We start from the raw sequence: 144,179 nt of genomic DNA on the forward strand, positions 1-144,179 counted from the left end.
GAGGGCCTTCGAACAGCACATGTCCATCACAGACCATCACAGTCCATCAAGAAAGAATATTCCTGTTTTTTAGAATATGAATGTGAATTTTAAGGATTAAGCCAGCACACTGTTCCATTTTTTAATATTGTGATCCAACTTATTTTGATTATTATACCATAATAATAAAATGATTGAGAGGGAATTGCGTTAAATTGGAGGTTGTGTAATGGATCCATTACTTTGATTAACTGGATTAACATAACATACTGTAAATTGCACTGTTCAGAAATTATATCTTAAAACTGTGTCAGATCAAAAGTTGTAAGAAGACCTGATCATTAAATGGCAACTAGAAGTATAACTGCTGTCAACATTTACTGGTTCTTTTAAGCCTAACACTACACTGGCCTAAGATGGATCCTCCTTTAAATACCATTTCAAACAGCGTTTTTTGGCTTATTGAAAATTGAAAACAGAGATTATTGAAGAACATAAAATTCCAAGAGCTTTTATCAAGAGTTGGATTGTTTTCGACTCATATTGTTTGGTTTTCTGACCATTTTTCAACTCTGATTACTTGAGGGTATTAGAGGCAGATTGCAGAACTGATCTGTTAAAACCCCAGCTAGGGTTAAGTCAAGTCAGCTTTAGGATGAACGAATTTACTCCTACCTATACTTTTTTCTGAGACTTTTGGTTGTTTGTGTTGCATATTGCACTGTTCAGTAATTGTGTCCCAAAACTGAGTCCAATAAACAAAACAAGAAAACCTGTTGTAATGGGTGAACTCTCTTAGTTTTGCCATTTAAAGTGCAACTAGAAGTATAACTGCAGTCAACATTTAATGGTCCTTTTAACCCTAACTCTACACAGGCCCAAAATGCATGCCCATTTCAATACTATTTTAACAGCATTCTTCACCTTATTAAAATTTTTCATAAAGAAAGTAGATTATTGAAGGAGATAAATTTTCATGAATGTTTACTAACGGTTTTGCGTAAGTTAGACTCTTATATTTTAGTTTGGAAAACATTTCCAAAGCTGACAACTGTAGAGCTTCAGATATTGATTGCAGACCTGCTCATTTGAAGCCTCAACTAGGGTTAGGGTTAGCATTCCCAAACTACTTACAATTTTTTAAGCTCAGTGCTGGATTTTGGGGCCCAAGTCAGCTTTAAGGGACTTTAAGGCAATGTTGTATATTGCACCATTTAGTAATTGTATTCCGAAACGTGAGTTGTAAAAAAAACCTGCTGTGCTGGGTAAACTCTCTGAAATTTGTCATTTAAGGTGCAACCAGATGTACAGTATTACTGGAGTCAACGTTGAATGGTTCTGGTAATGCAAACCCCACACTGGCTCGAAATACCTGCACATTTCAATACCATTTTTAGAGCATTTTTCAGATGATTGAAAATTTGCCTAAGGAAGTCGTATTATTGAAGATGATAGTTTCCAAAACCTTTTTTCAATGGTTTTGATTGTTTTAGACTCCTACTTCTTGCTATGAGGAACCTTTTCAATTCAGATGACAGGAGGGCTTCAGAGACAGAATGCAGTATTGCCCTGTTGAAACCCCAGCCATGGTTAGGGTTAAAATTTCCAAACTGCTTAGACACTTTTTCCGCTCACTGTTGGATTTTGGGTCCCAAGGGAACTTTAGGACAAGTGATATTTTGATCCTACCTCCATTTTGTTTTCAGAGACTTTTGGCTGGCTGAGTTGTATATTGCAGCATTCAGTAATTGTATTCAAAAATTGCTGGATTTTGGGGCCCATATCAGCTTCAGGACGAGTGAATTTTTGCTCCTATCTGATATGTTTAATGTCAGAAATGTTCCGGTGCCTAGATGGCTTGTTGCAGCGCTCGGTAAGTATCTCAAAACTGAGTCGTTCGGATCAAATGTTCCAAGCAATCATTATAGAATCTAATCTATTTGCAATAGCATTTATCAATGCCTTTGATTTTTTCACACTCATACTTTTTGGATGGGGGAACATGTCAAAATCCGATAGTCTGAGGCCTTCAGATATTGATTGCGGAACAGGTCAGTTGACACCCCAGGTAGGGTTAGGGTAAACATGATCACGCTACGTAGACAATTTTTAAGCTCAGTGTGGAATTTTGGAGCCCAAGTCAGCTTTAGGACGAGTGATTTTGGGCTCCGATCTGAAACTTTTTTTGTCGGAAACGCCTGGAATGCGTGTTGCACCTGTCAGTAATTGCATCCCAAAACTCGGTCGGATCAAAATTTGTAACAAAGCATTATTGAATCATATTCAGTTGCAAGAGCTTTTGTCAATGGTCTCGATTATTTCCCACTCATGCCTTTTGATTTGAGGAACATGTCAAAATCCGATGTACAGAGAGGCTCATATATAGATCGCGGAAATGCTCAATTGACACCCCAGGTGGGGTTAGGGTTAGCATTCACACACTACTTAGACAATTATTAAGCTCGGTGCTGGATGTTGGGGCCCAAGTCAGGTTTAGGACGGGTGGTTTTGTAATCCTATCTGAAAATTCTTTTTTCAGAAGCTCTCTGGGGCCTGGGTGGTGTGGAGAAGTGCGCGGTAATTGTATTACCACTAGCACTATTGACTCTCATTTAATTGCAAGAGCTTTGATCAATGGTCTTGATTGTTTTCCATTCACACCTTTTGGTTTGCGGAACATGTCAAAATCTGATTCCTGGAGGGCTTCAAAAATTATCCAAAATTGAGTCAGATCAAAAGTTGTAAGAAAAAATCTTTTGCTGGGTAAATTCTTTTAAATTTGTCATTTAACGTGCAGCCAGATGAGTAACTGGAGTCAACTTTGAATGTTTCTTGTAACGCAAACCCAATACTGGCCTAAAATACCCACTCATTTCAATATGATTTTTGCAGCATTTTCCATGGAATGTTTTTCCTAGGGAAGACTTATTCTTGAAGACGATCCATTTCCAAGAGCTGTTCTCCTTGATTTTGATGGTTTAGACTCATACTTCTTGGTGTGAGGAACCTTTTGAAATCTGATGACTGGAGTGGCTTCAGAGACAGAATGCAGGATTGTCCTGTTGAAACCCCAGCTAGGGTTAGGGTTAGCATTCCCACAGCACGTTTTTTACGCTCAGTGATGTTTTTTGGGGTCCCGAGGGAACTTCAGGATGAGTGATATTTTGCTCCTTTCTGCAAACTTTTTTTTTAGAGACTTTTGGCTACCTGCTGTAGGTTGTACTGTATATTGCCATCTTCACTAGTTTTGCTCAAAAACTCAGTCAGTTCAAAAGTTGTAAGAAAAACTGTTTGGTAAACTCTCTTAATTTTTTCACTTAACGTGCAAGCAGATGTATGTCACGATTATAGTCCCCCCTCCTTAAGGGTGCTCCAGCCCTTTCACTAAGACTTTATTCTCTGCACCTGTTTCCCATTCCCAGCCCACCTTAAAAGCCAGGCGCTGACGCTCATCCGGGCTCTGCATCTGATTTCCATATCGTGCGAGTCCGGGACCAGGAGGCGCCTGGTCCCGTTAAGGTTTTAACCTCTGTTCCCGTTCCCCGTCCGCCGGTTCCGACCCGGTCTTCGTGGTTTTTAACTTGTTCTGATGGATCTCCTGGTTTTGGACTTACCCTTGCGTTTTGGATTATCCCTAAGGACTACTCTCTCGGATTGTTCGCCTCGGCCACACCTCCCCCGTGCACCAGCGCACCTTGGACACGCCCCCCTGTCTTCAGCCCCGTATTCCTGCATGACGTTTCCCTAGTGTTCCCCCCACTCCGTCGGACTGTGTCGTCCGCATAGGGTCCGGAAAGAACTGGTCGTTACATGTATAACTGAAGTCAACACTGGCCTGACATACCCACTCATTTCAATACCATTTTTCTGTTGAATGAAAAATCGCATAAAGAAGACACATTATTGAAGGCCATTTCCAAGAGTTTTTTTTTTCAATTTTGATTATTTAGATTCATACTTTTTGGTATGAGGACCATTTTCTAATTTGAAGACGACGGGGCTTCAGAGACAGATTGCAGAAGTGCTCTGTTGAAACCTCAGCTAGCACGGACATTTTTTTGCGCTCGGTGCTGCATTTTGGGTCTCAAGTTATTTGTGATAATTTGCTCCTACCTGCAATTTTTTTTCAGAGACTTTTGGCAGTTTGTGTTGTATATTGCACCTTTCAGTAATTGTATCCAAAACTGAGTCAGGTGAAAAGTTGTAAGCAAACCTGTTCTACTGGGTAAACACTCTTGGTTTTGTCATTTAAAGTGCAAACAGAAGTATAACTGCAGTCAACACATAATGGTTCTTGTAACCTTAGACTTACAATGGCCCAAAATGCATGCTCTTTTAAATACCATTTTTAGGAGATTTTTCACTCTATTGAAAATTGCCTAAAGAAGATACAGTGCTTTATTTGTGATTAGTAAAGATATAGTCTACATAATATAGATAATCTATAACTATATAATATTGTAAAACATATTATAAATATATATGCCAGCTTCCATATCACCCTGCAACTCACAACTGGCAACCCACTGAAGCTATGCGAACCTGGTAAGTAACTAGATGGGTGATCTCCTGGAAGAAATATTCGTGGAACCACTAGGGGGTGCTCACCATGCGGTCTGTGTGGTTCTTAATGCCCCATTATAGTGACGAAGACAGTATAATGCAAAAGGCGACATCCTTTGGATGAGACGTAAAATGAAGGTACAGTATTGATTCTCTGTGGTCATTAAAAATCCCAGCATGTTTCTTTAAAGGAGAGGGTTATAACCCCATCATCCTGGTCAAGATTTCCCATTGGCCTTTACTAATATACCAATTCATGGCCACCTAATAATCCCCATCTATGAACTGGCTTCATCACTCTGTTCTCCTCCCCACTGAGAGCTGGTGTGTGGTGAGCGCTCTGGTGCACTATGGCTGCTGTTCCATCATCCAGGTGAGGCTGCACATTGGTGGTGGTGGAGGGGAGTCCAGAAAAGGAGTGTCCAGAGGAGGGTGATGTCTTTTCTGCAATTTACTCAGCACACAGAACCACCATACACAAGCAACATAGCTAAAGTTAATGAAGAAAAAAACACAAACTCAAAGTGGAAAAAAAAACAATCACTGTGGTGCAGGAGCAATTCATCAGGTGCTACTTTTCATTAATGATTTATTGCTAAGTCATTCCACAATGGCAAAAACAGATTGTTGCCATTTGATTACATAATTCTGAAAGCGATTAAAACTCAAAACTTTAGTCTAGTTTTTTTGTTGTTGTAAATATATTATAAAGCATTTTGAGTGGAGTGTCCAGAAAAGTGCTATATAAGTGTGAAGAATTATTATTATCATTTAATCAAATAAAAAACAGTTTACAGTATGATATTGTTTTTAGTTTTGGGAAATTTTCTCTATCCATCCATCCATTTTCTAACTGCATAATCCAATTCAGAGCCACAGAGGAACCAGACCTTTACTTGGCAAGCCATGGGCACAAGGCAGGGTACACCCTGGATGGGATGCCGGTCCATTGCAGGGCAGACACACAAACACAGACGTGCACACACTCACACCAGGGTCAAGTTTCCAAGAAGCCAGATAACCTTCCACTATGTTTTTTTGCACAGTGGGAGGAAGCTGGAGCACCTGGAGGAAACCCTCACTATAAATTCCACACCGACAGCAGCCCATAACTTGAATCAAGTCCGAAGTCCCATTGCTGTGAGGCAGAAACGCTAACCCCTGCACCTCTATGCTCCCCCTTCTCAGTCTGCTCAGTTGAGTATTACAATCAGAACAAATCACTTCATCATTCTCTTATGCACCTTTTGTCGTTTTTGTTCATTTTATTTTTTCTTAGAAATGCTGTGATGCCATGTTATCAGTTGTATTTGGAGAATGCTGGATGTCATACTGCTTGCTACTTAAATTGCCCCCTTTGGGAAGAATAAATTATTTGGATTGGAATGCACTGAATTAGTACCAATCTGTAACATTGATCAGAATCTTCCAAAATGTGATCACACCAACAGAAAGTAAGCTTTACATGAGCAGCCAATATAACATGTTTTAGTAAATAATCCATGTCCTTCATCAACGAGATCTAATGACTTACAGTATTGTCAGGAGCTGCTCTTCATTAACATTCTTTGCTCCTCTGTGTGTGTGTAGCAAGGCTCAGTGAAACCTAGATAGTGTAGAGTTTTGGTGCAGTAGAATTTACTGCTGTCTGGAGAGTGGAACTGTGTGTCACTGGGTCTGCTGATAACCGCAGTTGAGTCCAGGCAGGGCAAGGCACAGAGACGCTTGTCAATGGTGTCCTGTAGAATTCTCCACCACGGGACCCGGTCTTCTGGCGTAGCGGAGTTCACCATGTCTAGGGAGTGCGCTGTGGCTGCTCAGAGCCCAGGAGCGACTGGGATCAGATCTTGGCAGAGGGCAGAGCTGCATGCATTTCACAACCAGAGGGCTAAAAGGACAATTTGTGTGTTACAAAATTCCGACCTGTAAGGTTGAACTCTCAGGTTCTGTGACAGGCGCAGCTCTGCCTCTGCTGGGATCCAATCACAGTGGCTCACTGTCCCATCATGACCCTCTGCAGCTCCTTAAACAGCAGGGTATGTCCACTGCATCATAAGACCTACTGAGGGCCTTCCTACTGCGCTCTGCACTGTCTAGGGCTTTGAAGACAATGCCTGCCTATTTCCGTAGTTGTGCACTGACATACAGTAATTGCAACACAAGACCAGGACAAAACTTTCAGTAAAACAGCATCACCAATTTGTTTTCCTTGAAGAAGGAAAAACATTCTGTTAAAAGCGGAATAACGCAAAATGTCTAAGACCTTTAGCACAGCAGTGTAATTATTAAGAATGTGCCACATAGATGAAGCTATGCTTTCCATTTTTCCTCAACATCTTCCAAAACAGGTGTGGATTGTCTTGTTTCCAATAAGGATAGCTAATGCTAATGTCAGGAATGTACTGTACTAACTACCGAAGTCAGCTGCAGTAGATGGGATGAATGGCCTCTTCTCGTTTGTGACATTTTTTGTGTTTAATGTTTCTTAGGTTCTCTGCTGTATGGTGGCACTGCAAAATATTCTATCTTGCTTCTCACCATTTCCACCTACCTACAGTAGCTTCATACACACTGTATCAGCCCCCTCACTCATCACTTCTGAATCACCCTGTGTTACTGATGCCCTCAAGACAGGAGGAATTAGTCATTGCCCTAGTTTATTTTTCTTCATTTCTTGGTTAGTTCCTTGAATGAGTCATCTTGGAAATGTATGAGCAATGAATAAACAAGAAGTCTTATCAGCCCCTTTTCAGGACATTAAAAAAGAAGCATAATTTCCCTATGAATATATTTAAAAAAACCTTTGCTAATAGAAATGTTCCTTTTCAATGGTCTGAAAAGAATTTTCTGATGTAATGTCACATTCTACTTCATGTTTTTATATAATTGTCCTTGAAGTCTGTAGAATGACCTAAAATTCTCATTTTGCTCAGTTCGGTATGCAAGATTTAATTTTAAGTAGTTTCTAATAACCAAGATGTAATAATAAAAAAATATAAACGTGGATGCGACTTATAATTTCAGTACACAGTAAGTCTAGTAAATAATAAAATTTAAATATATTTTTATCCTGAAGTTTTTTAACTCTATATCCCTGCTGCTATTAAATTAAATATACAGCCAGTTTTCCTGCAGCCGGCATTAAGTCCCTTGAATGAGTACAGTATGTAGAAATTAGCAGGTCCCAGCTGGATACATAAGGGAGTGATTTGTTTCACTGAATCAGTACTCTTTAATAGCCCTGATGTGTTTCTTTGCAATTGAAAAGGCCATATACTCTGTGCAGATACTGTATAGTGTGAGGGTCAAGTGGGCTGCAGCTAAGGAGTGCAGGCTTCAAAGGAACAAAGAGAGGTTAATTCCATTTTAAAAGGAAGAAAAAGTACAACAGTTTTCTGTGGAGTGGAATATGGCACATTTACTTTTTTATTTTTGCTTTTCAGGATGCATTTATATGCTGGAATTATGTCAGTGTGTAAAAATCTACCTTTTTTTTTCATAGATCCATCCATCTTGTCAGGAGAGATCATGTCTGTGGTAGGTCAGCTTCTGCCTTCTGAAGACAAGCAAGTTTTTGTGAAGTGTCTAAGAATTTCATAAAGTATCTACTTTGCTTTTTACTCATAGCATGGATACTTCAACCACAGAAAGCCTATTTCACAATAAATGAAAAAACACATAAAACATCCTTGCAGCAATTGCACTCACTTATTAGGTTATGAAGCCTCATTTAGAAGCCTGCAACATACTGCTGTATGTATGCTGTCATGCTGTAACTTTTCCAACCAATTAGCTATTAGGCAACAATATACTGTACAGTATATACACTCACACCATTTTTTTTACACACCAGTTGTTACTACAATGATGGAATCAAAGCTGGCTATTTAGCTGCTGATTAGGCCAGTAATGTATGTCATTTTCAAATGTGCATCTGTAAGTTTATGGCAAGAAAATACAGTATTTTCTATTTGAGTGACATTTATGGGATTAGTATAGGCCAAATGCTTTATTTGCTGCAACAGTGAATTCCTCATGGATAATCTGTTTCTCTGTAAAAACAAATCAGGCACTTTCTGAAAGCATAATGAATGAAAAAATATGTGGATATGGCCAGTTCATTTTATTATGTCTATAGTTAGATGTACTGTACATAAGTACACAAATTTGTAGTTTTGTGCAAAAAAACAAACTAGTAGAATCCTTGTCATCTGTCTGAGGTTTATGGTAACATGGTATCTAATTTAGAAGAGAAGGCTTTTGAAATCTGAATAATTTCTGTTTTGAAATTGAAATTATACTTCTGATTTTTAGGACACAAGTACACAGGACAAAGAGTCCAAAACATATTGTTGCATTATGATATACAACATCTTTGGAAACATCTTACATGCAACGGAGTATCTCATTACTTAACATGACTAACAGAGGTAATCAATATTTTTAGTTGTGAGAAATTTCAGTTTCATAAATGGATTCGTCCTTATATCATACTTTAAAAACTATATTCACAGTTCTAACCTCAATAGAATTGTATTACTTTTAGGGCCACAGTCTTCAATGATTCGACACATTCAAAAAAAACATTCCTGGAAGATTCTCTATAACCATTTCTGACACATTAAAAGAGTATCTGTTTCATAAATCCCCTGTTCACTGTATATCATTACTGGACTCTGAAAATGCCCAGATATGCTTGCGGGTACCCTTCAATTTGACAAAAGAACCATCATTGAAAAAGCTTAACATATAAACCTTTGCTTTTTGTGTATTTTTACATTATGTCCATACATTATGTCCCAAAGAGTTACTTTCTGTGTTATTGTTAACCTGAGGATGCTGTGTTTGGGTCTGATTTTTGGTCCAAATGTTTTATCTGAATGACTCATTAAAATGTATGAATGCCCACACTGTTTTTTGATTGGGATAGTACAGCCGTTTCAGAAACAGTACATTTTCATTTTACTCAAAGTATAAAAGCATTACTTTCATAGGCTTAAGATGTTAAATGGTTCAATAAAAAAAACGAGAGTATGTACATATTAATAGGTCTTTGCTAATTAAAAATAAGAGACAGGTAATTAAAAATCCAATTGTCATTAGCAGCATTCCTTTGTAATTATACTACCAATCAATTAGATGTTATCAGTTAACCATATTCCACTTTTATAGTATGTGTTAAAAAAGGGATGGGGACTTGTAATAGATGAAATCAGACCATTCTAATAATGCTCTAGTCATCCAAAGAGCTTGCCTTGTCTTCAGTATGAAGAGTAAAGACTTTTTCATAAAGCCAGTCCTAATTTACATTCTAATTAACGGCTACTGAAACCCTAGAACTCTTACCTTGAAGTACCATAAAGTATTCTTTAATTCACATTTCTAGCCTTCAAAGTGTTTGCAATTGTCTCTTTTATATAGGCTACTAGATTAAAACTATGTTTGATCTGTACCACCTCTATGAACTACTGTAATGTCCCATGTCAGCCTGAAGAAAACTGTGTGCCTTATTCAGTGCATGTCATTGCACTGGTCCAGAGCTGTAACTCGATCCATAGCCACTAGAGGGAGACAGTGCTTGTTCTTGGTGTCGGATCCGGGCAAGTTCTTCATCGGCACCTTGTTCCAGCAGATGGCTGGGAAAGGTCTGTGCTCGAGGAACTAGCGTCATACCCAAGCTTGCTCCTGCAAACATGGAAAAGACACACATTGTTACCTTTAGTAACAATTTACCTTCAGCCAGTAAACAATGGCTGATCTTAAAAATGTCAGGCCTGTCCGAATCATTTGGCTAAAGGCAAGGTTTCGGAGGGGTAAAACATGACGAAGAAATTTGTTTTTATTATTCAGGAGATGAATAATGAAAAGAAACGCAAAGAATTATGAGATGCAACACGTGTAAGGTGATGAACGCAGCACTGACAAATAAGCATCCCTTTCCCGGTCTCAGGTAAGACTGAAACAGATTCCTCACCTTCTCTTCTGTAATATTTTTTCCCCTGTGATGATGTTTATGTGAAGGCGGGTCCATCACGATTTTAAGCATGGTTCAAATAAAATGTAACCAAAGCCCAGGGCAGATGGAGAGTTCTGTGACTCTTGTAACTGACTAGTTTAATCTTAATCTTGACTGTTGGACTTCAGTCCAGGAGAACCTGATAATAGACCACTGAATTAATACAAAGGTTAATCACCTTGGGATCCTTTCTAATACCATGTACATGAGGACCTACTTATTTGTAACTCTAAACAAACTAGTTTGTGGCCTCCTCGTTTTGCTAACAGCGGACGCTTGATTGAAATTTCGTCTCGATCAGCGCATTTTGTGTACCGCAACACTGTGTTCTGTGCACACCCACACTGGAATGACTGCTCTTGACAACATCCATCCATCCAGTATATCTTTTTTCTATCACTTTCATACATCATCCTGATTAGGTGATTTACAGGATTATCTGATACTTTAACCTTATTATAGAATCCAAGTAGAATATGTAGATTCTTGTTCTATAATTTGCATGACTGTAACACACTGCAAACATATTAAGTTTATGCAAATGCCACCTTTCATGCTAACGCTTTTCAAAAATGTTATTCTTGTCGAACTCCATTCCTATTTTTATTTCAGTCTTCTGAAATAAGGATTTCACCTTTCCCTGATCTTTCCCCCTCAGCTACATCATTTTCCCATTTAAATCATTGAACCTGCACAGAAATGTAATCAGGTTGATCAACCGTTCATAAAATGCCACGCACAGCTGCCAAAAATGATGATCAGGTCAACGCTGCACTTCAATTAGGTCACATTCAAAGTCAATTCATTGCTTCAGGGTCTATTTTAGATGTAGTCATTGCATCAAAATTATATACTGTGCTCCTTGGCTGCATGTCTGTTAAACTGATTAGATGCTAAACATTATTTTGTTCTACATAAATATGGATTTTGTAGTTAAAGTTAATTGCCCAGGACAGCACAACGCTAACCTTCTTTGATTACAGGATTATGAGAAAGTGAGCAGTTGCACATGCCTGAGCATTTTGGATTTACAATAATGATGTGGTAACAACCCTATTTGACTGAAGATGCTCAAAGACATTTTTTATTATTTATTTATGCACAATTACAGTACATACCAAAAAGTGATATTTAAATACTGGAGTGAGCATAATGTTGCAGAGAAATGCACAAGGCAGGAAGAGGTTCCCAATCCTACTTCTGCAAGTCACACCTGATGGTTAATTATTTAACTGAAGCCATAGTTGAGCTAACAAGTTGCTTGATTGGAACATTTATTTGTTTTGTTTTTTTCTACTCCAAAGCTGATATTGCATGTTATGAAATGCAATAGCTCAAAGGCACCTTCGAACATGTTTACAAGCTGCAAATTAATCTTATTATTAAGTCAATCAAGGATTCAATTGTGTTAGTTAGAGCTCAGCAAGCTCGAAAACCAGCAGGTAAGTGGGATCAATTACAAACCAGGACTGGGAACTGCTGGCAGAAGGCATCCAATTGTTTGTGTTGTAAATAAATTACTGATTTTAAAACATTATACCTAAAACATCCTACAGTGTTGAAACCCATGCAAACACAGGGAGAACACACAAAATCCACACAAATAGCACCCCCAGAATTTGAACCCAGGAATCCAGCATTGCAAAACAGGAATCATTACATTTTTAAATACTATAAATAAAAAAATGTTTTAATAATACAAACTGTAATGTATCATATATTTTTACTGAGACACGCACTTATTATGCACTTCCAAGAAAACACCCTTCACTATTGAAATTCAAAAGGGAATTATTTACATATTGAATGTGGAGATTGTGGAATTCGAATTACTACACAAGCTACATCACACAGAATGTCAAGTTGTTGAAAAGCTAAAGTCCACAATAATGCATCTATTATGCTTTTTTACAATGTTGTGCTCTGACACATCGCTGAGTTTCAGTATAGCCAGTGTAAAACTTTTGAGCTTCCCTTGCTTAAAGTAGTTATTAGTTTGCTTATGTCAGTCCTTCTCTAGGTGCTCAGATGTACCCTCTTTATCATCAGCTATCATTGGAGCCCTCTGAATTTCCTTGTACTGTAGCTACCAGACAGTGTTGATCCCAGCTGAAGTGTAGAGACAGTTCACAACACTTTTCTATTGGTGGATGTGAGCCTACAAGAAGCCAGAAGTTAATGGGGAATTATTGAGTAGTTTCAGTCCCAAAAAGACCCCTCTTACTGACACATTTGTCCAAAATTCCACCTACTGTAAATAAAAAAATTCCAAACAGAATCTTCCAGCATCCATTCTTTTATTAAACATGTTTTTTCATGTTTCAATGTCATATGTGCAAAAACGTCTAATATACAAGTTGCCTTACTGTATCTTGTGAGATTAATGCACAGCCCAAACCTATTTTTTTTCTACTCTTTCTGTGATTAAGCTTCCTTTTCAAACCCTGGTATTAGCCACTTAGAAAAAGAAATGCTATGTTAATTATTTAAACTGTGCGTAGGAACTTTTATTTGATCAAAATTAGCTTCCAGTGTTTGTGAGTCATTCCTTGCTTCAAGACCCAAAACGAAAAAGAGTTTATCTCGTTGTTTTAGAGCAGCCTCCTTTGTATTCATAGCTTTCTCCATGAGATTACACAAAATATATTTGAACAATAATTTCTATATTTTCATAGCAGTATTTAGTCGAGGCGTCTTGCATTTCCTGTGGTAAATGGCCACATCCCCTCATGCTGTCCTTAGCCCTTTTCTCCTAAAAATCGCCAAAGACTCTGCTTATTTCTGCTCTATGCAAATAGAAAAAAGTTATTAATCTCATCGAGTTTACCACCTTTGGCTTTAATTATTGTAGTTATTTTTTAAATGGTAAGTAGCAAATTAAACAACTATATTTGTAAAGGTACAGTATTTAAAAAAATGTATCGGAATTCTCAAACTTCTTGTATACTTTTTTTTAAATTTTAGACATCAAAAGGGATACTGTATGTGTTTTTTTCATTTTCCTACAGTATATACAGTATAACTTCAAAAACATATATTTACTTTCTAATAAAGAGGGACATTAAAATTCAACCTAAGGATCTCATTAGTCAAAAATCGGAAATCTTCTATTAGAAAACCACTGCTTTTTAGACCTCCAACGGTTTTTGTGACAATGAGACTCCAGTGAATGGTATGATTACAAACAGTCAATGAATTATCACACACCACAGCCTCATTTACTTAGAAACATCTCTTTGTCCTGATTTGTTTTTGTAATGCCTGATTTGCCTGTAATGTATTCAATATTTGGACAGCCTGTTCTTACTGTGCGTATTAAGGTTACCGAACCAGGCTACCGCAGTGAATGTTAGGACAGATTCAATGAAAGTACAGCCCACCAACTCCACAACATAAAAAACTTGACTTCACACAGTGCAAGTTACAAACAATGGGAGATCACTGGGCTGATCTAGCTCTTTTGGTAGTTAGCTAAATAATCAAAGGATCTTGTTCTACTATGATCAAGTGTATACTATGCTTGGAAATACAGTATCTGAACCAAAATATGTATATTTCAAATTACACAATGTTCACAAAAAATCATGGCTTGACTGGAAGGATTGGCTGTCTCAATTCCTTTGGAGGACACTGGTTATTTATAGTATACTGTATCATAACAGTTTCAAACAGAAGCCTTTATTATGCTGCCTATCTGCAACCCTTACAAATGCTCACAGAGAATAGTTACAAATTAATGTCAGGACTCAAAAAAGGTTTCAAGCTGCTTGCTGGGTCAGCACTCCCAGTTAATGGGTAATAATACTGTGTGTTCACCACGCCAGATGCTTGTGTTTGAATATTTGTTTTTAATATTCCTTAATAAAGGAAAGTACTGGAGGTAGAGGGAGAGGAAGAAAGTACTGTAAGTGCAACTTCAGAAGCATGCGTTAATGAAAAGATAATAACAATGTCTTCATAGCTTCTGCTAATAACATGAAATTATATAAGAAACAAAGACAGGTACTGTAGCTGTTTGATTATAATAAGATACCAAAAACAAACCACTAAATCTTTCTGAAAAAAGAAACAATAGGAACATCCTGCAGAAACTAACTTCAAAATGTTAGCTATTTATAATATGGTGACACTAATACAATTACTGTACATGAATGGTAATTGTGCAGCTTATACAAATATAAAAACTTGTACAGAAGTGCAACACTGAACGTGTCAGGCATGAACTTTCCTTTGAAACAAACACAGATAAACAGAAATAACGGATGTGCATATTTTTTTCTAGTTTTAGTAAATGGAGGGTCTCCAAAACTGTCAAAACCCTGAAGAATAATGTATGCCAAAATGTATTCACAGAAATTGTACCCATTTCACAAGGACTAATACCACCCAAGAATTCCCTGTGTGTGAGAATGCTGTGGCTCTGTGGCTAAGAATCTGCGCTTGTGGCTGGAAGGTTGCCGGTTCGTATCCCGTGGCTGGCAGAGGAATCCTACTGTGTTGGGCCCCTGAGCAAGGCCCTTCAACCCAGCTGCTCCAGGGGTGCTGTATAAATGGCTGACCCTGCGCTCTGACCCCAAGCTTCTCTCCCTGTCTGTGAGTCTCATGGAGAGCAAGCTGGGGTATGTGAAAAGACAAATTCCTAATACAAGAAATTGCATATGGCCAATAAAGTGATCTGATCTTATCTTATAATAGAGAGCTGAGGTACAGTATGTGAGATTTGACTTCACCTGTGTGGCTGAGGTCCAGCTCTCCTCGCTGTAGGACGAGGAGGCTGGGATCACCATGCAGAGTGAGGAGTGGACCAGTGGGGTGACCCTGCTATACTGTATACTGACTTGTATTGTCCCAAATGGGAAATTTGTTCTCCAGCGAGGTAAAGGATGTAACACATTATACAGTACAATACATTGAACACCATACTAATAAGAGGCACTCACATATGATGAGCGAAATATATAAATAATGTAAAATATACAATGAATTGTCCAAATAAAGAAGATTCATACTGTAGCTGTGGGAACAACAGATTACCCAGATTCAAATGCAAAAGAATCAAGTTATTTAAACTGATGATGGAAGGGGCTCAAATTCACTGTGCAAGGGGTGGCCTATGATTATGTTGGCTTTCTAAACTATTTGTTTGGAATAGATGTCTGTAAGCTGTAGCTGATGTGCATCAATAAATTTGCTGGCTACTTTTACAATCCTGCTCAGTCTGTTCTTCTTGTGTGTGATGTATTAAGGTCACCGCAGTGAATGTTAGGACAGATTCAATGAAAGTAAAGCCCACCAAATTCACAACATAAAAAAGTTCCTGGAAGTACCAATCAAAAGAAAAGAGCCATCTGTTGTTTGGAAAACACATTTGTTCCTCATCGAAGCTCTTTAGCAAGAATTTTCTTTTACATTTAGTTTGAAGAAAAACATCAGTATTCAGTGCAGGCTTGTACTAATATACTGTATATAGAAGTATATACGGTATCCTGTTAATAATACTGTTAATGTATTCTAGGGTGTAGTTTTCAATATTTTTTTTCTGAAATGTCTTGCATTTCCACTGCAGTAGTACAATATAAGAGGAAATCAAGGGGTGTAGTTCTGATTCATGTTTCTGCTTGTTCACTTTTTAATGCTTTTTTTTTTCCAAAGTTTCCAGTGCTCAGTTAAGCTTATATCTCCTTGTTTATTTGTAACTGAATAAAAAGAACATGGTCATTTACAGTATACATTATATGTGTTATTGTTAGTAAATTGAAGAGAGATTTGCACCTATAGAATTTGAACATTGGTCAAATAAAAATGGAAGAAATCCTACAAATAAGAGGGAGACTGTTTAGGCCACTGGACTGCTACTGTACTGCAAGTAGCTACAGTAGCTGATTCAAGGATCTCGCTCAGAATTTGCTTGACAGTAGTGCTTCCTATTCTCAATTTTAAATGCACATCGATGTAATGTCCCCCAGTGTCCTTGTCTTTGCCTTTTTCTGTTGATTTTGAAGAAAAGAGAAAATAAGACAGAACGAAAGAGAAAAATATGCTACCTCTCTTACATTTTGCCTCACTATCATTTGTCTATACATGGACCATGTTTCGAAAACTGCAAAAACAGTAGGAAACAAATATCCAACTTGTGCATAATAAAGCAATTGGACTTGAATGAAAAAGACAAAAAAACAAAAATGAAACAACCATAAAGGCAGAAGTAAAAAAAAAAAACATCTTTGTGTGTCTTTGTATAACTTCTCAGACAAAACACACAAAACAAGAAAATAGAAAATCATCTTAGAATCTCCAGATCTGATGTTCCAATGAGTAACTTTCAGACTCGAGCAAGAATTTCCTGTTTTTCCTAATCCGCATGCTGTTTTGTTCCTCTTCTCCTACAGTGCATCATTCCAGTCTCCCATTACTGCAATCCACAACATCAAAATCTGGGCTCTCCACAATTTCTGCATTCTCTTCAAAAATGAATACACCTTTATTTCTTCTCACTCTACCCCTCTGGGTAGAGACGTACTCGTCTATACCCCATAACAAGCACATTTTCAGCTTCCACGATGACATCACCCAGTGTGCAGTGAGACTCCAGTCATCTAAGAACCCCGAAGTTGCCCCTGCTGCCACTCCTAGGATCTTCAGTTTCTCTTAACTTTCCCCCTTACATTCTGTCTCTGTTTTTTCTGCTTTTGGCAACTCTTCCTTCTCATTCTGCTTTCTGTTTTCCTCATCTTCCTGGTCATTAATTTCATCTCTGCTTTCTTCCGCCCACTCCTCTGCTTCTATCCCTGGCTTCCAATGCGGCCCAGTTGTCAAGTCTCTGATCTCCTCGGCCCCGTCTCTGTCCAGTGTCCGACCTCCAGTCCAGTCAGCTGCTTTCTTAGTTGCTCATTAAGGTATTTCTTAAAGTTTAATGAACAAATTATCACTGATTTTTAAAGTTTGAATTACTTAATAATAACAATTCACAAAGCATCCGATTCTTGCAGGTTGTTATCCCTAGGGAATGAATATTATTTCCTATTTATAGGAAATTTCTCATTCATTAAAAAAAATCTCTAGTTTTTCTGACATTATCTGATTATAATTTTGCCTACATATCCAGTACTTTTGAACTATATCTCTAGACTAAATGTTTTGGGTTTAGTGAGTACCAGAGCAAGTAGGAGGTCTTAATTATTGGTGTTACATTAATGTAAAACCAATATTAATGTTGGGCTACTGCAATTAATTAACTCGTCCATATTTGTTGAACTCTTTAGAAGTTTCCTCAAGTAACTAGCACTGTTGACATTTTAATTTAAATGTTTGTCAAAATGTGTAACGCTGGGTGAGAAAATATGACAGAAACAACCGTGCAATTTTAGTATTTCAGTAATGTGACTGAATAATTTAAATCCTACTAGGATAGTCATACTGTATCTTCAGTGCATTCATTCTGGATAAAGGTTTTTCTGCGTTGTTTAGCAGCACCATATACAACTTGGGCAATAAAGATCCTTTGGGATTTTCCAAAAGAGCAAGGGATATTTGCCCTAGTGTCCTGGCTAAATCGCCATGGGTTTGTACAATCTTGCCTTCCTACACTCCCCCCCCTTAGCTCAGTAGGTGCATGAATTTCTTACTCTATGCCTCATTCGCAGTGTAGTGGGGCTTCTGCTCCTCACCCAGGTGGGTGCTGCACTTCAGTGGTGGATGACGGGCTCCACTCCTTCACAATATATAAAGTGCTTTGAGAACCTATGTCATGAAAAATGCTATATAAATGCAAGAAATTATTAACAGTAGCTATTTAGTGAAGGTGCACTTCTTAATTGGCTTTAGTTTAAGGGTACTGTAGCTTCAAAACTGTGTTTGGCCTTAGAGTATAGTATTTTGGGGTCAGATATTGTAGATACCCTAAATAAGATTATTATTGGAAGTTGTTACACACCATTAACACACATTCTGCTTGTAGATGTTCCAAAGGTGTTTTTGATATACAGTAAAACCTCTTAAACATCTGACTTGAGAAGAGAATGTAAGCTGTTAAATATTCCAGATGTTGTGTATATACAGTGTATACATAATATTCTAAAACAATGTGTTATCTTCGCAGTAAATTGGCAACCCAAAACAATGCAGACAACCTCCTCTAGCTGGCAGACAGTGACTAAAACCCTGGTGATATGTCTGATTTATGTCACAGATAAAACATTCTGCAGCATTTGCATTTCTTGGGCAACTAGATTAGATGGACGAATGCTTCTACATTAGGTCCCAGCAACTGTGAAACCAACAATGGAAATGCCAAAATGATGAATGTGCTGCAATGCTTTTTTTACATACTTTAATTTGTACAGGGCTGTAGGGGTACAGTGCTAATGCCCAAAGGAATTTTCAAAGAAATAGATATAACCCAGCGCATTAAGAAGCATTTACATACAGCAACCTTGGTATTGCGTGTGTCCACATTTACAAAGTAATCTTATTTTATAGATTTTAAAACATAAATTGACTGTAGCTTTCTTCACAAAACAGTTTTCTTCACAACTCAATCATGCATTACACACAAAAATTATACATCTTAAAATTTATTAAAAAAAAATCATTTTACAGCATGGAGGTTCGAAAAGAAGGGGTACTGTAGCTCAGAAAGCCAAAATATAAAATTCTTGGGGACCTCACCTTATTTAGTGTTTTCATATATTTTATTATTCTGAAATAGGCCATTTGTGCTCTGATGATTTTCTTTGTAGTTCAGTACCTTCAACACATTTTATTTTCACGGTAACAACAACTCAGTGGCTGAAAGGTAATCAATTACGTTGTTTCAGACCTGGGCTTTAGTGTTGCACAGACACAGACATACTGTATATGTTGCTGGACGTACTGTATGAAGCCAATTTGCAATGACATATTGCATGTGGATTTGAAGAACTTACAGAGGACAACACCAAGTAATATATACAGTAGTTTTTCACTTCACTTGGTTTAGTGCAAAGGGATTTACTACAATGCAAATACTGAAACAGCAAACCAAGATGTTCGATCGGTATATGTTCTGAATGGAACATTCACCTTTGCTCAACATTTTAAATGTCTGTGAACATTTCAAAAGTCACTTTTAGAAATTGTACTCACTATTCAAGGCACAAAATCTATAGATTAGCAATTTTAAGTCAAGAATAGAAAAAAAATGCCGAATTAGTCAAACTGGTCTTTTTAAAAAAACAACAATATTTTTTACTTTCTTTCAATTAATGATTAATTTTCAAATTCTTTGTTTTTGTGGAAACTCATAATTATTGGCATTTGACTGCTTTTGACCATGCATGCGACTTCCTTATGGGTTCTCTTATTTGAAGAAAACAATGAAAATGCTTGCTCATTTAAATGCATTGTAACGCTCATGAAGCTTGCACTCATACTGAAGTAAAACATTGCTCAATGATGCAGACAGATTGGTGTCAGTGTTGTCATGATTTGCAGAAGTTTACTGAGAGCAACCGTGAGGGATAATAAGCTGATAGCGTGCCATAGCTGTATACAGTATCCAAGCAAATTAAATTGGAATTTACATTCAGAGTTTTGCTGCAGTGTATTATCATTTTAAAATTAACTTTATTGTCCATATACCTTATTAACTTTGTAATGGAAAATATGTACACTATCTAAATGAATTATTCAGCAGAGAAATTGCCAAGTGCACTACATCAAAAACAATTATATGTTTGTTTCTAGGGGCGTCTATTAAGATATTTCACAGATATTGAACTTTTTAAAACACATCTCAGCAATTTGGCTTAATTATTCAGAACAATGTTCATTAAACTATTTAATTGAAACAGTTTCCATATTCAGTATTTCTATAAATTACTGTTAAATGAAAAGTTTAGTTTTTTGAGGGGAGCACATTCTTAACTTTTCAGTCCATAGCTCAAAAAAGGCTGGAGTAGCATTTAGGGACTCCTGGTTGGAGGTTCAAGTCCTAGGTGGAATGTGGCTAATGTACTATACCCCTGAGCATGTTACTTTACTATAATACCTTTCTTCAAATACATATAAAATGGGTAGAAATGTGAAAGGCTTTGGATTAAATGGTCAAACAAATAAATGAATGAGCATTATCTGTAGAGTATTTCAATCCCATAGCAGCAAAGTCCCCGAATTTAAGATTTCTTCTGAACAATTACTGTAATTTAAAAATATTTTTGACAGAAGTAAAAGAATCACACTTTAGTTCTTAAAGCTGAAGGCATTTGAGCATTAAAAAAATGAGAGCGCTGTCTAGGTCTGTGCAACAGATTCCCCTTGATGGTAGCCGAGTGTGGGAGGAAATCTGACATACTGTAAACCCCCCATGTAACCCATTATAAGCAGCCTTGGGACCTATTTTCGTTGTATTATAACCATTTCAAGCTAACATGGTCCATTGACTGCTTTCCTGTGCTAATTCTGTTGTACCTCAAGGTTGAGGAGCAGTGGAAGTCACCTTCAGCTCAACCCAGTCGATTCTCTTCACGTCGTTCTGCTTTATAATCGCCTTCGTGTTGGTGGGCCAACATGAAAACAAGCAAGGCTCCCAGTCTGTGAGAGCCTCTCTGCTCTCTATAGCCGTATACGTTTAGGAGTCTTCCTACTTCTAGGCAACGCACTCCTAACCTTGTGAGCCTTCACTGCTGACCAGATGTCTCAGTTGTCTCCCTACGAGAGGGAGCTCCCCTCTCCTGTCTCGTTCACTGAGAGGACACGTTCAGCCACCTCACCGTAAGACTATCTTTCCCTATCGGCCCTGTCCTCTCCCAGAAAACAGGCTGGGGCCAGCATTGCACTCCTACTGACTCCTACGTGATGGATTTTAATTCCTAGATGCATTTTAATTTTAATTTCCATTACTCTTAGTGATCTACTCCCGATAACAGTGCTTCTTTATTGCGATGCTGCTACAGGCAGAATCTTTGTGGGAGGCAACAGCATTTTTAAGAAGCACATTTCATGAATAAGGTAACCCAGTCTTAAAACCATGCACTGATCTCATTCTAAAATCAATCTCGGCATGCGACCATGGTGAAAATGCTGAAAGGTAAACAACAAAGTCAAATGCACAGTGTTTCAGCTGTTAATCCTCTTACGTGTGAAGGACAAACATAATACCATAGGAACATAAGGACATTTCAAACAAGAGGATGCCTTTCAACCCATCCAGTTCACTTGGCAGTTAGAAGTTAATTGATCCAAGCACCTCATTTGGCCGTTTCTTAAAAGAAGCCAGGATATCTGCTTCAACAATATGGCTGCGTCACTTCTACAACCCTTTGGGTAAATATGTACGGTACCGTTAAAAAAGGTCACATCTTACTAATGGTATCCCTTTTTGTGAAGTTACAAAATGAATCATTTTTAAACTGAACATTTTATACAAAGCCTGAATGCTCAAACTGAAGACTTCTAAGGTTAAGATAAGTAACAGGAACCGTCAGCAAAAACTAAAGAGAAAATTTGTCCCATCTATGTTTCCATCAGTCTTGACAAGCTTCCCACTCCCTCCTGATATGAAACAGGACTGTAACATGATGGTGATATTATGGATGGTGTTAAGCGGCTGATGCTCTGTTTGGTTTGCATCAGATGTAATAATTTGCATGACCAAAAAGTTCCAATTCTGTCTTGCCTGGCTACAAAATATTTTGCTACACATTTAAAGTACTACTTAGATGTTTTGTTGTATGCGGGATTTAAATTTTTTTTTAGTCATTTTTGACACATGGACATTTTCTCCCATCCAAGCCAGTCAGCTTTGTAACTCTTTCACTATAACATCCCACCCAGTTTCCTCCTGGCTCGGCTGCTCAGTTTGGAAGGACAGACTGATCTAGGCCATGTCCCTGTGACTTTTAATTTTAATTATTGGCTTCACCTTGAAATGTTTTTATACACTACTTCCGAAGTGTGCCTTTCTACAACTTTATCCCTGAGTTTTTTTTTAAAAGCTCCTTGGTCTTCATTGATTTATTTATTCTGAAATTGTGTGAAACACTATTATTGCACTCAGACAAAGGCCATCTAACTAATTCTGTGGCTTCTTAAGGTAATGTTTTCTACACTGAAATTAATTTATGTTTGCCACGTCAAAGGATTTGAATAAATTTGCAATAATAACTTTTCTAATATTACGTTAATGATCAATTTACTTCTTTTTTGGGGGTTTTTACTTTGACTCTGCAGAGTTCTTTGTGTATGTAACAAATTATAATTGTTACCAGAAATTCACATGACTGCAAGCTTTAAAGCAACGAACATGTGAAAACAGTAAAGGTGTCTGAATAGTTTTGCAAGCCGCTGTGTAAGAGGAATAAGAGAGGGGGAGTAAGAAAAGATGTCAGAGGTGAAGACAAACCCTTTCAATTCACATTTGGCTGTCTTTCATACTTCCCCTTGGAGACTTTGAAATCCACTGGATTATTTTAGATCAATGTGAAAACAAAACACTGGATGTAATCTGAGTCCATTTCCACCTTCTGTTACTTTCCCCACCTCTTCTCTCTTCCTCTTGGTAAGGAACCGAAGGTACTGTGAGGAAGTAATAATGAAAGTATACAGAATATTATAATATATAGATAAGATAAGATCACTTTACTAGCCATTTACAATTTCTTGCATAAGGAATTTGTCTTTTCACATACCCCAGCTTGCTCTCCATGAGACACACAGACAGGGAGAGAAGCTTGGGGTCAGAGCACAGGGTCAGCCATTTATACAGTGCCCCTGGAGCAGTTGAGGTTAAGGGCCTTCCTCAGGGGCCCAACAGAGTAGGATTCCTCTGCCAGCTGCAGGACTTGAACCAGCAACCTTCCAGCCACAGCCGTAGATCCTTAGCCACAGTGCCACCACTCCGTCCAAAAATAGTTGTAGTTGAAAGTGTAAAATTTTAATTTATAGATGAACCTTTTAGTCTTGAACAGAGGTGTAGAGGGCACCTCATTAAATTATTTAAAATCCCCAAAGGAAAATTAGATTGCTGCTGTTAGTTGTTTCGTGGACCAGTAGGTGTTGATTTTCCATGTGGTCCAGATTTTGTAAATGAATGGCCTCGTATGGTGATCATGTACTGCTGTAGAACGGTCCGTCCCTGACATGTGACTTTAAAGTTAGAGTCTGACTTCTTTAATCACTAAAGATCCAGTGGTGAAGTTCTTGAGAGTAAGGATGTTAACTCTAGTCCCCTAGCTAAATTCCAATCCTGGAATGCACAGCATGACTTGTCTAAAGGTCCTCCTTAATTCAATTGGAAAAGCAATTTTTCATTTCTCCACCTGAACTGGTGTGCAGTGAGGCTGCTGGTGCAGTTTAGAACATTGCTATTGTTGCTTCTAATTGAAATGTTTTCCTTTTGTTTTCAGCCGGCCACATGTGTTGCATGTTTTTTTACCAGCAATGTTTGACTACTTTGTCATTAACAATGCCATGGTTGTAAGAGTAGGAGGTATTGACCCTGATGTCCTGGCCAAATTGTAGTCTTGGCTTGTAGTGTACAATCTGATTTCCCTCTTAATTCAATATATGGAACACTTTCTTACTTTTGCAGTTCGGCAGTGCTGCACTACTGTGGTGGGTGCAGTATTGCCCTTTACACATGAACATTCTTTGAAAAAGATTGTGATGAAAAGCTCTAAACAAGTGCAAGGAATTATTAGAATCCCCTTGTCTCAGAGGAAATGATCAAGAATGGTATTTTGCCACCATTTCTCAGTTCATTCATTTCCCATGATTCATAACCTAAAAACTCTGAGTGAATCGCCAGCATTAAAAGTAAAAGAAGAGAATATCTAACTTTCCAGAATATCAGTAGAGAAAGAGCAGCTCACTGGGAAAGAACAGAGTTAATCCCAAACTGTTTTATATTTTAAGGATGGTTTAGGTGATGCATTGCTGGTATTTGTTTCTTCGAAGTGCCATATGGAAATTAGCTTTTTATTAGATCTCAGAAGTAGCTCATATTTTATATGACCAAATTCACATTCAAACTGAATTAAACACAAGTAATTACATTGTTCTTTTGATTGTACATTAATTATTCCCCTGCTGTTAGACTTAAACTGTATATATAGTTTACATGATTAGTGATTGCAACAATTTCTCCCTTGACTATAAATATACAATACAGTATATTCACAAGTCATTCTACAGAGAAGTAAAATATAAATGTTTTAAAAAAGGAATGGGACTGACCTAATGATTTAAAACATTTTAGTTATATGAAGAAAGTGCAAGAAATACCTGTAAAGATATTTAGAAAAGTCTTTCAACAATTGTTAGGGCTTTTGCATGGGTTCAATTATTTGATATCAGTAGGTTTACACCACAGTAACAACACTTGAATAAACTACCTGTGACTGTCTAAAGACATGCTTTGCAGTGTCTAAAACTAACATCAAACACAAGTGGTAGTTTGTGAAAGCAGTTTAAGTCACCTTGCTATTTGTGGGTTTTTGCCTACATTGCATGTAGTGTGCATGTAACGACTCACCACACAAGCAGCTACTGCTACATCCTAAATCAATTTCTTAGAGACTGAAAACCTGTAATCTGGTGATCAGTTTAATTAAGGCACCCCTAATCTTTGAGGGCAGAGAGCAATGAGAGTTTTGTACCAAATGATCTCGAAGTGCTAAATTTAACCATCTTTGTATTATCACAAAGCCACCTATCCTTGGTACGGAATGTACTGTATGGATGTGGCTTAATTACAAAATAGAAGTATGTACATTTGTCTAGGAAATCCTACAGTACACATGTTTTCAGTAAAATAAATCTATTCGTTCTCTGCATGCGTATTAAATCTAGACAATTAACGTGTACATATGTACTCATATCTTTATAAGTTATACAGTATCTGTGCATATTCATTGTTAATCCAAGTATTCCAGTGTTAGAACGTATTCTATTATTTCCTTTACTCTTCTTACTGTTACACCCAGATTGGCAGCGGCTCACAACCCACAGCGGCCATGAGAGAATGCAGCATTTCTCCGAGCAAGTGCATTTCTCACAGGGCTAAAATTCCAACTCGCTTGGGTAGCCTGCAGATTCGCCCATCCTTTTTTCAAGCTGTTTCCTATCAGCTCATTAATCAGACCAGATTCCCTACATAATACCTGAACCAGCAGGGGGAAAGTGCTCTGTCATTTGAGCTACAGAGCTACCGCTATGCTTAGCCCTGACACACTTCTTGCGAACTAGATTCATTGGAAAACCTTGTCCCTGTGTCTTGAACCCGACTTCCAAATACCAGAACTTGCCAGAACCCTGTCCTGACGCCAAAGTCCCCATGGCGTCCTTACTGCCTGAATTCTAGCATTCTTCCCTGCCCGAATCCAGTCCTGGCTCCTGATTCCCAGAATTCTCCCTCTGCCATTTTTTTTTCTTTTTTCTCGACAAACTTCGCCAGCCTCCTGATATCACATAGCATCTTCAGGTGAATTGCGCGCCTGCCTTTAGACGTGGTTTTCAACTAAAATCTAACCACGTCATAACACTTTTACCTTGTAAACTGAAGATTTCTCCCACACTGTCTTGTCTTGTGATGTGGCGCCAGTAAGCGCTGCGAGGGAGAGAGACTGATTTCGACAACGTTCCTTCATTTGAACCGGACTGTATCTGAAACAGAGAAAGAAATTGCAAAGATCTTTCTCCAAATCAGTCTATGAAATACAGTTAGCTAGCTCTTAACTATTTTACATAAAACAGGAGCAAGCTTTTTGATTGACAGAAAATAGAACAATTGCAGAAAGAACAGATATTATGTACTGAACATTAAAGCTCACATGCTGTATATTGAGTATTAATGGCAATGCAGGTAAATGATGACCCACTTACAAAGCTGGGTTCCATGATTTTAATGTTGCCATTATTTGGAACCATGGAATTTTTATGTCTTTGATGTTTATATTGAGCATGCTACAGACAAGGAATGCCAACAAATGTGATCTCAACAGCGGAAAAAAAACAAACTTCCAGAAAATCTAAATATTAAAATCAAAACTGAATGTCTTGAAACTATGGTTCTCCTGTAATTTTCCCTTAGAACTTGTTGCTAAGGCTTGTTCTAATGTCTTTCTGTGGAAAGCCCACATACCCAAAAACTGAAACACATGAATATAGAAGTGGTGTGGAAGTGCATTTAAACCTAAGAAGTGTGTTATTCAAAACGAGGCAGAAGCAAGAAGCAAACTCCTACTATTTTGTTGAAGCTGATACCCTGATTCTTTCAAGAAATAGCTGGATAAGATCCTCAGATTTATTAGTTAACTACCAAACAGGCCAGATGTCCTGAAATGCCTCCTTTGGTTTGTAAACCATCTTATCTTTTTACCTGTGCATTTTTTTCCATTTCAATCATTAGCCTTTCATGCTGCTGAGCTATAGATAATGTGGCAGAGTGGACCCTCTGGTAGATCATCTCTCCTTCTCTCGTCTGGAATGTGAATAGACCCTCTCCTGTATCACACATTCTGTAGTGAGGGAAGAGTTATTCTGAGATTAGAGGAACAAACAAAAACATTCATAGAATATGAAAATCCATCCTTTAATACATTTTCTACCCACTTCTTCCAAAAGCAAATGAAACCCTGTTGATTTTGAAAGGTAACTTTCAAATGGTACCTGTGTTTTGATAATGTTTGCTTACTAATAAAGGGATGCCACTTAATTAACAGGGGGCAGACGATAATGTTTAATTAGAAAAGCAGTAGTTAAATCTCCTTATGGCTGAATAATCTATTTTACATTTTTTTCTACTACTGCATTTTCCTTGTCTTGCTTGTGATTTTAGGAAAGGGAGTATGCAGTTCCCCCCTTACTATTTTCTTAAAAAGTTACATACTGTGGCTCTCACAGACTGCACTGTACACTCACAATCTGTAGGAAGTTTTTTTTTTAAAAAGTAAGTCTTCAGCTAAAACATCAAACACTACTCCATCATTACCTCTATGGTGCTGGTTGTTACTGCCAATAGTTTGTAAGATGTACAATGTGAGCTCCCACACACAGCTGCTTTTCTCCAAAAATCATGCTCATTAAGCAACAAAAATAAGGTAAATATACAACTGGTCTGGATTTTAAGCACCAAGAAAATATCTTAAAATATCTTTTGGGAAGAAACAGCTGTGTGTAGGATTCTACTCTGAAAAAAACAACATTTAGATTACTGAGAACACAAATGTTATTTTCTACCAGATTCTTTGTTTATCTTGTGGAAAATATTGAGAATGCCCTTTAAAATACAAATTTCAATGCATTACACCAATACGACTCTGAATGCACAATATGACTAATAAGTTTTTGTTTGTTATTCAGTCCAAACTGTATCATTAAAAGTTGTAAACTGCAAGAAAGCATCTGAACTCTCAATTCAAAACACATTACCTTATATCGATAGCATACAAGAAAATCTGCCAAACAAATTAAGAAATGTAAATGTATACAAATGTATAATCTTCATTTTGAATGAAAATGCCTCTCAGAACAGTTATTTAAAGAAATGTATGTGTTCTCTTTTCTGCTAGTTCTCTATGTCGTATGAAAAAGAACCACACAGTATGTCTGGTTGTCATCTTATTTCATGTACACTCTAAATATTTTTTTTCCTCTTTGGACATGAAAACTTAATTCCATCCTATGGACACTGCTTGACAAATTAGTGGTGAAAAAAAGAAAAAAGCAAGTATTTGTTTGCTCCATATGATGAAAACATCTATAAGTTGTCATGATGTCATGTTTCTCAGCTCTAACCCTTATATGACACTGAATTTGACCATCTCTTGATAATCCAGCCCACTGAGGACAAGAGCCTAGTACGATAAGATAGATTTCATTTTACTTAAAACATTTTTGTGAACCTGCTTTGTCAGATTTATTTTAACATTTGAACAACTTCATCTTATTGTCCTACTAAATATGCAACCGGGATGCTATTTGTCTTCTCTGTGTCCTCTCATTAAGGCTATCTTATGTCATGGAGAAGAAAACAGAATATTCGAGAAAAGAAAATGAATAAGCAGAGGAAAATGAGAGAAGATAAAAAATGTTCAATTTCCTTGCAGGTCTGGATACATTGAAGAAGAAAAACATCTATTTTTGAAGCAGTAAATCAATGCCTGTACTGTGGCTCTGTGCCAGATTGTACTGTAGTTAGATAATATGCAGATTGACGAGCTGGCATGTCAGCATTAAAAAGAGATTTATGCTAGTGTCTTTTCAGCAATATAAAAATTATTCAGTATTGAGATTGCTTTCCACAAGTAATAGAATAAATTATATGATACTTACATTGTTTATTATTTCGCTCAAACTGAAACATTGATATTTTGATGTGTGTTGATTTGTTTTTATTTAAAGTACAACAGTGTACGGTGACATTTTTATAACTTTTTATAATATTATAAGAATAATTGAGAAATATATATTTTAATATGTTTTATTCCAAGATTACCTTTTGTACTGACAAGTAAAAAACTTGACACATAAAACAATGACCTCTATAGACCATACTGATCAATATGTTAGTCATCTTACCTACTATGCAAGTCAATGTACAGTATTTAAGAACAAAATTAATCTCTATTCATAAGACTGTATGAGGAATACTACTAAAACTAATAAGTTAATTAATAAGTACATATAATAGTTTTCAAGAGAATAATATACATATTTAAATATTCTTTTTAGAAGTGCACACAAACAGTAAAACTGTACACCACAACTTTTTCTGTGGCATTAGAAAACGTCCCACAGAAGACAACTGCATAATAGTTTGGACAGTCTGGTATAGTTCAGATGTAACCAAAGATCTTGGCGGGTCTGTGCCAGGTTTTCTCATGGTAATCGTACCGATGTTATTAATCAGAGACCGATTTAGTTATATACTAAGTCAGGGTTGGTCCGGCCTCAGCCCCAGTTCCATATTTATTTTTTGTGATTCCTCTAAACAGATGCTATAAGGTTCGAGGGATCTGCCACACCGACCAAACAAATAAGGGACTAGCAGCCAATCTTGCGACGTAGAGAGAAGCTGAGTGCTGGGTGAGAGGCAGCTGAGTCAGGGAAACCTGCAGTGGGAACTGGGAGCTGCATGGAGCTGTGTGCATGGGGAGGCAGGGCTGAGAGGGCAGCACACACAGAGGGGAAATGTGCACGGAGCTGTGCTAAGTGCAAGTGGCATGAAGTGCTGCTGTGTGACCAAGATCATGGTCAAGACAGTGGGGTTCAAAAGCAAGGAGTTGTGTAGAGTCCAAAGTACAAAGAGGAAGTCCGGAAGACAAGGTGGAGTAAGACAACACAGGGACGAAGACTTTAGGGGCTCAGGGAAGAAATTTAGGAACAATACACAAATGGTTCAGAGACGAAACTCATTAACAAGACTCAAGGGGCTCAGAGTCGAAACCAACTGACAGAGCCCCGAGCTCTCTGTCAGATCCAAGTATTTATCTTGAGAAACACATGAAACGGGCGGGGTCGTTAACTGTCTCCGGGTGATACAAGTGTCCAGTTAATTGAAGCGGCCCAGGGACACTAGTTGACACTGTTGAGCAGTAGGTGTGGACATAACAGTAAGAACATTAAAAGATTTCGAATCAGAGAAGATTATTAATCCTCTCTAGCTCGTTTGGCTGCTGAACTACATAACTTCAAAGCAAACAACAACAATTTAACTCCAAAAACTGTCCTTAGTTTTTCTGAAGCTTTTTTTTGTGGTTTTACTGTATTTGTTGTGTTTTCTTCTCTGCTGTTCTTTGATAAACAAGAGTGATATGAATTTATGCTGTCTTTGCATTTGTATATATGTGGTAAAACTCTATCCCTGTTTAAATTTTAAACGCTTTTTGGGTCAACACACAAGGTTTGTTTCATTATAATTGTTAATAATTGTAATTATGTTGTTTTTCAAAATGTGGAAAATGAGACTTTAAAGCAAGCTTCTGAAATGCATTCTGTATTCTTGTGAATCAAATTCAATTTCTTTTACAGTGAAATACGTAGAGATGAAAACAGGAATTCATATGAACTAGAGCTTAGCCTGACTTCACAAAAGCAAACAAAAGTAAAACGCAATGTTCAGGAGATCAGGACAGTCCTTCAAATCAAGGTCGTGGGTATGTTAGAATACTATGCGTTATTCATGTCCTTAGGTTCTTAGGTCTGAGGGTCTGAGTTCTAGGTGGATGGTTTAGAAGAAACTGTTTAATGTTGAGAGTATGATTTGTATGATAATGAAAACTAAAACTGGAGAGGGGGTTCAATAGTCCAATATTTTATTTGGAATTATCTAGGTTGATTTGATGTGGAGTTGAATAAATTGTACGGGAAAATCTCAAATAAAAAAAACAGTACAGAAATAAAAATAAGAGTCAGTACATACTGTACACCTTTTCAAATATTATTTTTAATTTTAATACGCTAGCGGCTATAAGTACAACCAATCTTTCAGCTCCATTTTCTTTACCAATTTGGCCCCAGAGAGAGCAGAATCCAGGCTTATGGATTATTTCTGTTCTGATGAGAAAGGAGCAGATTTACAAAGCTTTTTCTGAAAAGGATGTTTTTCTTAGCTTGCTTCCAAAAATGAACCAAAGTGGTAAATGCTTTGTAATAAAGAGCAATTCCAAATAAAAGCCTATTAGGGGTTCTTCATCATATACAGTACATACAGCATTTTAATGTGACATATTGTGCAACTGCATGTTTAACATTTCTCTTATGAGGTCACAAACACTTGTATTTGTGCAAATATTATTACATGTGTCTGCAAATTTCTAGTTAGCACCCCCAGGTTCCTTTATTTCACTAACATCTACGTGTTGTGCTAATGAATACAGAATCAATATGATTTTTTTTAAACAAAATAACACAAAATTGTACCTGCCAGACTCAAATGTAAACCACGTGGAGTCTCTTCCATATCTACGGAGGGAACTGAGGGGCCACATGACCAGCTTCACCCTGGCGTTGTGGATATCCCAGAGGTAGATATTCTCATGTGTGATCTGCATTGTGCATTCTCCATAGATGTCCAGGTTGGGAGTAGGCATCAGATACACGTTGAACCGTTCTGAAATCATACATAAGATTTTTTTCATTTGCCTTCAGCCTCGTATACAGTGTTTAATTAAAAGAAAAGGGTGAATTATTATCAATAACCATTTGCCATTCTGTACTTGGCTCAGTAAATTGATATGATATAGCACTGCTGTGTGCTCTGTTTTCATTCATGGGCCAATAATGGTTTTGATTCAATCCCCCCATTTTGTAGCCCATTACTGTTTGCATGCGAATGAATGAAATGGTTATTAGAAGAGATTAGCACCACTCAAGCTGAATTACTGTAACACAAATCCCTCTTTTCGTTTACCACAAGAAGAAAGGAGCAGAAATCATCTCAGGTCACCGCAGGTTAGAATATGTGTATACTTCAATGTTTATATCATATTACAGTATATTATCCATCCATTTTCTAACCAATTCATCCAATTTAGAGTCACGTGGGAGCTAGAGACTATCCCAGCAAGCAATAGGAGGAAAGCAGGGTACTCCCTGCACAGGATGCCAAGAAACCAACACAAACACAGGGAGAACATATGAACTCCATGCACATAGCACCCCAGGTCCAGAATTAAACCCAGGACCATAGCACTGCAAGGCAGCAATGATAACCACCAATTAAATTAATAGAGAGGAGTACTGACATTGTGAATGTTGTCCTATTTAGTGAAAACAAAAAGGGCTCTAATTGAAGTGTATACTGTACATATACTGTACAATTGTCAGAAATATGAAACAGAAAACAAAGATAATATAATTATGTAAGTTCAAAGAAAATAACATGTTTCAAACGCACAGGGTGTTATTTAGCTATTTATTTAGCTAACAGTCTGGTGTTATTAAAAGCTATCGTATTCTTTGTTCTCATGTGCGGAACCAAAGGTGAACAGAAAAAGAAACGTGAAGGTCAGTGGGCAGTTGCTATGGAGCTGAAGTGGATATCAAGCTGTCATTATATTGTCCTAGAACTGAATATAGAAAACGAAGACTGTGAATTATTTTAAAAGGCTGACTGCACTTTATAATTAAAATTAATAGCAACTAATTATACATAATATTTCAAAATAAGCTAGATGTCTTGAGAGAGAATGTTACTGTGCAAAATGGTACTATTTTAGGACTAAATGAACTTTGCTTTAATTATTGTGCCCTGCTGTCAGAGATTTACAATGGTTGCACAAAATAATTTGAATACAGACCTTACTTCATTAGGTCCTGGCTACAAAATGTAAGAAATAATACTATTAATAAGGCTCCAGCTGTTTCTCATGCACATATTTTCTACAGCTACAAATGAACATGTTCATATTATTCATAAATATTAAGCTATATTAACTGATTGAATTAAAATTACCTTAATTCCAAACATTATTGCTAAAGGACTGAAGAAAGCTGTGAATGAAGCATTAGAAGCAATATAACTTTCAGATATTTTTCTTACAGTCAGAGAAAAAGTCATAGATAGATTCATTTGTCTAGAATTGAAATCCAGTTCATACAGTATGTTCTGAATAGATATGGATACATATGCAGCAAGAGTCTACTGTATCTGATAATTTAATGCCACTATTTAAGGAGTTCTATGAATCCCCAATGACACATACTGTAGATCATTTATATATACTGTATATATTATGTACTGTAAATTTGGCATTCTCTTTAACAGATCTTGCCTTTGTTATAGTGCGCAGGCTTTCTGTAAAAACATTTTACAATGTCAACAAGGTTGATCGGAACATGATTTATCATACAAACCCTACCAAGTATGGGCTAAATTTTGTGGACACTGACCGTTCTGCTCTCTCTGCACACCGGCTGCTAACAGGTCTGGCTCACCCAGACTGATGTCATTAAGCCTGCTTCCCAGACACTCCACGCACAACAGTTTGCACCACTCCTCTGCCTCCAACTCTGCGGAGATAAAACATACAGTACAGTAGGATCAGGATCTCAACGACACATCATCCGAGGAACAAAAACAATGTCTTTTTTATCCTTGTTTTTTGTAATATCTCAAGCCTGCTCGAAATTGCATTTTTCAAAGTAATGTATAAACCAAAATAACAAATTATTGTATAACTGCAGAAGCCAGGCCATAGGTTGGCTTGTCTAGATGCTCTCTGTTTTTGTGAATTAATGTTTTATTTGATTTTCTTAAGGCCCCCACAATTGGTTTTAGTAGTTTAGAATAGCGTTTCTCAGGGAAACAAAAATATATAATAGGTGTGCAGCAAAAGTTTGGAAAATATGTACAGTACATATACTGTATGTATTAGTTTTGTAGAGTAAACAAAGCATTGTGTTCTGTGTATAGCATATTAATAAAAGAGGAGAAGAGCCAAGCTCTGACACTAGTTCAGGTGGGTAGCAACATGCGTAGTCATCAAAGGAACATGTAATAGGTTTATTCCATGCTGAAAAGAGAAGAGAGAAATGCAACGTTTTAGCTGTGAAGCCTTCTTCAGGTGTCAGAAAGATAGGGCAGACAGCAAAGATTAAATAGCACAGAAGAACAAAAGCTGGGAGAGGGGAGGAGGCAGGAGAGGCAGAGAGGCCACTCAGGAAGTGCAAAGTGGAGAGGGGTGAAGAAAGGTGTGAAGTCAAAACCTGCATGAGAATAGAGAAGATTACACGAAAATAAGTCTGTCATTGAAAGAAGGGGGAAGGTGTGAACCTAGTTTCAGGATGAGTTTCATTTCTGGTCTTTCTGCTATGGGAGTTGAGAAACCCTTCTTTGAGAACAGAGACAGAGAGATCAGTGTGATCATGGCCATCTGAGGTGAAATGAGAAACTATGGGTTTGGAGAAATCTTTCATCTTCACAGCCCTAACATGTTCTCTGAAGCGGTCTCCTAGTCTCCTTCCGGTTTCCCCAATGTAGGTAGCTGGGATTTTTTTGCAGGAGATACAGTAAATGAGGTTGCTGGAGGTACAGGGTGTTGTCTGGGAGATCTAGAATTGTCCTGAAGGGCCTTGAATGAGCGTGCTGATAGATATGTATTTGCAGGTGATGTAGCGAGTTCTGTTGCAGGAGAAGGTGCCTGGTGGGGATGATTGCTGAGTGCGGTCAAGGGAGCTGTGAACAAGAAGTTTACGTAGATTGGATGGTTGGCGTTATTAGATGGTTGGGCGGTTAGAAAAAAGGGTACCGATGGAGGGATCGCCCTGTAAAATGGAGTAGCTGTAAATAATGGTCCTGGAGATAGAAAGTGTGTTAGAGTGGAAGGGAAGCACCAAAGGAATGTGGTTGCGAGACTGGGAGTTCCTGGTCGAGTTGATGGTCCGGGGGCTGTTTTTGGCCCGGATGAGGGCCCTATCGATAACATGGGTGGGGTATCCTCTGTTGATGAAAAAAGAATACATTTTGAGTGCTTGGTTCTGGAAATTCATGTCATCACTGCAGAGTCGACGTAGCCTGAGGAACTGTGAAAAAGGGAGAGAGTTTTTGGTGTGAGTGGGGTGAAACACTGTTCACATAGAAATTGTGAGTGTGGTGGGAGTTCAGTTGTCCAGGTTGCAAACTGAGCCTGAGCTCCACTTTTCACTGTCATTAAATCCAGCTAGGATATAGTGACTATGTACTTTGATGCAAACATTAAGAAGTTTTGTTTAGGGCTGGTAACGTACTGTAAGTGTCCCAGGATGTGGGGCAGTGTGCTGCAACATTTTTATAGTTGCAGAAGTGTGTCGTGATATACTGTACTTTAGAAAACCTGACAAAACACTGATTTAAAACAATAGCAAATCCTTATTTTTACAACTAGCTTCTGGATATGAAGTTTTAAAAATGTGTCTTTTGTCCTGACTCAGCTTCGAAAGAGGCAGTAACATGGAAAAATGGACAGAGTGGATTTCACACCAGAGAGCAGCAAACTCAAAATCCTATGTGCTGTAAATTGTTGCTGCTGGATCTTTGAGGCACTTGAGTGAAATCGCTCTGGTAAGTGCTTAGCTATATAAATGCTCACTTCTCAGGTAATCAATGTGAGAATTTGTTACCAGTTGCCTTATCTTTTAAAATAAAGGACTAGATTCAAATGACGCAAATCTGTCCAAAAATAAAGATAAAAATTATAAACCAAACTGTTTAACTAGTGAGAAAATACTGTAGGAACTGTATGTAAATTCAAGGCTGGGAGATAATCTCAAATCTTTAGGCCTAATTTACTGGATTTCAGTAATATGGCAACAAATTTACTAATAATGTAAAAAAAATGTGTATAAAATTTAGAATTAGCATAGAAATACCACAAGGCAACTGGGCTGATGTCAGTTCACAACAGGTGGCTACAGGAACATATAAAGTATGTAAGGAAATTCTAGCTGGGAGCGACAGTGGTGTACATTGGCATGAGTTGGCTATAATGTTTATTTTCATGCTAATTCCAGCCTTTTATATGTTCATATACTGTATGTAAAGAAGGACAGAGAAAGAGGTCTCAAAAGAGATGTCAAATTTGGCCATCATATGTCACATTAACATTTTCTCAACTTAAACAGTTGGTCAAAATAAAAAGTTACCAGCTTTATATTAAAAAATGTTTTTTTTTTTTAATTTCTTCTTAAAAAATGAGCACAATTCTACACTTTAGATCCCATGCTTTGGCAACCCCTAGAATTATTTGAATTAAGCATGATTTCAGTTATTAATTAATATAACTCCCTTGGCTGAGGAAAATGACAAGCTGTATGGGTGAGGTTGTTAGGGCCCTGGAAATAAGCAAGAATGAAACCCCATAACTTACATAACTGTATGTAATTGGCTAATCCCCAGGACTGTTGTTGCACACTGAGAGAATAAGTACAAATAAGAACTCCAATGTATTGTTATAAATGGCAAATAAAATTTGAACAAAGACTACAAATGGCATAAGTAAAAAGGATATGGTTGGCCAATCTAAGAATAAAGGAAGATGAAAGGTCCATATGAAGCTTTAATAACATTTCCAAGCCAACGATTGAAAGAGCTCTGAATTTGGCTCCACTGAGCTGGTTGTTTTTAAGGAGTGTGGAGTATGGAGGTCAGGCTGGTGAGGCCTGCTTGGGAACAACAGGGGGAAGAGTCACTGGACTGAAGATGGACTCAGCTGCTGCAAGAGTTGCAGGTGAATAGGGAAAGAAAGAGCTCAGTGTGACGGTTTTCTAGAAGGCAGCGTTGGGGTTTGAGTTTCCCTCCCAGTTGGCTCAAGCTCAGTAGCTCACTGAGTTAGTGGGAGCACTAGAGTTTGGTTTCCTTCGAGCAGTTGGAAGGAAAAGAAGAGAGCCATAGGGAGTTTAACAGTAAGTTCTATTTCTGGTAAGAGACGATGCAGAATGGTATTTTTAAAATGAAACGTGCACCTGGGTAGACTAGAATCTTAGGCAGAAGCGAGCGAGATTAGTGTTTGACCTCCTCCGGGGCTTTCATTTGAAACATCACTTAAATGATATACAGTATAGTGGTAGGTAAAAATGCATAGATATTAACCAACAGAAAGTATGTACAGTAATGACAGATTTAAAAATACATAAATAAAAATATATATAGGGATTTGATCTAAAACATGGGAAAGGAGTGGCAATTCTAAAATAGATTTCCATACTTTTCAATGGTTTTTGTATGAAATGTAGCATGAAAATCAGTATTTTTAGGTTCCACATTAACTATTTTACTTACAACTTTGATATACTGTACATTTGCCAGGGAAATGTCAAAATAAATGCTGTGTTCTCTTCCAATATCAATACTAGACTTCTGAGACAACTGTATGACATTTGAAAAAGAAATATCTTTCAAGATGGTAATTGAGGAAAAGGATTGTGCTGGAATTTGAAGAAAGAAACAAAATGAAGATGGATACAGACTAATTACAGTTTATATTCACGACAATATAATTCCAGCATTTGGGTTTGGTTCAGAGTTGCTGAGTTGAAAAAACATTTTGAGCCTGGTTCAGTTCAATAGATACAGTACCTACTGTATTAACTTCTCCTCTGGTCCATCCTCAGCAGAGCGGTGAGATGTTTAAAGAGAATGGGATGACATTCATCTTTCCCAAGTGTCAAGTCTGTTAGTGCCATTTACTGTAGTAAATTGATCCCTGTGCTTTTCCTCATGGTGTTGTTAAAAAAATGATCTGTACAACAGTTTGCTGTTTTCAAGATGAGGAGCAAGATAACTGACAAAATCATGCAATCCCAATTTGTTCTGACGTTTCACTGTAGATTCATTTAGACATGTCCATTGGGAGAATTGTAGGCTGCCCGCACAACCAATCGATGTTGGATGAGCCAGCTAGAATTCTTAATGAAGGCAACCAGCTGGAAAGTCCAGGTACCTAAAACATTACATAAATAACTCTTTGGGCACATACTGTACATAATGCTATATTAATTTACATACAGTATAAAGAAAACAAATTTGTCAACTGGTTGAATAGTATTGTTCCTTAGTAAAACTCTAAAACAAAATACTGAGCGTAATTATGCATTTTTATAAACAGGAGCTCAGTGTCTGATATCTGAGCTGTCATTGAGCCAACAGTTGCTTTGTTACTGTGAGTCAATCTGTAATGATGTCAGTTCTTTAATGCTCAAAGATGTCATATTGGATACTTATTAGGTAATATTTAAATTTTAACAATGTGTCACCATTAATACTGAGAACCTATCATGATTCTTTGATCTATATTTTTATCTTGGGTTTTTTTTTTGTTTGTTTGATATCTACAGTATGTTTAAAATATTTCATTAAATCCAGTTGACCTGAATATTGTATTTCTTATGTGCATCTGCTTATTTTTTGCAGTGTCCTGAGATAGCTAAACATTCTTCATCAAGAAATGAAGGTCTCTACGGGGGAAGATGTTAACAGCAGTATATTAAAATTGAGAGATTTGGAAATGTGAAGAATTCACAAATAAGACAATGCTCATTATAATCAAGGGATATTTACAATTAACATTAAACAATTTTATATTTTTGCAGTTAATTTTCTTAATTATTGAAAAACAGTGGAAAAAGATAGATTGAGACAAGTCAGTTTGTGCAAAGTATCAGTAGATATCTCATTCATTGGCTGTTGCTTGACCACGATTGTCTTCCATGAACCCGAAGATAATTGATAAGAACATACTGTACCATCACAAGAGGATCTACACACTTTCTGCCAGGTTGAGCAGTTGATTTCTCTGGAGATATCTGGTGTGTACTGTGCAATCCAGACATTTTCAATGCTTTGTTTCCTTATTCTGATACTTTTTATAGTGCTGTGCTTATTACCAGATACAGTGTTCTGGATCTGTCTTGGCCAAGGGCCAATATTTTTTTGATGTTTGGATGTTTCGTGTCTCTGTGCCTGATTTTAGTATCTCTTTAAAACTCTTTTTTATTCTTTTCTGGTGTGATTGCCTTGGCCAAGCTGGGAGAAAACATTTTTCTTTGGGATGCTGGAGATTGAAGTCTGGACAATGTGACTAACTCAACAGAGATGAAGACGAATTATCCAATATTTGTTGTTCCTTCCTGATAAAGAACACTAATGTGTTCACACTTGATATGTGAAATCCTCCAGAGAAAGCAATGGTGGTGCAAATCCAGTCCTTTTAGACATCTCCTAGATATTGTGCATGTTTCAGAGCCATGTTTAACCGGTTTTGACCCTCAAATATCCACTTCCTCAAGCACCCAAAGGCTGCATTTGCAGATTTCAGGTGACACTGAATTTCTTTGTCTATATCAGCCATCTGTGAAAGAGGTACAGGAAGTGCTCTACATTCTCCAGACAGTTATCGGTAATCCGAATCAATGGTATTAGGGTGTCCATCTGCAGCTTGATGCAGGGCTTCAGTTCTCAAAGTAATATGAAAATCTTCAATTATTGGACCACAGTATCTTGAATTAATTACTGCTGATCACCTGAATATGTTAACTTCAGCTTACTAGACTTAACGGATTTTACAGTAAGTGTATTAGAGTTCAATTTACTAAATGTTTCAGATACAGTACACCATGTGAACACTTGCTGTAGGTTGACAACTGCATACCGCATATTTTCAATGAGGTACTATGAAGTAGTGGGAGGTGAAGAAAGACACCTGTAAGAGAAAAGCAGGCTAAAAGAACATAAATGTGGTCTGTTTGGATAATTGGCAACCAGAGGGAGTGAGATTTCACAAGAGCACATTCAGTACGAAAGGCTCTGTATGTAAATGCCTACTCCCCAAGATTGTTGTTGTCTTCACTTTTCTGTACACTGAGAGAACAAGTACGAATAAGACTCCCAATGTATTGTTATGAATGGCAAATAAACTTTGAACCTGAACTTGATGTATAAGAACAGCCAGGAGGAAAAAGGGTTCAGTGTGCATCTAGACGCCAACATAGAAGGAAGGGGAGTGAGGTCTCAGGAGCAAAAGTTTGAGCTGGTTTATACACTTGTGTAACACAGCAAGCAAAGGATGGTAGTAGAAAAAAATAGCTTTGGCTACACTGAGGGGCATCACAAATACTAGAGAGATTGGTTGTAGTAGTCCATTCACCAGTGTGAAAGGGACTGAAGTATGCTGCCAAGGGACAGGACTGGCCAACTGGACCAGGATTGAGGGTAGGTGTTAGCACCCGAAGGTGTAGTGCAGCACATTGCAAGATAGCAGAGTATCTTCTCCCCACAGCTGAGAATAAAAGGGATCTAGATAGCACAGCTGGAGTTCTGAGTACTCCTGACTATACCTTCAGCAGGTAGGTGTGTGGTCTCAGAGTGTGAGAGAACAAACTAGCTTCTATTGTGAAGAAAACAAGTGAATACTGGAAAGAACAAAGAATAAAATGAATAATCATGTAAGTAGTATATTTGCTCAATAAGGAGTGAATCAGGTTGAATACTCCACTGTCTAATTAGATGAGTGAAATATGATTAGTGAAGATACTGAGTGATTAGGTAATATAATGTGAGTCCTGTTGAATACTTCAGGACCTGGTTATGTGTAAGTAGTAAAAGGAAGGTAAGAAGTACAGTGCAATTGGACAAGTGACTCTTGTACTGTGGAATACTCCAGTGCTTGATTTCATCAGAGAGCAGTGGCTAATGAATAACACGAGTGAAGAAGATAACGAAAGATTGGAGGGAACAGAATCCGAAAGGAGAACGCCAAAAAGGAAAGACTGTGCAGACATTTCCAAGAGGGGACCGACGTAAGAGCTAGGAGCCAGTAGGTAGTCCATCCAGGAGCATAAACGACAGGTCACTTATAATGCAAAAAATTAATGTGACATCTTGGCATGGTTGGAATTAATCATGGTTAATGTGCCAATGATGCCACGGGGTGATTTTTATAATTTACCTGTTTATCCCTGGAAAAGCACTTTTGAATGGATAGCAATTTTCATTAAATCATAATGTTAATCTTTTTATCACTAATAAAACATTTTCATGACTGGAAGCTTTCATCTACCATTGTAACTACGGTTACAATAGTTGTAGTTCCACGGTTCCAAAGTTCCACAGTTTTTCCAGATGCTCTACTTAATAAAATATATAATTATTCTCTAATAAGAACCTGCAGTATTTTGCAGGTGAAAATAATACATGTTCTCATAATAACACTGACTTAATCAGGTGAATATGTGCTCTGTCATAATACAGTGGCACTTCCATAAATTATCTTTAACCTCCTGAGATCAAAAACTAATGCAGTAAGGCATTTTAGAGGATTAATTTTACATGAGTTCATGAATACTGAAGAGTGTGAAATCCAAACCTGGAGGTAACTTAATCTGTGGGTGAGTAGTGGCAAGAAGAAATAAATATGCTTCTCTGAGTATTCAAGGTAGTCAATTTTTTATTACTTCCATGCTGAACACATATGTTAGCACAAGTCGCCATGTATAGTCCAAGGTCATGGGGAATTCTCCATCATCTCTGACATTTTTCCTCTGCTTACAAGGTGGCAATGCTGTCCCTTGTGTCAATTTGCCTGCAGAGTTGTCTACATGCAAGATTTTTCTTTCAGGTCACATAGCAGTGGATGGGCTTTTGTACAGCAGTGAAAATTTTCAATGTCTTTTTAGCGGTGCTACAGGAAACTGTTCAGGACCTAGCTAGGACCATACTCGATCTCAAAAACACATCTGAGGAGATATGATAGAATGCTATTACCCTATAAACTTGCCCGCAGCCCCACCTCCCCCCGACACCTCTATATTTCACTAGAAATAATACAAGGCAATCCTCATAAGTATGCAGTAGCCATTACATTTCTAGGGATATGGGGAGTACCACAATTTATTGTGTGGAAAGTAGCAACATAGAACCTAGAATCATCATTCTGTTGGTATTTACAATATTAATGTATCACTTATGCCCTTTTACATTTAGTGGTTAAATATATGATCTACCCTTGGCTTGACTTTTATGGTAACACTTGGCCGGGGCTGTTTCCCCTCTTGAAAATGATTGTAGTTGAGAGCCAAGTAGCCTTAAATTTACTGTGCTGTCCAGATGGCTGTCTGAATCAAATTAGTTCAAAACTGCACTGAATTGCACTGTGGCTTCTTCCATCCCTATAATTTGGAGTAAAAATCAGGATACAGCCATTTGAACCTGATGTCATGCACCTTGATTCTGATCTCCAAAACAGGGTAAGATAACAATTTCTATGATGGATAAAATACTAATGTACCATAGACTTAGCAGAGGTTGGAATTAATACTGAGAATTGGTAAGTTGTATTTAAAAACTACACGAATTGCACCCCTTAGTATCTCAGTGAAGTAGAGGAAAGGGGTTGTAGATTAGTAAAATCCTTCTACATGAAGGTGGGAAAATGTGTAATGTAAGAATTCACCATTGAAGTGTTAAGTACTGTACATCTAAAGTAAGGGAAATGCAGGTTTGTATAAGACCTTATTAAAATAAAAAGCATCCATCACAGTGCAACAGATCATGTGAAATCCTCTCAGGGGGCAGTTTAAAGTACTGTAGATATTTTTGAAAGAAAAGAGGTAACAAAAAAGTATTAAAGAAATGATTTGAAAATACAGCCTTTTTGAAAAATGATAAGACAGGGCTAGAGAAATGATACTGTATTAAGCATGTAAAAGAGAAGCTTGTGCAATAAAAATGCCAATACATAGAAAAACTTGAGTGAAATACTATCAGAAATGTGGGTCAAGTTACAAAGTATTTGTTATTTAAATACAAACCTACCCAGTAGGAAGAAAGAGACAAAAGGAATCAGTTTCTCCTATACACCAGTGTGGACATGCTGTCCCTCAGTGATGGATAAGTGGGACAGTCTCACAGAAATAATGCCCTGGTGCTGATAGTGGAGTTAGAAAAAAATATTGGCTAATATTGGCCGAATATCCTCTAGAGAAAGCAAACTGTATGCTCATTGGCAAGGTCCTTATGAACATGTATAATGGGAAGGTTTGATACATTATAAATTACATCCTGACAATCAAAAGTAATACCAAATGTACTACATAAACCAGTTAAAGTTAGTGCTCTGTCTTCTTCTTGTGTGTGTGCTACAGTATATGGCATAACCCAGGGCAGCAGAAAAGCATACTCTTGTTGTTAAGGGAAAATGCAGACAAATTTAGTCTTTGACAAATTGCATTTAGCATGAAATAGTGACACCCCCTGGTGTCATAATTCATGAGACACCGTATCATACAGTATGTTCTGCAGGCTAAACGAAAAAAAAATTACACAGGTACTGTATAACAAATGAAAGAACTTATATTGACTGAAGAATGTTATTGTCACTGGGGCATGTCCCATCGCGATAATACTGTATGTAAGAACTTGGAGATTCTGTAATGTTTTTAAAAAATTAAACAAAGTCTCCAAAAATGGATGCTTACCCCATGTCTTCAATTGATAAACTCATTGATCTGTTGGGACATTCTAAACTTTTTTTGACACTTGATTTAACCAAAAGATATTGGCAAATACTATTTAACAAAATCAGGCAAAGAACAAAACATTTGTAATTCCTTAAGGACTATGTATGTATACAGTCCTTCTGCAAAGGAACAAGTAATAGGTTTATTCAATGCTGGAAAGAGAAGAGAGAAAACACAACGTTTCGGCTGTGAAGCCTTCTTCAGTCCTTCTGTTTGGATTGTGCAGAACTGTTCATGGATAAAATCCACAGAAAACATTACACTTACACCTTCAGTAGGTAACGTCATTATATTTAAAACACTGCTAGGAGGTCCCAGATAATACTGAAGAAGCTGTGTTGACGATCAAACCTAAGAAGTTAACTAATTTTTCAGCAAGTGAAGTATCCAGGTTATTTGGTAGGAGGAGGTCTTGTACGACCTCTGCTGAATAAGGTGGCTGCAGTAAATAACTGCACTCATCTAACCGCTAAATGACACATACTGTACCAACACTCTTATGTCTGGGAGAGTACTACTGACAACTCATTCCATGGTTTGCAGATAGAGCAACCCCACTCACACATTTGACAAAGAAATCTGCCCTGACTAAAGTGCAAGGGTCCCAGGAGGCAGAAGTAGCCCTTGCTGATCTTAAACAAGCACTGTGTCAAGATCCACAACATCAGATACCGGTTTGTAACAGAAACGTCCAACTGTACATACTGTGCATGCAGTAGATGCATCAAAGACTGAATTAGGAGCAGTTCTGTTTCAATTATGGGGAGAAGAGCATCTTGTGCTATATATAACCACAGAAATACTATCCAGAGACGTAGTGGAAGTACACAGTAGGAAGGAAGGAATGTCTTGTCGTTAAGTGGTTAAAGCCTTGAATTGTTATTAATTGGGCTGGTAGGTTGAATTCATTGCAGACCATGCCATGACCTGTCATGGTTGAAGGTAAATAAAGGAATGAATGCTTTGGTTATGTAATTATTTTTAGCATTACAGCTGTTTTCCTTTAAAATCCAACACTTTACAGAGCTGCAAGACGAGAGTGCCAATGCACGATCCCAGGAACATTGCTTTGGAAAACAGCCTGTCATCACTGCTGTAGTTTGCAGAGTTACCTTGTGCACTCCACATGGGGAAGACAGGGATATCAGCAGCACCTGCAGAATGCTGATTTCTCACTTTATATAAGGGAATAAAATGGGATGGAAATCATCATCAGCCAGTGTTGTTGACTTGTAAAATTGTAGGTGTGGATAAAGTCTTTAAGACTATTCAAGGCAAAATAGAAATCAAAGTCTTTAAGTTATGCTTACTAGGGATGATGGGTATTGTGTCAGTTTGTTGAGGATAATTGTTACAGGACTGTATATCACCAACCTCTGGCCAAAAGGTATTCACTGGGCTAAACTCCAGTTAAATTGTTAAAAAATCTACAAGTGAGTAAGGTAAGGTAAAGGACCAAGTTAAGTTTGGGAAATAACTCTTCCCTGTTTATTCCTGTTCATCCTGTCTGAGCTTGGGAGATCCTCACAGAAATAGAGGAAAGTAAGAGTACTGTATACAGTACTATATATACACGAATCCTTCTAGTCATGCTACCACAAGGATGGGTCTGTTACAGATGGCGCTGACAACAGTGGGTGTGGAGGTACCCCCCAGAGCAAGCACATGAGAACATAAGAAAGGTTAGAAATGAGAAGAGTCCGTGTGATCCTTTAAACTTCTTAACACTGCAGTTAAAAAGATAAGTATTATAATAATATAATAATAATATTATATTATTATGCAACATGGCGTATGCCTCCAGTACAGTCGTCATTGTAAGTATGAATCTCTTCTCAACTGATGTACTGGGTTAAATGGTTAAATAAAGGCTTATATTTGCAAATTCTATCTCAATACATGTTTCTCCTCTAGTTAAGTGCTCTGATAAACTGAGTATTCAGAGCCTGAAAGTTAAGAAGCAGTTGTAAACTTTTGTCAACAACTGCAACACAGAGAATAATCTTTAGTAAACTATTTAATTCTTTTCATACAACACAGACTAAAATCACTTGTTAAACTCTAAAAATAACAAAAATTTCTTAAAAACATCTTTCCTCAATTATCAAAATAAATAAATAGAGACATTTAATTAACTTTCTTAATAAGCACACAGTTTTGTTTGGAACTCATTGATGGCAAGCATCCTGACCATCAGAAATGAAAGAGAGTGATACTGGGTATACAGTACCCAGTATATCAAGTATTTCAACCTCACATGGCTTATCTGGTAAGCCTTATCTTACCATTTCTGAGACTTGACTGATCTAAGCATTGATAAATAGAGGATCAGTAAGTAATTTCTTACAAGAGATTCCAAATATATTGCCTTGCATATTACAAAAGAATACCTAAACAAAGACATTTCAGGAAGATTGTGAGCTTTTTGTTTGTTGGCCAAAAATTCCAAATGATGAATTGCATGTCTGTTTGTGTGCCTCAGTCCTTGGCAAACAAAGCAGCTTTAATACTGGAGGCTGTCTTTCATTTCTGATGTTCTCTTCTATTTACTGTATTGATTTATTGGCCTTTCTATATTCTCTTATGCCATGTCACTGCATTTTACAATGGACGACCAAAGACGACTGCTGTATGCTTTAAACCATTTATCTCGTTGTCTGCCATGTGACAGATTGTGCTATGGAATGTGGGCATTCTGATTCTGTGGATGTGCCTAAAACAATATAGGGAATTTCTATGACAGAAAGAAATTACATAGCCTCTAACCTTCTGAAGTTTTTTAAGGAGGGTTTAAACAAAAAACTTTCCAGAAGATATTTGGTATATAACTGTATCACCGGGTACAGATATGTGATAATATAATTATTACTGCATGATTCTTATTCTGATTCTGATTCTGGTTCTGAGACAGCTGCACCTGCATCTCTCTGATTCTAATTATGGTGTTACAGTAGTGCCTCTCTCTATTACTCTTGCCACGGTAGTGGGGTAGTGGGGTAGTGGGAACATCTCCTTCCTCTCTGGGGACTTGGGGGGACAGCAGCTCCACTTTCTCTGGAGACTTTGGGGCTTTCATGGCCTGTGTCTCTTTCATCGTTTTGCTGCTTTATGCACTGTAGTCTTGCACCCAGCAAAATCCCTTCTAGAGTTTAATTTTTCACCCTCTGTGAATATAGGTTGTATTTCCACCTTGGGGACGTCTGACACTTCAGGTGTCAACCTCTGCAGCCCCCCCATTTCCCACAGTCTGTGAAAGTTATCTGGTAATTTGGGGTGTCATGCTAAAATTTACATGCATTACCGAATTTAAAAAAATGAAAATCCTCACATATTTAACAGAATGTATATTTCACAGAATCTACAGTATATTCAGCCAGACCTGTGCATGCCACTTTTAATTTGAATGTCTCTTTTTACATTTTTCCAATTGAAAAAAATGAATTTGATATACAGTAGCTATAAATTGTGCGTACATAGTATAGTATCAGATGAAATTTTATTTCCAATCATGAGTGTAGAAAGCAATATATCAGCAAAAAAAATTCAAAATGTAATGAAGATGGTTAAGCAAAAAAGGAATGTAATTATAGTACCTGTATCATATTTGGTGAAATTAGGCATTGTTTTACAAATTTAGATTTACAACTTTAAATACTGTATTCATTAACAAATGCATGTTAATAAACAAGTTTAAAGTTTATTTGCCTGCATAAAGCATTAAAAACCTTTCTAAAACATTTACCTACTTTCATTATATGTATTGGAATAATGTTTCATTTTGTTTAATTACAAATGTATTTTTAAAGTGAATATTTTAATCAAACCTTTAAAAATTTAAACCTAACAATTTTATGGGTAAAAAATTCTACCCATCAGTAAAAGCTGCAAAGAACAATTAAAAATCGCAAAATGTACAGTAGATTGCTTCAGGAATTAAAACCTGTTACCCATACAGTATGTTAACTTCTTTTCTTCTTAAATTTCTTCTTAAAAACACCTCTAAATGGTTAATGCGAAGATTCAAAGAGGACAAGTTCAATCAAAGCGGAGGTAATGAGGAATAGTATTTCCTATGCGCTACAGTATGTAAGGAAGCTTTGTAAAGACTTATTAAAAACACAGGCCATGTGAATACATACCCATATGATTGCAAACAGTTAGCTTGTAATTGTACTTGTGTCAGATTGGAGTGTTCTTCTTGTAAAGGGCCAGCGTTTTTGTTTTTTGTCTCTGAAGATATGTCACTAGGAGACAATGTAATAAGTCAGGGAGCAGTCTCACAGCATCTGGCAGTAATTAAATTAGTGTGAAGTGTGAAGTAAAGGTTGTAATATTTCTAAATGAACAACTTTAAGATAATATTATGTACAGTATAAGAATCACTATTGAAATATTGTAGTGACATGCAGAATCTAAGGCTAGTTATAATCAGTTTCTTGAAATAATTGCAAAAGGTGCTCTGATCTTTTGAAAGAGCCTTCTCGAACTTAACAGACTAATATCTCTTAACTAAGCAACTTTTGATTTCAGCAAATATTTTTGCCTTATTTTCAAAGCAGTTATTTTTAAACAAGACTTTCTTTGTTAGGTGTTAAAAAACTCATTTTACATGAGGCCACAAAAAATATAATTCTGTGGAAAAATAAATTAGTCCTGTTTCATTCTGAATTCCCAAGCAGCATTTTGACACTCTTGCTACTTCTTTGTGTATCTTAACCTGACAGGTTTAAGTGCAGTAACTTGGTTAGGATATCCCTGATCATAGGGTTCAGTTAGTAGATAATTGAATCACTACGCAACTTTTTCTCCAGCTCAGCAGATCATCTGCAGTATGGATGAGCAGGTAGATTATGAGATTTCAAAAGGTTTATTGGGCTCAGCTGTACATCTCTATAAGTGGCTTGAGGACAGAGCACAGCAAATGACAAACTGCAAGGAACAATTTTAAATCACCAGGGCAGACAGGAATTATATGCAGCTGCAGGATCCAAAGCAGAAAAAATGTAAGCTGAGTTATTGTACTAAGGATAAACTTGCCAAAAACCATGAAGACAGAAACCTACCTTTCTCAGACACGTGCTATGGTCACTTATCTATCATTTAACCAGTTCCAAAAAACATTTCATAGAACTACAAAGTGAAGGAGCAGAGTGGTCTACAAGTATAATAGTATAACTATAACACTATAACTAGTGGTAGAAGCAGGCAGAAACGGAGGTTCTGTACAGTATGTGTGGAGCTGCTGGGACTGTAATGAGTCAGTGAGCGGCAGATGTAGACATGCACCTTAACTCAAAAGACAAGACATCTACAGCTCAGCGTGCCGCATGTAAAAGCTGAATTCAGCTAATAAAATAAACAAAAAACAGTGATATTTATTGCACAGACAGAATACAGTACTTGTGTTTGTTTCTCTTAAATTGCATTTATTTTTCACCGCTCACCACCTTACTGTTTTACTTGCGATACTATTTTATGTGACTAAAAAACACTGCAGTATATTCCTAAGGAGAAAAAAGACATGGATTTTATTGCACTCCTTAAGTCATCAAAATAAAAAGAAAGTTATTACTGAAATGGATCTTGTCATAGTCTGATATGAAACTGGAATCTGCTTGTGTTCCTTAATAAGAAAACTAGTGGGAAGTAAAGGTCTTATTTCCAGTCCTCCAAAGAAATCATTACATGTCCCTTACTTGATTACATTTTGCTGTGTGCTTTCCACATTCTGAAGTGAAATGATTTTCTAATATAAAAATAGTTTTCTCCTCCAAATGTTCCTTGAAATACAGATTCTTAACCTCCTGTGGATAGAGGAATCCCCTTTCAGGAACTCTCTTTAACACAACATCAATCTGAAAATATCTAGTTATTAAATAATACAATAATCAATGACAACATATTAAAAGCAGAAAGTCTTACCAACCGATTCACTTTAAATGACTTTTAGAGTAAATGATCTGAGAAACTGTGGCTTTTTCTCATGGCTTGGGTGAGCAAATGTTTGCAAACTGAAGTGCTGGGGAAGGGTTCTGAACTTGTACTGTAGCTGGAAAGCTGTCAGTTCAGATCTCATTGAAATGCTGCTGTTATGCTGTTACTCCCTTGAGTGAGGAACCTCACTCATTGCATCATTGATATGATCATTGATATTGATAGGATCATTGCATATGCATTGGAATTTACACATACAGTAACTAAAACACGCAGCTTTATACTGTAAATAACGTATAACTGTAACTTTAAGTTTTGTGGACAAATGCCACAGTGCAGTTCAGGAGAAGAGTTTTAATTTGTTACGAAAAAGGCAATTTTCCAGGGCACACCCAAGATGATGCACACAAAGTGTATTATTATAAGTTTTATTTTCTGGGCAAGAAAACCACATTTAGAAACTCCTCATGTTGTGTTGAAAAGAGAGCACAGGCTAATTCACTTACAGTACATTTTAAATATGATATGGCAAATCCTTCCATCAGTTCAGATGCAGAGTGAAGGTGGAAGTCATTTCCCATAACATGTTTGAAGAGGCTCATATGTAAAAAGATATTGGGTGTCTTTTTGAAAATGTATACGCTTCCCTTTCTACAGCTTGATCCCTGTTTTGTTTTGAAAGTTCCATGGTTTTCATAGTTGAATACTTGCTTGAAAGTCATTTTCAGACTGAAGTACCTTACAGATACAGGGGTATTTCACACATAAAAATGTACTGTATAAATAGCTTTTGATTAAGAAATCCTAGTCCTGAAGACTGAAAACAATGACTTACTGTAAACATTATGGACTGTTTCTATAAAACATAGCACTATTTGTCTCACTAGCATCAGATTCCCAGTTGCCTCAAAGACAGTATTTTATTTGCCATTAAAGACAGTCTCGCATGTGTGGAAAGGGAATATTTAAGCAACTAATAATTACTCTAGTTTATTAGAATTGAATTCGCTTGCCAATTATATAATACAGCCCTTGGACCTCATATCCAGTTATGTGGTCCTGACTTTCAAAGCTTGGTGAATGCACACTGCTGTGTACAATGCAAAACAATTAGTTAAAGCAAATCCCTACATGAAGTCAATAACCCATTTGAATCAATTTAACTTGCTTTTAACCTAATTTTATGGAAAACAAATAATCCATTATTATTGCTTATAGGCCAAGATCCATACTGAAAACCCGTATGCTTATTTTGCAAATCGTTTCTACTAATTTCACCATTGTGCCATAAATTATATGATCCTGGAACAAACTCATGTTTTTATTTTTTTTAATGTAATGTAATACAGTGTGATTTCAGCATACGTTGAGATCTTGAATGTAATTTTGAGAGTTGAGTGCTGATGCTATTGGAAACTGGTGCAGCCTTAGTGCAGCCTATTGATAGAAAACAGGATCTCTGTGGAAGAGGTGTCTGATTACAAAAGTGATTCCTCTGGATAATGATTAATTTTCATTTGTGGTTCATACAAGGATCACAGTTTCTACAAGGATCACAGAACAGCTTGTGAAGTAGAGAGAACCTGAGAGTTATATAATATGACTTTTTCTCAGATCTGAAAATGTCTGTTTAATTCTGTGTTTCTGAAATGTAGAGTAAAATAGCAGTGGGTAATATAGAAAAAAGTAGCACAAAACAGATTATGTGCATGTTTACAGTGATCAATTTGTGTTTGTGTAGGACAAAGCTTTTAGGTTTATTAATAAAAACCGGCTTGCACTAGGGTTTTAATCTTTTCAACCTATACATTCCAGGCCTTTTTAAAAACAGTAATCCAGCAATCATCTGGTTCCATCCAAAATTAATATCCCTTAAATAGGTCAGATTTTTTTGGCAGATGTTAGACGTCAAAGAAAATGCTGATTGGCTCAGCAGAGTATTCTCTACATGAAAAAAGAACAGAATGCAAACTGCAATAAACAATGACAGAAATGACAAATGACAGACATTGCAATAAACAGTGACAGAAATGACAAACATTCCAACTTGTGCTGTTCACAATGGCTCTTTTATAATCAGCAGGTCATATATCATTTGTCAGTCTCTTAGAGCCAGTTTCTGATCATCTACAGTACCAGTGGCTTTGTGTTCATCTTTGAAACCCCTTTGAGATCCAGAGTAAAGTCAATAATGCCTGCAGACCTGCGAGTGTGGTTGTGTTCACCACTTAGGTAAAAACAAATGAATAAAACAATTCAATTAAGTAACTGGGACTTTGGATGGAAAGGGAATTTGGTGACCCTGCAGCCCTAAGGACTGGAGTTGCCTTCTATCCTTTCTTCGGATCAATTTCATTAATATAAAAATTTCATTACAGCAAATTGTAAAGTATGGCCTTGTAAAACATTTAGGGCTTTTTGAAGAGCCCCATCAATCTTAGCCTGGATAAGAGCTTCAGTCTTAATACTGCAGTACAAAGCAAACAGCAAGCTTAAACTAACATTTTAAAGTCCAAAGTGTATTTGAAAATACCACTGTTTATTGGATCTATTATCTGCTTTTACAGGAATAAAGCCCTTGAATGCGTATTTTATTGTTCAATAAATGAGCAAATATGTTTTTTGCAAAACTTAATATGGAACAACTGTTTAATATGGTACAGTATCTACATCTCCCAATTTATTTAAATTAAATTTGAAATACCATAAACCTTACAATTAAGCACTTCCAAAGGTAAAAAAAACACATAACTGAATACAAAAGCTGTTGGCCTCATTACAATAATGCACTTCAGTGAGGTATACAGGATTTATAAATAACAAATAACAGGTGCTTACTTTTACCAACAATGGGTGTTTTGATTCATAATGGATTAATTGTTGTAATTAGTGTGAAACTATTAATCCCACAGAGATGATTGCAGTCTGCCAAAAATTGCATTAGAGTAACAATATGCTTTCCAGGAAACAATTGTAAACAATCTAAATTGCAGTTTAGCATTTCTCAGTTTTTCGCCATAATTCCTTTTAATCTGCTCTCAATAGAATGTTAATGGTTTTGATAATTAATCACAACAAACCACTCATTGATGCTCCTGTTTAACACAAGGACCAGAAGGTAAAGGTTCAACTGTATTACACCACAAAGGCACAAAAGGGAGAAATGTCCTTGACAGTTTGAACTAACACATGTCATTATTTAAGGATACACCTGTATTGTTGACAGGTACTGTAGAGGAGATCTATTTAACTTCACCATTGCCCAAATATTCTACTTTAAAAATACAGCTTCTAATCTCTACATCTTTGTGATGCTGAATAATGAGTGACTCACAGCTTGGATGTACTGTAATCATTTTCTACCTCCTTTCTAAAACGCCATCAGTTTTGCAGTCTATGGAAAATTATATCAGCAAAACATGCTTAGAAAGCAATTCATCTTAAAAACAATAACTGACAGCGACAGAAAAATGATTTTTTTTTAAGTGGTGGCTGAATGTGCCTCTCTTCTACATGAATTTCCCCTAGATGTGCAGTATTATGCCATGTTAAGGAGAGCTAATGATATCTCAGCAGGACCAGCATGCATTTTCCATGTCAATGACTGACGTGCCTGAGAATTTCTTAAAAAGGAAATTTGAGCTCTTCATGATATTTCTGGTGCGATGCTCCATTCAGCTAAATTTAATTTTCAGGTCATTCCCACTGGAAGAGGGGAAATCATTTCCTTACCTTTTTTTAAACGTTGACACGTATCATAGTTGCATGCCCAGTGAGTACGTTACCTTTCAGTCCACTAATGCACTGCTGTATAACTCAGTGCTTACCAAATATATTTATTTCACAATGCAACATGAAGTACACTTCCTTTTTATCATTTAAACTACTTGTTTTCTAAAGTTTTTTTTTTCTCTAGCAAGTGCCTTCAGCAATATTCATTTAAGGCAGTGGCAAACGTCAGAGCTCACCTCGGCACTGTCCCACAGGGCTAATTTAAAGAGTTTTTGGAAGCCTGCCTGGAATTCACAAGTAAGCTCAATTGATACAAGGTATAATTGGACAGGGCTGCATTATAAAACAGTATCCAGGCATCTATGAAAATCAATAGCCCTAACTCCTCTTTATTTAGACGTCTACAGCAAAATGTACTTTAAATAAAGGCCTGTCTGGCTTGGTTTCCAGCACACTTTCCTAATCTATTTAAGTCTGGAGTTTCAGGAGCCACATCAGTTTCTCAAGCTGGAGATGCACTATTAATTGCTTACCTGACTCACAGGCAAATGTCTTTGACGTCTCGTCATAGAAGATAATTGTCACCGCATGTTTCTTTGTCTCTCGGGGCAGCCTGGTTATGTTCTTGATGTTATCCAGCTCAGTTATCTAGAAATTGAAGGTAAAAATATTGCTGTTACCACACTGAATTACTGTAAGAAAAGAAAAATAAAGGCTCTGGATAGTGAATGCCATGTTTATTGCAAAGCTCACTGTTCTAATGTATTAAAAACAAACTGCTACATTCTTAGCAGACATAGCTTTTAGAGTCTGACTTAGCTGGCCTTTTAATGTATTGTGTTTTCCTACAGCATACTGTATGTAAATACAAGACAAGTTTTAGTTCTCATGCATAGCAAAGAGGACAGCACTGGAAGAAGTAGGGAAGAACGTTTTGGCAACATACTTTCACATACCTGTATATGCTCAATAGATTTTAAGAGAGTACAGTATATTCCACTTATTTACTGTACATAGAAATAATTTTAAAGTCTCAGTGGGAATCAGTAGGTGAATAACATGCTATGCAGTATTATATTGTATTGTAGGGTATTGTATACCTGTTAATTAGATCTTATTGTACACTAATATTCTGTATTACTGCTTTGGGGTAGCTTAACACTGGATCGGCTTATTATTGCAGTTATCTAACATGCTTTGAGCCTGACAATTCAGTCTTCACCAACCAATTGACTCCAAGTATAGTGTAGTGCTGGACTATGCCAGCCGTTCATTAAAACTGCTTGTTCCTTTTAATTTCTGTTTATTTTTCTTTCTTCAGTTACCTTTTACCTCAGCTGCATTAATCATGAAAATGCTAACCATCACAATTCCTGAACTGTGTTTTCAGAAGTCCTTGTGGGAATGCAGAGTGATTTCATTTGAAGTCATTGTTTTGACATTTCTGTATGTTTTGGGTCAGGGTAGTGAGCTCCATGATGTTGAGCTCCTTCATATGGAAACCACATTTGCTTATTATATTCCCCCTTGACAAGTTTTGCTCTAGTTCTTTGTAAAACTTTTTCATTTAATCTTTTGTCACTGTAGTGTTGCTGTGAGCTGGCATTTGCCATCTACAGTATATGCACATAATTGAACTCCAGTATAATTTTAATTTGTCACTCTTACATTTGACAAATTGTTAGTTTAGTCATCCTTTATGGATGGCCCCTCATGGCACTGTTCCTCTCAGGAAGTCTCAGTACTTTTCAGCAGATTCCCAGTGTTCAGCTGAGCTTATCGAAGACTAGCTGCAATCTGAACTTGTTCTGATTCTGTTATTGTGTACTACAGTATACTGTATGTGAGATGGGCTTTCACTAATATGTGCTCTTCAAATAAACAAAAGTCCTAAAATGATAAGTAGAGATTGCTGCTGTTTATTGACTTTGCTATCATCAAGTACCCTTTTACTATGTGAAAATGTAAATATGGCTCCAACTGCTATTATCGGTTTTTGATGCTGGTCTTATTTGTAATTTCAATTGACAGCTTTCAGGAGTATAGACAGAATAATGAATAAACGATAGGCGCGCACACACACATAGTGTATTTTAATGTAAACGTACTTTTAATTTATCATTTTAATTTAACTGTATCTATTAGCACATTTAGCACATAGGGTGCAGCTCTATTAAAATAACTAATAATCTTTTACCTTTAAGTACAACACTTTGAAACTGTTCAAGAGGGAAGTTCAATTGCAAAACATTTTATTCTCCGAGCTTGATGTGGGAGAATGGATGAAGCAACACAAGTCTTTCTGGAGGGCTGCCATCTGTACCATCTTGTAAATGCTTGTCTGGAGTGCTGAATGATTCTTATAGCCTGTGGCTTGCTGGTTCAAATCCAGGCTGTGCCACTATTTGACTACAGCTGGCAGATTTAGCAGGGTGCCCAGCTGGACAAGCGCAGTTGCCAAGGGGTAGCTCATGGATGCTCATCGTCCTTTGTACAAGAACGATGATGCTGGTTCCTCACCAGGAAGTATTTCGTCTGGTATGCAAGTCACACCAAGGCTTTGCTATCTGGATCCAGAATTCCATAAGGAAAAAAAAGTAGATAATATACCAATATGTCATCTTCCTCACTCAGTGTGGGAGGTTGCACCACCAGTTAGGGCAGAAAATTTGGTGCCTGCTCCAAACTACTGGTTATAAAAGACATCTGTCTGAAAAAGGTAAGCAAAAGACTTAGCCAGTTTTCCTGCTTCTTATGTACTTATTTTTCATTTCATAAATCATGTAACCACAGCTGCTTTTTTGCCCAAGAACCGATGGTAAGAGAAGACTCTGCAGAGTCCAAAAAGCAAATGAATAAAAAGAATAGTTTAAGATCTAATGAATGTCTTTAGTGGTGAAGAACTCCCAGAACCTTAAATACAGTAGATTCTGACTTTAGAAACTTTACATATTTCATGTAAAGTGCACATGTTACGACCCCAAGTGTCTAGGGGTAAAGGGGTGTAACATTTAGGATAATTCTTTTGGAAGCAGGGGGGGTTTTGGTGAAGGACTAGGAAGCGTGATAACAATGGTAAGGAACTAGAGTGGTGCCAAAGGAAAGAAAATAACAAACAAAAATGGAGCTGGCTATACAGTGAGGGAAAGCTAATCTGACTACAAAAGAAAACCCGAAACACACGGTCTTCGGCATCTTCAACACCCTAGCTAACCTGCACTGACTACCCAAAACCATACAAGACAAACGGCACTCACCCGTACTAACTAGTGTACTAATACAAAATCAACTAGGTGTGTAAAGTGTACCCAGCAACCTAAACTAACCTTATATACAAAAGTTCACACAAAAACACAAGTGAACCAGGAATACAAATAAGGGAAAACAAGAGTAATCAACAGGAGCAGGGTACAAAAGAACACAAAACTTGAACATGTAACACTGGGGCAAGGTAATGACAAAACAAGGATGAACACACAAACAAACGAAAATACAAAGAAACTAACAAAAAAAACCAACAAAACAACAAAGCCGAAGCTATACAAAAATACACACACAAAGCAAAACAAACCAACAAACGAAGCCGAAGCAATAACCAGAAGCGAAGAGAAGCGATAACCAAAACCAAACGGGACCAAAGTCAAACAAAAGGCCTTTTCTTCCTGAAAGCCTCCATGTTATATAGTGAATAAAATGAGTTCTGATTGGCTGAGAGCTGATTGATGATGACATCATATTGAAACAGTGGTGTAATGGTGGGCCAATGGGGAACGGAGAACAATCAAGGGTCAGCAGTGTGGACATAACAGAAAAAACACACACAGAACACACACTGGGACGTAACAGCACAGTTATATTAGTCTCTTAACATTAGTTTTGATTTAGGAAATATTTAGAAAATATATTTCAGAACAGTGCAGAATCCACAGTCATACTATAGTATTAATGCTCAGAAGTTTTTGAATGTGAAAGCAAGCCAGATAACTGCTGTATGTGGTTAACATTTCTGTTTGTATACATTAAGAAGATTGTTGTACTGTATATATACTGTATGGTATAAAGCTGTACATGAATAAGGTTAAACTGTAGGATATACAGTAAACAGAGGGGGTAAGTAATTGAATTGTCTAACTTGAAATTTCTAAATTCACAGTTCCAGTATCTGCTTTGACTGAAAAGATTGTTTACCAGTGTGTACGAAATGGTAGATACAACCTTACTTACCAGTGTTCCTATTGAAATGTCTGCTTACTACATTTTTCCCATGAATTCAGAAAACTATTTACTTAGCTGCTATGCCTACTTCTAGGGATCCCTGGGGTACAGAGTTTATTTCCCACCTGCCTTATAAAATATTACAGGGAAACAATTAATCCAACATATATTCTTTTATTTCTTTTATATCTTACAAATAATTTTCCATAATGCTTTTTTGTCTTTGTGGTCTATCCCTTGATGAGAACAGTCTCATTGGAACATACAGTACCTGGAATAATCTGACATACAGTATGCTACTTAAAACCTAGATTATCTAATGGTTCACTACAAAATTAATTTATAGGATCTATGTAACTCCATATAAAAGATTCTGAATTCCTGAAATTGTACATAGTACACACATTTTGGAAGAAAATATGATCCTCTTTATCTGAGATACTGCAAAGAGATATCCCCTGTTCACCACTGTTTCTTTTACTGAACAATGATTCATCTTTTAAACTGTCCATTTTGCAGAAAAGAATATAGTTGGAAAGTACTACAGCACAAGAAAAAATGATAGCACAGCGCTGGCTGACCTCTGATGCTCTACCATGGCATCAGAGGACTTTGATGTTTTTGGACATTTTATTTTTGGAACTTTCTACAGCCCGTATCCATGGTGCTAAGATGCAGATAATTAGATAATTTTTTTAGCTCCTCTTTAGGAGCAGGTTGCCTTTGTAGGTGGGAATGGGGGGGGGTGTACTGTAGGAGAGCTTGATTTGTTTACTGATTTCTCATTGTTTATAAAAGAAGTAATACAAATGTTTTCAAAAAGTAAACAAAGTGCTAAATGAAGATCTATGCTGAAGCTCAGGAGGGAGGACAACAACCAAGTCACCTTCTCTTCGGCTGTCATAAATCATAATCAGATGTCTTTTCCCAAAAACTATATTTATACCATAAGTAAACCCCTCTTTTTCCATTATTCCTCCATCCATCGCCCACCCCAACTCCATGTTTCTTGGTCACCCCTCACTCCAAAGCTGTCCCAGCTTTCTCCCTGTGGTCAGGGGGCTGGACCTCAGACAAGTTGGGGAATCCAAATCTCACCGGACCTAAGCTCTCAAAAAGCCATTCTAAGCACGTTGAATTATTGTGTATCATTGTTCCCTGTGAATTAAAAAAGTTGGTGGCAAAACGGGCCACAGCAGACATAGCTTCTTCAACACCCAATTTCTGATGACCAGTAATAGGTAAACTCACCCTCACTTAATACTGTACTTTTATGAGTCAAACATCTTAAAGTGACCAGTTTACTCTGTTGAATTATTATAATAATGTGGGGACTGTACTTTTTCTATTACTGTATAATAATGTCCACTGATGTATTAAAAAAGAAGATGTATTAAAAAAAGCTCTATAAGTGAACAGCTGAACTGGCTTGGAAGAAAAAAAAATATTTTTACAACAACTTATTGAACTCTGTGGCAATTTATTTTAACTTTTATTTTTAATCTAGTCAGGGTGTGTTAATTTCCCTGTATGCAAAGAATGGACGATCACAGCATGAGTAATTTTAATGAACAATAGTTTGATTTCTGCAATTGTTTTTAAAGGAAAATGAACCTTCCAAAAGTATTCAGCATATGTTTTATTACAGTTTAGACTGAAGAAAAGTTGACCTTTGAGGCGATTATTATTTTAATGAGTTAGCACTTCGTGTAAAGTGCACTCCAATGCACTTCTTGCAATGACAGACATATAAGGTAGTTTTTCCCCAAAACAGTTCCAGGACCAAAGATCAGATGCATTGTGGCTGTTTTTTTTTCAAACCACATGGAGTAAGGAAAACAGTTCATTTGTTTTATCTGGCACTGAATTTTCAAGGGTACATAAAGCGAGCAAGTGTAAGACCTAGATTTTTACCTCACCGTTCTATGAGACTTCTGTGAGCAATTTTTATATATATACTGTATATACAGTACACATCCATGAACTATCATTAAAAACAAAGGTACTATACAACCACTATAATTACATGAACAGAAAGAAAACTGTCTTGGATCAATACATGTTGACCTTGAGAGACTTTAAATCACACCAGTAGATACATCCATAATATTCACTTCTGTATATAAGACAGAATACCATCACACTGGCAAAGGGCACAGCTTTGGAGAACGATATTAAGAGCTTCAGGCCTTTAAATATATAGATTAAAACTACCGTATCTTGATTTAGACTGTGGATAACAATACGATTAATATAAAATAGACAGCTCTGTAATCTTGCTATGTTTGTGATAATAATAATGATAATGTTGCTTTATTAGCCCTATACAATTTCTTGCATTAGGAATTCATCTTTTCACATACCCCAGCTTGCTCTCCATGAGACACAAACACACAGACAGGGAGAGAAGCTTGGGGTCAGAGCACAGGGTCAGCCATTGTACAGCACCCCTGGAGCAGCTGGGGTTAAGGGGCTTGCTCAGGGGCCCAATGGAGTAGGATTCCTCTGCTGGCTGTGGGATTTGAACCAGCAACCTTCCAGTCACAGGCACAGATCCTAAACCACAGAGCCACCGCTCTGCACCCAATTTTTTTTTTTTCTGGCAATGAAACCAAAAAGAGAGAAATGGTCAGATTCTAGAATGACAATTCTGTACATGCACTTTTACTATACATCTGCCAAATTGTGGTCTTAGGAAATCAACAGCTTTACGTTATTATTCGTTATTTATTAAGACATATAAACCTGGTAAAACCTGGTAAAATATAGTACTTACACTACTGATTTGAGATTAAAATGTTTTCTTAATGTTAATTAAGAATAACTTTCAGCATATAGAATGCAGTTTGAGAGGGCAGTAGGATCAGACAAGATGTAGACTCTTATCTGAACTATATTCTTCAGAAAGCTGTGAGGAATGACCTGTCATCTGCAGTCACCTACAGTACAGTAAGCACTTGGTATAAGGCAATTGGCAGTGTCAATTTAAAAACCAAAAAAGTGTGGATTCCATGGTTGGTTATTATGTGCTGTCTGAAGGCAATCTGTACCAGAGGGAGAGAAGTAAGCATCTTGCTGACCAAGCAAAACAGACTTTCTTGATTTAAGAAGCTTAACTGCTTGGTTGTTTAGAGAGGAAATTGAAGAAGTCTAGCGAAGAAGCTCAAAGAGGAACTTTGGCTTTGTTTGTGCTTTGGATATTTTGTCTCTTTCTTTAATTTAAAGAGTACTATATCTGTACCTTACATCTGTTCTTGTGCCTGCTTTACCTAGACCTCCCTTTCATTATATGACACTCAGCTCCACTGTGACATGCAACATATCTAGTACAGTATGTATTTCACCTTACTGATAATGTACTGAAAACGAACATGGGGAATGGAAAATGTGGGGCAAGCAGTTCCCCTTCAATATAATAATAATCCCTTGCATTTCTATGACATGTTTCTGGACACTGCACTGAAAGCGCTTTACAGGTAATGGGGACTCCCCTCCACCACCACCAGTGTGTAGCTCCTACATGGATGATGTGACGGCAGCCACAGTGCGCCAGTACGCTCAGTAAACACCAGCTTATCAGTGGGGTGGAGAACAGGGTGATTAAGCCAGTTCTTAGATGGGGAGGCCATGATTGGGAAACGCCAGGGCCAAATTTGGACTGGACACTAGGGTAACACCCCTACATTTTTCAAGAAACACCTGGGATTTTAATGACCACAGTGAGTCAGGACCTCGGTTTTACATCTCATCCAAAGGATGGCACCTTTTTTTACAGTATAGTGTTCCCATCCTTATACTGGGGCATTAGAACCCTGCATAGACCGCAGGGTGAGCAACCTCTGCAGGTTAGGTTCCACTAATACATCTTCCTGCAGCAATCTTAGCTTTCAGAGGAGGTCTCCCATCCAGATAATGGCCAGGCTCACACCTGCTGAGCTTCAGTGCGCTGCCAGTTGTGAGCTACAGGGCGATTAAGCTGCTGGCAGATCTTGTGGAAAAGTTGGCTGTGTGGCTTTCCTGGAGAAAAGACATGTCCGTATAAGAAAGATGGGGTGAAAGCGGACTTCGATGCTGAAGAAACGGCAGGCAAGCGGATGTGGGTGACGCAGGAACGGACAGAGGCCAGAGTGGCATGGATGACGGCTGGGAGACCTGTGAGGAGGCCACTGAGCTGGGGAAGAAAAGATTCTGGGACATGACACTAGCTGTAGTGAAGACTAGACAAAGCGTGTGTTTTGAGCGCATGAGAAGAGCGTGAAGTTGAGCACAGGGGCAATAGCAGAGTGTTACTGTACGTTCCGAAGGAAATTCGGCTTCTGAGTCATACAGCATACTGTATGTACAGTAAATTATGAATCTGGGTATAAATAGCCAATCATGTTTTTTTTTGTCAATGGTAGATATCAACGTGTTCTGTAGGGATTATTTTCAAGTGTGAAAGGTAATACTCTTTAGTTCCATGAGTATAATAGTTTCTGCTGAAAAGAAAACCATAAATAAATGCCCCTGTGTATTTCAATAATGAGCATTGATATAAGGTTGTTTTATTTTTCTGTTTTCACTTCCAGTCTATTTTTTAAATGTAAAACCTGTCTACCAAGAAGACATTTACTGTGTGTTTAATAAATACAAAGATTCTATTTAGAAAAACACACAGGGGAAATGTCTTATGTATTGCCTAAAAGTTACATACCATAACGTTCTGCTGTTTATGCTGTAATTTTATGGTAATGTGACTAATGTTATGGCATGTATGAATTTTGAATAGCTGTGCACCACTCTTGAATGCCTATAAATCAGGAGGGGTGCAGTTCTGAAGTTTCTCATTCCCAATTCGCCTGCCAGCTCCACAGCTTTGTATTCCGTGATTGAGTCTGGAAAAAGAAAGCCCTGGACCAAAGCCATGGTCACGAGAAAGGACTCTCATGAGGAAATGTCATGCAAACAAAGGTGATGTGGAATTAAGTAGGTTCTCACGGGGTCTTGTGTGCATTAAAAATACAAGTAAAGCTCTATGAAGCACATTTGGAACATATGAATGTATAGTAATCAGAACAGAAAATATGGTAAGTCTCGAATAGAATGCAAATTAAATTCCTTGCAAAGAAAAACAGACAGGATATTATCAGCGAAGGTATGTTATTTGTCATAATTGTAGGGCAGTGAGATTGAACACAGCTTTCCATGCTCCCCCAACCTTTTGTGTAAAGATGTGCCCCCTGTTCTTGGTATTAAATGTACCCCTATGAAGATTCCACTGGTGACATCAGGTTTGTGTTTTAATGTTTATTCAGAAGATGTCCGCCATGTTGACTTTGTCAATGCTTTTGGAGAACCCTTGATTTAAAGGTGAGGCTTTTAACTATGTATCTTAACATTTTGTTTTCCTTTTTTGCTTCTTCACATTGTGTATATGATGTGTCAATATAAGAATCCAGGTCCTAGTTGTATGAATCCTCCTTGTGCTCAGTATTTTACAATTTTAGTTAGACCTGAGGTGTTCTGGATACGTGCATGCAATACTCTGCTATTGTATCACAGTAAATTGGAATATGCTGGCTGCTTGGCCAGTCTTGATTTTTTCTGGATTTTTAAAAGTATAATTCCTGCTTCTACTGTGTTTACTAATCAGCCCATACTGCTATTGTCTATAAACCCAACTATTTTAATGGAAATGTCTGCCAGTGTCAGAAGTAACAGAACTCAAGTTAAGGATAGACATACACTATGTAAAGGGCAGCATGGTTAAGTTTTGAAAACTATCCCTGAAGTTGTTTTCTATAATGTATATATACTGTACACTCAGGATTGTCTGAATAAACAAGTAAAATTAAATTCTACACCAGAAAACAAATCACATATGTCATCATTAGGGCTGGTGATTTGGAGGTCAGCTAGAATGAAAATCAGCAGATATGCTGTTCCTCCAGGACCAGAGTTAGGCTAGTTTACTTTCAGTACTGTATGAGAATCTAGTTTATTCATATACATAAATATGAATAAATACATATACGTGTTATGCTTAAAGAATGATATCACCCTAGTCAGAAGATTCACTCCTTATCTGTACTCTTTCTTCTTAATTGTTATTTTAATATAATTATTATATATTTAATATTTTCACTTTTACTTTCACAACTTTCTCAAAATCTAAACATACTTTACTGTTATTTCCACTAAGCTTTATAACATTTATTATTCTTAAATGTTTCTAGTACCAGAATCATTTCTCCCTCAACTATTGCCCATCTGCTGCTTGAGTCATATTGTTAACTTCTTCCTTATTGAATACTTGAATGATATTTACTGTAGGTTCCTTTAGCTTTTGAGGTGCAAAAGAACCTTTTATGTATTCTATCATTCATTAAAATAATCCTGTGCTGACAATTTATTGTGCTCTTTTTCATTAACTGGATCCTGTTGTTTTTTAACCATTTATAAAGTGCATTATTTTATCTTTATACTTTAGAATGATTTCTATGAGTCTCATCCTTATAGATTGAAACTTTTGATTTTTCTACAGTGGGTTTAGATCTAAGCCTGAAACATCTTATTGATTCATAGCACTTCACCTTCCTCTCTTATATCTTTCCTGTCTGTCTGGAAGAGTTTGAACTGGATTCCAGACCACAGATTTGGTCCTACAGTATACCTCGAGTCTGTTACCTTGATAATTGAATTTATTACAGATATAAAGACTATTTACAGCAGTGATTTTGTTTGTGCCTACACATATAAAACATTGGGTTGTCACCTGCTTCGTCATGGTCATGGTATCAGCCACCTCAGCTGCAAGGAGAGAGCAATCAATTGTCATCCTAATGTTCCCAGATTCATATGTTGTTTGTTGTGTTCCAGAGCACAGAGTCTTTAGCACTTTAGCACTCTTTTGGCAATTTTGGGTTGTTCTAGCAGTAATTACAATTGACCAGTGGCTAAAATTCTGGGTCAGAAATCAAGGTGACCTGGCGCCTGCTGACTTAAGCACACCAAATCCTGGTTATTTGAGTCCAGATCATGTAGTGGAGCAAAGTTGTTTGTTAATATAATGCTGTATATGTCAATATGATGTTAATATGATGGTGGAGGAAAGAAACATAGACGTGATGAGAGGGAAGAAGAGGAAGTATTAATGTGATTAGCCAAGAAGAGTGAGAGAGAATGGAGGAACATTCTTTCTTAAATGTGTGCTTCTATCACTCCTGTGTTAAAACAAACATAATTGGACCCCTTAACAGCTTAACAACTACCACTGTATTTCCAATTTACCATTTACTCTCAAAATGTCTGAACTGGCAATGAATGGCTGGTCAATTTCAATATTATCTTGAATCTAATGAGCTCTTTAAACCTCTTCTCTTGGGGTTTAGACACAGACAAAACCCTTGTTAAGATACTTAATGATTTGCTGATGGCTTCTTATTGATGATTTTTTTTAATACTATTCTCCTTCTGGATTTGAGTACAGCTTTTGATGCTGTCAATCAAAACATCCTGCTGAGCAATGTGGAAAATGATCTGAGGCTCAGAAAATTGGCTATTGTGGCAGTTCCAGTTTCTTATCTGAAAGTCCACGTATTCAGGTTGATCCACATTGTTCTGTGACTGGATCACGCAGTTTAGTTGCACTTTAATATTTACATGATGCTTGTTAGTCAGTTTATTTGCTAGCAGAGAGTTGAGTTTTATTGTTATGTGATCACATTCAGATACTGTATGGGTAATATATTATTACTATAGATCTCTTAAGCTACATTGTGACAAGACAGTGAGGCTCCCAGCATCAGGTTTGGAAGAGGTTGATTTTGAAGTCAAACCCTTGAGGAAAGTTAGACACTTTGGTATTAATGGTGCCACACTGCATGCAACAGAACCTTCTCTTGTGCTACATCATGACTGTGGAACTCACTGCCAAAACCCATTACAGACTCAGTGACTTTTGTTATTTAAGTAAGACTCTGGAATAATACTGTAACTGGTGGGCTGTAGGTTCCACTCTCTGCTGCAAACACAACAGACTTTATCCCAATTGCTCCAGTCTACCCAGCTGTTTAAATGGAGACCAGCATTGCTGGGGGTAAACCCCGTGATGTACTGTACAGTACTTGTGTTGCCTGGATTGGTTTACTTCATTGCACTGTGCTTTTTTACATTTTACTTGTGTTGTGTCTTATGGGGGTTATTATATGAAGCTTTAATTTTCCTCTTAAGCAGTCATAAAATATGTAAAATGAATAGTAAAGATTTTAATAGATATTTGAAATTTTGCAGTCTATGTCTTCATGTTTATACTTATATTTGTTTCAAGATCTTATTTTATGAGGAACATATCTTTTACAAGCAATTGACAAAATGAATGTGTAAATTACACTCAATCAGCAATGCTTACATTGCAAAGACCTTGCAAAAAAGCATTTGTAAGCATTTAACAGTAAGGGTAGAAACTAAAGAATTTCTAAGGATTTTTTTTAAGTGTGAAAATATGCCTGTACCATTAAAACAGCCTGCTGACAGGCTGATTTCTATGACACTCTTTTGTAACTCATTCACCTGAAACTGTGGGTCACAGGTATTAATGTTGTTCTTATTTTATTTAGTGTTTTGAAATGTGTCAGCAAAATTCTTTTCACGGGAAATCTGCAGTATTCTACATAATGTCTTCTGCATAAATTGCTCATAAAATAGTAAGAATAACATTTTGTTTATTCCAGGGAAATTCTGAGACAGCAGATCTGCTTTGTTTGATTTAATTCTTAAATACGCCAGTGAACACAATATGATCAGGGCAATCTCAAGGTGCTTGGCTCTTAAGACTTTTTGCATACAAAGTAAAGACAGAACACCACCTTACCCACAGTGATTGGTTACAAATTCTTGAACCCGAGCAAGTAAATATATTCAGATATTCAGACTGTATTTCTCCTATTTTGCTATTCACTTTATCTTTTCTCTTACAAAAGAAATGTCCACACTCATATACAGTATAAAAGCTAAACCACTGCAGCTAGATGTCCGTGAGGCTTGTGCTACTACTGGATTAGGATCAGAAAACAGCAGAGGTAGTTTCTGGTAGAGCAAAAAACTTGGGACAGAATGCAGTTGCACAGTCCGAAAGGCATTTGTGGTTATGAAGGACTGAAAATGAAATGAATGCCTTGCATTTAAACAAAGATAACAGACAGAACAGACAGTTTCAAAATGTTGTATGTTTTTTTTCCGGTTTACGAAAATGTTAAATATCTAAGATTTGGATCTCGAAAATATCAAGCAGAGGATAATTCTCTGCTGAAGAGTAAAAATAATTAAAGGGTAAAAGAAGAAAAAAGGGAAAAAAGAAAAATTTAAACCAATACAGTAGCTATGAATCCTGGTGTGACTTTCTTTATAATTTTTCAATGTGGAGTTAACCTCTGTTTGTTCCTTTGCAGCTCTCTGATTGATGTAAATCTACAACCCAGCCTCCTCCACATTAAAGCTAAGATAACTGTTATCTTTCTAGAGGACACAATGACAGTGCTGGCATGTTAGCAATGTGTTCTCTACATGCAGTAGATAGCCTTGTGAATCCAGGCACAAGCAGAGGTCTAATTAAGGTGCAGGGTGGAAGCAACTGTAGTATGTGGATGATGAATCAGTTTTAGGACAAGTAAAAAAAAAATGGTTAGCTAAATTTAGCTGTCTAGGATAGATTATAGCATTATGGGAACATTTTACAGGGTACAGGCACCATCTATTGAAAGCCCATTCTTTTTTTTCCTTTTTAAGTGTTAAAGCACATTCCTCTACACTGTACTTTGATTGAAAAATTCGTATGAAAATGAATCTCACGTACAATTAGCTTCCATTGCAGAGTATGTTGTATACTGAAGCCTTGTCATCTTGTAACTCTGGGATAAACCTCTGCAGTACAGTTTGTACAACATGCAGAAGAACAAGATAACGCATTTTAAAATTTTGTGGATGCCTTGCTCAACACAAACATGATAAGGTTTTCTGAATGGGGTTGTTGGGATTAACTGAATCCATTCATGTCTTTCTCCTTTTCACGGAAACCAGTGACATGTTTAAGTTGAAATTTTTTATAGACAAATTAATCACACATTATTCATACTTTTACTTCTTAATTAACCATCTGTTAACTATGTACTTTGTAAAACAATAATCAAATATTTAAAGGCACCACCTTAATATCAAGTGTTATGGGTTACATTTATACTGTAGTTCATCACCATTGATTGCAAAGATGATTCAGTTGCGCAGACAGTAGTTATACTGTATACAGTATGTGCACTCTTAAGAATACTTAGCTAGCTGAATTCAGACAGGCTCTGAATGGTTGAGGTTAGATAATTAGAATTTATTGTGTGTACAACAGGATCACTGCCATTTTGCTGCGTATCTAAAGATGATGTAAAAAGTGCATAAACTGAGACCTCTTATTGTTCCTCCTGAAAGCATCTGACCATAGCACAACTTGGATTTAAATAAGGAGCACTCAATATGCAGGGCTTGTGCTGCACTTAGAAACAAAGCGTAGATTTGCAGTACTCAACACCAGTGAATCGCAAGTCCACGTGAGCTGTCATGACCGCTGTCATGGCGCTTTTTGGAGAAGAAGTCCGTACATCTACAGCATACAGTACAGTATACAGTATGTTTATTTACAGTAAACTAACAGTATTGTGAAAAAAACTAAAAAAATGTGTTGAATCTACTTTTGCATTCTCATTTACTGTGTCTTTCTTCATAAAAGACTACATTTGTATCCAATGTTTAGCTTAAGTTGACTTGTGTTCATTCAAGATTATTTCTAGATATTTACACGTTAAGAAGCAATTGGCCATCTGTGACTTGGAGGCAGATTGTGAGGTCTTTCCCAAGACATAAACACCAACTGCTACTGTTAGGAAACTAATTTATTTCTAGGCAGAAAGCCAGTAGAGCCACACAATCTTTCTAGGTCTTCTCTGCATTGCTTTTTTTCTGAAGAAAATATTTTTAAGGATCAACAACGGCTGTTCTTTTCCTGCAATCTTTGAAAATCCACCACATATTAACCAGACTTAAATGAAACAATAGTTTCCAAAAACACATTGCGCTGAGGATGCAGCCGAGCTCAATCCACATAACCTAGCCTACACAAGAAAAAATAAGATGAGCTCTTGGCCCTTCTTAAACCAAATAATATTTTCCTAAATTTATTTTTGTCATGTAAACACACTATGAAATGAATTTGGCAAACCTTAAAAATGGAAAAATGCCAACAGAAAAGACCAATTAAATATACAGTATTAGTTAAATGTTATATTTATTCAGGGCAATATCAGGCTTTCATAACAATTGAAAGGCTCATCAATAGATCTGAACAGTATTTTTCATAAGATAATAATGCTTTACTATCATTTTGGCTGATGTGTGAATGCAAAACATTTTACATTTGCGCCCATTTACACTGGAGGGGGCGGGCATTTTACTGGAGTAACTCAAGAGATGTACAGTACATTGCTCAAAGGGACAACTGGGACTGAAATCCCCCAACTTTTCCATTCTAAGATTGGAACCCTAACCACTACTCCACACTGCTAAATAACGGAAGGCAGAGAACTCCCAACTGAGACACATTGCCTTAAACCACTAGAGGGGAAACTGAAACAAAAAATTCCCACGCACCTTGTGAAAGTTTCGGAAATAAGCTGCCTTCTCGTCTGGAAATTTCTCTAATCGTCTTGGACCTTTACTTGATGCCTTCTTCAACACTAACCAGCATCTCCTGAAAATCTGTCAATGAAATAACAGAGATGCCATTAGGAATTTTGCAGCTTTGTCATCAGAACAAGTAATTAAATAAAAAAGGAAAGAGCAATATGCGTTGTAGCAGGGTAAAATCTATTTCCTTGTGAATCATTGGCTTATTAAGGATTCATTTTCTCAGAAATGACTGGCTCTAGTCCATCTGGCAGAGCTTATCTTTACAGTAAAAAATATATTTTCATAGTCCGCCCACGTTTCAGACTGCAACTTGAGCTTGACCTTGACATTTTCTTTCTAGGAATAGAGTAACAGATATCACAACCTCTTTCTTCAAGAAAAAAAAAATCTCGTTATCACAAGAATTGCAAAACATTTAGACAAGCAAGCAAAAGAAACAAGAGAAGTAGTTGCTTTCAGTCTATCTGATTGCATCCAGGAAACTGGGGAAGTGCCAGAGAAAACAGGGAGGGATCAAAATGTTATTGCTTGGGTATGAATCAGTGAGGTTTGTCATATGCTGCTTGGTCTCTTAATTTATCAGCACCCCGGCATTCTCCCACGGAGTGCACTGAAAAAAACGATTGTGCCAGTTAGGCCCAGTCATTACCTAAAGGGCAGCACTGAAACTACCGCCACCTTTGTTAGTCAAGACACCTGCAGGCTCACGGTCATAAACATCATCCAACGTAAGGAACACAGCTGGGCAGAGGGAAGAGGTGTAATATGTCATCTGCTGACAAATGATTTAAAACAAATTTAAAACCACTCTTCTTCTTTCAAAGTGGCACTGGGACATGATGCTTACCACCTTAGCCTCACATCTCCTGGGTCCCGGGTTCCAGTCTGTACTTGGGAATGATCTGAGTAGAGTTTCCCACCTTTTTATATTATTTAGTTGAAATATTTAGTAGAGTACTAAAGGGATCTACTGTATACTAAGATCACTGCCCTTTGCAATTAAATAATATGAATGATCTAGATTAGTCAAATTAGTCAAGTTCACCGGTGCTTCCAGAATAGGAGGATTAGAAAACATTATAGAAACTGCAAAAGGAACAACAACAAAAAACTATGACCAAATTGAGGACAAAACACCCAACAGATTATGTTAATTGCAAACAAGTGTTGAGTGTTACCTACGGGTAGCAGAAACATCAACTACACAGCACTATACAGCAAGCATAGCAACTATACAGCAAGTATAATATGAGAAACAACAAGCTTGAAGTACAGTAGGCATATCATTATCCTCATCTGACCAATGTACAGTATGAAAGTAATAGTCAAACAGGATATTAAAATATTCAGTATACAGGTAATGTAGAAGTTAAATTCAATAATGCTAGGTTAAAATTCTACAATGCACCACAAAATGTATGTAAAATCAAAATTTGTAATAAAATTATGTACAATTTTATTTCTCCACAAAATGTTGTGCTACCTTTAAATCGCTCCAAAGAATGACCAGATACATTCCCATGATCAAGGAATGCCAAACACAGAGCACAAAAAGTATTGTCTGAGTTTAGAGCAAGCTACACCCATGTTGTTGAAGCCATTAATCTGGATTCTGGAAATCTGGAAATGACTGGATGAGATCTTTGGATCAATTAGTTACAAAGTACTAAATGAGCTAGATTGGCAAAATGGTTTTCTATTCTTTGTAGACTTTAATAATTTTTGTTTTCACATTGACTAAAGAATGAACATTAAAATTGTGCATTTGAGTTAATTAATGACTGGGTACTGACATTCATGCTCCAGCAATAATGAATTACGTTAATTTCCAAATATACTGAATATCATATTTTTTATCTTTTTCATTAACTATCACCCTTTTCAGTGTGGTACTGTAGGTGTGTTAATACTGCAGTTGTGTGTTTCGCTTAATTCACAGTAACAATTAAAATTAACAAATGTGAATAATTTGTATTCTATTAATGAAGAGATGGGTATGTAAAACAAGAAAATGAAAATCACCAAAGAAACACTCTTCATAATACTGTACATCTGCACCAACCAAAGGATGAAAATAAATTATCGATGAACAGACTACAGTACATTTGAATGGTAATAGCAGTTAGTAGAAAAAATATGAATTTGCTCTACAGTATCCCATTAAAGATTTAAAACATGAATTGTAGAATATTCATTTGAGAATTCAGAAGAACTCCCTTTCCTGTCTCTGACAGCCAATCTTCATTTGTTTGATGTATGTTTACTCTTCACAGCTTTTCAATTGGATTCTTTCCATAGATAAGAATAATTTGGTATAGTCAGCTGATAACCTTCATAATAAATAACACAGACATTCCAATAATTGATTCATCCTCTTCTTATCCTCCTGATGCAAAAGATAACCTTTAAATGCTATTTAAACACACTGAATAGCTTTAACAAGAAAATTAAAAAGTCCAACTTCTGATTAAGGTACTAGGAAACTTAGACATTATCTGATCTTATACTGCACAGGTTTTATTTTCACAGAGGAAAAAAAAATCATATGTCTCAAACTAGTGGGTTAAGAATACATGAAAAATGAGCAGGCTAATCAACAATTAAAATCAATAATTACAACCCTCCATTGTAAAAGATGCTGAGAATATATCCGAGCTGTTGGTGACAAATAAATATTTATTAACACTAATAATAACACAAATTAAACAACAAACAGTATACAGTAACACAACATACAATGTACAAATTACAATATTTAAAGACAAGTTTCTCTGAGGCCCATTTATTGACCATCCCTGAAATCCCAGATTGCTAAGGCAGCAGTCAGAAATCCTATATAATACCTCAACAGGCCAAAAAAAAAAGTCAAACCTGCATTCAAAATAAAACAGAACACAATCCAGAGCAAAATCTACCTTCCTATAAACCTGGATGGCCCAAAGCAAATGATATGTCCCTCCTCTAAAAATGTGTCACTAACCTGGAGAGAACGTCTTTAGCCTGGGGCTTCCTCAACAAAGGAAAGCATCTTTTCCCAAAATATCAGAAAGGCAAAGCCGTTTAAACAAATGTAGTTCAAGTGGGTAGCTGCGTCAGCATGCGTAGGATGCAAAGGAACAAGTAAAAGGTTTATTCCACACTGAAAGGAGAAGAAAAGAAACAACATTTTTGCTGTGGAGCCTTCTTTGGGTGATGATATTATAACGACGACATTTATAAAGGAATAGAAGGTGGTTAGAAAGCCTGGTCTTGGAACAGATCTCCGTGAAGAGATGGGTTTTGCTGGTTTGGTGAGAGGAGGGGGCAAGTACCCCTGCCTTTTATTCTCCCATGCCTTATAAGCTGCTGATTTCCCTCTCTCTCACACACCCGAAGAAGGCTCCACAGCCGAAACATTGTGTTTCTCTTCTTCTCTTTTCAGCGTGGAATAAACCTTTACTTGTTCCTTTGCAGCTAACGCATGCTGACGCAGCTCCCTACTTGAGATAATCATATCATAATATTTAAAATCCTCACAGGCACTCACAAAGTCAACACAGAGGAAGTCTTTAGAATGAACAGTGAAACACAAAATAGAGGACACAAAAGGAAACTATGTGGATGTTTTAAAACCAAGAACAGCATGCACTTTCCCAAGGGTTGTGGGAGTATGGAACAAGCTACCCAGCCATGTTACAGCCAATACCCTGGCTTCTTTCAAGAAATGGCTGGATGGAATTCTTGGATCAATGAGCTACTCACTACTAAATGGGGTTAATGGACCAAATGCCCTCACCCATTTTATAACATTTCTTATCTTCTACAGTAGTAATAAGAAACTGCCGGTATTATTTTTCAATAAAACCTACAAGCAAATAGTAACTAATGTAACAGAACTTGCTTTATATCTTGAAGGAAGTTTAGTTTATTTGCATAGGTGCATATTCTGCAAGTGCTCTCTTGTTCTTCATTACATTTAAACCCAAGTACTTGACCAACCCATTCTAAAAGATTGAATAACTTGACCTCCTACCTTTGCTTTGACATTTTCCAGCTACAAGGAAGAATCTTCACTGCTTTAAAAACAACAACAGGTTTGCTTTTAAGCAAACATTGTGCTATATTTCAGCACAGGAATCCTGTTATGAAGTTCGAATTTGCTTTCCACATTGTGCTAACCTACTGTATCCACAATTTAATATTTCTTTGCTAAAATTACTTCACATTCAGATGCTTGTTATCCTTTTTGTTATACTGATGTCTGTTTGGAGCAATCTTTAAAAAATGTGCTCTCAGTCTCTAGGATTCAATGAATGACATCACGTAATGTGCAGTACATTTCCAAATCAAATTTTTCAGTCAAAGTTGCATGTTTAAACAAAGGCCTTTTGGTCACTTCAAATAACCTGCATTATTGAGGAAGAAGGTAAGTGGAACATGCATTTAAACTCAATACATTTATGCTATTCTCTACAATAATTTGCTTCAGGAATAATACTTCCATTATATAATCACAGTAGCCATTGTAAAGCACAAAATACCATCCATAAAACAGCATGAATCAGAAAAATGAGAATAGGAATATTTTGACTTCGTCTTTTCACAAAATAAATCCCATTTTTCTGAAGGTCCTATTCATAACTATTCTTTTGTTCCCTTTATTCTGCATATACATTTATATAATTTCTAGATTACCAGAGTGTTCTGAAAATTAAGCACAATTCTTAATTAGAAACGTGAGTGGTCAAGTGCCATTTATGCATTTATGGGACTGCATCACTAAACTAAATGTTTTTCTGTAACTGAGCAGAATATACAACAATAGCACTTGTATGTATAGTTCTAAATAAGAAAGACATTTAAAATGTTTAGCAAAGATTAACATGGCCATCCCAAAGACATATAGTATCTCAAAACCAAAGTCACTACAAGGACTTGAGTGGAAACTTAGTTCTAAGTGAATTTAGGACTGAAATCATTAATTACTTCTTTACAAAAAAGGTTGTCGGGGTCTGGAACAAATTTCTTAGTCATGTGGTTGTAGCAGATAATCTATAGAAGAGTATGGAATCCTGGAGAAAGCAGCTGGGAGAGAACCTTGTATCAATAAAGATTAGCAGCCATGGACATCTGTTTTATAAGAAGGGCATAGCTTACTTTGACCGGGTGAATTGTTTTCTACTTTACAAATCAGATTAAGAAGGAAGCTTCCCATTTTATGATTTTGAGCACTGTGAAACATAAGAACAAAAGAAAGGTTACAAATGAGAGGAGGCCAATTTGGTTGTTATTGGGTAATTGATATGAGGAAATTATTTACTGTATCTGTGTCTTGAGAAAACCATGGTATTGGCTTTAACATCATGGCAGGGTAGTTTCTTCCAAACTCCTACAATCATGTCTAAAAAACTACCTGATCTCAGTTTTGAATGCACCTCCACATAGTTTCAACTCTTCTCCTTTATTTCGGGTTTCACAATTCAATTTTAATTCTCAATTCAAATTCTGTTTCCCCACAGGGAAAATGTGTTTTACAACAGAGTCCAACACAACAAAACAACAAAAACAGACAAACATCACCAACAAAAAATACAGAACAGCAGTGTTTCAGGAGATAGGAATTATTTTACATGGTTTGAAAGTTGGTTTGCTGAGGGGATGGAAGATTTCCAGAGTACCATTACTGCTGGTGAAACAGAGACCCTAGATAGTGTAACGGGATGGGAATAGTGTAACTTCACAGTGAAGGGGGTGTGCCACACACTCTATAATGGTCTTAGCCTTTTTTACAACTCTTTGAGAGGGAATTTAGGTTGATCTGATTTATCCTCCAAATTGTGCTGCTTATCTTTACTAATATTCCCATCCTATCGCAATACAGATGTTGCCAAAACCAACAAGTATGGCAGTATGTTAAATACTTTGTAGAAAAGTGTTAGGAGAAGTTAAGAAAATATTTCACAAATCACATTCAAGGTATTTGCCAGCTGTTGCCCATCCATGCCATTTAACAAAGAAATAGTATTAGCTTTAACTTTCTGAAAGATGTTGGCCATGGATTTCATGCCCTGCGATCCTGGTATCACCCAATCAACCAGAGCTATAGTTTTCTCTATTTTTCTCTGTACTGATCTTTAGCTTTCCTGATCTCTCGTTTCACCTCTTTCAGCACTACCTTCTTTGTCCCCTTGAGAAAAAAGCAGCTTTATTTTTAAGCAGTACTTGACTGAGACAATTGGTAACCCAGTGCTACTCAGGTTCATTATTGAAAAAATATTATTAGGTTCATTCTGAGGAAATCCGTTTGACTTCATAACATGTTTTGCAATTTTAAATACTGTACTTGTAAATGGTTCCCTTGTAAACGTCTCTGTTTAAGACCAAAAAGATTCTGTTCCTTTAGTCTGCCAGAATAGGATCTGGGAGGGGTAATATGCATTTGTATATTTCATACCAGCTGCTAATTATTGATTAATATCACAATAGTGTTCATTATAAGGTCAATTAGGTAGCTGCATCAGCGTGTGTATCCTCACTTTTCTCGACCTCGCACCACTTGATTGGCCACTCTGCCTCTCCCCTGCTCCTGCCTCCTCCTCTCTCCTGGCTTTTGTTTTTCCAGGCTATATTATCTTTGCTGACTGCCCTGTCTTTCTTACACCCAAAGGAGGCTCCACAGCCGAAACATTGTGTGGTCTTTCTTCTCTTTTCAGCATGGAATAAACCTATTACTTTTTCATATAAACGTTTATTCCATGCTGAAAGGAAAAGAGACAACATTTTGGCTGCAGAACAGTGTGGGGTACTCATCCCCCGGCTGCAGAATTTCCCAAACTAAAGCCTCTGTAAAATGACCTGAGGCACTAACATGAGAGATGCCTTTTGCAGGATGAGGCATTAAGCCAAGGTCATATCTACTGAGTCATTAAAGATCACAGGACACCGCTCATAAAAATAGTGGAGTTAACCCTTATGCTTTAAGCAAATTCCACTGTGGGCTAATAATCTGTCCTACCTACAGGATTCTTAAAACCACTGGTGAAGCAATTTCTCACTTCTCCATCTGATGCGAGTAGGGCTGCTCATACAGAACGCCTGCTGTGTGCCACCCAAGGTGGGTGCTACACTTCAGTGGTGGAAATGTGTCTCCTCCACCATGTAAAGCATTTGGAATGAGCAAGAGAAAAAAAAGAGCTACAAAATATTACCAGTTATTCTTCTTGCTGTCACCATTATCATCCATATAAAAAAAAACAACTGACAAGAAGAGTGCATTGCATCTATGGTATAACTACTTAAATCATACTTTTTTTCTACTTACATGATTTCTTTCCCTTCCTAGCCTTCTCCTCTATTGCTGAGCAGAGTTCATGTGGGTTGACTATAATTAAATAGACAAATAAGCAGAAATATCTTCCGGGACACTAAATATTAAACATATGTTGTCATTATGAAAGGAAAAACTGGTTTTGAAATTAGTCATTTTAATCTAAAACAAAGTTGGAAAATAGGTCTATTTCCAATGCGGTGCTTATTTCCTTGTTATATAAAGCGCAACTATGCAAGCTGCCTTTAAAATGCAAAGTGACTCATAAATAAGAAATGATAAGAAGAAGGCAGAATAGGGTTTCTAAATATTGTGCATTTAGTCCAACTGATACAACTGCCTCACCAATATACTGTAGTCACATTCATTATTTTAGACTAACTACATTTTAAACAATGGTTTTGCTCTATATCACATGCAGTACGTCTTCCCAGCCAAGTTATATTTTACTGTATGTGCACTGTGGTGAACACCTGAACCACAGAAAGCTGCTCAAGGTCGCTGCACACTTTGACCCATCAGCTTCTAGTGGACAGGCCACCTCCAGGCTCCTAGATGAACAAGTGGACCTCTTTCGGAGAAGCCTGCTCAGTGCACTGACTATTCTCCCCACAGGGCTTTTCCGCAGTTCGGTCACTTGAATCTGTCCACCTTTCAGCTCATTCCACCCACCAGTCAATCTTCAATCTACAGTAGAACTGGAGAATTCCACTGAAACTTGCCCTTTTACACAGGGACACCCTGGTATCACCCAGGATGATACCACACCCAGGGGCGGTGCAGTGGCTCTGTGGCTAAGGATCTGTGCCTGTGGCTGGAAGGTTGCTGGTTCCAATCCCGTGGCCGGCAGAGGAGTCCTACTCCATTGGGCCCCTGAGCAAGGCCCTTAACCCCAACTGCTCCAGGGGTGCCATATAAATGGCTGACCCTGTTCTCTGAACCCTAAGCTTCTCTCCCTGTCTGTGTGTCTCATGGAGATCAAGTATCATGGAGATCAAGTATCCAAAAAGACAAATTCCAAATACAAGAAATTGTATATAGCCAATAAAGTCATCTCTCTCTCTTCCACTTCAATCAGTTTGAGTCACCTTCTAAAATGAGATGCTGGAGCCTTACAAACTACAGTACATACCTGAATTTTCTACTCAACTGATTCTGAGCTGCTAATCAGATTCTGAGCTGCAAATCACTATCATTCAGTAATGATCATTTCCTACTCTTCAGACTCTCTATCAAGGAAACCACAAGCCTGTCTGCTAGTATGAAAGCAAATGAGCCCATAGAGATAGGCATACACTCACTCATCTTCCTTCACTGTAAAAGCCTAGACAGACTAGTAGCAGTTTTCCTCCTGGATGCTAATATACACCACCTCACTAATCTAGGGGTGTTGCCAATTGCACACAGAGCCAATTATATTACAGTGGCTCTTGTACTCATATGGAATCTCACTCCCACTGGATTTCAACTAAGCCAGGTGTGTCTCATTTATACCCAGCTAAGTTGTTTTCAGACAAAGCCTCCTCTTTAGTCATTACACAATATTTAAATTTAAATGGAAACTTTGTTTCAGATATGTTTTAGGTTCACAAAATCTAGTGAATTCTTCATAACTCACAATCCAGTCTATTTATGAATTTCATCCATTCCCTAAACCATGCATGGGTCCTGTAGTCAAATTTAATAAAACTCTGAATTAACTAGCTGTTGGTTAGATGTTATCAAATGCCATGATTCCATAAATAAGAGATTAAACCTAAGGTACTAAATTATTTTTGAAATTCAAGTGCTGACATCCCTAATCTTCTGACCCACAGTTTCAGTAACCTTTGCCTTTCCAATACTTGAATTGTATAGCCCCCCATCATGAAAAACATCTTTGAAAATTCTGACTTTATCAAAATGTAAACACTACATACAGTATGTACAGTATATTATCCTCAATCTCAGAATTCAATCATTTACTGAAAATAAAAGCATTTTTCATTTTGGTCATGTCAGAATTTTAAAAGACCCAAACAAGCAAAATCAGATTTTATGTACCTTACTGTATTATGCTTATACTGCAAAATGTAAAATATCAAAAATGCAAAGATTGGGAAAGAAAAGAAGACATTTGCTTCAGTTTTTGTGCAAAATGGTTTAGGCAAATTTCAGTTTTTCTGTAAAGCATTTGTATTGGAGATACTACAGTTCTCAAACACATTTTGAAGATACAGCTGAATCTGCAAATAGCAATTAGTTGTGAAATGTCAAATATGTACACCAGGTTAAGTTAAACATTTTAAATAAAATAAAATAGTATTCAAAACCTTAACTGTGTCACCTTTTCCTCTAAATAAGACAGCACACATTATTGGTAATTCATTTTTTAAGTTTAATGTTGTACTTTATTTTGTTTGCTTTCGGTCTTTCAGTCCAAACCCAAACTGAGACAGAGTAGAGGTGTGACATGAAATAATGGCTTGGAGATTTAACTCACTTGACTGAGGGAATGAAGCTGGTGGAACCCCTCCTCATTTTGAAGAATGAGCCAAGGAGCTGCTGAAAAGGTGTTGAGAAAATGGAGATGGGAAGGTGCAAGAGAAGAAGTGTAATTGGGAGTTCTAGAGTTGTGAGATTTTGACACAGAGAGCCGAAGTGGGAGAGATTAGGGTTTGTCCTCCCAAACCTTCATTTCAAACATGGACAATGACCCCTTTGCAAATGAAGCCATGGACTCATTGGGTCAATCTTTCTGCAGAAATAATAAACATAATAATAATCAATTGTGTGTGTGTGTCTTGTGAAGAGAATTTGCAAATATAATTTCATTTTACTGAAAAATATAATGTTTTGTATTTTATCTGAAAATATATATTTGACCTGTGGCACATTTTTAATACAATGGAATTAATTCTTGTTTGCAGTTTGGACAGTGTCTTCAAAATAGGAGAGAGAGCTGCACTACCACCAAGCACAATTAACAAGCTGATTTTATCTGTCACTTTTACACAAAGGACCAAAGCAGGGCTCCTTTCTGTTTGAGCATTTTCTTCTCTTGCTGGGCATTTAAGTCTTTGCCTTTTGCAGAAATATTAAAAACAGCTGTTCATTTTGATCTCTGAATATGATCTGAACATTCTCAGAGAGCAAAGTGGTTGTTTTTCTGGTGAATGACCAAATTCTGAGACTGAGTCTAACATGCACATACAAGCAATGTTGCATGGCAGACAGGAGAGAAATTCAGAATTTCAAAAATTAGCTATTTAAACATTCACTTACAAGGGACCAAAGTATGCAGCACTACCTTTAGCAATAAAACTATGATGTACTGCAAACTTTTCTATGACACAGAGAAACTGGGTACACAGGTGTAAGATTAGTAACATATTAATTAATATGTTAGAATTAATGTGCAGCACCCCCTAGGTAGAGAAATTGCAATTGCCACTTGAATGAAAGGGGAATTTATCTAGGCCAGGTTGTGCATGACCACAGTGGAATTTAGCCAGGACACACAAGTTAACACCCCTACAACTCCTACCCTTATGAACAGTTCAAAGGCATCTTTGATGACCATGTAGTCAGGGCTTCAGTTTGAAGAACTGCACAGTGACAGGTAATCAGCTAGTACTGATGAGAGGTCACAGCTGCCAGTAGTTACTACATTGATAGATGGCAGCTGATGTCCTCCCTACACTGGTGCTCTCTTTAGGAGGTGTGTGAAGGTAAAGCTGCAGGCAAGACGCACTGGTTCTCTGGGAAACATCCGTAAGAGAAACGTTTGGAAGAGTTGTATAAGCCATGGCAGAGAGCGAGAGACATACAGCCTTATTGAGCATCAAAGAAGCTGACACCTGAAGGCAAGACTAAAAAGCCTTAGAAAAGCAGATTGTTTAAGGAACAGCTATAGAAAAAAGTTCCTTTTGTGTTATTTTATTGACCAAAAGACGAGCAGTTCCACACCTCTTTGTTTTTACACAAAGGTACTGTATGTGCTGGCATTTTTTGATTCCTTCTCTAACTGGCACCTCCTAGACTGTAGTGTAACATGAACAAAACTGGAACATTAGTTTGGTTCAGTGGAAACAGCGTCACACACTGTATAATAATGTAGCAATCTGATTTTTTTCATTGAGGTCTTCTACCCTCTGGGGAGAGATATAGGCCAGGAACAGAAGGAAGGTTACAATAATAAAAAGCAGGTCTTCTGAAACAAAATCATTTTCTGAGGACTACAGGACAATGCTTTACTCATCGTACAAACGTCCTCCATTTTTGTTTTAATAGCACCCGGTTAGAAAAATATAACTGCACACCAAAGTAAGAATAACAATTTATATGGAAAAGTTTGGCTCTCATTTTTCTGTTGGCTCATGAAGCATGTGTAGATTTCTGACACATTCAAAAGGGTTTTTACTCCATTATTATTTGCAGTATTATGGGTACGGATAATGTGTGCAGCAAGCAAACCTTTCAGAGAATGTGGCAGCACTCAATGAATTTAAATGAATTTATCCACATTCTTACTATCTAGAGCTCCAGGGTGCAGAATTTATTCTCTGACCATTTTTCAGCATGCTCAGGTGGTCCCTGTCTCAGGCAGGATTTACATTTACTGCAGCTTACAATAATGAAGGACTGATTTGTATGTTAACATGTCAAATCACTTAATAATACCTTTCTTCATATTACTAGGGTTGTCAAATGAAGCATATAATTAAATGATCTTTAAATTACATTAAAAACATAAATGTAAAGATTCATGACCTATTTATTAAGTCACTTTATAAAATGCAATGTGAACCACATATTACTTTGAAGTAGTTCAGGTGGGTAGCTGCCTCAGCATGCATAGGCTGCAAAGGAACAAGTAATAGCTTTATTCCATGCTGAAAAGAGAAAGCATGGAATAAACCTATTACTTGTTCATTCACATATTACTTTGCTGCAAAATTAGGAAAGTCTGGGAGAAAAAACACCCCTATTTCCACCAATCACAAGGGAAGGATAATTTGAAGTTTGCTGTTTTTCTTTTGGTTATTCATTTGAACATTAAACTCACAAAATGTAAAATAATTTAAAAAAAATAATTGAGATCAGTCCAATAATTCACTTATTGGACAGTTTTAATTGTTTTCATCCCTGCAACTGTTTAAATTAAATGTACATTTAAAATTCTATAGATACTGTATCTGTATCTGTAGGTGTAACAAAAGGAGCACCTTTGTTTAAAATGACAAATATGATCTAATCACATTATTGCTACAGTTTATTAACTGATTATTAATGCAATGCAGGGTTTTAATTAAGCAACTGAAAGGAAATCCAGAATGAAAACCAGCCACTGGATTTATGAGGATCAGGACTGAGAAGCCCTACTTTAGGGTGTAACTATGGATCTTTTGAACATTATTTGCCATCATTCATCACACTAACGCTCTCCACCATCTCCTGCACTACTGCCAATAGGGAATCCTTCAGGTTCATTGCAGAATGGTTCCAACTTCCTAGTCTAAATTATCAGGCAGCCATCCCTCATATCAAGAGGGATCAATCCAACATATCGAAAAAAGCTCTTTATCTCAGTTGCATTAATGGGGGTTGTCTGTATCTTCTGAATCATAATGATTGGATTTTCCATATCACAAAGCAGAATAAGTGACTTCTGTGTGTTATCCCACTTTTTTAGTGATCCTTTAGAATAGTATTAATAGAAATAGAACGATGTTTCCAGCAAAGCCCTAGAGCACACTTTTTAGATTGTGCTTGGGAATTTGTGCTTTCCAACAGTATGAAGATGATAGTAAAAAAAAAAGCAGACATCTCTCCAATGCTTTCTAAGAGAGGAATGTATAATACTGTGTGTGCATGTCAAAAAATAATTCCTTTATACTTCATTCACTCACTCAAAAAATGAATTTAAAAGGATAAAAATTAATGATGTGGATGAGTGGTATTTCATTTTTAGACGTGAATTTTAAGAAAATCCCTCTTAACTGACAAAAGTAAGAGATGAAACATATTTATCTCTACCTCCCTTTTTCTGGATCTAAATCTTTACTCATGACACAGAGCTGATAATACAATTATTCAAAGTGAGCGATTGCTTCGGCAATAACTGCAGATTGCCACAGTTCTTAAAATGTTGTCATTTACATGTTCAATGTTTCTTAAGGACAGGAGCTGCTGATAAATGGCAAGGTAGCAGTACAATATCATGTAGTGCAGACGTGTTCTCTGCTGTTATTAGGATCATATCTTCTGGAGCAAAAAACATTAAACCTAATCATATCTAAAGCACTAGCCAGGTGGATTTGTACCAGATTACTATAGAATAAGAATACAAGGATGATATTAACTTACTAAACAGTGGTAAAACAGTGGTAATTTGATATTGTGAGATGAATGTGAATACTATGATATTAATACATTGCAATTAATATTTTAATATTTTAGTTTTAATATTTTAATATTAATATTTTAATTTTAGGAATCTGAAACACCAGTGACATATATTTTTGAGGTATATGAATTGATAGATAACTATTTTATGTCCACTACTGTGGAAATGTGTCCTTACCTTCTCTCATTAAACTACAGAACACACAAGAAAAACATAAAGGTCACATAAAATCACATAAAGTAAATGAAATCACAACAACAATACATTATACAGTACATACTGTACAATAAATGGATAAATAAATAAGTAGTGTGGTGACTACATTTATATACATTCATTGTGGCACAGCGGACAAAGGACTTCTTATTAATATTTTTATTTGAATTTGATGCCCTATACCTGATGGGTACATTATGCATTGAGAACGGAGTGTATGGGTGGAATCAGCTGTGAAGTTGCTTGCCATTCTGAGAACTGTATCGTGATATAAATTGCTGAGCAGAGGTGGCTGTTTCCTAATTATTTTTCCTGCCATTTTCACAATCCCAGACAGTTTGGTTTTGCTTTTCAACCTCAAGTTTCCATACCAAGCTGTCATGTAAAATACCAGGATTCTCTCAACAAGGCTTTTATACAGTATGGTTCAGGTGGGGAGCTGCGTCAGCACGCGTAGGCTGCAAAGAAACAAGTAATAGGCTTATTCCAAGCTGAAAAGAGAAGAAAGGAAACACAACATTTCTCTTTTCAGCATGGAATAAACCTATTTCTTGTTCTTTTATACTGTATGCCATCTCTAGGACATTTTGACTAACATTAAAGTTCTTAAGTCTTTGAATTGAAATGATTCTGATTTGCTTCTTTTTTTAAATAATGTCTATATTCTCAGTGTATTCTCAGTATTCTCAGCTCTGGTCAAAATGTGTTCCGAGATAGTTAAAACTCTCCACAACCTCTACAGACTGACCATTTTGCTATTAGCTATTGGCTTCAAAGGTTGCCCACTGTCAATTTTCACATTAAAAAGAAGCTCTTTAGTCTTGGTCACATTTACATGCATTGTTCTTATTTGCTCTAAAAGTAGAAGTAGGTAGAAGTCTCTAAGATTGGCCCAATATCTAAACATTATGGTTGTTGAGTGAGCCTTGAGTTAGCAAATGAAGAACAAAATGGAAATTAGGGGAAAAAAAGTATTGAAAATATTTGAAACAACTTTTGTAACTCAGAGCTAAAATATAAAAACAACTTTCATGAATTAATGTCAATGTTAACAAAAAATGATTACTATTATACTATTAATAATGTGATGATGATAATGATGCTGATGGTACAGTACCATGGCCCTCACAATGATAAGTGGGCTGAAAAAGGAGGGATGGATTATTATTTAAATATACATAATCATAATGATCGCTGATGCACAGCTTAAATGGTGACAAAGTGTTGAAATGTTTGCAATTTGTGAAATTGCATTTATAACAGCTAAGCTAGACTTAGCTTCCACCTAGCCATTTTCTAACTGTTAAAGCAAATCAGGCTTGTGAGTGTCCTGAAGCCTACCCCAGCAAGCAACGGGTGGAAGACAGGGCCGTGGATGCAACCCCATTCCTTTGGAGAACAGAGACGTAGACACACATTCACACTAGAGTCAATTTGCCCAGAATCAAATTAACTTACCAGGTACAGTGTGTTTTTGAACTGTGGGAAGAAATCAGCGCACCCAGAGGAAACCCACGCAAACATGAGAAGAACATACAAACTCCATGCAGATAGCACCCCAGGTCTGGAATTGAACCCTCTATGCTACTGTGCTGCCCTCTATACTGTACGTATTGTGTAGGCCAAGTAATAGTTGTATAAACCCCAGTTTTACTTACTGTACAACTGGGCTCATGAGCATGTGATGGCAGTGACTTAAAACTGCCGAGACACAGAGAACAGTCACAGAGGGGATTGTGTATGCTTACATTTACCAGGCTGAGTGATTTCAGAGATTCCACACATCTACCTGAAATTTTACTGGATTCCGAATATATTTCGGCATTCCTGCAACACAAGCAATGGTTCTGAGGCAGATGCACACCTTTTAGAAAGGCTTCCAGATTATGCTAAAGGAAATTTGAATACGCCTGTCACGGATGGCAGGGAGCTGCTGCAGAAATAATCAAGAAAATGCAGGGAGCAGATGAAAGCCTTTTTATATATCATTAAGTATGATTTATTTTTCCACATAAACTCTTTGGATACTTGATGTGACCAATAACAGTGTCTGTAAAATAAATTGCTATGAATTTAAAATTTATAACACAGGCATGGAATTGTTTTAAAATGTCTTTGATTTTGTATAATCACTGTTGCTTTGATGTATTAGGCTTAATGGCTCTTTAACCTGAACTACTTAGTGTTTAGAAAAGAACACACAATCAGTGTCCTTTCTAATCAACTAAACAATATTCCCCAATAGGATGAAAGAGCTAAAGATGAACTGTACCTCTTTGAGCATACTGATTGCATGCTCAAAATTCAAAGCCTGATTAATGAAAAGAACCAATGGCTGTATTACCTTGGTCAATTATGAATCAGAGCACAGTGTTCTTTTCAATTTTATAAAACTAGAAGAGCTTTTTGTTTTATTAAAATGCATTCAACTGAACATCCAGTGAAACGAATAGAAGAAAACTATGTTGGATTATAGGCAATGTAACCCAGTGCTTTCTTCTTTTGAAAACTGAGAATTGTTGAAAATGTCTTTTATGAAGCACTAAGAACTCTTTATAAAAATTGTTTATTATTTGTAACATATGCAAATATTTATACTAGTACTACTTCATTCCTCTGTGGTTAAAGTTGATGGTACAGCATGCAGAGATACAAAACTGGCAGGAGAAAGAAAACTAGCGGACACTAGTTTTTGCAAATAACTTTTTCTTTCGTGAGATAGCTCCCATAGGCTTCAAATTCTATTATGTTCTTTGTGCATAAGATACGGTATAATGAGCTTTTAAAAGAAAGCTAAGACTCGCAACAAATTCATAAAGTTCATATCAGTGTATATTCATAAAATGAATATCAGGAAAATAAAAATTTAGGAAGTGTGTACTGGCTTTTTATTGGGTAGACACGACATGAGTTATTTCATTCTGCTGATCAGCATTTGTCAACCACATGAAGGGTGAACCTGGAGGTGAAGGTCACAGGCTGGTACGGTGTGTGGTCACCACTGGAAGTTGTAGACCTGTGATGCATGCTTTGTATCACGCTGAAGATAGCATTTGTCCAATTTGTACTGTAATGCCTAGATAAGCATGTGTCCCTTTATTGGTTTCTGATCCTTAGATACCATGTTATCTCAGCTTATCCTATAAATGTTTAATGGGGCTCAAGTACGACAAGCAGGTCATCCAAGGCATAGCATTTCATAAGGAAGCTGGTGTTACATGTGCAATGTGCAGACATGCGTTGTTCTGTTGGAATCAGGAGAGGCCTGTAGGAAGAGCTACAAGAGAGTCAGAAGTTAGGTTGCCATCAATCACTACAAGAGGAGTTCTGTAATGAAGCATTCTTAAGGACCCTGTGCAGGCGACACAATCCGGGAATGAGTGGGGAAAACACGGGGAAAAAGCATGCAGGATACGGGGATGAAAACAGGGGGCGTGTCCATGGTGCGCTGGTGTTCGGGGGAGGTGTGGCCGAGGCAAACAATCCAGAAAAAAGTCCAAGGGAGAATCCAAAAGGAGGCACAAGTCCAAAGCCGGGCGGCCCATCCTAGACAGACGATTAAAAACTCGGAACTGGCACGGGAACGGGAACGGAAACTAAAACCTAAACGGGACCAGGCGCTTCCAGGTCCAGGACTCGCCTGGTACGGAAACCAGAGCAGAGCCCGGAATAGAGTGAGCGCCTGGCTTTTAAAGAGAACTGAAAAGGGGGCTGGAACAGGGAGCAGGTGCGGGGGATGAGTAGAAAACAAGGAAGGGCTAGAGCGTCCTTAAGAGGAGGGGTTTTCGAGCGTGACAAGTTCTGTGACAGCTAGACACTCCTGCCTAGACCATCATACGTGGATCTTTCCACTGATTGGTCTGTTTCCGTAATAGTGATAAGCAATTGTGGAGAAAATTCTGTTCATCTGCACTACACTGCTGTCCGCTAAAGAGAACTTGACTCTGTTGCTCATGAGTCCACGTGAAATAGCTTACTCAAGCCTCCAACAAACTGATGACAAACAGGCACTCTCTTGATAAGTGGGATGTGACCCTGTTTGTGTGTTTTTAATTCTTTAGTTTTACCAAGCTTAACTTTTTACCAAGATTAATCAGATTTAATCACCTCACAACCTGAACCCTATCACTTTTGTCACTGACGAGGTGATTTACTGTAACACTCGCAAGAGAATCGCAGAGAGTCACAAATGATCCCTTAATCAGAAGGATGTCGAAAACATTACATTAATATTCAAATTTGCATATTTTAATGTTCTAAAAACATCCATGGACACTTCTTCTGGTGCTCAGTTTAAAATGAAATTCAACACCGTGAAGAAAAATAAAAGACATTTATAATATCCGTATAACATAAAAATTGTTCAGAATATTCTTAAGTCACAAGGTAACAGCACTCAGGTAACCCTGAAGAAAATTCACAAACAATAAAGGGCACAGAAAAAATAAAAGGAGACTTTTTTAACTTTAAACAGGACTATTATCAGTATAATGTATTATCATTAATCAAATACACTTTTTGATTTCAAACTAACTACATAATCATGTATTTCGAGACATTTCTTGATTCATTGCACTACATGGATTTTACCTGTCAGAAGAACTGTTACTGCAAGGTCTCTAAGCTTTTATGTAAGCCTGATACATTGGAAATAGAAGAAATAAATCATTATGTGGCTGACACTCCAGCAACCACTACTGCTGTTACTAAAAGGAAAGTTGATTTGACTTATTTCTTAAAATTATTTCTAAAATTATTCAGACAACGTCCTTTATGCTGTATTTCTTCACGGAACATAAATAATTTATTTCGTGTTAACCTATAATAGGATGCAATTATTCATTCCATGGATTCACTGTGCCCATATAAAGGTTAACTACCTGGTTTTCTGCCACATGCACTGAACAGACTTAATTGTGCAGGCTAGGAATCTTATTTTTGCTCTCCTGCTGTGAAGCATTGTCATATGTCATCCAATTTACATTTTTTACAAAATAAAATAATGTTTTCCTTGAAGTCTGAGCTTTTATTGGTGTGTGGTATTAGATTTTGAGACCTGTGCTGCAGGGTGCATTTAGGCTTAAAACATACAGTAATAATGCATGCATTAAGCAATGAAAGACGACAAAAATTACAAATATGTGAATTGTTGTCCTGATGTTGTCCTTATAGTTACCAATCCTTGAAGGATTTATATTCTATAAAGATACTGTATAAATTAAATTATTAATGAAAATTATTAAATTAATTAATGAAATTAATTAATTAAAATTATTCCCCTGACACCCTAACCTGTAGAGCCCTATTCTAAGTAATTGATACCTTTACTTTCAGGAAAGATTCAAAACATCTTTAATATCTACATCTAAAAATCTAACATCTAAAACAATTAATTCTATGCTTGGGAGCAATGAGGCACAAGAGTGCAAGTTATAATCTATTTGTTGTAGAGGATTGATATGTTAAAAATAAATTGTGTACATGCTTAAAAAATGCTACACATTTGTTCAGGGAGATTATATATCTGTCTGTTAAGAAAGGTGATATGCATTACATGAGGCAGGTCACCCAGTCTTGTATCACCATAAAGATATACAGTACAGTACGTTATCTAATGCTATTGTCAAACAAATGTTATGTGGGTGCAAAGACTGATAATGCACCTTTAAATTTAATTTCTGTCAAATATGATTTCTGAGTCGCTAACTGCTAGGGGTGAAGGTTGTTTCATTAGGTGCATAACACACTAACTTACACCCTACTGCCTTCAACAATCAGATATACTTTGCCCCAGAAAGGCTGTGCCATGTTTTACAAGTCACCTCGGCAACTGCGAGGTTATCACAGCTTTAGCACGCAGGAGACATTGCTCACTAAGCCTCATTACTGATTCTGGGTCTGCTTGTCATGATAAATAAATAAAGAAAATGCACCAGAGAGCAGAAAACTGTACACAAGCCTGACACATCAGCTTGTTCTATGTGGCATGACAACTGTTACTGTTTTTACAGAAGGATTTCTCCGGCACGAGAATGATGGCAATTCAATTGTTACCATAGTCCTATGGCTTTACAATAATACTGATTAAAATAAAAAATAAAGATTCAATTTACTTCTAAATCTTATGGGATTGTTCTTAAACTCCAATGAAAAACAATAATAACACAGATGTATGTGTATTGCTTTACTTAAAACAGTTCATTTAAAAACGGTGTGAATGATTTTCTTTCTCATAAAATTAAACCAGTTTTCTTCAAACATGTCTGTATTACATGTACAATATTACTTTTATGCTAACAATTTTTTCAGCACAGGTCTGTTATCAGGCTTGAGCACATTCTTACAAATAGGGGAAGGGGCAGGAGCAGTAGGTCTATTGTGAGGCATGTGAGTTCTGTGTTTGTGAGTTATTTATCATATAGTACAACTCTGGCAAAAGGGCAATAAATTGGAGGCAAACTAGAACAAACAAATATTTATTTAGAAATAACACAAACATTACACAACATATAACATTGAACTTTATTTACAAACTAAGGCACTTCAGAGGCTTTCAGTATGTTCAACAGACCCAGAAAATCCAGACAGCAAACCCAGTTGATTAAAACACTACACTACAATGTTTGGACAGGTTAACAAGAGATATTTAACTTTGTGTACTGTACAGTATAAAAGAATACAGCCCAGTTCTAATTTTCCGTTTCTATAACATGAATGCCGAAAAGGGAATGAAAATCTATCTCCCTATTATAAAGATGCGTTACCAAATTAGGAGAGAACATCTTTAGCTTGAGGATTCCACAATGAAGGAAAGTTATTTAAACAACAGGACAACAAGCTTCCTTAAATAAGGTTCAAATTATTTAGCCAGAATCTGATCTCCAAGAGCCCAATATACAATATGTCTCCTGTCACAGCCTGACTGACAGACAGTGAGTCTTTTTCTCACAAAAGTGTTATGATTTATGTTTCATGTGTGTCAGTGTCCATTAATGTTTGTACTATAAATGTCTGTAAATGCTGTGTTTGTTGTATTTGCTTTGGCAACACTGTAATTCATCAGTCATGCCAAGAAAACCTGTATAATCTAAATCTGAATCTGACTGATCAGAACAATGTCCTTTCATCTGGCACAAACATGGGTGATGGTGCCTCTTCTATCTCTCTCTTGCCCAGCGTGGATTTGACACAGCGTTTACAGTGGTTTGACCCAGGAGAGGACTCGACTCAGAGATCAAGTACTGGGAGCAGAAGAGGAAAGCATTGTCTTCTTTCCCCTCTATCCAAAACTGGACTTAAAACAAACAGGGTAGAGGGGGGAACACCTGGGACACATTACTCAGGACATCTGGGACTGAGGAGGATATCTGGAACTTCACAGTGGTTTAAAGAGGCACATCAGGTCCTTGGCCAGAGCTGGTTCAGGAGAATGACAATGCCGAACATTTAATTTGGGAGATAAACTGGATGGATTTGGTACTGGTAACTAGGGTTCTAGGACTGCTCTATGACTTTTGTGTTGTGTCATGTGTTCTGTGCATTGGGTGAGCGGTCATAGGAAGGGCCATGTTATAGGATTATGGGATTATCGGTATAGAACTGGTGGTTCTGGGTGATAAAAAGAACCTGTGGCAGGTGGAAAAGGGTCCCAGTGTTATGGTTCCACCTTCTCACCACCAGAGGGCACCCCAAGCTCTAGTTGCTACTCCATCTGTGCAGCAGAGGTGCAGGCTACGCAAACATCTGTAGCCAATCCTTGGTTGCCTAGTGTCTGTAGGTCTCCATGCCTCCCCTCCTCAGGCCTATTTAAACCCAGCTTCCTGAACAAGCTGTGCTCAGCATTGTTTATCTCTACATTGAGGTCCTGGCGTTTTGTTTTTTTTCCTGGATTACTTACCTGGTTTTGGACTTTGGCCTGTTTCTCGACTTCACCTTCGGATGACATTTTAGTTCTCATCCTGGGTGTCCTTTCTAGCTCTGGACTTGTTTCTAGACCTTGACTATGGATTGTGTTTTGTTTGGTGTTTTTTGGCATTTGGAACCCACACAAGGTCTGTTCCTTATAATTGTGAGCTGTCAGACAGGCATTTCACCTAGCACCCTTTTGTAATTACTAGGTGGCATAGTCAAAGACATATCAAAAGGAGTTTCTTCTTTTAGGGGTAACCCAATGAAATGTACAGTATGTTTGTCCATGCATTTTTTTTTCAAATAGTATCATATCATTTCAGGAGATTTGGTAAAATGTCTCACCAGCCCATGCTGATCAGGTGGTCAGACCAATAAGAGAAAAATAAAATAGACAACCACCGAGGTAAAATGAATTAGATATGGAAATATGGGAGGTCTTAAAAGTCTTCATGGGACAATTAACAGCCAGGAAAGAAGGGAAATCATCTGTATGGTGAAGGAACAATTGTGACACACTTAAGTTCCACCCTGTAGCTACAGTAATGTGTACAGTAATGGTCCAGGGAAGGTACAAAAATAGAGAGACTAATAAGATAAGAAACAGACAAGCATCTTTGAGAATTCATGAGTGTAGCACAAAGGAAATAGTTGAAAAGGACAAGATTGCACATTTGCACCATAATGGGAATATGGGATTATAAGAAGAGACATTCTAATTAGTCACTTTGTAATTTACAATGTAATTTATGGTCCATTTACATGGCTTTTATAATTTACATATTTTTTTAACATGTAGAAAGAGCTTATTTATGAAGCTCTTTGTATGGACTGGCCGGCCACACCAGGGGCTAGGCATTTCATAAAGAATATACTGTAGATACATTGACAGGACTGTAGTTAAACTGTAAATGTCCTTTCTTTCAGGATGAGAAAGAAAGGACTAAAGCAGTTTCTACACACTTCCTGAAATCCAATAAAAATTATTATAGACTGAAGTAGTTCAGGTGGGTGGCTGCTTCAGCATGCGTAGGTTGCAAATTAACAAGTAATAGGCTTATTCCGTGTTGAAAAGAGAAGAAAGAAAATACAACGTTTTGGCTGTGCACCCAAAGAAGGCCCCACAGCCGAAACGTTGTGTTTCCTTTCTTCTCATTTTCTGCATGGAAATAAACCTCTTACTTGTTCCTTATTATAGACTGGTTTAATGTGTGATTTTCTGAAGGAAAGAAAATATTGCCTAACAGTAACAGGCTGGTCTAGGAAAAGTGATGTAGTAGGTAACTAGACAAGCCATGGGAGGATGAGCTATGGAGAGGCTGAAAAGGTTGGGTGCTTTGCTTAAAACGGTCAACATGGATTGCTCCTCAGGAAACCAGCAGAGGGTAAAAACCTGGGTAAGAAGAAATCCTTCAGTTGACATACTGTATTAAACCAAAGATCTGGCTACTTCATCGCGTCTTTAAAGATTTAGGACTAATTTCCTCTTTAGGTTCTAGATGGATTCTGGATGTCCAAAAGACCCCCTTAATTCTGCTGATGAAGCAGTTACTAACTTCTCTATGGCACTACAAGTCAGTGACCCATGAACTAAGAGCAACATTGTAAAACAGTCTACCATGGAAAGCTTTATATACAGTAAATACACATTAGAATTATTATTAATCTTGATCACAGCTCAAAATCAAACCATAACCCTTGGTTTAAATCTTATTTGCAAATGATCACTTGTTTTAAACTTCTCAATTAAATTAATAACTGGCTAATGATATTCGTATTTATAATGTGTCATTTTAAACCTCTAAACTGAAGTGTGAATCAAAGATTGATGAGAGGTTGAGGTGGGTTATCAACAGTAGTTTGTATAATCTCACTGAGATGAATAATATCCTGTCAAAACAAGGTGACCTGGTAGATCTGAGTGAGTAATTCCTCAGCCAAAAAAGACAAGAGAATCTGGTCTTCAGTATTTAATGTTATTATAATAATTGTATTAAGCTCCTAGTGTTGCTGCAAGAATTTCCAAATTCTCTGATTTTCATAATTGACTTCTTGGGATGAGAAAGAAAGAAATTAAGCAATCATAAGTTAGTTATATAAAAGGTCCTTTAACTGAAGCTCATTTTAAATTTTATTACACATGCATCTAGAGATTCGAAAACTATCATGTTTCTTCCAGGAACTTTTCAATTTTGAACAATTTAAGCCCTCCACAACAGATTTACATGCAGTCCTACACATTGAAGCTAAATATTCCCATTTGACAAGTTATCACGACAAATGTGCTTCATATCTCAGAAAAAAGGGAACTGGCCAATTCAGACTTTATTTCTCTTTGAGCTCAGCTCAGCACAATGTAGCTTTTAATCCCTTTGATTTTTTTAAAAGTGAAATCTGCCTCACTTGTTTTGTGAATTTCAGTGAAAGTTCAGAATCGTGTGGTAGAGCATTTGTTTGACTCTGAAAATATTTCTTTGTTGTCCTCTGGGTTTAATGATGGAAGTGAGAAAAGAATAGACAGATTGCATATGGAGATTCCCTGCTGCTGTCAGTTTCCTAGCTGGCAGGTTTATTGCAACATTCTTTTATCAGAAGCACATGGTGTATAAATAAAGAAGTCGAGCAGCCACACACAAAAGTTAATGACACACTTTATAGTCATATTATATGCACTATCAAAGCAATACAAGTTGTTACTGCAGATCTGTCCACACTTTAAACAACATAAAAATATGTAGCCTCACAAAAATGAGGAAACATACAACAAAACAGATATGCCAGAACTAAATGCCTAACCCATATTCCCAGTCCAAAACACTTTTGTTGAAAAAAAAACAGTGTGGTGAGTAAATACTGTACATCTAACACAGTTATATGCAACACCCCTTCACCCTGCTGGGATTACTTCAGGAGTATGGGTGCAATGCTGAGCTCTGTATACAGTAGCCAGACAGAAACCATGACCATTATCTACAGCTACTTTTGTTTACTTCCAAACAACCAAGACAATTGTACTCCTTTTAAAATATTCAGGTCTTAAGGAAAAATCAAAGGATGCAGAGATACACCAAGAACAGGTTAAATAAATGAAGCATATACAGTATTCTTTATTCCTACAAATATCATAAGATTCTTTTTAGCCTTATTAGATCTGAGATACAGAAATTCTTTCAGCCTGTGAGCAGAGTTAGAAGATGAAATTGATTTACTTTGCAAATCACAAGTCTCTAAAGGTGTACTGCTGTCATTTGTGATGAGTTTCCAGTCTGATTAATAAAGCAAGAATTTAAGAATTTCCCCAGTGATATTTCGAAGTCACAATGAAACAAGTGTAATTTTTTTAGAATGTACTGTACAGTATGTCTGTCAATATTTGTCCACATAAATAAAGACAGTCTTGACTACTAGGCCGCTATTATCCTTTTACTGCTCAGGCTGACAGCTGTCATTGTGGAACACTGATGATGAAAGACAGTGTCTGTGCATAAGGGGGTTGTAAAGTTTCTCTTCTAATTAGCAACAAAATCAGTTCATATGAACATACTTGAGTTATAATGGATATTTACATTTGGAGGCATAATCAGTAGTGGCACACCATATAAATCAATAAACTTTAATTTATGGAACAGCATAAACAAGGAAAAGGGTTTGGAGAAACATTTGGTATATCATGAAGAAAAATCTGTATATAATTTATTGATATACTGTGTTGTGATGCTGACATATTAAAAAGCTACAGTAGGGTTATGTAAGATTATGTCAATTTGATTTCAAACTACTTTCTTCTTACTGAGAATCAAAAACATTTTCTTTAAGACATGTTTTGAAACCACTGATGTTCTTCTGTCTTAGTCCCATAATTATGAATAAAACTGAAAAAAGTCCTGTAAAATACAGTACACACATTTTTTCACCAATGAAAATAATCGTCAGTTCCAAAAACTGTGCACACCCATTGCATTAGCTGAAGATACCATTCAATAATTTTGAGGATACTGTATGCAGTATGCTGTGGCTGTATTCTTGGCTTGTGCATACAGTACTTAGTTTCCCAGAGCAGCAGATGAGCTCACACTATCCCCTCATGTTTCAAATAGACAAAGCAAACTCATTGCAAAAAGGGAATGCCCTGCTTGCCATTGGTGTACATTAGCACATCTTTTTCTGAATAGGTGCAGCTATTGCATGTACAGTATGTTCCTATTCAAGGCCACTCATTCTTTTTACTTGCTACACTGTAGATTTATTACAGCACAGAATCCACCCCACTCTGAGTTCACAGTGTACTACTGATAATCCAATGTACATTCGTCTTGTGCTTCAATGAGAATAGGCAGTTTTGGAATCAATTATCCCACGGTTTACACCAATGCACTCAAACAGAGGCTGTATTTCAGAATTATACAGTATATTGTAGTTTGGTTCTTGAAAGTTTCCAAGACCACAGTGAGTCAGCAGCACCAAGATTATAACTCATGTCCACAGCTCCATCTGGCTTTTAAGAAATACACACTGACATTTTAAAAGCAAGAATCAAGAGATAGGGGTGTAATATTACAAATCAGGTTTTTATGTCAAAACTATATAATCAACAATATAATCGTCTGTGTAAGATAGGATGAAAAGTGAGTATCGGTTGCAGAATGCTATACATACTGTAGTTAAAAATGTAGTTATCAAAAGCCAGAAGGTTGGTTGTTCATTAAAACTCTCTGCCGGGAAAGCAAGCTGAGCTTTTCAGCTCACAGAAGCATAGGGATACAATCCAGATGCTGCCCTTTGATAGCTGTGGCCAGGAATTATACCAGCACTTAATTGGCTGGCACTTGAGTCCAGCTGCACCAGAATAAGTCTTGGTACAGTCAAGCGGGGACTCTTCTACACTCATGTGGATAGGTCTGCTGTCCCAGGTGGCTCCCAACCTATATTCCCTCTTCAAGTCTCACTTAACGTTGTGCATTTTCTATTCCTATTTCTATTTACAATAGGAAAAGAGGTTCATCCAAGTGCAACAGCAACAGTCCATTAGTCTGAGAAGGGAAGAATATCAAATGTTCTTTTTAAATTAGGGTTAAATACCCAAGAGGATTTGTTCTTCATTTTTCAAGCACAAGCATACTGTAGATACAGATATAGTTACAGCTACTTCTCAGGTGACACAGATGCAGCATGAATTTGCCCAATCTTATTGTTGCACATATCAATTTAGACACAAGTTTTACTTTATACTACCCGATTCTAACATTTTACAGCCATGAACATGACACATTCTGTATGGCAGGAAGATAGAAACTGCTTCTGAAGTAACTAGCGTTATTTCTCCTTTCTCCTCCCCCTTTCATTTTTTGAGTGAATATGAGTGTTCATATGTTCATATGTGTTCATATGAGAGATTCGTTTTCAAGGAGATTTAATTTTAAAGCTTTCACAATGGGCCCAACTTTTTTCAAAGTGTACAATTTGATTCCTAATAGACAGTCAAGCTCTGCATTGAATGTGTTCTGTAGGAAGGCTAAGCCTTCTTTAGTGTGTCTTTAGATTCCCAGTTTTAAGTGGTTGCGAAGTCAATGAGAATGTTTGTGGGTTTAGGATTGGAGGATTGATTACTAGTAAGGCGAGAGATGGAGATAATGGGATGGTGCAGCTCAGAAGATGAGATACTCTTTCAATGACTTTTTCCAAAATTGATGAATAGGCAGGCAAAGCCAAATGGCATGAAAATAATTATCGGTGGTATCCAGTGCACAGAGGGAGCATTTGTCTATGGCTGTTAATCCAATTCTATACATTTTGTGCTGTGTAATATGTGCTCTATAGTTTAGTTTATAATGGATGAGTTGTAAATCAATATTACTACAGTAGTTATAGAGAAGGTATTCCTACAGATTTGTGGTCAGAAGAGACTATACTATAAGAGACTGCGAAATGTTTTTTTCCCACTTTGTAGTTGGAAGAGGTATTGCTGAGTCAACACAGGATAATAGTTTGTTTAGTTTGGAAAAACATCATTGAAGTTGTTATTTTATTGTTTTTACTGTTTTCTTCTCAGAAAGGGCTCTCAGAAAGAGTTTGAATTTTAGTGCACATTTTAACTGGAGATACTTAACTTATGGTTCCTTCCCATGCCGTTCTTCTGGATGACATTTTCAAGTAATATAAAGCTATTATTCTCTTATATGTGATGAAGATGTGTCATACATTTTTGTTTCCATGTATTAAAAATCAGTGGAGTTCTATTGACGTGAAAGTCAGGATTATGCCAAAATGGAGTATGTTTACATGGTGTCAATGTGGAGTAAAGGATTTCATTGATTTTCCACCAGGCTGTCAGGGATGTTGAGATAACAGTGTTGTTGGAACAGTTGTGATGGCATATTGAAGCATAAAGAAATGGTAAATCAGAAATTGAGATTTTCATGTATTCTACTGTAACTATTTCTATCCAGGGATTGGTTTTTTCTTTAGTGATTTGATTAGTTTCTTTGGAATTCAGGAATTACAAGGGGCATTTGCTAAAACTGTATGTGCACTGAAGGTCAAATATTGAGGGCCCGCTAAGTGAACAAGTGGGATTATTATCAAGGGTAAGTTACTGTATTTTAGTGTGGTTTACGACTACAAATTTCACTTGGAATCTCTCAGGATCACACAGTTTAGCGGGCTCCAAGGCATGTTTTTTTCCTGAATTGCCTCCTTTCCTAAAACTCACTGTCAAGCCATCATGCAATTAGGGAAAAAAATAAAAGTCCCAAGAAAAAGTGTGCTATGAAAGTCAAATGTATAATGTTGCATTTGAAATTCTTTCTAAAATAATTGTTCTAATTCTGCTCTTTTTTGGATTTCTTCATCAATATCGGCCTTTAATGAAAGTAAAGCTTCTAAGGTATGGGAATTGCCCTGTGTCCTTCAGACACTCATTGTGAATCTGTTATCAATGGAGGTGCATGCTTTGCATTCACAACTTGCTTAGAAAGACTTTGCAGTTTTGAATATTAAGTAAAATACTCATTTTCTCATACTGTATGGCTCAGTAAATATGTTGCCATATTTTGATGAACAGGTGACTCATTCATTATGTCAACATTGGCAGGAGATCTATTGTCAATGCACGTACTGCAGAATCATCAGCATACTGGAGTTCGATCGCTAAACTTTGTGTGGGTTTAGTTTGGAATCAGAATCATTGGGGAGTCTATGATTTACAATCTGTTTGATAGTGCAGCTGCACTTTAGCAGGGAGCTTGTGTTTTATCAAATGGTGCACAGTACTCAGAAATATTGAAAATATTGAGTTGGATAACAGAACCTATCTGAATCCTGTCTGTATTCAAAGGGCTCTGTAATGGATACCCCACAAGGGTGATCCCTCTAGATGCAGCTGTCCAGACAAGCATGATAAGTCAGACCCTTGGGCACCCCTCCCCAAAAGGGTTGAGCTATGCAGGTCCTAAAACAGAGCTGCTCATTAGTAACTGGACCTGAAATTTTCTATGTTTATCTGTGTATGCTATTATGTTTTATGTGTCTGTATGTTATTGATATTAAACTTTACATTTGAATTGTTCTTTGTTCTTTCAGTTGTCAGGCTCATTAAAATGTCTTAGAAAGTGAAATACTGTAATATTAATAATAATGAGTGTGTTCTGGCACCTGTGCTGTAGAAATACTTCAGCAAAAAGACAGCAAATTATTACTTTTATTTACATCTTTGTAAATAATAAAATTGGCCTGAAGGTTTCCTAAGCTATCAATGCAGTCACATCAATTGATTTTTAAACAAAATGTATTAAGTACTTTTTTGAAGTGCTCTACTAAATAAGCATTTTCTTTTAGATGGATAAGTAAACTACTCTTTGGAAAAGACAAATATATAGATATAACTCAGTTATTCCACATCTGAGACTAACTGAGACTGATATTTTCAGATTTCTTAAATAAAAAATCTATTCAAATCATTTACAGTGTACTACCCCCTTCCCTGACCGGAACAAAACCAGGATATCAATCCTTTTGGTATTTGGTAGAAGTAGTTAAATGTGCAGTTCAATCCCACACAACTTTGCCTTCATTTCAACCTCAAATTAAGACAAACCTCCCAGAATAATGGTTTGGCATCGGGAATTATATTTAGCTGTTTTATTGCTGTTTTCTGCAAAGCTTTCAGCTTCATCTGTTACTGTTGTGAAATGGAGGTGTCATTTCTTTTCTTCCTTACATGTTATCGACATCATTGAATTATAGCCCAAATTCCCAACAGAATTTTTTAAAGGTACATTAAAAATGAGTAGCATATGAAAAGTCATGAAACCCTTCTCTTGCTATAAATTCTACCAGCCTGAAACCTAAAAATAGGAATGCTTTTATCTGGTGTTTTAGTATTTTCAAATACTGGAGATTTTTGATTATAAAGTTCAGCAGCTTCTAATTTTTGCCGCATAAAAAATCATACAAACTTCCTGCTGGTATAATCTCATAAAAAAACATTAAAACATAAGAAGACATACGACCGAAAGGAACCCATTTGGCACATATAGCCCATTTTTATAGTATGAGCCTAATCGAGCCAAAGATCTCATATCTCCAGCGATTGACAGAAGCATGTTCCATACTCACACAGCACTTCGAGCAAAAAAAGCCTCCATTTTAAATATATTTCTACGTAGTTTCCACTTGTGCTCTTTGGTTCTTTTTTCAGTGTTGACAGTGGAGATCACTGGCTGATGTTGTCAGTGCCTCTGAGGATTCTGGGTACTTAGATTGGGTCCCCTTGTAGTTTGCTCTGTTCAAAAATGTTCAAAAACCCATAATGAAAATAGGTGAAAAGATTAATTATTTACACAGATTAATACCTCAAGAGGGAAACCTTATAAAATGATTTTTTTTCGTCACACACTGATTTTTCTTTTTCCATTCTGGTCAGTAAGGAATGATCACGTAGCCAGGACAGCAAATTCAGTCAATATAAGCTTGATTCGTATACTTGTTTAAAAACAATAATTTCAGAAAACTTATGACAAACGTTGCAACCCTCTGGATGCACTTGTGCAATCATTGATAAGACTTGAATACACAAATAAGAGTATGTGACATTTTTGAGCAACTGGAAATTGGAAGCTTCTGTGTTAGTCTTAAAATATTCTTATACAGTACCTTGTGTATACTTGTTTGCATTTAACTACATGCCCATGCCAATGTGTCTCTTGAACACAACATTAATGCTAACACAACAGGTTTTTCTGGTCCAATACATGCATCATCCATGGAAATACTTGTGTTCGGAGCCTAATAGGTACAGATACACTTTTATATTTGCTTTGCTCTCTGGAGATGCCTTTCATAATTAAACTCATTTTAAAAATTCACTGAGCTGCACTGAAACTTTTTGCAATCCCTACAGCTGGGATTAGTTAGCTAGAGATTTATCGGATCCCTCTAACATATAACTCCCGTAATCTCTTGGGCTCCTAGAAGTGTGTGGCGCAGTAAAGGATGTACCTCTCATTTGCCTGCACTCTGAATTTCCTGCACGGGACTGTGTGTCCTTTCATCTTCTAAAGGATAAGTGCCTGGAAGGTGGGTGGGGCTGGAGGAGTCTGACTAATACTTCCCTTTTCTCCAATTTGTGCTGTTGGGGGGTTCATTAGCTGTGAACTGAAATGTGAAAATCACAGTTTTTAAAAATAAATATTTGATGATACTGTACTTTTTCTAAAAAAAAAATAAACGTCCTTATTTTTTCCTTGGAGGGTATCATACTTTCACAGTTGATTTTTAGGGAGCTCCTTGTTTTACAATGGATGGTGTTTCACCACAACTGCACAGGAGACTTATTCAAAACAGGAACAGAGAGATCGGTTCCAATATTGACGACTCATTTGTTGTGTACATAATGTCTCTCTTTATTTATACTGTATACTGTATAATGTATATACTGAGCCCTAATAGAAATATTTCCCACCATTTACTGTATGCATGTATAGTTTTGGACAAAATATAAGGCTTTTAGATTTTGCTTAAATGTTAATTAATTAACCTTTTTGATTAATTCACCATTCATGATTGAATAAGATACACTCAAGTGATTTGACTGTTGTATAATCAGCAAATCACCTCATAATCAGAGACATAAGTGGGCACTGGTGCTGAGGTGACATACTGTAACATGTTAAATATATCCAGCCTGGCGAAATTCAAGAAAGAAAATCCCAGAAGAAACCAATATAACCCACTTTTAAAGAGAACAATGCCTTTGTGCCATTGTTCTGATGCAGGCTGGACTAATTAAATGCTCTGTTGTTGCCTCGGGTCTGTGTTGTTTACAGCCAGCAATTTCTACACTGGCAAGACACTGTATCCAAAAGCAGCCCGTTTAGGACAGTCTACACTATGGGAGGCTGCAGTATCACAACACTCTAAGATCAATGTGGAGGTCTTAGATCAAGGTGTGATGATCTAAGTAGCTGAGTCTAGACAACAGACCTCAACTTTTATTGATTAATAGCAATCTGACTGCACAGTGCTACTGTATGTTGAAAACATCCTGAGTCTCTCACATATTGCCCTTCATCCACATGTGACAACATTCCATCCGGACAACAGATATCCATGGGCTACTCACAAAACAATTGTTTTTATGCTGGATGAGAACATGACAGTTGTGCCATGGATGCCCTACTGACCAGACCTGGACCCCATTGAGCATTTGTGGAATGTGCTGAATGTCGAGAGGAATCAAAGGCTCAGATCACTGAACAGGCACATGCTTGTCCAGGTTCCACAAGAGGAACTGGCAGGATCTGCAACCTGGTGCAGCCAATGTACAGCTCGCATCACTTCCAACAATGGCCACACATGCTTCTAACCTATAAATTTCACAGTAGGCCCCCTGTTGATGACAAATGTTATTCACTATAAGGAATCCATACAGTGTCCTTCAAATCTTTGAATAGCAAAGTTGTTTTGATGACTTTGATTAAAAAAAAAATGTTATTTTTGCTTTACAGTCAGGCAATTTGTATTTATGATCATGAGACTGATATACAGTAAATGATAAGTACAGTACAATGCAGTGCAGTATATTGGTATGGGGAGCTGTGTCATTTGGCCTTGGCTGAAAAGAAACAAGTAAAAGTACATTCCATGCTGAAAAGAAGAAAAAAGAATCTTTTGACTTTTGAGCTTATTCGGGTGGGGTTTTTTTTAGCTAGACGTTAATGAGACAGTATCTGTAGAGTCTGGTCTTGGAGCAAATTGCTGTGAAGAGGCAAAAATCGAGTTTAATAACAGAAGAGGGCAAGGGTGCTAAGGAGAAGACTCAACAGCTGAAATGTATTGTTTGTTCTTTCTGCTTCTTGGTATGGGATTAACCTTTACTTGTTCCAATACATGTTTTATTTTGGGCTAGTTTCAAGCATACATATTTATAATTTAAGAACAAAACATAAATTGTGTTTAACCCAGTAAGAATTTGATGAGTGCAGTAGGTTGCAGACTTCTTGTGGTTATTGCCTCAAAGGGATATGCAACCAAATACTGACTTTTACACTCTGGTATTTATGTCAAGTTATTCCCAGAACTTATGAGCCACTCAAAATCACTCGGATGAGCACAAAGTATGGTTTGTTGTAATACTGTACGTAGGCACTGTACCCATGTTCTGTCTGTTCAAGGAACTATCAGTGCATGTTACAAAAACAGTTGTAATTTTCCAAAAGGAAAATACTTTGAAAATTTGTTGCAGTTATAAGTGTTCTTAGACTAATCAGTATATAATGGAATGAATGTAACAGCAGCAGTGTTTAAGACAAATATAGTTAGAAAGTAGACACTTAAATCCCAGATACTAATACACTGATACTAAGACTAATACTGTAAAACTTATCATGTAAAATTCATAATTCATACTTATACAAGCAACTGTAAAGCAAGCCTCCATATCTGCAGTATTCAGTTTGTATCCTTTGGCATGTGCTACAAATTTTAGTCTGTTGCAGGAGCTGGAAAGCCTTAGCATCTGCAAATAATACAAAATGCTTCTATGTAAACTTCACTGTCATTAGAAAATGCTGAGCTTTACTGTACATTCCTGCAATATTCTACAAATAAGTTTTTACTGTATATATTTCACTTTCTTTTCCTAAATAATCAGTTGTTAAAAGCTGCTTTAGAAAATGTAGATTGCAAAATCACTTCTGCATGATGCAAAGAACATTAGAAAGATGATCATTTTCAAATATTCAAAAACTTCAAATATAGTTTCAGATGTGGTTGGCCAGTCTGGTGGACAAGTAGTAAAATATTGTGATATTTTTTGTTAATATTTACAAATTTTTGTTAATTCAATGATACGATAGTGTGGATCACAAACATAAAGATACTGGAGAAAAGATCACTCCTGGTGACTGGTTATGGCTTGTATAACAATTGTTAAGCAACATTCGGTTTAAAACCATTTGAAAGGAGTAGGTGCTATAACTGTATAAAACTCTGGATTTGTTTGACCCCAAAGTAACAATGACAGTTCAAAAGCAAGTGCAAGTTCATGTACAGTCCATCTGATAAGAGAATCTGGAGCTTTCTGGAGTAAATCCCGAACTTTTTCCTCCACAAATTGTGGTTAGAATGGAACTGCGTATACTGTAACTACAGTATGATTCATCATTGAAATAAAAAAAAATGAATTAATGAAATAATTTGTTTTTAGATGTCTACAGTATACAATATGTGAAATGGGTGACTTGAAAAGAAATTTAGAACTCAAATCAACAGGCCTTTTTTATTTTCATTTTTTAGGCTTTCAGTAGGCTTTTATCTGTGCAGATTATCAGGTACTTCTGTTATTGCATCACTAGGTCACAGTATAAGATCATTAAGCTTGTTAAAATCTGATAACCTTGACACTACCCAAAGACAGCTGCCTGCTTTTGTTGTAAACAGTAACTTTCCACACGCACCAAACAATTATTGACCTTGATACTTACCATCACTTGTAGTGGAAATTGTACCTGACTATTCAACATTGGTATCAAGACATGCATATTCTGACACACCAGCTCCAAATCTTTAAAGGTACATTTATATTTAAATTATAAAGGATACTATAAAAGAATGTTTATAGGATACAGACTATTCAACATTTATTGATGGAACCGCACTGGTAATTTTTTAAATATACTGTCTAAGCTACAAAAAATAAGAATGAAACTCTCATTCCTTTATAAAAAGAATTGTAAACAAGGTTTGGCTGTGACTCCTGATCTTATTTCCATTTATATGCTAATCTGAATTAAGGGTCTGGAAGTGGCCCTTAATAGACAGCAATATTTGAACATGTTTGGTCTTCTTACTTGTGGAAGACTGAACTTAGCACTTTGTATAGTCATTTAAAAGAAACCACAATGCTGCCGTCAAATCACAAAGTACAGTTTTATTGCAAACTAAAAAACAGACCACAGAGTTCAACAGAATAAGGTGAAAATGGAAACAAAGAAGAAATATATTCAATTGCGCTTTGTTTCCTAACTGTACTTTGCTCTAATCAATCCTCGCTTTTCTGACATACAGAACAGCTAATAGTAGCATTTGCCCCTATTCATACTAAAAGCTTTTTTGATAATTAAAAACAGCAGGATTCAACGATGCAAAATGTTCTACTACAGCCTTGGCAGAAGATTTATTTCTTTAAGCAATTGCGTTGCCCAGTATTGTGTAACATTTTTCACTGTGAATGCGTTTTGAAACATCTTCTCACCAGGCTAAAAAAGATTAATTCTTCAACACCAACACAAGTGCATTTTCATTTTTAACTCCTTGATTATTTTTTGTAAAATAAAATTACACAGCAGAAGAAAAGGAATAAAGTGAAAGCATACAGCATGTATAAACATTCGACAAGATGAAGAAAAAAAACGTTGATGACTATTAATGGTATTTATTATTTTTAGTGGACATGTTACTGTAGTACTAGAGCAAAGAACCTCTAGTAACTCATGGTTAAAAATAGAATATATATATATATCCCAAGGTAGCAGGATGATCCAAATATAGTCTAATATTTTTTACATCAAATAAGTGTGGGTAATACATGCTACTGAATACTGAACTGGTATTGAACAGTAAACTAAATTGAGGGAAATGATCAAGACTTTTTGGTGCAATCCATTTAGAGATGGTCACCACAACACCAAAAAAGATAGTGTAGCCTTAGAAAGTGTTATATTCCCTTGCGGAAAACGTATTTATTCTATTCCAATAACAGCTTCTCTTATTTTGCCAGAACTGCTGGATGCACAACATAAGTTGGATGTTCTGTTTTTAAACTTCCCACAGTGATTCTTTCGTGAAGCATGGAAAGTCAAACAAACATTACAGAAAGAGTTTAAAGGCGAGCATCATGAACGATCCTCCTGGTTTCAGGGGACTGTCGGATACAAACAGCATCAACATTTTATAGAAGAACGTTAAAGTTCTAAGTGGTATAAATATCGTCATCACAGGGGACCATTTCATAAATAAAAGAAGGTCACCATTGAAAATTAAATGGGAATTAATTTAGGAGGGAGAACAGGAAGTGTTATTCTCTAACTGTAGACACTGAACTAACAAATAAGGAAGATGGGCCAAAATGGCCTTTGTGGCTTTTTTTGGTAACCTTACTTATGTTCTTAAATTTGATTAATTTTCCAGAACAGCCTAAATGGGAAAAATAGTTTTGTACCTACTGTATTATAGTCTGCTGTGTGAATTAAACTTTGTGTTCAATATGAGAAAGCAAATTAAGCATTGATCATTTTGATGTGTTCTTTGTGCAATGACTTATTACACTGCCATAGTAAAGCATTCCTTTGTCTGCAAGGGTAGTAAAGATTCTTGTAAAATTTAATTCATTTATTATGGGCAAGCAGCGGTCTACAAGTCATTACTGGGGATTACTTTATTTGCTGTCAGAAAGAGGGAATGAAAACAAATTAAAGCCATCGAATTTTATAACAAATAAATGCAGGATTGATTTTGATAAAGGTAAACTCTTGTACGTAAAAGCAAAACATCACCAACACATAAAGAGCAATACCTTTGCCTATTACTGATATCAGTGGTGAAGACAAGATTGCCATTTTAAGCAGAAGGCAAGGACACATGCGCCATACGAGCGTCTTAATCTCACAGGATCTTCTCCACAACAGAAGTGATTTAAAATACTGTATCTGACCTCATTAATTCTGCTTCATTCATTCAACCCTACATCGTTTTAACACTCAACCTCAAATCTTTGAAAGACAAGCACAAGAAAAAGCAACATACAGTTCATGTATTGTAAATATCACGGTGGATATTTCAGATTTTAGGAAAGTTTGTGACAGTGGTCACATTCTCTTTCCATTCAGCTGACTCTTACTTGTAGTCATTCCTGATGGCATTTCCCACAAGCTACAGACCTTTCTTCTTTGCATTTGTCTCCTCCACCCCACCTCCTCCAGTACCTCTCTCTGCATAAGAGAGCTTAAGCCAAATCTTTTCATGCCTTTAACACAAGAAGTAGCTCCACTGCACTCTATTTCAGCTTATGCAAGATACACATATCCATTATATGTTTCCCCAATTCACTGTTCATACATTTTTTTTTAAATGAATTATGGTTTTGTTAATTTTTCAACTTATTATTTTTTTTTCAGAATTGTGCGATGCAGTTGAAAGTCTATAAATCACTGGGAATTTTTTGCAAAGAAGCTCTTAACATGAAAAACTCTCTTGTACTCCAAATGGAATCTGAATAGTCTTATAAAATATTGTTAGCTACTATATGCTGAATTGCACAATACATGTTGGAGCTAAATGGATATCATGGAGAACTGCAATATATACTCATAATGTACAGTATTATAAATATAAACAAAGTTCTGCATGAATGTAAGATAATCCTTAAGAAAATTAAAGCATTTATTGTATTTAATAACTGGAATAGGGGAAGGGATCTGCTCAACAAGAAATAAACGGAAATCTTGAACAGATGGTCTTTTCTTAATTTCACATAATTTTTTTCACTTTCCTGAAGGAAGGGAGAAAGCATGCATTATAGGATGAAAGGGGACAACAATGATTAAAGATGCCAAACTAAAAAGCCACTCTTTCCTAGCCTAAGCAAAAAAAATTGAATTTGAAACAAAAGTACTGTACAAAGACTTGATGATTTAATTAAATTGTACTGTATGTGTCTTCAAATAGGGGAGATCTGTAACTTGAAGAAGAACATGGAAGAAATAACTGTTATATAAGCTAACAAGGAAAGAAGTAATGATTTGTGTTTGATTCAAAAGACAGAACCATTTCACAAAAGATTAAATTACAGACCGATTTCTTACAGCCCAAGGTTAGTTATGCTAAAATTAAAGCTCCCTAGCAAGTTTTTTGTCTTTCATGTGCTATTACAAGTTTTTAGTGCATCAAAGAATATGGAAATTCGGGCGATTTTCTTGTTAAAAAGCTTAATCACAAGAGGCTGTGAAATGCTCCACATTTCAGCTGACACTTTGTGTCTTTATGAAATTTCTTGCTACAATTCATATTTTCAGAAATGAAATGAGTTGCACATCCTAGTTCAGGCATTTCTGTACATTGTATTATGCCCACAAAGATTTCAAAGAGACATTATCTGTTTAAATTATAGTCAGAATTAAACTGTATGTACCTATATATCAATTTTGTACATATATAGCACAGAGCACAAGATGTGGATAATTAAAAAGCCAGCTTAGCCTGAGGTTATCTCTCTTGTACATGGAGTCTTAATGGTTACCTTAGTCCACATTCTCTGTATTTTTACAGGGATGTACAGGGATAACCTACAAACAAGATGAAGTTCTCAAAAGAAAAATACCCAGAATCACAATGGGCTGTATGGAAAATCTGCTGGTTGCAACACTGCAAATACTCCAAAACACCTATAGCTATACATGTGAGTGAGCAGGGAAACGTCAGAGTGACCACTGAAACATGGAGCAGGGGACACAAGTGGAAACTATCTGGAAGTGAGTTTAAAACAGAGAACAGGAGGCATTTCTTTACCCAAAGGAACTGTATGTGGGAGTGTAGAATAAGCTAGACAGCAATGATATTAAAGCCAATATCCTGCTTGTATATTCATGAAATGACTGGATGAAGTTCTTGAAATAATTAGCTACTGTTCTTGATGAACCAGATGACTTCCTTGGGTTTGTAACCTTTCTTACATTCTTACCATTCTTAACAACATAAAACATAAAAAAGGTTACAAGCAAGAGGAGGCGATGTTTTTATGTTCTTAAGTAGTACATATTGAAAATAGTTTTTTATGATGAAAAATCCAGGCTACAAATTATTGAATACTGCACTGTAATATTGAAAGTATACAAATATGTGGCATGATTGCATTATTGCTTCCAAAAATTTTTTTATGGAAAATCAAATACTCACTGCAGCCTCAATGCTTGACTGTAGAGATGGTTTTGACCGGGCCTGTGCCAGATGCAACTCTTTGCATTTAAAACAAATAAGATGAGTTTTTATTTTGTCTTTTTACTTTTTGCAACATGGCTGCAGTATACTGTATCTCATAGAAGAATTAAGACTGGTCTTTTTCAGTACAGTAAATGCTTCTTTCTTACCATTCAACAATACAGGGCAACTTCATATAGGGAAAAGGATACCACTGATGTACAGTATGAATAGTGACTCCCATCGTTCAGTCACTGTTGGCTGTACAGTGGCATCGTTATTTAGTTTCCTGCTTGACTGGCTGCTCAGTGTGGGATGACCACCTGATCTAGAGGGTTTCTGGGCAGTATGATACACATTCCATCTCTTAGTGATGGACCTCACTACACTCAAAGGAATAGTGTAACCCCCCCCCCGATACTGTATGTACTTCTCTAATTCTAACTCTATCCCCAACTTTTCTTAGAAGCTCCTTGGTTGACATGGTGATTTTTTGTGTGACTAGAAAAGTTTGTGTTTGAAATTCATTATCTCCAGTACCTGAGGTAACATACAGAGACATACTGTTTGGACTTCATTTCAGAGTGATTTACAGTAACTCTGAAATGAAGTTAAATCACTGTTTTCACACATACAGTAGAGACCATTGCACTAATTTTTCAGTGATGTAGTTTATGACATACAGTAGCTTTTAAACCATTCTATTGCATCTGAACTGATTTAAATCTTTTGTAGCAAAGGTGTTTGCTACAAAACATATGAAACATAAGAAAACAAAACATAAAACATACCGTATGAAAACATAAGATAATTCTTTATTTGACTTTAAAATCTATTTACTGTACATATTATCAGTGTTTTAAAGCTTTGTAATAAACTGAGAAGATTCCAAATAAGTTCTATGTGAAAACAATGTGATGGCAAGTTCAAATTGTAACAAAATGTGGAAACTGAAGGCAGCGAATATTTTTGTAAAGCACTGCATATAGAAAGCGAGAGAGGGATTATATGCATGTTTGAATTCTTGTAGTAAACATTTACTATCCCTCAGAGACAATGAAACAGCAGCTTGGATGAATTCTTTAAAGCAACATCATATTCTGAATCTTGTTTAAATGTCTGATAGAATAAGTCTGTGCTGTATATAAAACAGCAAATCAATGTTTCATTTACTAAATTATGAGAGGTTCTTGATTTGGGTGTTTTTTTTCACAAATACCTCCGAGTACTGTTGAGTTGTGCCCATTCTAATTTACAGTATGAGCAGTACAACCATACTAATTATGGAGCCACTAGATGTTTGTCAAATCATTTTAGATTTGCTGTATGAATTAAAAGTTTAAAGCTATTTAAGTAATGATCAAATGTATCTGAACAAGTAGAAATACAATACTTTTGGTAAATATAACGTAACAGAAATCATTAAATGTTAAAGACAGCATTTTTTCCTAATTAATTTACTATGGAGACTAAGGTTTGCTCACAGGAGACAGAACCAGAATACTCCACCGGTTACAAGTTCTCACTCTCCATTCTCTTTTTTTATGTTTTAAACAAAAACACGTCAGGTTAAATTTTCATTCTGCCTACAGAAGATCGTTTGAAACCCATTCTTAATACAACAAGCCTTGTGAAAAATCAAACGTTGTTTTAACCTTACAGATTCAAAATCCCGATGTTTATTTTTTTCAATCTTAGTACTTAGTAGCATATGTATACTCAGAACATAATTTTCTCTCTAATATGCTATTGTTCTACTGAACCGTCCTTTTTAATGAATACATACAGGAAGCAACTGCTGCATTTGCTTCATCCCCAATTACATAAATCACAGGCAAAAGTTTTCCATCAGCAATGATATTTGTGTGTTTATATACAGTAGGTATACCTACTTGTATAGGTATAGCATATACAGTATAGATAGGTATCCGATTTTGAAATTTTGCATTAACATACTGTAGCTCATAAATTAGACACTTTTCGCTTAGCGAAAAATGCACCAAACTTCAGGCCAAACTGGAAACACCCGGGCGCTTCTGTTATTCACCCGCTCGCCTCAGTTTCACGGAGTACTATACTGTACTTACACTACAGTGCTAGTTGAGTGAGTGACAAACTTTCATTTGCACAATCTACACCCTTTTACAACATACTGTAGCAACTCACCACCCTAAGACTGTCAAATGCTTTCATCTTGGTCAAACAAGCTACGGACATCCTTAAAGAAGACAGCCCAACTACTATATCATCATCACCAATATCAATTGACCCGCTCTATTCCTTCTTTCTGTGGCCAGTGTTAAAGATCTCCTACCGTGCTCCTGCTTTGTCAAAATTTCAAATTACTTCATAACCGTATTTTGATGAATAAAGCACTTATAAGTTCATTTAGTAGTTATTATTTTAAGTATGTCTTTTTTTTATTTTATGCTGTAATACTTTTTTTTCTACCTGTAATTTATTTATCCGGCAATTTTGTGATGTTAGACTAACGGAAATCTTTTCTGATTGAGGCATCCACACATTGTGAACTGCAAATCATATTGACGTAAATGTAAAATCTGTAAAACGTCGTTTTGAATAACGTCACACTTTTCAGGATCGCATCCTGGACAAAAATCCAAGACTTACTGTATGGTTTTTGACCCTAAAGGTCAAAACGCGTATTTTGTATTTGTTGTTTATTTTCTGTCCAGTATGCGTCATCTTTTCAAGTTATATTATTTTCTTAGTGGAGGCATATCGGTCTCATTAATTCCATCTGTATTTTTTACGAGACAAAAGACATATCATTTTTTCCATAAATCAGGAGTTTGGCTGTAAAGACATCCCCATTACATTTCAAGTCCCATCTCCAGCGTGTTGTCTGTTTCTGTAGAGCATATTTCTCATGGGGGGCAGCAAGGTGACACAGTGGTTAGCATTGCTGTCTTGCAGCACTGGAGCCTCTATATTTAGTTCCTCTCGAGTTTGTATCGTTTCCCCGCGTTCGCGTGGGTTTTGTCCGGGTGCTCTGGTTTTCCCAGTACTGGTACGGTAGGTTAATTGGTGGAAATTGTAGGGAAATTGGTGGTACTGCACTGTACGTGTGAATGTGTGCGGGTGTCTGTGTCTGCCCTGCAATGGACTGCCATCATATCCTGGGTGTATCCTATTTATGAGGATAGGCGCTAGCTCCCCCGCGAACCTGTATAGGATAAAACAATTAGAAAACCCAAGAATATTTCTCCTATGTTAATTCTTTTAGGGGAAGACATAAAATGCAACTGGATGTTCTAATTCTCTGTTTCTTGAGGAAACCAACATTACAATGATCGCTGATATAACTGTACCTTAGATCTCCTTAGCATGTACTGTATACGGTGCGTTACTTTCACCTCAATTCAAAACAGCAACTGGTGCGGTTCTCTGCTGTCTTTAAGCACAGCAGCCCTGCAGACTGTACAATGAACCTACCAGACCAGTAATAATAACTTGAAAAAAGGTTGTCATTAAATTAAAGCAGTGTACTTTTCAATTAAATAGATGTATTTACGAGCATACAGCCGATCTGCCTCTTATCTTATAGGTTCTCATCATTATTAGACTGTTGGCTTCTGCACTTCTAAACACCCAGAGCCAAAGAAGCAGGATCTAGTTCAAGGTTACAGGGGGACTTGGATGCTGAACATTCAAAGTACAGTTTATCAAACACCATTTATTTTGTTTCCTTTTGCCTTTTCCTCACACACATATAAATATTTACCCGAGACCCCATCTATTCCATTACCTCATAGAAAAACAAAGTAGCTTGCCAGTGCTGTTAGCATACTAACAAACTCTGCCCTGTCTACCTCAGCAGTTTTCTGTACATTATACTAGAGATTTACTGCCCATGCATCTCTTTATCGTCAAGAGAGTTGTGTTAAACATTGGCTTATAAGACACATTTTTCTTCTGTCAGCATGGTACCAAAATATGTACACATGTATACTTTGACAGGCTCATGCGACGCATTCCCGAATGGTAAAGGTCACTTCTTTTACCCTCCTGATGTGACTCTCATTGAGCAATTCTGCCCCCCTTCCCCGAGGCTCCAGGCACTGCAGCGAGAACTAAACTAAAGTTTTATAAATAGCCTATTCTCTAAAGAGGTATTTAAATAGCACTTTCACACTTTGCAGCAGACTGTGGCATGTGTGCATTGCCATTCTTCTTCACTTTAGGAAGCAGTTTTTATTTTCACATCATTAGTTATCATTAGCTACCTTGCTCAATTAGACTGCTATCCTGCCTAGCGGTGTGATCTATGCTATACATTATTATTATTATGTTATATGTGTTCTTTAGATATGCAGTATATATGTGCATTCTCAATAAAACCGTCAGATTAATCTGCATGAAACACCATCATCCCTTGGAAGAGACAGAACATGAAAAAATTATATTTTTCATTCATTGGAGGCTTATAACTTTACACCTGAAAAGGGCTCTACAGTCAAAACCGTCTGGTTTTCTTTTTCTACTTTTCAGTGTTGAGTGAACCTCCACTTTGAATTGCAGAGGGGGTTGTTAATCCTTGTAGATGTGTCAGGTCCTCGTATTTGTGAACACCAGTCTGGGGAGGATATAATTGTTTTTTGTAATGGACTGTACAGCAATCTGCGTCTTGTGCAGCAACTTCGTTTTTTTCTGAATGGGAATCGTGCAACTTTACAAAATCTTTTGTGCATTTTTCTTTCTTCTAAAACCTGGTGAAAAATATCTGTACCATTTTAATGAACTTGTTTTCTGTATTTCTGTTTGTGGTGTAAAATTGTGTTAGTGTTTGGAAACAATTACAATACACATGCACATATTACTCAGTAGTAGGTGAATACTACAGTAATACATTTTGAGTTTAAATATTTCATGTACAGTGCGTACTGTATTAATAATATAACTGTGGATGGCATTTATTGATAAAATGATAATGACTTGTGAGGATTATCTGCCTTATGAGGGAAGAGGTAAGCAAGCACCACACTCACTAATGCAGATACTGCAAGTTGAAAGATCGAACACATCGCATCTACACAAAATAACATTTTTCTATGAAACACAATAAGAAGGGAAGAAGCAAAATAAGAGGGGAACAGCAAAAATCATGTATCCATCCATTTTCTAACCAATTTTTCTAATACAGGGCTGTGGGGGAGCAGGTACCTGTTGTGGCAGGCAATGGGCACAAGGCAGGATACATGCTCAATAGGACACCAGCCCATCTCATGGCACATACAAACCCACACCAAGACCAGTTTTACCAGCAACTAATTAACCTACCAGTATGTCTTTGGACTGTGGGAGGGAACTGGAGCACCTAGACAATATACAATATATAAACTCCACACTGATACCACACCAACACCACTGCAAGCCTGCAAGTACCCAGCAGGCCACAGGAGGGCGCTGTGCTGCCTAGCTAATTAATAATAATAATTGCTTACACTTACAATAATTGCTGACACTCCACTCAAAGTGCTTAAAGTGTGGTGGACTCCCCTCCACCACAACCAATATGCAGCATCCACCTGGATGATGCAACGGCAGCCATAGTCCACCAGAATGCTCACCACACATCAGCTATCAGTGGGGAGGAGAGCAGAGTAATGAAGCCAATTCATGGAGGGGGATTATTAGGAGGCCATGATTGATAAGGGCCAATGGGAAATTTGGCCAGGACGCCGGGGTTACACCCCTACTCTTTTCGAGAAATGCCCTGAGATTTTTAATGACCACAGAGAGTCAGGACCTCAGTTTTACATCTCATTCGAAGGACGGCACCTGTTTACAGTATAGTGCCCCCATCATTATACTGGGGCATTAGGACCCACAAGGGCCGCAGGGTGAGGGCCCTCTGCTGGCCCCACTAACACATCTTCCAGCAGCAACCTTAGCTTTTCCCAGGAGGTCTCCCATCCAGGTACTGACCAGGTACTCACCAGGCTCACACCTGCTTAGCTTCAGTGGGTTGCCAGTTGTGAGTTGCAGGGTGATATGGCTGCTGGCTTATTGTTAATCCCAGTAAACAATAAGCAAGGTAACTATTCAAGGTACTGTATTTAAAGTTGAGAGAAATAATTATGAAAAAGGAGAAAATGATAGAAACAAAACGTTTTCTAAAAGTTGAAAACTAGAAATGCCATTTTTTGGCCTTGGCAAGTGACCAAAACAAAGCTTTCACAGCAAATAAAGTCACCCAGAGATTTAGATACATGAAATAATAGGATTCAGGAAATTAATTAATGACACAAAAACAGAAATGATACCAGTAGGGAGTTGTGTGGTTGAGAAAAGTGGGCGCCTGTACTTGAAGCCCAATGTAGGACATTTATGTTGATCACAGACGCTGAGCTCAGGCAGCAGAGCTAATGGGCCAGAAAATTAGGAACTGGGACTAACTGGATGCCAGCAAAAGTTAGAAGCAGAGAATGAGAAATAGTGGAAAGAAAGAACGAGCTAGATGAGTGAACCTATAGGAAAATGTATCTAAAAATCAAAAAGAAGGGTAGATGGTAGGTAGGCAGGAAGTTGGAAAAACCCTGAAAGGATTAGTGGTATTGAACAGGGGCAAATCAAGCTTATTATACCCCACACTGAGAAACAGTATTCAAAACATTAACAAAAGTGAAAATCTGAAGAAAAAAAAATTAAAAACAGACACTGATACTGACCCTCTCAGTGGGGAGGAAGTTTCTCTAGCAGAGAGCTTGAATGCTACAGTACATAACCTACCATCCACTGCTTTCAGCTAAACTGGGAATGGTCAGAATTCCTGAATGCTGGGTGTGGGAAATGGTGACTAATCTAGTAATTCTATCAAATAGTACGGTTACACTGTGGTATGCATTGTATGCTTACAAAAGAACCTCAAGATCTATACTAGAAGAAATTGTGAGCCAAGGGAGACGTTTAAGGATTAAATTAATCTGATCTCTTTTCTGAGTCTTGGTTAGCATGCAGTATATGCTTCTGAGTTTAGAATCAACAGCACTCACTCTTTCAAACACCAGGAAATTGAATTTGTGTTTATATGAATGACTGGCTACTAGTCATGATTAAAATGGTGAACATGATTTCTTACAAGAAAGTCTTAAAAAATGATAGATTTTGCTTTATGGTTCGTAGAACATAGTCTAAATTTTAATTTTACAGTATTATTAATAATATAAAAATATAACAGAATATAACATCTCCTCATATGGGTTAAATGTCATCCTGTACTGTATTAACCTCTCGTTCTCAGTGCAGGTTTAAGGTACTGCAGTACGCAATCAGTATCCGTATTAACCACTCGCTCAGTGCAGTGTTAATGTACTGGAGTGTCCAGTCAGTGTGTCTGTATTAACCCCTCTCTCTCAGGGCAGTGTTAATGTACTGGAGTGTCCAGTCAGTGTTCATGTACTGGAGTGTCCAGTCAGTGTGTCTGTATTAACCCCTCTCTCTCTCAGTGCAGTGTAAATATACTGGAGTGTCCAGTCAGTGTGTCTGTATTAACCCCTCTCTCTCTCTCAGTGCTGTGTTAATGTACTGGAGTGTCCAGTCAGTGTGTCTGTATTAACCTCTCTCTCTCAGTGCAGTGTTATGTACTGGAGTGTCCAGTCAATCAGTGGGTTGGTATTAACCGCATTCTCTTTCTACTGCAGTGTCCACTCAGTCAGTGTGTCTGTAATGTATTAACTCTACTCTGTATGCACTCACTAGTCTATTACAGCGTACAGTGCATGCATAGTCATAAACCTATACTGTACATGGGGCATACTAGAGATAAATTACCCTCACATTTGGAGCACTTTTTTTTCTGTTGTTAAATGACATCCCTTACTGTAATTATGCAGTTATTTCTCTTTAAAAAATTGATATGCTTTTAATCAGAAAAGAACAGAGACAGGAAGTCTATGGAGTCAGCAGATGAAGTTTCAAATATGCAGGCACACAGAGTTTTTTGTAAGCAGTGCAGTTCAACAAAATAAAAACTGGGGATGCTAACAATCTTTTCTTGTGATTGGTACACCTAAAATGCAACAGTCCTCAATTTTGTTTGACCCCTACAACAATTCCCCACATACAGTAGTTACATTTAATAACTGATAAAAAATAATTTCAATTACAAAAGTGGATACGTATTTTCCTTAGCATATGTCAGCATTCAACAATCTCAAAACCTACAACACTTTATTTAATGTTTTTTAGAAGGAACATAAGTGGTCTTTAAACTGATAAATATTCAATATTCAAAACAGGTCAATGTGCCATTATAGATGTGAGTGGTGTATATAATGCATTTAATGCTGAATACCTGCATACTGTACCTTCATAGAATGATTAATTGTAAAAGGGTAAAACTTTACATTGTACCCTTTGTACTTTGCATTTAAGTATTACCTAAATTGTGAAACCATGGCATTACACAACATAAATGCAACGTAATTTTACAGTACATGTATCTCATTATGTAATTAGAATGAAGTAATCATTCTAGAATGAATGAAGTAATCACTATAAATGTTTTAACTGAAAGTACAGTTTATGTATTTGTATTTATGTATGGTTTAATAAATGGGTTTATTAAGAATAACATTTCAGTTTATTTTGCCCACGTTCACTTTCAGTTCACAGATGAAAGTTGCCTTTTAATTTTTAATCTGTCTTAAAATATTCTGTTGTGTAACCAAAACTATAATTTCGAGGTTGTTGTGTTACTGCACTTTCAGGCGAAAAAAAGTGTTGGTTTTGGTTTTAGATATTTAAAATAATTATCTTTTTCCAATTGTTTATTTTTATTGACTGGTACGGTATATTGAGTGCTGTAGAATGTTCCTTAGCAGCCTTCATCAGCATGATTAAAAACATTGTACAAATGCAAAAATCAAACAAAAACAAGTATTTATTATTATTGTGCAAACTGAATCCCATGTTAAAAAGTCACTTGTTTATACTGTAGCAAGTTATCAGTTTTATATCTCTGTATTGCTTCTACATTCTAATGGGAACGATTTCTGATAAAATTAGTCAGACTCTAGCTTAGAGCCAGTATTGCTGAATCTTTACAACAGAACTACCGTAGCACATCATCACTGTGCCTGGTAATGAGAATGAACGTCTCTCATTTACTTCTTTTAACCTGAAGCTGTGCATCGTACATCACTGCTCTGAAACAAAGCAACAGACCTAATTGCACGTTACAAGACAGGAAGGCACCAAAATAAATCATCCTAATACAAGCTGCAGCCAAAATGACTCTTTTCAGGAATATTGTCAAATGTGTTAAAGAAATTTCAACTGTACCAAAGCCCATATCACTCAAAAATGACACACAGTGGCTCTAGTTTCAAAGCGTTACTGAATTTGTCTGTATTTTTTTACTTTTTTTTTTTACTTTGATTGTGACCACATCAACTCTGGTAAAACAAGTCATATAAATTAAAAACAACTTTCACCTAAGCATCATACAGTAAGTGATACTGAAGTGGGCTCATATAATATAATATACAGTAATATATTGCATATACTCATGTTTCACTTTTTTTCTATATTCTGAAAAGCAAGAGGAAGTTTCTAAAAAAGTCTGAGAGTATAAAATGCGCATGTGAATTTACAGAATCATGCAGACAGCATGCCATTTAGATTGAAATATTTGCATATACAATTCATACATTTACAACCTAGCTACAACAACAAAAATCACATACAGAGAAGTAAGCAACTAAGTACTGCATTTCAATTAGCAATATTAAAACAAATGTAAGAAGTTACTTTCAGGATAAAAGGTAGCCTTGCCTCTAAAAATAGTTGGATCTTTCTTTCTTTCTCATCTTTTTTATTTCTTGGAACACACAAAGGACAGTAACCTCAAAACAATAAAAACCTTTTTTTTTTAATCCAGCTGCTTAAGCAATTATTAGCCATGCTGACAGCAAGTGTTACTCACCCCCAGCTTCCTGCTACGAAATTTCACATATCCTTGTTTCACTATGTCATTAAAGTTGGAAGCCATAGTCACTCAATGCTATCCTCCCCGGCTTAAATTAGTCCCCTTTTGTAGCTGTGAGTCTTTCTTAAACTGCTCCGGCATTCAGACTTCAGAAGCCTGCTCCAGTGTAAGTGCACCAAAGGCTCATTCCATCTGCTCAGAGGGAGATAGAGTCCGTCAGCTGATTTAATTCACTAGAAGCTCTGCTTCCTGGATTACACCACCCTTTATCCATCACAGGGGTGCAACCCAGACACTTTTTTCTACATTCATCTGGAATGCAATCCTAGAAAATGGGGTCCTGCAATTTATCATTTCACTGGAGAAGACACTGCAAGGCACATCCTCATTTCTTTATAGCACTACTTTCTTATACACAGCATTTGTACAGGGATTTTAACTGAGAAGCAGTTTAAAAACACAGTCACACTAATGGGCTTATGTTCAGTCTGTGTTAATACTTTGTTTGAAACCCCCAGTGTTTCATCCTGGAAGTATAGAAAAAGGAAAAGGACTGTTCATTTACTGTTTTGCATTTCAGTTCAGAATTGCTTCCTTGTTTTCCTGGTATTTGGACACAAAGATTCAGTATGAGCTCTTTGCATGCACTGGTAATACCCTACCTTTCCCAGGTCAACAACGGGACAATCCATCTAGTCCATATTTAGAATATTATAAAACCCAACTCTATAACCATGCAGCTTAATTGTACTGTACATAATGTATAAGGTTGAATTTTTGCATGACAGTGCTGCTGTATTATTGACTGAAATATTGACAGAACTTAGTATTTGTGAAGCTTTTTTGCCAACTGTTGAATATTTTTACAGCAAGTGGGCTGCAGATTTTTAGTAATGCATGGTTTACATTGTAACACAATAGCAGCACTGTAACATGTACTTACAGATACTGTAAGGTATCTACAGGGCCTTGCAAAAGTATTCAGGCCCGTCCAATGATGTTTAATATTTTAGCTTTCTCAAAGCTATTTAACTTACTACTAGGTTGTTCTTTTTCTGCAGTCACTGTTGCAGTGCAACTCACTACAACAACATACATGTCCCATTGAATATAGGAATTTCCCAGTCAGACAAATCTGCCCCTCAGGTCTCACTGAATATAGAAATCTCCCAGTCAAGCATATGTAATACAGTACTTGGTACCAATTCCCAAGATGTTGGGCATCCCAGGTTGACCTCATTCCGCTTTTACCACAGAATTCGCCTCAGAGCACATTTTGCTAATGACACCTCTTCACCCACAGCCCAGTTATCAATGCCATTAACAAAATTAATCCAAAACAAAGCTGTTGCACTCCTCCATCTGGCCATTTCCTGTCAGTAGATGATTTCATTAACCAATGCAAACATCTAGCTCCCAAGACCATTTTCACACCCAGGAAACACAGGTCTGACCTCACCAAAGGAGAAGTTCAGGCACTCACAATCTGATATCTGACAATCTGACAGAGATGATATTGTCTTCAAACCAACGGACGAAGGTGATGCTGTTGTGTGGCAAAAAAGACCTATACATCAACAAAGCCTCCAGACAAATTACCAACACCCACCTACCCATACTTTTGCACAGCTTACAGCTTGCAAAAGCTTGAGAAATGGTCCTCACAGTGAATTCCTTCTTGTTCAGCAACCTTTTTGATCAGAAAGTCAAAAGATTTGCCACGGGCACCAAGATGGGACTCAGCTATGCAAATATTTTTGACAGCTGCGTAGAAGATTGCTTCTTTGCTTCCTGTCCCGGCTTTGTCCCTCGCCTCTATGGGTGATACATCAATGACTTTGTCAGTGCTGCTGAATGCTCTAATGACCATCTAGAGCATTTCCTGCATCATTTTCCCAACATAAATAATGATAAATGATGGCCCAAAGAGTATAGAACTGTATCTATTTGGATTAATTAGTTTTAATCTCTTTATTTAAATTACTGGCAGTGTTCCATCCAGAGGAAGTATGTTGGTTTGTTACAGATTCAGCAAGATTCACAGAGTCTCAAAGAATGTGGATGATTTTTAAGGGGTGCAAGATTTTGCTGTTCCAGTGTATTTAATTTAATAATTGTTTTGACACATTTTCGTTAAAGGATTGTGTGGGGATCTTTTACCCCACTTATATCTTGAAGCTTAGTGGGTCACGGGCCACTGTTTGTGGCCACTATACCAGCTCCGCCACAAGACTGGTTTCCTGGTGTGTTTTTATAAAAGCTACTGAGAGCCATGAAAGTATAAAAAGCAGATTGTAAAGCCTGATTAGTTTAATTATACTATATATACTATACAGTATTTAAGACTTTCTACTGTTATATTGCTTTTCTTACTGTGATAACTCTTTCAAAATGTAGCTTTCAAAAAGCTTCTATTCATTTTAATTTTCTCTTTTTTCTTTAAATGTTTCTCTTGCCTCGCTGAAGAGCCGGGATGTGGTGAAAATGTAATTACGTGTGGTCTAAAAGAATGTGGAATGGGCCAATTAGTAGTCATTGTGGCAGTAGATTTACTGAGGAAGATCAAATATGTGAAATATGCTACATTTTTATCAGTCTTGTAGCTGCTTTACATTAATACGAATTAAACTATTGAAAAATAAACCTACTGTATATAGCATTCTGTAATGAAATCTAAATCTTAAAATTATTTATGTTAAGATTTTATTTATGTATTTATTTTGTTTTATTTTATGTTTGTAAACTATGCAAACATTTTTAATTTATTATTTTTTTAAATAGGGTGGAGTGGTGGCTCTGCGGCTAAGGATCCTGTGTAATGTGCCTGTGGCTGGAGGGTTGCCGGTGTAAATCCCGCAGCCAACAGAGGAATCCTACTCCATTGGGCCCCTGAGCAAGGCCCTTAACCCCAACTGCTCCAGGGGTGCTGTACAATGGCTGACCCTGCACTCTGACCCCAAGCTTCTCTCCCTGTCTGTATGTCTCATGGAAAGCAAGCTGGGGTATGTGAAAAGACAAATTCCTAATGCAAGAAATTGTATAAGGCTAATAAAGTAATGTTATTTTAAAGAATTTATGCTACTGTAGAAAAACTTTGCGATATACTGAACCTTCCTGCTCATTATTTGTCTGCTTTTTTTTAAGCTTCTGCTGCTCTCTGTCTGCCTATTGACTCACACAGAGTCTACTCACTTATAAATATATTAAACTTCACTATGATGACAAACGGGCAACACTGTGGCACACTGGCTAGCATTGCTTCCTCACAGCGCTTGAGTTCAATTCTAGTCCTAAGAAGCTACAGTATCTGTGTAGAGTTTGTATGTTGTTCCTGAGTTTGTGTTTCCTCTGGGTGCTCTACGTACCTCCCACAGTTGAGCTCAGAGTTCCACAGTTCAAAGATATATTTGTACATTAATTGGCTTCTAGGAAAACAGGCCCTGGTGTGAATGTGTGTGTGTATGTCTGTGCGTGTCCTGTGGTAGACTGGCTTCCCATCCAAGGTGTATCCTGTTTAGCCTCAGCTGCTTGCTGGGATAGAATCTAACTCTGCCTCAACCCAGTAGTGGATAAAGCAGTTAGAAAATGGATTGATGATGGAAAACGTATTTCTACTCCAAAATCCGCTGAATGATGTACAGTAGTGAATTCACAGAAAAGCTTACCACAGGAGCACAAATGAAGCCAACAGAAGTATTCAAACCTGACTTGAGCTCCATTGTACAGTAGCCTTTAGGCAGAAAACCATTAGCATTCTGTCACAAGTGCATCTTAGCAAAGCTTTTGGAAAGCAAGCTGACCTGGATCAGAAAGAAACCTAATAATGTATTTAATTATAAAGGTATCTCATGGTCTGCATAAATTATTTGATCATGTTTTTGCCAGTTACTAATTTTCTTAGTTTTATGCTAATATCTCGAAAAAAATACTTGCCTTTTGTAAAGAAATACACAATTTCTGTATGTAAACTGAGACATGCATAATAATCAGGAATTTTTATTCAATCCTAGCACATGCAAGTCTACTGTATAGCACATTGAATGAAAGTGTTCATTAGGTATGGAAATATTAATTAATGCAATTTTACACAATTCTCTGTTAGTGAAAATGTTCTCCATTTTCTGTCATTTTTACCTCTGTGAGCACAATGATCATTGTTTTAAAAGAAGTTGTTTCTCATACTGTTGAGCCAAATCTCAATAAAGCAGCGGTTTAATTGAGTCCTCATGTTCATGCATGAGAAGAAAGAAAGAATGCACATTCAACAACATTATTATACCCAAAGCTGTTGAAAAATAAAGATGACAAGATCAATTTGCAAAGATGTCAAATGTATACAGAGATTGCCTCTGCACCACGCTGATTCATCAAAAATGCACATGATTCATCTAGACTAAAACAATTCCTTATGAATTTAAAATATTCTAACAGTATGTACTGTATTTGCCATCTGCCATCACGACAAACAATTGTATAATAAGTTCTAAAAGTGATGCTGTGTAATAGTACCTACTGTAAGGTAAACAAATATTCAATTTACAGTAGCAACACCCCTAGCTAATTAAAAAGTTCAAACTTATTACAGAAACTGTATAATGCTACCTTATAGAGTATTGTTGAAACATTCTTTCCTATGCTGCCAGAGTCAAAATGTAGCATTTACACAATACAGCTGCAGTGTTCACTTGTCAGATCCTGATCTATAATATTCTGACATCCTAATAATGTGTACTGTATAAAACATTCAAACCATATTGAATGAATTCAAACCAAATGACCCTCTTCCAGTAACACTGTCACAATCATGCTTAATCGTTTTTCAACTACCATAACCAAACCATTGCCTTCCAAGACCATGTGGTAGCGTTTTTACAATGTCGTGTTTCAGATGGGACTTTCAACTGGTGAATTGAAAGAAAAATAATTTTTGGATGACGGAAAGTATTACTGTTTACAGTAGCTAACAGAAACAACAACGAGAGGTGAGGTTTGCCTTTACCATCCTTCTGATGAGATGTTAAACCACTTCTATCTACTTGGTCATTAAACAGTGCGTGGCACTGCCTAGGTAGTAATTGTGTTATATACTGTACAGTAGGTGTTCTGGCTGAACTGCACAGTGGGCTTGCATAGTCTGGGATGCTAAAGGTTATCGGGCTTCATCCAAGTATGTGATACTTTTCAGTAGTGGTTGAAGTTGGTCCTCTTCCATACAGGTATGACAAGTTCTGCTTTGGGGTGAAAGGCAATTCATATGGTTAATTTTTGATGTAGTATTTAAGTATTCTTCAGCTGATGAAACCACTGATTTGAGATAACATGCTAAAATAAGATTCTTATTGTAGATACACATACAGTGTAATTATAGCATATTGATTGTTCTTAGGCTTATTGCTCTGCAGTGAGCTCAGAGAATCCAATAACTGGCCAAATAAATTGATGATACAGTTGAAGATATTTTGGATCATGTATAGCAATACCCTGGAATTCCTAAAGAGGTTAGTGAAAATGAACTGCGAATTCCTGTCAGTTTTGTAAACAGGAAAATTCTAGCTTACTGGTAAAATTGATACTATATTGGCAAAAAAAAAAGTTAAACAAATATCTAAGGACCTATCAGCTTCAGACCTGTTACAAGCACAGTTGTACAGGGACAAGGGAAAAGTTGCAAATGCTGTTTTTTGGGGGAATCAGTATAGTGACTTGAGGCAGGTGGACTTCACTTCTTGAGTTTGCTTTTGCAGAATAAATCATGATAAAATCAACTGTCTCTCGGAGTCTATTAATGGCAGTAAGACTGCATTTTTTAGGGGGTGGGGGGAGTAGCACAAGAGGAATTTGCCGTTCTAGAGGGATGCCAGAGAAAGTTTTCCTGCTTTCTGCCAGATTAGAAAGGGAACTTGGTCAAAAGATCTGTCTCTGCGATGAAACCGATTTAGAAATAAATAAAAATAAAATGGCTTCAGCAGAAAAAAAAATCATTATCTTTACCTAGTCTTCCTACCTTGGGAATACTCAGCATGAGTTTCAGTAAGAGACATTTATCTTGACAATTCTTTGTGATGGCTTCGAAACAGCTATTGCAAGTTTTGATACAAATAAGATGCATTTGTACTTTCAGAAAACTCTTCACAAGCTACCTACAAAATACCGATCCTAGGACTTAAAGTAACATAGATGAAATTGTGCACCCTCAGGATGATAATAAATCAAGGTGAAACACAGTAAGTAAGGACAGCTCCTGTTGGGAATGTTATCTGGCAGTAGGAGCAATTGGAAGGGGAGTCCCACTTCCTTTCGTTTCTTCTTTTAATAATAATGTAAAACATTGCATTGAGGCAATGCACCTGCCAGCTAGAGGAATTATAAAATGATGGCATTAGACTTTGAAGGGCAACTCAGTGGGAGTTACCACTGCTGCCTCACAGCTCCAGAGTCCTGACTTCAATTCCAGTCTTAGGCATCTGTGTATATGGACTTTGCATATCGTTCCTGTAGTGCTGTGAGTTTTCAACTGAATGCTCCATTTTCAAGGATGGGTCAGTGGATTTGTAGTATATGAAATTACTCAGTGGGAAAATTGGGAAAGCTTTTCAATGATGGTAGTGAATTCAGCATTATGATAAGAGGAAGAATATGGTTTTATGTATGAGTTGCTTTTCAACCAACCGAGAGTTCAAAGCACTACACAATAGCAATACCAATTGTGCATAATACACAACAAGTAAGAATAAGTCATATTGACTTATCAAAACCTTATCAGTACCTACAGTACTGTATATTATTGAAGGCCCTTCTCTCGTTTGCAACCTTTACTATAATATACAATATGAGTTTTAGTGAAAAAAGTGGTCTTTAAGAAAGTTTTGAAAATGCGCATTGTCACAGTCTCTAATGGATTTGGGTACTGAATTTCATAATCATGGTGCTGCACATGAAAAGGCTATATTTCCTGTTGTGTGGAGCCGAGTTTTTACCACAGTGAGATCTCAGATTAGGAGATGGACTATTGTGATGCTGGCAAAACTTCAGGTGGTTCAAGGCTTCCCTGGTGCAGTGAGCACAGCTGCTGCTGGCTAACCCCGGCATCTTTGATATTAATAGAGCTATGGACTGAAGAGATTATTCTGAAAATAACAGAAATACGTGGTACAGCACACAGGGTTACATCTCAGCTGCGAATGCAGTGCGGCAGATTATCTGTTTGCCTGCTGCACTTGTAACAAAAATAATAATAAAATGGCACAGCTCAAGCCTGTATGTGCTAAGGTATAGTGCAGACCTATTACTGTACCAACAGAATTTAAACAGGGTTTAAACTGACCCTGTCACATGTACTCATGCAATAAGTCTTTAAATTCTGGAGCCCGACAGTTTTATGCGTTATATGTGAGTAGAATAACCTTGAATTCCATTCTAAATTGCACTGTGAGGCAGATTTACGCTGATGTAGAGTAATTTTAGTTAGCACATGAACCACAGAATTGAAGCCAGATTATGGTAATACCTTAGATAATTCCCTGGTGATTAAGGTGCTCCAGCAGTCTAATCTTGATGGAATAACTAAATTTCAGTGGAAGAAATGTTAAACATGCAGGGAGAAGAAAGATAGCCTTGTCGCCCAAAAACAGGGCAAAGCACAAGTTCTGAGAGGTTATTAGACAAATGGAAAAGTTTCATGTGTAAACTTATCCAGTCCGCTGTATTCTTGTTTATCCTGAGAGTGATGAGATACATATTGTTATAATAAAAGGGAGAGGGGTTATACCGTAAATAGATGCAGCGGTTCAGTATTATCCATTGGTTTTCTAATTACTTTATCCAATACTGGGTCACAGGGGAGACAGTGCCTGCCCCTGCAAGCAACAGGCATAAGGCAGGATACACCCTGGATGGGATGCACACACTCACACTAGGGCCAGTTTTCCAAGCAGCAAAGTATCCAATTAAGTACTGTACATCTTTGGACCATGGGAGGATACCAAAGGACCAAAAGGAAACTCATGTGAATATGGGGAGAACATACAGTACAAACTCCATGCAGATTGCACCCCAGGACTTGAACCCAGGGGACCAGGACTTCAAGGCAACAATGCTAACCAGTGCGCCACCCCGCCTACCGAGGCTCAGTATTAATTATTCATTCCACCTGTTCACAAATCTTGAGTACAAGCAAATTCTGAAAGTTATATAATTAAATAGCCCCAGAAGTCAAGGAAGACAGTTCAGGATCATCATGTGGCTTCTTTAATTTGCTGTGACAATTTGGCAGTATAGGCAATTACTTTATAGACAACAATTTATCAAAGTATACATACACAAGACATAACATACACAAACTAATATTGACAGAGTTTACACAGTTGGAATAAGTAATAGAACTCAAGCACAGCAATCAATCTTCCCTGCTCAATTGGTCACATTGACAAAATGTAATACACTCATACTGTAAGTAGACATGAATCTTTACATGAGAAGATAAGACTCATAAGACAAGTAATCCTTTGCAGGTAAGCCCTAAATCTGTAATACAGTGTTAAAAAAATTAGATCTAGGTCCCTTTTCAAATGCATGCAAGTGCAGACGGCTTTGCCTCGATTAAAAAAGGAAAATTACAAATTTGCACACACATAAAAATTATTTTCCGGAGATTTAAAATGAGTCAACTCCGTGCTCAGTATCTTACATGTTGTGGTTCCTCAATAAGATATTTAAAGGGTCAAGATTGTTTGTGGCACCAGGAATGCTCACACCTGTTCCACTTTTGTCTCTTTTCTATACTGCTCTTTTGTAGTGTGTCTTTTTTAAAACATAGTGTTTCTCGCATGAGCTTTGGCTGTTCAGACACTGAACACTTCATTCAAGAAATAGAACAGAAGTTTTCCACTGTTGAGTTGTCATACACGTGGTTTCACTTCTAAACCAGGGACTGGATATCAGATCAGATAACTACCTAGCAGATCTAGCAGCTATGAAATCCCTGGTGCCAGAGCAACACTCCCTGATGAGGGAGGGACAAAAAATAGTTATCCTGCACATCCATACCTGATGCATAAGAAACTTAATTACAGCAAGACATTTTTTACTGTATCATCACCATTATCTTTCAAATTGTGCTTTTTATGGTAGAGCCATCTACAAGCTCGTTTTTTTCTGGAACTGGGCAACAGTAATTACACAACATCTTTGGAGGATGAGGACATATTAAACACATGCTAATATAGGGATCCTGGTTGCCAGAGCTTAATCAAAGTTCTCTTTGTGTTACTACCTTTGATTCGCCTTCTGTTCCACTGCTTGTCTGCTGTTCTCTGGGTGGCAGTGGCAGAGAAGACAGAGTGGGTGAGTTGTTAGGCTGCAAGTGCTGCATGTCATCAGTCATTTTAGGGAATGATTGTGGTCTTTGCCTTGTACTGTTCACTGGATTCTCTGGGTCTGTTTTTGCTGGAACCCATTCAGCAGGCTGCCCCATATCCATTTAATGTACTGTAATTATCTGAATTAAGACATTTATGTGTGGAAAATCTTCTTTAAATAAACAGTTCTAACCATGTAGAGATGCTATATTTGTTCTTTTAATGTTGTTTAAATTGGGGGAGTAAAAAATGTTTAATTCAGAGTTGGATAATCAATAACTAAAATAATCATATCCCCCACAACTGTAAAGATATGCCAAGAATGTACCCAAGCCTTTAGTATAGTTAGTATAGTTCTTTGTTCTCTGCCGCAGATCAAAACTGTAATAAATAAAAGGCAAACTAAGACAAATGTTTAGTAAGGATGACAATAACGAAACACAAAAGATAGAGGAATCTCCTAAATAAAGCAGAAGCTTCCTAAAATTCCTAGTTCCCTTCCTAAAATCCAGAAGCTCCAAAGAGACTGGGAATCTATCTCCCTATTCAAAAAAAAACACATCCACTAACCATAAGAGAACATTTTTAGCTTGGGGATTCCTTATAAAGGAAATCAGAGTTTCCTCAAATAAATGAATGGCAAGCTCGCTTAATCAAAGTTCAAATATTTAGAATTTGTTCTTAGATCTTCTCTCCCAGCACACTGCTCTTCTGTCTCTTCATACTGGTTGTTCCCTCCTCCTTCTTCTCCTCTCTCTTCCTCATGCTTTCACCTACATTACCTGTCTTTTTATCCTGTGTTTCTGGACCTATGACTATTTTTATTTACTAGAGTAATTCACCAGAAGGTCACCTTTGACCTTTGCCTCTCAGACACCCTAAGGGTCAGTAAACACTTCGTCTTCTATCCATTGTTTCTATTGTGGTTGAGATTTTTCCCTGTAGCCCTGACTGTTTTAAAGAAAACAAGTACAGAATTAAATGAGTTTATGCTCCATTAGATCTTACACATGACTGAGGGTAAAAAGACATTTTATGCAGGTACTGTAGAATCACACTTTGAAACTATGAAAAATTATGAAAGACTCTAAACAGAATTTAAGTCCCACTATCTACAGTATGTATCTGTGCCATATTTGTATTTGCTATATAAGCCTACAGTGAAGACTGATCTCCTATCTCCCCACAAAAAGAAACACAGCAGGCTGGACTCATCCTTTTGTTTTTCATTTTGAATTTAATTTCTTTTGGATATTTTATATATTCTATATGATCTGCTGCTTCTCACAAAAAGACAATTCACTGAAGAAAACCACAAAGAAATTGAAAATCTTTAGCCTTTCCTATTTATCTTTAAAAATCAATGTCTACTTTTTGGCAGGCTTCTAATTGCAGGGCTTGTATTCAAGTGTGGATCAAGTAAAATAATCACATTTGAAAAAGGTCATCCACTAAACGAAGATAAGCAGGATAGAGAATATAGGTTTTTGTAGTCGAATACTTATTTTGCATCTTTGTATTTTCTTCTGTGTATTTTGCAAATTATCAAGATTCTGTACTAAAACTATCAAGACTGTACCAATTTTTAAATGACTTATTTTGGGAATGTCCACTTTAAATTCAATTTATGAATATGATATCAAAATTAATAAATACATAGCTGAATATTTTCAGGTTCAAGCTGGAAAAATGTTTTTTACAACTCGATATAATTTATAACTGTTAGACCCAACAAAGAAAACCACACACAGTTCTGATTAATCAGGTCATGATTTCTTTATTGCAATAGATAATAGGTTAACTGGTTGCCTCTTACTCGCCTTTTCAAACAGAAAAACAGGCTTTTATGTCTAGGAAGAAACAGAATTTCCACCTACCACATTTTTTTCATGATTGGTCAGTAACAGTTTGTTACCTTGTAAGGTGTAAACAAGGTCAGAGAGTCAGACACTTAGCTCAGGTCAGCCTTGAACAATAAAACAAAACCCTTCATGTTGCTAAATCGGAGCATAGGATACATAAATTACCTCTCCAATTGAGAGACCCTGGCTGGGAAGCAATGCACAAAACAATAAAACAATTCTTAAAGACTCAGTTGTTAACTCGTAACAAGGCACAGGTTCCTTCACACCAAATACAAAAGAGACATTTAATGTAGAAAAATACAAAATCAGTCTAAAAGTCCAATTCATCTGTGCAAAACACAAAAATAAGTTGCAGCACACATTTATTGGTTAGCAGTGCTGGAGCCCTTAGTTCAACTCCATACCTGGGGAGTTATCTGCATGGAGTTTTTTTACGTTCTCCCTGTGTTCGTGTGGGTTTCTTCCAAGTGCTCTAGTTTCCTTCCACAGTCCAAAGACATACTGGTAGGTTAATTGGCTTCTGAGAAAAGGTGTGAGCCCTGGCCCTGGTGTGAGTGAGTGCATCTCTGTGTCTGCACCAGTGGACTGTCAACCTCTGCTGCCTCAGAAGAGTGGTGCAAGTGGAAACAGGTTTCATTTTTTAAAAACAGCTTTTCAAAGCTTAGCTACCCAGCTGTGATAATGGAAAAGACCTTGAAGAATTATTGTTAGCAATCCTAAAGGTGAAAACAGGTTATGTGAATTCCTCATTCTAAACAAAGAGCACTGTTGTTCTTATCTGTCTGAGAAATACAGGTAAAAATTTTTTGACCAAATTTGACCAAAAAATGAATACTCAAAATGTTCAAACATCAGGATCAAACATACAGACATTAAATTGGCAGAAGTGTGCTACCTAGTCTCACCTCCACTCATCGGGAATAGCAATACTGTCACCATGATCTGGCTCTAATCTACAGGTTTAAGATTCTGGCAAAACTACTCTGAGTATCACAGTAGGACTGAGATCTTTGTTATTCCTGCAAATGTGATCGTCGCGGTTCCGTGGACGCCGCCACCCGTTCCGTCCTGCAGCACCTGGGGCGCGAACCCAGGTCTCTGGCGTAACGCAACAGGGAACCAGCCGTGTGAGCTAAAGGAGACCTCCCCCAGCCCAGGCAGCTGAGGTCCCTGCTACGCGCAGTGAGGGCGCTGACGTCACCGTATCTGAACTAGCTCCGCTACACAAACATTGCCTGGAGCTGGTATCTAAGAGAATTACTCTCCAAATAGTATGTTACGCATAATGTGCAGGAGCCAAATCTTCATAAGGGACCATTCATTGGATGAGGAAAGGTGTTTGTTTTCATCAAATGCCTTTTGATTTCTGTTGGGCATGTTTGCTGTCTTTTGGGGATTTAGGATATTTGGCAAGTGTACAGTATATCAGGCAGGCCTGTACTCTTGATGTTCAGGGAGAATAATCTGATGAAGTGTAATCTTTTGCAGGAGCAGAGGCTGGAGGCTTCTTCACTGAATGTTTAAAGTAGTTTGGCAGTGTCAGTGTCTTAATGGTCATCAGTTTCTTTGTCTGTAGAAAGATTAGTTATTGAATTCAGACAATACAAATTGTCTATTATCCATGTCTGAATGATACAGTTCATATGTTTCAAATAAAACCCATAGTAAATTCACAATTATACTGTACTTGATAAATCGCATCTGGTTTTGCTAGAATGTCTTCAGAAATCCCATCATTACTCTAATTAAGTTTCTCTTGCAGATGCCCCAAACTTAGTTTTGACATGTTCTTGGCACTTTCCATTGAATGTGCCCCAAAAGCTTCTTGTGCAGCTCATCTAATCCAAAATATATTAAAATAAAACACAGCAATCTTGTTAGTGTCTTAATACAGTTTCTATAATGCAGCACAAAGTTTTCCACATTTCACTGTCACTGTAATATGCAAAACTCGAATCTAGAACCAAGACAATTTTCAGTCAGTTTTACCAAACTATTTTGTCAGGAAGTGTTTTACACTATTGGTAAATTGTGATTATATTTACTGTATACACTAAACATAAACCCATGTGAGAACAGTTGATATAAATCCCATGTGGATGCAAACCAGTTAAATATAAATGGGTGTTTAAGATTCAACACACATGAAATTAAAAAAAAAGTAGAAGAGGGTGAAAAAGTAGATGCTCTGCAGCAGCTATGCTTTCATCAGGATCTGATGGCTGGCACTAGCAACAACACCTAGTTAAATGGTGTTACAGCACTACTAAATGCATAGGGAAGCATAGCTCTTCCCTTAAATTAATATGATCATATTTTCCCACATTTTCTATTTGTAATCTTTATCTTACTGTGCTCCATAATCTAAGGTCCAGTGTTGTACTTCACTGCCAGAGCTGGATATTATCCTGTTTTGACACATAGCATACAATGATAAGCCACAGAATCCCCTGTGATTGATAGATTATTGCTTAATTATAAAAATGGAAACATTGGGTGCAGCATTGAATACATGCTGTACACAGTGTCTGAGATAAGCAGAAGTTGTGTCAGTTGTGTCAACACTCTTGTGCTTGTAGCCTGTGCTTGCAAGACAGGAGCTGTGTTTCTTGCAAAGTTAGAGCATAAGATCATTCTGCTGATCAAGTTGTGAAAATGCATTGTTATGGATTTGTAAATGAAAAAACGTCCATTTGCAACAAATAAACAGACTTCGCTGGGATCTGCGCATGATTAAATCAATTTTCTGGATATCTATGCCTCTGAATACTTCAAGGTCACTCAGGTATTTAGATGCAATCATCCAAGCTTTGCAGATGGGAGACTTCCAAAAGACAACTGAACTGAAAGTAGGGAACGGTCAGTGGTTTAAAACCATTGCACTTTCTTTTCAATCAATTCAACATTTCTTTTCAATTCAGTCTAGAAAGGTGAAGAATGACCTAGAGTAAAAAAACTATCCAGGTGACCAAAAATTTGTATATTATTAATAGTATCAATATAGGCTTTGAAGCTAGTAAGTGAAAACAGACTAAGAAAAATTCTAGTGGCCTAATATATGAAATAAACCTCATCCTCTTCCTATGTAACAATATAAATATTATTACTGTGAGTAGAATTACATGTCTGTTCTAGATGTTTAGTATGTTTTTCACATTTCTTGGAATACTGTGACCCTGAGATACTGACTTAAATTTAACAATTAACACAACCAAGAAAATTATACAGATCTATTGATTGGAGGCAGTTCTGTTAGTTCATGTTCATCCAAGCCTCTGTCGATGAAGGCAAAAATGCAAAATTAAAGTTTAAATGAGGGCAAGAAATTGACAATGTTTACATTATTATGGGCAGGTAGCCTGCCAACCCAGATATTGTTAATATCTTAATCTCAGTTTGACAGAATAATATGTTGAATTTGCCTGAAATACTGTCTTCTGTCCATGTTTTCCCATTTCTGTTTCCTTTCAAAAGTAATGTAGTATTAGTAATGTGTGCTGTCAAGAGATAAAATATGTCATGTTTAATTACTTTTTAATATTTTCAGTTAATTACAGCTCATATCCCTTACACAAGGCCAACAACCTACACCATCCAAAATATAACCTTTATATGTTAGGGATGGCATGACAATTTCTTAATACCAATATTGTTGATATAAACTGAAATGGTACTTATCCAAGGCAGGCCTCAGTTTTAAGAATTCCAACCTACGTTTAAAACATTTGGTGAAAACACTTCAAATGGTAGCAAAATATTGGTAACATTTTAGGGGTTGTAAATGGCATTATGTAGGACTAAATAGCAAGCAAGATATTGCCACTAATTAATTAATAAAACATTTACTAGTATATGTGAAAACAGTCTGGATTTTGTTATTAAATTTAATTAATCATCAGGTTATTAACACTAGGTTAATGGTTTCCTAATATACAGTATTACACATTATAAAGACATTTATAAAGAGTGCAATGTTCAACCACAAATCTTATTTGGACCTATCTGTGTTATGCTTCGGCCAACAGCGCTGCAGCGAGATGACTGACCGACACCCAGTTGCAGGACCCGGGGGGCCCTTCAGGTTTTTCTGGAGTTGCTCGGAAAGAGAGTGGCTACGTACAGTGAAGAGAAAGAAGTGATACAGGCAGATCGGGAAGAGCCAGTGACTGAGGAACTGAGAATGCTGTTCAAATCCAGTGAAGAAAAAACTTCCTGGCTACTAGCAGTGGAAGAAGCTGGAATGGGGTCGCCTCTGAAAAAGACAGTGAATCCACCTGAAGAAAAATAAAGGAGTCCATCAGCGGACTGAATCTTTGGGAGGCTGTTGTTAGGAACAGGGATGAAGGCAATAGAAGATGACGATCTTCTATCTTAAGATAGAAGATGATATGGGCTTCTACAGTAGGTTTTGGCTAGAGAAAGCAGGTTAGTGGCTTCGTTAGCTCAATGTTGGAGCACTGATCAGCGGAGAAAGGCATCTTAAGTAGTGAGCCTAATGGGCTGATTGAGACTGACGGCCAGATTGAAACATTGTTGGTCTAATTGAGAGGTGTACTGATCTTGTGTGCACGGGGTCAGAGGAAGGCTGTGGACTCATGCGAGTGTTCGTGTTGCCCCAGCAACGGCAGGACGCGAGTCTGTCCCAGCCTGGGCATAACAATCACCTGAAATATCCACAACATCTAGATTGTCCTTTAAACTTCTTTCTATTTCTTGTTGTTTTGTCGTGTCCTGCCTCATGCGTGACATAAAAAAAGCAATGTGGTCTCAGGATACTAATCCTTCTCAAAGCGCCGGGTGATCCAGGTTAGTTTTAAGACATATATATGTCAAAATATGCATTCCATCTGGCATTCAAATTTGTTTTATCCATAAAAAAAATTCAAAATATAAAGGGAAAAACAAGTGTATATTAAATTTACATACTGTACTGTATGTACCCTGATGTAAATTACAATGCTGTCTGCATATAGAATTATAATCCTCTTTGCACAAATGTCACGCTTGTAAACCCATCCTCTTAAGGACGTTCCAGCCCTTCCTTGTTTAGTGTTTATCTCCTGCACCTGCCTCTGGCTCCAGCCCCCCGTGCTATAAAAGCCAGACGTTCCTGCCAATCTGGTCTTAGCTTTGGAAGATGGACTCCCAGAAGCCCGCCTACCCGCAAGTCCAGGAGCGACTCAATGGCATCAGCTTCACAACGGCGTCCTGACCTTCTGGGTCCGGGACTGGGAACGTCTGGTCTCGTAACCCCCTTTTATTCCCCCAACCCTTCGCCGGATCCCGCTCCGGCTTTTAACTCTGTTCGTCTTCGTCAGGATGGATCACCTGGTCTTGGACATTTGCTACACTTATGGATTTGCCACGGACTACCTTGGACTTGTTTGCCTCGTACACACCCCCCTGAACACCAGCGCACCTTGGACACGCCCCCTGTTTTCCTTCCAGTCCCTTTGCATGCTTTATTCCTCTGGTTTTCCTCACTCCTCCACAGATTGTGCTGTCTGCATAGGGTCCTGAAAGAACACTTCGTGACAACAAATAACATTTCTATGTATCAATACACAATAACGTATTATTCATGAGCTCTTGGTAAAAATTGGAATACCGTAAGATTCTGAGAAATCAAAAAGGATTTGTTTTTTCTCTATTGTCTGGAAATTCATTTTATAATTTCATTGCTACCCAGGGAGCTTTGTCAGACATAATATTCTCTCCAACCACAACTTACTTTCTTCTTAAAGAACTAGAAAATACCATTATAATCTATATATAACACAAACACAAAGATAGCACCCCAGGTCCAGAATTGAACCCAGTGCTCTGTGGACATCAGAACTCCCAGTTGACTGCTTCCGAATGTGCAGTGAAACCCACCAAACCAAAAATCACAAATGGAAATTATTTGGATGTGTACTTAAATCCCCGAGCAAGAGGCATTCATTTATGGAACAGACTTCCCATCTATGTTGTCGATGCCGACACCCATAACATATTGTGATATCGTGGTCACCTTTTTTCTGCGTTTCTTGTTGGTTTTTCGTTCAATATAACTGGGTAAGAAAGATCACCGGCGGGAGATCGTTCTGGTTCTATTTTAGTTTTCAAAGCCGAACCAAAGTTTTCTCATTTTGAGGGAGAAAGAGGCGCCATAGCCGAGATGTCGTTGGTGAAGTCCAACAGGGACACATCCATGTGAGCAGTTGATATAGCTGCCACTATTAAGAGGAACAGCTGCCATCAACGATGTTGTTATTACATACCCATGCTGCTGTCGGAAAGCATTTCTTGCCTTCTTGCGCCCTCTAGCGTTGACTAGTAGGGTTTCGGGTTAGGAAATTCTCTGCTATGTCACAGTATTTTAAAGCATCTTTATGTGGCATCCTGCACTCTCAGCTGTGAATTCTTTGACTTCATTCAGACTCCGCTATCTGCTGAAATACAGTAGGCTTCTCATAGGATGAATCGCAGCACAGTGCGATCAGCGTCTCTGACTCCTCTGGTTCCCATTCGTTTTTACTCTGCTGCGCATGTGTGACACTAAGGGCACCAGAGACGTTATGTTTTGAAAATCTGTCCAATCCTAGGACTGGAGGCAGGAGTGCTACTGTATTGCATGTAGCCAACTGATCTAATTAAATGCAATTATGCACTGTTTTTGTCCTGTTTGGATACTTTTTTCTGCTTGTGTATTTGACAATTTTGCACTGGCACCATACTGTTGTTTACACTGTTATTGTTATTGTAGTTCTGTCTATTGCCTTTCTGCTGTTCTATATACAGTATACAGTATACTGTACCTGAGAGACTAATGAGAAACACTTTTCACTATACTATGCACCCGTGTAAGTAAAATGACAAATAAAAATAATGCTCACACCTGAACAGGCTCCATAGCCAAAAACGTTGTGTTTTCTTTCTTCTCTTTTCAGCATGGAATAAACCTATTACTTGTTCTCTTGCAGCCTACGCATGCTGACGCAGCTACTGTACCCACCTGAACTAATGACAAATAAAGTTAAACTGAATTGAATTAAAGGAGCAGGTCTCACACTCTTTACTCCAATGCATCGTAGAAAGAAGATTTACACTGTTGTATTTAGTTTTTTCTGTCAACTTAATGCCAAACTTAAAAGCCAAAATTTTGTTTTTCAGCACTTTTGTATGAAACATGTACAGTGTATCTTCCAGCTCGTACTGTAACAAATACTTACAGATGAGTAATTTTAAGTGTTAGATTAGCACCGGCTTCCTTCATAATTCATACAGTTTGGAATGAAAAACTGTTTCTGTACACATGTTCAACACACGTGTCTGTAGAGTATAAGTGCTGAAAGAGATATGAGAAAGAGAGGTGTCCTGTCTTATCTAGAATGTCCACCAGTTCAGTGAGATCAAGCATTCTGTGAGTCCTGCTCAGCTCCGAACACAAAGCCACAGTGCTGATCTGAAACAGGCGATGTGAGTTAGGAAACACACTTCAAAGACAAGCACATCAGAAAGATCAGATAAGATCTGGACTTCATGTAGGAATCTTAGTTTTTGTGTGAGACCTGTTTACTCCTAACGTAACAAGGAAATTTAAGAAGGAAAAATAAGTAAAGAACTTAAGCAGAAGAAATTAGAGGGTAATATTAGAATATTAACTTTCATTATAACTTTGAAAATGTGGTTCATCATAAAACACCCAAACTTGTCGGAAGGCCACAGGAAACAAAATATCAAAGTATGCAGTGGGGATCTATATCTAATATATTTTTCCGTATTTTTGTCACAGTATAACCAGTATCACATACAATATGTCTCGGACTTATAGTAACTGAGTCTACTTCTGCATAACGTCTTACATTATGCATTTTCAAGTTGGATACACACTTTCAGGATGCTACAATTGTCATTTCCATTACTCTGATTCAGAAAATGTGATGATTGAATGCTGAAAACAAAGTAGGTATTAGAATTTTTTTTTTTTAAAAGTTATGCTTTTACTTGTTTTATTTTTAACATAAAGCAGCATTGCTGCCTGGCGAGAGATTTCCTGCACTGAGTGACAGAATTTCAAACAACACAATAAAGAAAAGGTACAGATCACGTAGTGTGTCCTTAGTGATTACATTCTCCATAATCATGTCTCTTGTAATATAAAAGGACGAGATACTGCTGTTTCACATGGCACCTGCCAAACGAAACCACAAAGGAAAGGATGACATTACTTGTTCTGCACATAGAGACAGGCATAATTTTTAAGCATTGCATTTTTCCAGAATCCAGCAGCTTTAAGTTTTAGTTTCATGGGGTCTATACAGATACTTGTCATAGTTCCATCCTCTTTATCTGTCACATCAAGCCCTTTGACGTTTTCAAAGTTTATTGAAGGAGATGTTCATTCCATTGGCCTGTTCTATTCCTCACATGTTGCACACACGGTGATATCTGTCATGAAGCATCCTCTAAAGCTATTATTAGTTGAAGTTTTAATTCTAGTCCCAGTTCCCTTTTCCTCTCATTTAGTTTTGAGCAGAGCGTTACCAGCTCTTGAGGAATTTTCAAAAGCTTGTCACACTACCAAGCAAAGCAGAAAGACTAAAAAAGACTGCAAACGAAACCACAGGAAGCGGAAAAAAAGGTCGGAAAAAAACAGCAGCCTTGAAATCGCATTTAAATTAACTCCTCCAAAACTATGTTGATTTTCTCTTGCTCACTATGCTGTGTCTCCTAAATTGTTTTGTGCTATCGGCACTTTTATTTACAGTGTTCGTAAATCACACAAAGTCATTTAAAAAATCCCGATGTGTAGAAGTTTGCATTAACAATCATATTAAATAATAGTGTTTAACACTTCCATGTTATCAAGCTGTTTTATTCCTTCAAATTCTGGCAATGGCCTATAGTATTCTAAGCAGTGGATAATAGTAGTTCACAAGGGTCAACAACATGGAAGAATCGTATGCTTTGTGAATGTGAGAATACTTGGTGAGACAGGCTTGGCTTGGCTTGACCTGCTTGGTTAATGGGCAGTCTCCTGCACAGGATGAGGAGCTCAAACCCCGTTCAGAGTGAATGAACCAAGGAGAAGCTGCAAGGTGGAGAATGGATGCTTTAAACAAATGTGAAGGGAGACATTTGAGTTCAGTTACTGTATGTAGATGGTGATTAAGTACAGCTGTGTGAGATTGACTTGACCTTATTATCCCTCCTGAACTTCAGTTAATAAATTCCATTCAATAAAGTTAACATGGTGTGTTAGATATTTTTCCCGATCAATTCTACAGTTGAGCTGCACTCAACCTCAAGGTCTTACAAGCTGCAAAGAGCCGTCACTCATTAACGAAGAGACAGAATTTACAGCGCAAGAATGAAAGTACAAGAAGTGTTTAGAGGAGGCAAAAATATTGAAACCTCTGAACTGTTAACTGATGTTTTGTAGAAGCTGACTACAGTACATTCCCAAGCCAATTAAACAACATTCTGAGCAATGAAGTCCAAGCGACAGCTATTAGAGAGAGAGTAGAATAGGCTTATGGAATTTAAGAGACATATAACATTGTTGCTAACTGAGCATATATCCACTGCAAGATAAGAAGACTGTAATGATTTCCTGTACCACCATTCCTGTCAGTTTTTTAAGCAAAAGGTACAGGTTAGTACTCAGTTGAAAAACAAGTTCTAATCAAAAACACTGCACTCCAGTTAGTGATGTCCCATCAGTACTGAGAGATTGAAAATTTGAATGGATTTCTGCTTACAATGGAAAATAACATTTATGTGATTACTTAATACTCAGATCCAGATTTCATCAGCTTAAAAACGGAGGGTCATCCTGGGGTAGTAGTTTATTATTGTATTATTGTACTGTTTCATCTCTAACCTATTGTCCTTACAAGAATAAATAAAATCATGTTTTTTTCTCCATTTTATACTACTGTATGTACCGTATATACAACAATACATACAATGCATAGTCACCATGGGCCCTAATTCCAAAACCATGGAAAGAACTGTGGTGATTAAGAGTGTTTTGAATACAGGATTCTATATTTTTTATCATTATGAAATACTGTTCTGTACAGTATACTGTATTAATATGCAACATTTGCAATCTATACAATTTTTTGTTTCAGTATTTGCCTTTAACTTAGGCATAACCCTCAGCATATCATTTTCTTCTGTGACATACAGATATTATATCACTGAATATTCTTGTTAAAACAGAAGTTGCAAAATTATTTCTAAGAATGAAGTTGCTTTTAAGGCATGTTCCTAAAAGAATAAAACATGCATCAGAATAAAAAAAACACATCTAACCATGTGAGCCAATTAATTTCTACAAAAATGTATGATTCTTATCATAAATTATTAACTGAAATTCAGGAGGGATAACAATGACAAGTGAATTACACCCAGCTGTACATAATCACCATTTATGAACTACTCTACCTCATCTCCACCTTGCATCTACACCTTAGTTCACACTCACAACAGACATGAAATAACCCATATAAAAAAGACTAAAGGGGAAAAAACATAATGCTTCTTTAGAGTTCATATTACAATTTTCCACAAAACCCCAGCCTGTTGTTTGGCTGTTCTCCCCCATCTTACTAATAAACATCAGATTATTTAGCTACTTACTACTTATCAAAACAAGTATATCATTGACCTTCAATGTTAACCTTCTAATATGCTTTTTTGTGTCTATGTGCCAGAATCCTGCTGTGTCAAGTCTTGTCATGTCTCGCTCCTTCTAGTTTAATGCTCCTCATTTGGATTTTGAAATGCACATTCTTGTTTCATGCATACTGTATATTACCTTACAAATGTCAATGTCACATTCCGTTTATCTGGCATCCAGCCAGTCCTGAATTTTGTCTAAGTCTTTCTATTTTGCTTGTGCCGCTGTTACGCCTCTTGCATCTCTGCTTGTTGGTTTGTATTATCTGCAAATTTGGAATCCAAATAGCATAGTCAGATGTTCTAATCGCGTCATTGTAATCTTTAACTGCAATTGCTTTATCATCTCAGATACAGAAATCCACTTTGCCTAATCTGAAGGAAATAATGCCGAATGAGTTCTGTAATGAAGCATTCCTGGCAAGATAATGCACAGATCAGTTTGATAGGAAGCAACCTACAGTAGGTGTACTAGTTTGCACACAACTTGGGTTTTCTTCCTCCATGGATCTCAGGAAACTGTCTTTCTAATTAATTGAAATACAATTATTAGCCTTTTTTGTTCAGTCAGCTTGTGATAGGGGAGCTAAGCTGTAATAGTGGAGTGATCATGTTAAAGGACTTGTACCTAATGTGCTTCTGACTGTTCAGTTCAATTTGACATTCTTTTAAAAGGTGAAATTGATTTTAAAAATCTGTGGCTCTACCAGTGGTGGGAAGACATTATGACTGCACATGCTCTGTGCTGGGTTCCTGATCTACGTCTTCTCATACTCAATCAATAAATCAATCAATCAATCAATGCTGGCATTGCCATTGTATTGACCTCACATGCAAATGTACCATGCAGGCTGTTATTGTTTTTTTTACGCTCACTTAATCAGAACCCGAGAAGAACACTGTTCAATTTAAATGCAAAAGAATGCAATTTACAAACCAACCTTCAGTTCTTACAATCATCTCTAAGCCTTCACATTACAGCCTTTATCATCCTGACAGTCATTCTTCCCAGGCACATATTCCTTTTACAGCAGACACGTTCCGACAAGATTAAATATTAAACTCTCATAATAATCTGTCCCCTTTTTACCATGTTTACTGTTTAAAACCAATTCCAGAATAATCACCTCATCTGAGCAAAGAGTCTTTAAGTTACAGTTCTCCCCCATCAGACCATCTTCTCAAGCATTTCTTTAATCAGGTTAGAAGGTTACAAATGAAAGGAGGCCATTTAAGTCTCCTATAGTTTTCTCTGTTCAAGATCAATGATATTAACCTGTCTGTGTAAGACACAGCTAGGAACAGACCTTGTTGCCCTTCTTTGAACTGACTGCAGAACAGAAATGTTTTTTGTAATATACATTATTGACCACGATCGCATACTGCATTCTAAATGCCTTGTACTGTATAAAAATCGAAACTTCCAATGGTGTCATATTTTAAATTCCCAAATTCTTCTAAGCTTTTCTATTTCCTTTGAGAAGTTATAAATTACTGAAATTAATATTAGCACAAATACCTGGACTTTCAGACAATGAGTTTCCTTTTTTGTTTCCCTCTTTCTGCCCTGCCAATTGTGTATGGTGACATGTTCTGTTTTTTTTTCATGAGGTGATTCTGGCCTTTAAAGCTGTAGAAGCTGTAGACATTTCATCTTGGAGGTCATAAAGGTCATTATAGACATATTACAATTATATGTAATCTCTTGGAGCTACACCTGTATGTTGAATGACTTACCACAACCTACCTGTGTTCATGTTTGTTAGTAAAAAGAACTGGGCTATCAGCAACAGGCATGTTCCTGATTTTTTATTGGGTCTTACTTTGCTCTCAGTAAGCTCATTTGCATTAGGCTGTCTGCAGCTGTGTGTTAGTACAGAGAGGTACTGTACATGTGCACAAGATAACATGATAATAATTTTGAGGGTATAACCAATATACAGTTGTGTAAGACTTATTTATTTATAAATATTCATTTTAACTAAAAAATTTTCATAAAACTTTTGCATAAACCAACGGCTATTGTATTGCTAATATTATACCACCAGTGTAAGATTCTGTGTAAGTACGCGTATATACAGTACACCTGTAGAAGTGTATGTATTGTTTTGTAAATGCAAATCTTTGAAATTCAGATGATACTGTTTGATTTAAATAGTCACCATTACATATTGTAATAACAGCATATAGAAGTCTGATTCTCTCTTTTCAAAAGCAATACAAAAATAATGGACTAGCTTTCATATTCTTTCATGCAGCTAAATTGATGTTTAAGCATTAGGATTGTGAAATCTGACTGTTTATTTCTCCAGATGTTCTGTTTTCACTATCATGCCAGAACTATCAGCCTCTCTCTTTACTCAATCTTCTCAGCAAAGCCCTTCAGTAAATGATTCAATACTCCATTGTGACCTGTCTGCTTGTCTCCAGTGTAGTTTCAGTTTCTTAAAATACAGTACATTACAGTAGATGTCAGCAAAAACTAAAGAGAAAAAATGAAATATTTTGACGGTGTAGGTTTTCAGACTCCTGAACTCAATATTGGATGGAAACCCTTTTTGCAGCAATTACAGCCACAAGTCTCTAGTAATTTTGTTTAGCACCTTTCCTGCAATCTTTTCCTATTCTTCTTTGCAGGTTTTCCCAGGCTCTCTCATGTTATTATTGCACACAGATAGACAGAGGACACTCAAGTAATTACATGACGTAAGGTAATTTGTGTACCTACATTAATTTATGTTTGCCACAAAAAAGGGTTAAATACTGCAATCGTGACTTTGTCATTTTTCTTCCATATTAGTTATCTTTTATTTCTTTATGTTTTTTGCTTTGAATGTATGAAGTAGGTTGTGTATACAAAAAATATTAACTAATGTTAACAGTTAATATAACTTAATTGTTATATGTTACATATATAATTGTTCAATTAAATAGAAAAAACTGTTCATATAAATAAATGTTAATTCTCGACTACTTCAGAGTGTCATGACAGCAAACTTTATAGCAACACAATGTAAAAACTACAATGGTCTTACTTTCCAGCGCTTGTATTGTATATTGTCCATATACAGAATACCATCTATATTTGGACAATGCTGTCCGTTTAGTAATTAATCTTAATCTAAGAAAAGGTAGGTACAGTACAATTAATTAAAAATAGTAATTAAACTGGAGGATAAAGAGATTTTAATACTATAATCACATACTGTAAACGTTTTGGCACTGTTTCATCCGTAAAGGATTATAATGCATTTGCTAACTGATTCCTGGAGTCAGAGACCAAAAAACTGCTCATCCAGCGACCAGCAAGTGCTGCTGAGCAATTAATGTTTCTGAAATGTCTCTGGATGCTTCTGACAGATGAGCTAATGATGGAAAGAGTGCTACATTTATTCACACTTGACCTGTTCCTGTTACAAATACAATGAGTCCCATGACTGTTCCAGCTGTAACTTGGAAAAGAAAACTTGCTAATGGATGTTAAGCAGTAGGAGTACAATCCAGTTCATTCTTACTGTGTTTAGACTATACAATAGCAATTGTTTCTAGTTATTTGTGAAAAAGATTTTTTCTGATCCAAATGTCACGTTGTATTATATTCCGTGAATCATCTTGCATATATACAGTATGGTAAAGAAAAGTCTATTGTTGTGTCAGAAAAGACACTGCAAGCATATGTCACTCACAAATGTTTTTTGTGGGTGCTTACTAGAATTTAATATTAATAATTAATGTATTTTCTTTTGATCTTTCTCAGAAACATGTTTGATAATTTTGGTATATTACACATGTAAGAATACACTCATTCATTTTAACGGAAAATGGAAAATTGTATGATGACTTAGAAATAATAAGCACACGTAAAATCTAAAGAACATTGGATATACACTTGATGACAATTGACAAAGAGCACAAGGGGATGAATTAAATTAT

The 144,179-nt window shown here is 36.9% G+C and overlaps 1 protein-coding gene across 1 annotated transcript; it reads right to left on the reverse strand.

Annotated features, from left to right (window-relative positions):
* Positions 1-8,654: 8,654 nt before the first annotated feature.
* On the reverse strand, positions 8,655-118,553 carry dok6 (docking protein 6). The gene is made up of 8 exons (XM_088919650.1): positions 118,352-118,553; positions 69,077-69,184; positions 53,725-53,839; positions 33,428-33,547; positions 31,457-31,646; positions 26,913-27,051; positions 26,083-26,197; positions 8,655-10,227 (listed from the first exon to the last, which is right to left on the reverse strand). The coding sequence occupies exons 1-8, from the start codon at positions 118,415-118,417 to the stop codon at positions 10,064-10,066; spliced, it is 1,017 nt and encodes a 338-aa protein (XP_088775776.1). The 5' UTR covers positions 118,418-118,553; the 3' UTR covers positions 8,655-10,063.
* Positions 118,554-144,179: the final 25,626 nt, after the last annotated feature.

Source organism: Atractosteus spatula, chromosome 6 (assembly GCF_055471065.1).
Source record: "Atractosteus spatula isolate fAtrSpa1 chromosome 6, fAtrSpa1.hap1, whole genome shotgun sequence".
In the NCBI taxonomy this organism is placed as follows: Eukaryota; Metazoa; Chordata; class Actinopteri; order Semionotiformes; family Lepisosteidae; genus Atractosteus; species Atractosteus spatula.

Excerpts from the sequence above, each read along its gene's own strand:
- dok6 (XM_088919650.1), bottom strand. The coding sequence starts at position 118,417 with ATGGCTTCCAACTTTAATGACATAGTGAAACAAGGATATGTGAAATTT. Across the intron at positions 33,548-53,724 it reads GACATTTGCCTGTGAGTCAG|AGTTGGAGGCAGAGGAGTGG; the intron begins GTAAGCAATTAA and ends TTATCTCCGCAG. Across the intron at positions 10,228-26,082 it reads AGAAATCTTCAGTTTACAAG|GAGCAAGCTTGGGTATGACG; the intron begins GTAAAAGTGTTA and ends CCATGTTTGCAG.